The 144,179-nt window shown below is 39.2% G+C and overlaps 6 protein-coding genes across 16 annotated transcripts in view; 5 read left to right on the top strand and 1 right to left on the bottom strand.

Annotated features, from left to right (window-relative positions):
- Window positions 1-3,139, top strand: part of plekhg5b (pleckstrin homology domain containing, family G (with RhoGef domain) member 5b) — a 76,334-nt gene extending 73,195 nt beyond the window's left edge. For all 6 annotated transcript variants that reach the window (XM_080295059.1, XM_026154207.2, XM_026154209.2 and 3 more), the window contains 3 exons: window positions 1-82; window positions 266-1,315; window positions 1,543-3,139. The exon at window positions 1-82 is cut by the window's left edge and continues 73 nt beyond it. In XM_080295059.1, coding sequence (XP_080151185.1) covers window positions 1-82; window positions 266-1,315; window positions 1,543-1,552 — 1,142 coding nt within the window. In that variant the 3' untranslated portion in view covers window positions 1,553-3,139. The remainder of the gene's footprint in view (window positions 83-265; window positions 1,316-1,542) is intronic.
- A 7,491-nt stretch (window positions 3,140-10,630) lies between these two features.
- Window positions 10,631-35,029, top strand: LOC113013367 (uncharacterized). Its single transcript, XM_080295069.1, has 11 exons — window positions 10,631-10,956; window positions 14,749-14,810; window positions 17,361-17,585; window positions 18,250-18,372; window positions 23,849-23,905; window positions 24,252-24,353; window positions 27,229-27,243; window positions 29,107-29,199; window positions 30,461-30,533; window positions 30,780-30,875; window positions 33,019-35,029. The coding sequence occupies exons 1-11, from the start codon at window positions 10,824-10,826 to the stop codon at window positions 33,189-33,191; spliced, it is 1,152 nt and encodes a 383-aa protein (XP_080151195.1). The 5' UTR covers window positions 10,631-10,823; the 3' UTR covers window positions 33,192-35,029.
- Window positions 35,030-40,270: 5,241 nt separating this feature from the next.
- Window positions 40,271-41,732, top strand: irx7 (iroquois homeobox 7). Its single transcript, XM_026154217.2, has 2 exons — window positions 40,271-40,548; window positions 40,734-41,732. The coding sequence occupies exons 1-2, from the start codon at window positions 40,327-40,329 to the stop codon at window positions 41,481-41,483; spliced, it is 972 nt and encodes a 323-aa protein (XP_026010002.2). The 5' UTR covers window positions 40,271-40,326; the 3' UTR covers window positions 41,484-41,732.
- A 1,294-nt stretch (window positions 41,733-43,026) lies between these two features.
- On the bottom strand, window positions 43,027-49,649 carry cd40 (CD40 molecule, TNF receptor superfamily member 5). Of its 2 annotated transcripts, none has more exons than XM_026154218.2 (9): window positions 49,493-49,649; window positions 48,891-48,972; window positions 47,670-47,789; window positions 47,400-47,546; window positions 47,208-47,301; window positions 45,875-45,933; window positions 45,350-45,439; window positions 45,230-45,255; window positions 43,027-44,160 (listed from the first exon to the last, which is right to left on the bottom strand). In XM_026154218.2, exons 1-9 carry the CDS (start codon window positions 49,538-49,540, stop codon window positions 43,900-43,902), a joined length of 927 nt encoding a protein of 308 aa, XP_026010003.1. In that variant the 5' UTR covers window positions 49,541-49,649; the 3' UTR covers window positions 43,027-43,899. The 2 variants fall into 2 exon arrangements, with proteins under 2 accessions (XP_026010003.1, XP_026010004.1); XM_026154219.2 differs by having other exon boundaries at window positions 45,230-45,252.
- Window positions 49,650-54,435: 4,786 nt separating this feature from the next.
- On the top strand, window positions 54,436-107,266 carry LOC113013209 (uncharacterized). 4 transcript variants are annotated; one of them, XM_026153930.2, is made up of 17 exons: window positions 54,436-54,704; window positions 55,366-55,482; window positions 56,617-56,688; window positions 57,308-57,481; window positions 57,693-57,850; window positions 59,082-59,255; window positions 60,151-60,733; window positions 61,030-61,192; window positions 70,969-71,080; window positions 73,718-73,808; window positions 81,030-81,116; window positions 87,109-87,261; window positions 91,365-91,494; window positions 91,614-91,646; window positions 92,046-92,143; window positions 95,038-95,121; window positions 104,573-107,266. In XM_026153930.2, exons 1-17 carry the CDS (start codon window positions 54,633-54,635, stop codon window positions 104,672-104,674), a joined length of 2,403 nt encoding a protein of 800 aa, XP_026009715.2. In that variant the 5' UTR covers window positions 54,436-54,632; the 3' UTR covers window positions 104,675-107,266. The 4 variants fall into 4 exon arrangements, 3 of the variants coding, with proteins under 3 accessions (XP_026009715.2, XP_080151182.1, XP_080151183.1); XR_013904147.1 differs by lacking the exon at window positions 92,046-92,143 and having other exon boundaries at window positions 104,573-104,638; XM_080295056.1 differs by lacking the exon at window positions 104,573-107,266 and having other exon boundaries at window positions 95,038-95,806.
- Window positions 107,267-114,621: 7,355 nt separating this feature from the next.
- cbln4 (cerebellin 4 precursor) lies at window positions 114,622-124,932 on the top strand. Of its 2 annotated transcripts, none has more exons than XM_026154522.2 (4): window positions 114,622-115,228; window positions 115,806-116,201; window positions 117,488-117,604; window positions 120,650-124,932. In XM_026154522.2, exons 2-4 carry the CDS (start codon window positions 115,935-115,937, stop codon window positions 120,845-120,847), a joined length of 582 nt encoding a protein of 193 aa, XP_026010307.1. In that variant the 5' UTR covers window positions 114,622-115,228; window positions 115,806-115,934; the 3' UTR covers window positions 120,848-124,932. The 2 variants fall into 2 exon arrangements, with proteins under 2 accessions (XP_026010307.1, XP_080151184.1); XM_080295058.1 differs by lacking the exon at window positions 114,622-115,228 and adding an exon at window positions 115,256-115,680.
- Window positions 124,933-144,179: the final 19,247 nt, after the last annotated feature.

The following is a 144,179-nucleotide window of genomic DNA, read 5'->3' as shown; positions in this document are numbered from 1 at the left end:
GAGAAGAGGAGGAGGAAGATGAGAGCAGCAACTCCACTACAAGTTCCCCTTTGCTGAGTCACAAGGATCAGCAAAACTCAAGGTACTGAAGTGTAAAGAATAAAATCTGCTGCACTTTTGTAACATGAATAGAACTCTACACAAATTGTTTTCTTAAAATCTCAAACTATTCCTTAAAGTGATCCATTATTGTCTCTGATGTTTTCCTTACACGCTTTCTGGTGAGCTTTTTAAGTCTAACGTTCAACCAAAACTCTCCTTTCAGTCAATCAGACGGTTCCACTGAGACCCTATCAGTGATGGATGTCGATGAGCCCAGCGAGCACTCAGAAATTCCTGCTTCCAACATAAACCTCCAGGAAAGCGCTAATAAAGACTTGGATAGCGCTGTGGGTTCCCTTTCTGACAGGTCTGTGGGTCAGAAGTCGTCAAGTCCACTCAGAGTCCACTCCGCCATCTACACTGAGCACAATCAGGGCACGGGACCAGACAGTGAGGACCTGGACCCCCAGTGCCGCTCTCTTTCCATGGACAGCGCCTACGGTACCCTCTCCCCTGAATCCCTCCTAAGAGAACTGCAGCCACAGCCTGGCCAAAGTGAAGGCGAGGAGACTGAGGAGGAAGAGGGAGACAGGGAGAGTCAGGAGCCAGAGCACGAAGAGACAGAATTAGAAGAAGTGGATGAAGAAGAGGAAGAAGAGGAGGACGCTTCATTAGGGTCTCAGGTGTCAGTTGTCCAGTCCTCTAAACCTCGTCGGCGGCCTCATGTACACCCCCGACTCCATTGCCTCCTGGGGTTGTCCTCTCTGGCTCTATCCCGCTCCGAAGACAACCTCCTGCAACACTTTCATGGTAGCCACCCCATCTCCCACACACACTCCCTCAGCTCTGAGACGCAGGACCAATCGCTGTGCGGAGACATGGACACGTCAAAGCTGTCGCACAGTAAGAGCATGTCCGAGCTGGACCAGAACTCGTCAGTGGAAAACAAGGAGTTATTTTCCACTGACCTCGACCAGTCTGACGATTGCTTGAGCATTAGCTTGCCCTCTGACAAACTCAGTGCCACCCTGAGGAGGGCGGAAGCCAGGCATGGCCACGGGGCGCCCGACGGACAATGCGAGGATAACGATTCTCAGAGCAACAGCTCAGATGGGGAAGTGACTCCTTCTGCCTGCTTAGATAAGAAAGCCAAGTCAGCAGCGGAGGCATCGCCCAAAAAGAGAAAATCTCCAGGCCAACACAAGAAGCTGACGCTGGCTCAGCTGTACAGGATACGCACCACTCTTGTCCTGAACTCCACACTGACAGCATCGTAAGTCATTACTTCTATTATATAAGAAATAATCTGATAGTTTGAGAAGAAACTTAGTCTCACAGAGCCAGGCTCCTTGTGCCCTTCTGTTTTCAGCTGCATATTTATTATACATACAGGAGTGTTTTTGATCTCAAAGAAGGAAGTGAGGAAATGCTCCTAAATTTTGTTTTAGGTACTTTTCCTGAAAGGTATGTGTGTATTAATGTTATCCTTTCTCCCCCCAGGGAGGTATAACAGCTCTTCCAAATGCTGACTGGTGGCATATGGACATTACAAGGAAGAATCCCTATTTTATGAGGATGGACTGAACACACAAATGCACTCGCTCTCTTCCTGCCCTCTCCCTTCCTGTTGCTTTTTGGACAATGACTGTCCCTTTTTTTTTTAACATCACAACAATAGCAATCCATTTGTGTTTTTGATTTTGCTGTTGCGTTGGTTTCCAAATTACTCAAATGGGAGGGAGGGGCAGAGAGATATTAACTGCTTGCACTTTGCAACGGAAGTAGCATTAATGGGGGCTGGAACCTTAAGTTGGACTTTGGGCGGAGTACGTAAGGAGCCCCTACAGACAGGAGGCATCCCGGCGGAGGCCTTAAGACCTCATTACTGCACTCCACACCAGAGAAAAGGTGGAGCTGAGTCCTGCACTTCTCCCTTCTTCTGAGGTGAAAAGAGGGAAAACTAAATCTTGAAAATCTTCTCTACACGTGGCTGAACAAGAAAACGGCGCCTAAGACGAGCTCTTGATACTTGTACTAGTCCTGGTTTGCTTCAGAAAAGTAAAAAAAAAAATTGCACAGTTATCTTTGTTAAGTAGAAAGGTCACTAATGAGTGAATTTACATTTACAGTCACAATGAATTTTTATTTGTACGTGTTTGCTGTAAAGACATCTGTGTGTGACTGTGAATGAATGTCTACATTTGACTTATGAGTCCAATCCTGACTGAACCAAAATTGCTCCCGTTCTATTACAAACACAAAGATGGAAGACTTGTAGAGCTGGTAGATTCCCAGCAAAAAAATTATTAAATAAATAAAAAGTGCAAAAAGGCAAAGCAAGTCCAAAGCAGCCAATCGCATATCAGCTCATAAAGACTTGATTCTTCTTTATTTGATTGTAGGTTGAACTAGTGAGAAGATATTCCTAAAAAATAGACAGAACATGTGTGACTAAAGCTGTTTTGTGGAATTTTCTGCACTATATAAAGGCTTGGATGGCTTACAAGCACACACAGGAACTGATTTATAGGAAAAACAAAAGGAGTGCACACGTGATTGTGTTTCTTGCTAGAAAGAGGAGGCTAAATAAAAAGTTTGGGGTGGTGACTCTCATTTTAGATGAATGGTGTTCTCTGGGAGATTTAAGGGGAAGAAAAAAAACAGTAAACGTAACATTCACACTGATGTTTGGCTTTTCAGATCAGTAATTACGGACTTTACTCAAAATGTTGCCCAAACCAAATAAGTTAAGTGTTTAGTTTTTTGTGTGTTTATGTAATATTTATTATGACTCATTTGTTTTATATATAAGATATTGTTTATATTGTTTGCTTCTGTGTTTTGTGATTTCTTTTTTTTTGGGTCAATTTAGTCTTAATATTTTTTTTTTCCTTGCCAGGCATTAATGTGCTATGAACCAAAATAATGTGTTTCCTTTTTCAGTAATGACTATAAAGTGTCTTACAAAATAATAATTCAACACAGGCTCAAATACAGATACAATCCCTCTTTTTAATGGTTTAATCCAATGTAATGGAGTGATTTGAGGAGAGAGGCTGAATCTGAACGGCATGGCATTAAAACAACATGAACTGGTCAGACTGTTCCCGTCTCTTGTGTTCTTAACCGTGCACAGACAGCAGGTGGCGAAAGAACGTTGAGGGGCAAATTACACCAGACCGACCTGACCATGTGTGGCAGCAATTCATTAGATCAACTTATTTGATATAAGATCAGCAGAGCAGTGGCAGACGATGTATTGGCATATTTAGATTAAGTAAGAACTTAAATATATACAGTGCAGTGCGTGAATTACTTTTCTCTGAAGTTTGTGTAAGCGTTACCTTTTCACCTGTAACTTCAGCTTTGGTTTAGTACCATAAATATAATGGCAAAGCACAAATATTGAACTAGTTTTGAATGTAAAATGTTAACATTTATTGTAATTATAAGTATTAGCATGCAGTGTTGAAATGTGCTTTGAGCAAATAGACAAAGTAGAATTACAATGCTGCTTCAAACCACTTATATTCTACTTAGTTTGGGTTTAATTTGGATTCAAAGAGCATTTATATTTTCCAGTTAAGTTTCTGAGAACTCATTTGGATCACACAGTCAGTACAGCTGTCTGTCTGGGCCGACCGTCTGCTTCAAATTCCCAGAAAGTTCAGATGAGGTGAAATCCGACCCGTCTCAACAGTAAACGGTCCGACGAACATGTGGAGCATTAGACCAGAGCCTAATGGCCGAGAGTAACGTCCCGGCCAAGGTGTATTTACAGGTGATTATATCAGCTAATCGGTGGATTACAGCATGTTGAATCCACACAAGCCCCTAAGCTGCAGGAAAAAGACAGTGCGGCCCTGTGGGATTTTCTGTTTAATCTGGTCCCAGAATGCAGCGGCCCCTCCCATTCTCACATCTGGCCCATTGGGATTTACTGTTGTAATCCTTGATTTTAAAACAATTTTATTATGCTTTACTGCTGATGCGCTGAACTTTAATTAAATAAAATGCAGCTTTCTATTTTAGCTCTGAAGTAATTACACATCCCCGTTCTATTAGCCTCTGCTAAGTAAGTAAAGAGGTTGTGCCATGATGGCTGCAATCTGGCTAAAACCTATAGAGTATATGCAAGTACATTATGACACACTATAAAATATGAACAAGTTATAAGGTAAAAAAGGGATGCTGCAACACACCCGCGTTAGGCTTTTTTAACAACAACTGCTGAATAAAGATGCTATGAAGAAACATTTCTGTACCATCTCTTAAAGTACAGAACAGAACAGAAATGTGCATGAACACTAAACGGTGTAACTTTACTTACTTCTCCCTTTTTGCTTTTCTCTGCATGAAGTCTGGTGCAAATGTGCTGCGTACAGCTGGGGCAGCAGAGGGTTAACACCACTTGCTGTGGCAGATGTCAAAAACCATGCTGTAAAAAATGTCCGATTAACACAAAGGGGCACTTTGGCAAATCCTGATTATAGGAGCACTTTCATTTATTAAACTCTGCCAATCCTCTATACTCTTTCTGAGCAGGGATTAAAACCAGGTAGACACTATTGTCTATCTAAACAATCCCTCTTTAAGCTCTAGCCGTTTCCCAGTGGTCTGACCAGGCCTGGCTGGCTGGCTGCTTGCCTGCCTGTAATCTCAATAGGGGCTTATAGGTCACTACTACCACTACACATTTCCATTCATCAACATCATCCCCTCTAAAGGGACTAGGTGATTGGATTTAGGACATGTTTTACAGGGTCAGAAAAAAAGAGAACAGCAAACTGAAGCGTGTTTACAAGCGCTGTGCTGTGAAAAGGCCAGTGGACGAGTGGCAGCCATATGGAATGGATAACTCTGGGAACATCTGCCCTCGATCACAACCAACGCCACTAGACTGATGCTGGTGACCTTCAGATGGTGCAAAGGAACATCTGGTCCTTTTCTGCTCTCACGGAGCCCTGGAAACCGCATTAAGTAGACAAATAGCAACAAGCATGTCCATATGTTATTTGTAAAACTCCTTGCTATAAAACAGGGGCTGCATGAGGTCCACTCTGTGGAACAATGATCTAACAAACTAACTTTATAAATGCTTACAAATCACAATTAATTAAAGAATTCAACTATTGTTTAATAGTTTTTTAAAGAATTTATCCACCATAAAATACTTTCCTCCACTAGTTTGTCAACAGTGCGAGCACAACCAAGCTCATGAAGGGGAAACAATCGGTTGGGGGTGAGAGAAGGAAGACAGGACAAAAGCTGCACTGTGGAAGAGAGCCAGAGATTAATAATAACAAGATGCTATATAAACACACAAAAACAGAAAAGAGGTCAGTGAGGAAGAAACAGTGCATCATGGGAAGACCACAGCAGCCTAGGTGTATTGCGGTGTAACTACAGGAGTGTTCAAGGTCACCTGATCCAGCCCCAATTATATGTTTTATTTAAAAGGAAAGTTTTAAACTTAAAAAAAAAATTTAAACAGAAAAGGCGACTCTCCAATCTAAACTGGAATCTGGTTCCACAGAAGAGAGGCCTGAAAGCTGAAGGGTCGACCTGCTATTGTACTTTCAAATATCCAAAGAGCCACAAGTGAACCAGCAGTCTCAGCGCAAAGTGCTCTCGTGAGCACTTGTAGCATGATTATTCAAGATCTTGTATGTGAGAAGGATTTTAAATTGGATTCATTCTGGATTTAACAGGGAGCCATTGAAGAGAGGCCAATATCGAAAAAAATATGGTTTCTCTTTTTTATGTCAGGTTTCTCCTGACAGTGCTCTGGCTTACTCCCCTTTCTATGTGTCCCAGTGGCACATCATATTACACTGTAAAAAAAGAAATCTGTAGAAAAACTTCACGACTATTCTGTAAATGGTAAAATGGAAAATTCTGTAGATTTTACAGTATATTTTCACTACCTTTAATAACAAATGTCTGTTAATAGAAAAATGGAAAATTCTGTTTATATTACCATTTACAGACACTTCTTTTCACTGTAACTCATTTAAAATACTTCTTTATATCCTTAACCACACATTTCTATATAATTAAAACATGATTTACTTGAAAATTCTTGAATTTAAAATTAAATTAATCTGAGATAACAGTGCTGCTACATTACAGTTAAATATCCTTTTACTCTCATCACCTCAAAAACTATACTTAAATATAATGACACAATCCATCTCATCATAAAATGATCAAACAGCCAATATATGAACAAAGTAACTTGCAATCTTTAAAATCTTAGCATTTTTATCTTCCTTGAAATCAGTTTCAAATATGTTCATAAACATGCATTCAAGTGGCTCCAAAGTGTTTTCTTCAAACAGGATACCTGGCAAAGACTGACAGAAAATGTAACAATAATTAACAATATTTGCATATTTAACAATATCCTGAGTACATTTAAGCTATGATCACTGCCTTGTTGTTGTTTTGTCTCAGCCAAACAGTTAAGTTGTGGTTTGCATCCTTGTTTGTCCAACCATGACAGAGTATACATATATAGTCAACTCACCTTTGATTACCAAATTGCATTTACTTCATCAGTGAATCCAAGTGAACATTTGAGCTAGATTAACACTGTAGGGTCTTTATCCTACCATATAAAGTGACTTCAACAAGATTTATTTACTGTTAAGTAATGTTATATGAATAAGATCTAAAGAAGGTATCCCTGAAATTTGGGTTTATTGGAGCAAAACAGATGGATGACCACAGCCCTCAGCACAAGGCTGGCAAGACTTTCTCCCATATAATAAATAAATAAAACACAGAATAAAACATTCAAATAAAAATAGATCAAGACAGATTACTATACCAAACTTAAAGATTTACTGGATCTGTTCTGTCTTCTCTTGCTTTTAAAGAAAATGAGGAGCAAAGTATAATTAGAAGTGTTTGTCCTGATGACAACTTTAAACTGTAAACAGCAGCTAAGTGAAGAGGAGAAGAAAAGTTTGACATATTTCACGACCATTAAATATTAGAGAAGCCTTTGAAAAAGAGGCCACAGTTACTTTTCAAGCAAAAACTTCTGCTTGTGCTCACAGACTCTACATTTCAAAATTTTCAACAAATAAGACGATAATAAGGCAAAACTAAGTGACACAAGAGGCTAGGGCAGAGCTTCCCAAAGTGTGGGGCCCGCCTGGGGGGGGGCGCAGAGCCATTTGTGTGTGCGTGCGTGTGTGTGTGTGCGCGAACATTTTTCTTGTAAAACAAAGGGGGGCCTAGCAAAAAAGGTTTGGGAACCACTGGGCTAGGGGAAGAGCAAGCATGAAGAGACATGCTGTGTGTGCACACACGTGTTCTCAGTGCCTCTCTCCATGTACCAGCATGACAAAGTCCACAATGCAGTCAGAATGTTCAGGCCATCAAGTTCCATCTGAGCTTTAAAGAAAACAAATTCAGCTTTTCCTTGAATTTAGAGTTGTTCAGTTCCTACAGGAACTTCAACAGTAGGGGTTAACGTGTTGCTGTTTTGTAAAGAACTTATTAGAGTCCCAGAATGATTTCTTCCTGTCTATACCTTGAAGCATGAACCATGAAGTTTTCACTTTTCCCAGTTATCTATATCGCTGACTTTAGCTCATTAGCTAGCTAACAGTCACAGCTGTGTAAAACCCAGAGAGAAGGAGACAATGTTACTATAATATTTATGAATACTGGTCTTTATCCAGCGCTGGATAAAAGTTGCATGTTTGTATACATTATTATTCAGACATTATAAATACACTGTTTAATTCAGACTAGTTCAGCACATGCAACCACAAAGGGAAGGGTGACAGTTATTCAGGTGATGATCGTGATCATCATCCTCCACAAGGCCTGTAACCCACACAAGGTCACTGATAAAAAGGCTGGCTGTTGGCAGAATGCTGAATCAAAGCATTTCAATAGAAAGTAAAAATCTGATAGGAAAAGGTGCAGAAAGAATAGGGCTGACGGCAGCATTCTTTTGAAAAATTGTTTGAAGAACTTGGGAGAGCATTATTAAAAACATTACCTTTTTTTAAGTCATATTCTACTGTTCTCATAATTAAAACAAAAAACAAAAAAGTCTCGCTCCTTTTTTTCAATGCCTGGAGGTAATCTTTTTATACTAATGTCACCATGAACTTCTTTATGATAACCCACCTGACTCTGGACGTCCTGGAATTGTTGCAGGAGGTTAAATAATAAATGATCTATGAGGAATGAGTCAGTTAATAATTTTCTGCCACTATAAACGCTCAGTGTTAGATTACAGGAGAACACATGAGTTTATTTGAAAGACAAGCATAATAAAAAAAAAAAGCCATATAGTAAGTTTTGTTGTAACTGCTTGTTACAACAAAGCTATGCAGAGGATGCCCAGCAGAAGACCATACGAGCCACTGCAGTCAGCTAAGAATGCAAACTGAGGCTACATTTCACACAAGCTCATCAAAATGTACGTTTGGGGAAAAGAACATAGGAAAATGTTGCCTTATGTGATGATTTTACATTTATGCTGCGACAATGATCGGGTGGTGGTTGATCAGAAGTGGTTCAGACTGGTGCTGGTGGTGTGATGATGTGGAGGATATTTTCCTTGCACTTTGGGCTCCTTTCTATAAACTAGTTATTGGTTAATGCTACAGCTTACTGGAGTTTTGTTGCTAACCGTGTCCATCCCTTCATGACCAAACCGCACCCATCTTCCGCTGTCTGCTTCCAGTAGGATGAAGCATCATGTCATAAACCTCAGATCATCTCACACTGGTTTCTTGAACTTGACTGTAGCTTAAAAAGACTCCACAGTCAAGAGAACTCAGTCCATGTATATTCTACTGAAGTACTTCAGAACAACTTCAAGGTAATTTCATTTTACTTGAGTATATTTGCATATTGTTTAAAGTATTTAATCTCTCATTTCTGCTTTAAAATCTAAGGAATATGATCAACTTCAGCACTTTTACTCCAATGTTTGATTCACCCCACTGTTCATTAAAAGAGTCTAGGTTGAAAACATTTGCAGGTGGGTAAATAAATTGCCAACATCTAGGGCTTGACCTTTTTTTACGAGCTTTTATATGTCAGAAGCCCTAACTTATATTCAGGTGTCAACACCACATTTACCACAGAGGAGCTAAATAAAAACCAATCTGCTTTTAAAACTAACAGTTATCATTGGTTAAAGTACCAAATCTGCATGATGGGTTGCATTTGGGTCAGAAGTAAATAGTGACTCCCATCCTCCCCCCCTCACACCACTGACAAAGATGGGACACCAGTCGGTTCAGGTATTAAACACAGAGCACATTGTCAGATTAATTGTGTGATTGTGCTGTAAATATTAAATGTACCGGACTTACATTTTAATCCCTCTGTCCTCTAGTATTGCTTTGCTTTGAACGGGTTTCCATTCAATTTAGAAATGAGTGATTTGTATTTCATGTTTTAGGCTGCTGCCCTAAGAAGACAATATTGTAATTACAATAAGCTTCTTATACGCTGATACAATTATTGAGGGGAGGAGTTTATTCTGTTGCGTGAAAGTGGGACCTTATGCTCTTTCAATTTAGAAAACAACACAAGTTTGATGAGGATAAAGAAATTTGATCCCAGAGCATATGCCACGTCTTTGGGGAATTATTTTATGCCAACAGAGAACAGCTGGCGATACATTTATCACCTTGCTACTGTCTGGGATTATGTGGTCAACATAGCAGTAGTGTAAGAAGTACACAAATCCTTCACGTGCGTAAAGTACTACAAATGCAAAATGCACAGTTTCAAGTAAAAGTCCTGCACTGGAGATAGTATGAGTATGGCCCTTTTGACTTATATCTTCATGCTTTTCATTATTAAATAGCAAATGAAGTATATTACTTCTTTTATTGTGAGATTATTAATGACGAAACAAAGAAAAAATAAATTCTGCAGCACAAACAATCTCTTTAAAACGTCTCTTATCCCAGCATTCTTGAACATATCATGGATTTCCAACTTTTTGGACCTTGTGAGCTAGTTAAATGAAACATCCCGGATAGTTTCTACTACTAAACACTCACAAACAACTGAAAAGCATTAAGGGTCCTGAAGCAGACACTTATTGTGAAAGGTCACAATCTATTTTTGAGGATGTGTTATAAGATTGTTACCTTACACTACACATATGAGACTTTAAATCAACATATTGTTGATTCAGTGTACAGATTTGACTGTTTTTTTTAAAGCATCGCGATAATTCTTTCTTTCTCTCCAATCTGCACGTCATGGAAATAATCGTTGCAGTCCTCACAGGCAGTCCTGCATGTCGTGCAGATGCAGCAGGGAGTCACTGCTTAAACATATCTGCATCAGTAACGGCACTCTAAAGTTACCATAACAGTGGAAAGGGACTATTTTTGCATTAAATACTTTAACTTTTAAAACGTCTATCCGCCTAATTACAGTCCCATACACTGGCTTTTCAGCACAGTAATTGTACTAGTCATGAAGCATCTTAGAGCCCAGTATTAGTTATTTCACTCCAACAGTGGGAGCTGAATGTTTCCTTTTCACCGCTGGCACAGAAAACGCGGAGGACGAAAATGAAGACGTGTGTCTTTAAAGGGTTAACGGGGGAGGAGGCGCAGCAGCGGTCAGCTCGCCTGGGTGGAGTGAACTTTAGATATGTAGTACAACAAATTAGCCAGGAGGAGAGCGGTGTGGCAGAGTGAAAACCCCCTAAAAGACTAGATTACTCGCTTAAGAAAAAACCCATCCTGGCCGGTAAGAGACGCTCCAAACACTGAGCTGAGATGAGTGATGTGAGCGAAGAGTCGCTGCTGGATTATTTCTACTCGGCCGGGGGCGACTCAGGCAGAGTCAAAAATGCAGATATACTGAGGACATTTAAGCCTTTTATTGGGCACAGTGACTTGCAGTTACGTGGTAAGTAACCAGAGGTTGTATCGTGGATTTAACTCCGTGGAAATATTAGGCGGAAAAAAAACCGGGCAGATGAAATGAGATGAGGTCGTGCTGCATCATTAGAGCGGGATGGCAAAATACCAACTGACCTCGTGTTAGTATGACAGTCCTCATAGTAAGACTAACATTTATCTTTTGGTTTGTTTGTGTTTTAAACACGCAACATCCCCCTTTGTCTGCTTTAACAAACGGCTTTGGGGTCGTTTTCATTGTTTTCAGTTGGAAAGGAGACATCTGGTTTACATTAAAAAGCCCCTCCAATGAGTTTCAGCAGGAATTGTGTCATTTCCTCCCTCGGGCACGTTTCTAACTCAAACAGAGGACCCGAGCCACCCCATCAACAAAACATGTCACTATGCAGTGTCACAAGAAGGCCCCGTGGCGGCTCCTCAGAAATGAAAACGACCAGTGGTTATAACTAATTATTACTTGGCTTTTATGCACCATTTGAGCCCAGGATCAGTGTATTTGCCATAGAGACTTTTTCTCCTGTTCTTCTCCACCCACCCACCTACTACAGATGCTTATGCAATCATGTCCTGAGTCACTGCTGACACCACGATTCTTCTGTTATTGGGTTTCTGCAGAAAAAAAAGTGTTTGGGAGTAAAGTTGTGTAACTCTATGTACTCATAGATATGCTTAGCTAAAACAACATTCTAACATTCTGACAAATAACCTCACTTTCATAGAAGATATCGGAACTATAGAGAGAAAGGGTAACATTTTAGCTACAAATTATTTGAAAAAGTTACACCTTTAAGCATTAAAATATACCGTATGCCTTTGGCAGACAGAAGGTTTGCTTTGACTGCCTTATTTGGTCTGGTGATAGCCTATATATAAAGATGGACATAACCAGCATGAAGTCATCCACTGTGTAGTGCAATCGTGTTATGAAGCCTCAAACCCTTTATTATACTTATTTTTTCCATGTCCTTAAGTGCACTTGCTGCCAGATGAGCCACCTCCTACTGACCATTAAAAATCTGTTTCTGCATTGGCTTCCCTTTGTAGACCCTGTATCCATATCCATGTTTTGTAGACTGTGGGTTATGACTATAATCGGTCCATAATTTAATTGGTATATTTATTGACTGGATGAACTAACTATTTTTATCAGCCATGGGTTACCTTCAACCAATGACATCAATGACCCATAGAGAATGAAGACGTAGTTGGAGCAGTTTTGAAAGGGTTGACTACACTCAGCATAACTACAATTGTTTTTACGTAGGTAATTATCAATTGATAATTACCTACGTAAAAACAATTTTACATAGAAGCACATTCATAAGCAGTCACTTTCAAAACCTTACAGGTTTTAAGCTTCGTGTTCGTTGACACGCCCAAAATACCCATAGCTTTGAACTTATTGGCCAGCAGTTCCTTACAATGGCTTGATTAACATGCTGCCATAGACTGTGTGGTAGCACTGGGCAGAGACAGATAATTAACAGTCAACTCTAGCAGAAGGAAAAGAAAATGGAAAGATGGATTTTCATTCTTTTCTTCAGGTTTCTTATTGTTAGAATCATATGGCTGCATTATAGAAGATTTCACTCCCTGTACAGTGGAGTCCTTGGGTCCTGCACAACTCTGTTGCTTGTGAAGCTCGCACACAAGAATTTCACTCACATGTGCTGTACCAATGTACCTGCACATGTGATGTGACAATAAAAGTGATTTGATTTGATTTGGTCATGAAGAGGAAAATTAGCTATAAATAACAATACCACTTTTGTTCAAGACTGTAAACATGTTTATTTCAGCAGTAAATTGTGGCATTTTAACATATGGGTCTCTGGAGAATGGCTTGCTAAAGCGGCCTCTGGAAGATCTCTTGGCAAATATGATTGGCTTAATTATTTTTAGACTGCACACAAAAGTCACAGACAAAAGAAACAGAACTCTATGTAGGTGTGACTAACTGAAATACATACCAGCAGGTATTTAAAGCAGAAGCAACATCTCATACCGTTTTTGTGTATTGTGCAAACAGATAAAGCAAAGATTTAACAGCTCAGGGAGTTATGAACTAAACAATAACAGGCGTCTGTGTCATAGAGTGGCAGCACCCGAACTAAACGTGCACATCAAACTGGTTTGGTGACATAAACACAGTTAAAGGTGTCACTTGAAACCACTTGAAGTTAGTGGTTATATCAGACCACATGAAGCTGCAGCACGGTGTATCAACTTAATAGCACGTTAAGGTTTATGAATACATTTTCTCTTTTCTCTAACAGGAGGATTATTTGTTTTTATTTTATCTTTTCAAAAGCTGTGCAGCACATCTCTTTTGTGTAGGTGTGCCTGCTAAACTAACAGCTGCGAGTAAGAGCACGTCTCACGAAGGCAAACAATGAGCTTGTAATGCTGTATCTAGTCCCTGTTCAGCAGTGATTTTACTTTTGTGACTGCCTGGAAATGCAAACATATTTTAACCTTCTCAAATGATTATCCAGAGTGACCTTGTATTGCAGTTGCCAGCATGCACTGTCCAGATGCTGCATCAGCACTGCAGTTGTTGACAGAGGTTTAGAGAGCTGCTTTGATGCTCTGCCATCTGACATCGCTGTCCAATTAGAAAAGTGCTTCCCACACATTTAAAGTCTGTCGTGGCATGCGGTTGCAGCTTTTCCTCGTGTAATTGTGGCGATAGTGTTTTAATCATAATTAAGTCCACATGCATGACTGGATGTAGACCTCTAATGGGGGCGTTTTTGTGCGTTTTTTTTTTAAATCAGACAACAAATCTGGGGCAGCTGGTAAAAGTGTAGCAGTGTTTGAGGGGAGGGGGGTACATGAAAGTGAGTTTGTGCGTGGGTTGCTTGTTTTTTTGCAGACCTCTGGCTAACAAGTAACTAGCACATACACGATATTACCCACTGTGCCATGCAAGGAATTCTTTTGTTTAGGCAGATGTAAGTGGCCACTTCCTTTGGATTTCCTGTTGTTGCGAATGCGAACTTTGCAACTGTCTCCCTACAAATGTTCTTTCCGTCCACATGAGGAAAAGGAAACGCTCCAATTGTCCCGAGCCGCATACTCACATAAACACCTTGGCGTGAATGGAATACCTACGTCTGGAAAGGTTTATGTTTGCGAAGCCGTCCTGGCTGCCTGATGATTAGTGTTAGCTTTTAATCACACTTTCTGCACAAGCCTGATATCTGCTCACTGGTGTAAACAAAGGGCAGGAAGCTTTATCTGATCAGCTCGTCACTTTGTTTGGTTCTCACAGGAAAGATTCACTGTAGGTTTTCAAGTGACTCGAGTTTTTAGCCTAAGGGATAAGTTAAATTCTGTTTACATATTTGGCTGGAGGGGAACGTATTTTCTCTTTCTTTAAACTGAAGATTGTAAAACATCTGCTCTGCCAGTAGTGTTCTCATCCAAACCTCATTTGTCTTGTTACTTCAGATAAAGTAACAGAACCCAACAGCTTTACCGGCAGACTCACAAACAACACATCTAGTATAAACACTAGAAATATATTCAGCTCCGTTATTGTGCTGTTTAATAAATATTATCTATTGTGCATCTTTGGGTATCTTAAGGTCTATGTACGCAAAACACATTCTTCTTATTGTCTTACGTCCAGCATCCACATCACTATAACAGTGTTTTGTGTCCTTTTTTCCATCCTTATTTGACTTTTTGACTATTGGAAGCACTCATGTTTTAAAAAAAACATTAGAAACTATATTTAGTTTCCTGTTTTTGAACTCAAATATTTTTTCTTTTGCAGCCAAATACCGAGAGGAATTCAAGCTAATCATTGACCGAATCGCTGTGGTGAAGTCTGAGAATGTAAGTAAACTACTCAAATATTTTTACCTTTTCTGGGAAAAGTTATTCTCTCATTGATTTTCCAGTCATACGTCTTACACAGAGGCCATGCTGTGAAAGGCTCAGCGGAACCATCGTGACTGAGCAAGGGGTTGTCCAATCTGTTCAATCTTTGTGTTTTGTAGAACCGTTTGTACCCACTGGTTTCCCCCAGGGGACACAGCTGCAGTTTGTGTTTCTAGACACTATTTCCATGAAGCGTTCTCATATGTAGACTAAAAATTCCTGCAAGAATAAACAGAGTAAACTCATCTGAGTTATAGATTTGATGTTTCTTTCTTGAAGAAACACTTTGAAATGAACTGCACGCTTATCTGTGTGATAAATGTGAGGATACAGAGGGAGGTCTGGAGACTTAGCTCGCTGATCACTCTTTAAAAAGAAACACCTATCAGCAGCTTTAAAGTTCAGTAAATGACAAAATATCAAACCTGTGTAAATGTGCAAAAGAAGACGTTTAAAAACAAATTTTGGTGCTCTAACAGTTTCTTTTGGCAAATGCAGATACAAAATGCTAATCCCTGTAAACCAGCAATGTGTCGTTTTTACATTTATGTTTATCAGATTTAAACAGACTAGATGTAAAAGGTTATTTAATGGCTTACTGTGGAGTTTCATGCTTTTGATGGAGCACGGTTGTAATTTTTTGTAAAGAAACTAATTTAGTCCTGGGTTTAACTTTGTACTTAAAGCTGCACTAGATCTAATCTAGATGAGCCCTCCTCCTGCAGCTCCCCCAGTCTGTTCTAAACTACACAAATATTTATAGTACAGTACTGACCGGATCTGTTCTGAAAAAACAAAAAACAACAATCCAAAAAACGGTTTGACCAAAATCTTCACAACAGTTAAACTTTATAAATCCTGAAAATTGGAAGAAGTGCTGGCGTGTTACATCCTCTCAGATCACTTGAATCACAGCATGCTAAGAGACAGGCATGTGTCTCATAACTCCTGGTCCTATACATAACAGCCTCTGTGGGCCCCCTTCTTTTCTTGATCCATATTTCTCACACGTCTTCTGATATATTTTTTTAAACAAAGAATAAGCCAACAACTGTGCACAACAATGTGTAGTGGTCCTAAAGATAGCCAGTAATCAAATGTTTGTTTATTTATTTAAAAATTTTTATAATATGTCTATAAATCTATATCATTCAGTCCTCATTTCTCACTGTAGTATAAAATCACTAATTGTTAAATGAGTTTTGCTTTGAGAGGTCAAAAAGTGACCACCTAGGCCACCGTGATTGTAAATAATGTGCATATATATTTTTTTTTTCATATTTTGGATGGACAGAAACATTATGTGCATATTTTGATAATATCTTTAGAATTTAAAGTAATGAAGGAATGAATGAACTGTAAAGCACAAATTGCAGTACCTTGATAAAGTATTAATAATAATAGTAGGTTGAAATGCAAAGTTAGGTTTATGATTTCCTGTTTGTGCTCCTTTTATGTTAATTAAGTACCCAGCAAATATTTTTTAATTAATTCAGAAGCATTGTCATCGTGACATTTTAAAATCCTGTTTCATCTGCCTGGCTGGTTTCCTCAGGCCTTCTTTACCTCACAGCACAGCTGTTAAAAACAATGGGTCCAACACACGATAAAGGCTAATGCTGCCTTATGTTAGCACTGCTAAGCTTTCTGTTGCTATTGCTAATTGCTATCGATATATGAGTAACTTTTAGTTGCCACTGAACAAGCATATTTTGTGTCAACATCATTTGTTGATGGACTTGATGCTCTTTCTGAAATTAAGTGCCATGCATTTCATGATGGTAATTTGTGCTGGTGATTTTACCACTACAATGGCCTGCTAAGAAATTATTATGGACTTTTCGTCTAATGATGCCAGCTGTAGATAGATGTGAGAGTACTATTGATTTTCCCATCAGAATCTTGGCATCATATACTTTACTAACCTACATAATATATGATCCAATCTGCAGACTTTACAGTGCTTAGATTCATGTAACCTGGACAAAGTTTTTTTAGTTGATGCTACAAAAAATTCTTTAATATTCCAACAAGATTTATTTAAATAGTAAGGCTGTAGCTAAGGATTGTTGTAAATTAATCTGCTTCAGCAGTAAACGGTGTCTGGGGTTAGTATCTTTAAGTGTTTATCTTCTAGCTGCCTAACTGTCCAAAATCCAATGATTTTCAATACTGACAGAGAACAGCAGCAAATCCTCACACTGAGGAATTAGATTAGATCAGTTAATCAAGCAGCTGAATGATCACCTCAGCTGTAATTCAAAGAAGCTAACTCAGCTTTTGAGGTTTAATAATTGGGTTCAAAGGGCATTAAAGATGTGAGGTCCAGCAAAATGATTAAAGACGTACTGATGAGTGTGATTAACGCACAAATTACTTTAATGTATCTAATGGTTCTTAGTTAGAAGCTACAGCAAGTGCTTCTAAAATTCACCTGACTGTGTGGTAGTACTGTTTCCTGCTTTATTTAACATGGATGTTGTACCGTTTCAATGTCTTTTACAGGGTGAGAAATATCTTATCCTCAAGAAGAAATACAGGAACTTGGTGCAAGAGCGAGAGGCCAAGCATCTTAGGCCAGATGGAGACCGAAAGAGACATCTGAGTCCAGCGAGAACAACAACAACCTCAGTGCAGTGGGAAGTGACAGATGCCCCGACATCTACTCATCATGAGAAGGAGGAACAAGATGTGCCAATGTCATGTGGAGAGGCTGACGCCACAGCAGAGGTGAATATGAAATCAGCTCACTATTCTTTACTCATTGTGAAAGCCAGAAAAACTGTGGGACAGACAGGGTGTGGTTGAGCTACAACACTGGGTGCTAAAGTGTAAATCGCCAAATTTATTTCTCGCCTCAGTACTCTGTGGCTACTCTTTATGTTAGTGACACACTTTTCTAAACAAGGGCGTTGCTGTTCGAATGCTTCGGGTTTTTTCGCCCCTCTAATCTTAGCAAGTGTCAGCATTTACTGACAGAGCCGCTGTGTGAGAGAATAAAAAGCTGTTTTGTTTTGGCAAATCTAAGAATAAGCAATGTCCAAGGCCTTCTGTCTTTGCATAAAGGGCATCGTTGTTTAATACATACAACCAACTGTCAACAAACATTATACTCCGTAACCTCATAGTCATCATCCAACCATATTGTTCATGCAATAAAATTACATTTATGCTATGCTGCTTTTAGTATTTTCACACATGATTAGTCTGAGCAGGTACTGAAGTAAACATTATTTGCCCACACCAGATGGTGAAGGACGCTAAAAAGCAAGCAAAATGCTAATTCTGGCTGTTAACTAACACTCAACACAGCTGAATGTTTGGCCTGTAAACACTCAGCTCACAAATTAGGATCACACAAAGTTTATCAGACACTATATCTGTGCTCCTGTAGGACCAGCGAAAAGGTGCAGACCCTGTGCACCACTCTCCACGGCCACCTCCTGCCATCCAGATCCATGAAGCCCCAGAGCAAAGCAACGCAGAGGATGAGCTGGACAGAGATTCTGGGTCAAAGGTGACAGTTTGTTTAACTTAGAGGCAGTGTTTATTCTGGTATTTCCTGGCACAGAATAGTACCATCGGTGCCTTTCACACACCTGCAAAATGCAAACCCACTCACTAGCAGAGAAGTGTGTGCTGGATGGTCACGTTTCCAGGAAAACTGAGATGCAGTGTAAAAAGAAAGTAAAAATAAATGCCAGAAACTCATTTTAAAAAGCTGGACATGTTTACAAGTCTGCATTTCTTTTAAAAAAAACACCTTGTATGATCGCTTCAGTTGTAATATCAAAAAGTTGCCCGTTTATGGTTAATATTGAACCTGTGCTATGTAAACAACACATGCAGGAATCCAGCCTGTAAGAGAATTGCTGGCAGTGAAGAATTCAAAATAGAAAATGAAAAGATTCTTTGAATTTTATAACAAGAATTTTAATCCAGGTAGAAACCAGAGTCTTTAATTCTGTGAAAAAGAGTTTAGACTGGCACTAATACTGCTGGAGAGGCTTATGTCTGTGCATTAGTTGTTTTAGACAGTTTTAGGTATCTGGTTAATTGGAAACCCTTTGTATCTGAAGATCTTAAAATAAATGTAACGTCCTTTTGATAAAAGCTGCAGGCCTTTCAGAAGGACATTCACTGCAGGTTCATTCTCAACATTTAGCGTCTTTCACTGTACTTTGTCAGAGGAAGGGAAAGACTTCAGGGGAAATGGGAAACACTGACTCCTTTCACCCACCAGGTGGTGCCAAATAAATTAACTAGATTTGTAACCACATGTTAAATGTGAGAGGGAGGAGGACCAGTCGGGGGAGAATCTGCATTTAAACTAAGCCCTCTTATCATGGTAAGCAGCAACATGTTGAAGATCATTAGACATGGGGATTCATCCCAGGGACTTTCCTCGATGACCTGCACAACACGTAGATGAAATGTGTTGATGTGCGAGTGTGTTAATGTAGGACTTGAAGCAGATTAGGTGTGTTTATTTAAGGTGTCTTGATGCATGCTCAATCATCCAGGTAATCCAGGTAAGGAAATCCTAGAAAGTTGATGCTGGACGCTCCGTCTAGACAAACAGAATGAGCCTTATGGTGTTTATTTATGGTGGTAGCCACTACAACCTTTTATATCAGTACACCTTTTAAAGTGTTGACAGTTGTTTCATGTTACAGAGACCATCTGCCAACTGTGATATTTGGTTCTTGGATTAGAAAAGAAAAAGATATTTAGATTATCACAGTTCCCAGAAGTATTTGGGAGGAAACCATCATCACTTTGTTGTCTTACCCACTAAAAGAATTAACAACATGGTGTTGCGCCACAAAGTTGCTGGGTGTAAAGTTGATGTCCAATCTGATTTTCTTCCCACAGACATTGCCCAAATGTCTGTGCTACCTTATAATCTTCTCAGACCTGTCGAAATTTGGCCCGCTTCTCGAGAAGCGCTAAGGCAGGAGTGGCTCCACATCAAGAGGTTTTAGTGTGTCATGTGGTTCTCCATAGGGCAGATCTGCTAAACTCATGTTGGTCACAACGGATTACAACTAGAGCACAACTGAAAAAGGTGATTTATCAGTGCTGGCATGTGCGTTGGAGAGTTAAATAAAAATAAATTGATAAAGTTATTTAGAAATGGTACTTTCCATTAGCTTATTCTTCAGAGAGTGGCGAAAATGTTAGTCACACTATGAATGGTATGGTCATTGTACGACAATGATCCAGACTGACATACCTGTAAACTCATATTCACAAATTGCACTGCAGCCCTGAGCTTTTCTAGATGCCACCTGACTGAGGTATGCAAATGTTGAAGCAGTCACATTTGATATTAGCTTCTCTTTAACCCATCAGATCTCCGGTACAAAATCTGTGAGATGCCAAGTTGCTGGTAATAATGTGTCAATGCACCTCCCTCATCTAAACTTAAAGGAGTATTTTTTAGTAGTGCAAATGTGTGTGAAGACATTCCCTGCTGTGTGGTTCATGTGAGAAAGAACAGCTGTGGAAAATGTTGATTCTCCAGAAATAGTCAAAATTGAATGTGAAACAGCTTACATCTATCAGAACAATTGGCACAAACGTTTGGATAGAAATTAATAAAATATAATTTCTAAAAAGAAATATACATTTTTAGATTTAGACATGAATGTAGTCTTGAAATCATTCTCGATTCTTATGTTCAGCACTGTAAACCTGAACAAATTAGAACTTGTATAGTTGTAAGTCTTTTTAAGTTTATGAACTTAAAAGTTGAAGCTTATCAGAACATTATGAGAACAACAATATTTTGACTACATTTGATATGCATATTCTGACAAAAGTTTTAAAAAAGTCATAATAATTAAATTCAGAAATATTTAGTAAGTAGAACTTAATCAGTGATCAATTTGCTTTGATCAATGGGCCTTGATCAGTAGTTGTTGATCAATGGTCATGAGAATTTGCATATTAATGATGAAGGAACTGACTCACAGCCCATTGTTTCTTTCAATGGTGCTAGGTGCTAGTTTCAGTCAAGTTTTAGTTTTTATGTAATGTGCTGTTTATAAGATTGGGGAAACCTGCAGTCAGCTGAGACTGAAGAAGTCATTTTGATGAGTGACGAAATGTTTCTCACACCAAAAACGCTACGTCCAGATAAACAGAATCAACCTTTTGGGAACTAGAACTTAAAGTTTTCATTTATGTCTCCCATGTGAATAAGTTGACAAAACTTAAAAGGAAGCACAACAGAGTCACTTTTTAGGTTTACCAAAACTCTGTTTGAACTCCTTTGAAGGTTGGACCTCTGAGTACACATGCATTGGGGGGAGGGGGGAAAGTGCAATACAGGAGAACTACTTAGTCAGTTTAAAATTAATTGAACTATGAAGAAGTGATAGTTGTGGCTCTTCTCCATACAGTGCTATTTGTTCAAGTTCCTCCATACTAGTGTAAGAGATACCTGTATGGAGGTATCTTGGAGTATCCAAGAGATGCCCCAAATTTTGCCTGCCAGCATGTATGCTACAGTGAGAACACATTTAGTGGTGTGGCTAGCATATTTAGTTTGTAGAAATATTAGACATTGTTGAAAAAGAAAAAAAAAAACAATAATTCTCACTTTCAAAAGGCTGAGGTTCAGCAACATCTTCCTCTCAAAAAGCTCAGCCATTTCCACATGGTCATATCGCTAAAGGTTAATTTGTCTTTTTTTTTTTTTTTTAAACAGCTCACATCACTTACCTAACAAATACTCCTGCCCTTTTTTATCAGTTCTGAAATCTTTATGAGCTTCATCCCCTTAAATTTGAAAGACTTTGTCGTAATGTCTGTATACAATAGCAGTTTGTCTCAGCTGCCGTAGCAAACTCAGTCAGCTAAATTAGTGAAGTGGCTAGGTTAGCTTATTAGCTGTTAGCTAGCTGCCACTACAAAGAATAGATTTGCTGACATTTCACTAAAATGCTTTAGAAAAGAGAGAAATCTAAAGAAAATTCAAGTACGTACTGTGATACAAACAATGCTGTTAAAGGTCAACAGTGACTAATACAGAGCCACTTACAGCCAGTGTTCCTTGCTTTTCAATGAGTCTTCCAATCAAACAACTGCAGACAAGTGGCTGGACCCCTATACTTGACAGGAAATGACCTCACTAGTGAAGTCTATTTTAGAAAATAAAAATCTAAGTAAAAAAGGTCTGTTGACTGTTTTTAAAGCTTGCAGATAAATGCCTCAATAAATTCATTATTTTTAAGTCAAATTGTTTTTTGTTTTTTTTACATATTATAAAATTTCTATGAAATATTTAAAGAAAGAAATAAAAGCAAAAAAAAGATAAATATTGTTAAACTTTGTGTATAATGTTAGTGCAACAACCTGTGAGCAACCGATAAAAGGACATTCTAAATCAATCTCAATCAACCCAGCTGATATACCGACTAAACATGTATGTTTGGGATCACATTAACCCCAGGAGTAAGATGTCTGCCATATAATTTAAATAATTTAGTAAAATTAAATTATATTTTTTTAAGTAGCAGGTATCTAATATCCAAAATAGTTGAAGTTGATTCAAAATAATAAGTTGAATTAACTCAAATAAAAGAAAGTGTTAGATGAATTAAGCTTTTTTGAGGTACTCGAACTAATGTAAAAATATGTTTACATTACTTAGTTTATTTAAGTACTTTCAACGTTTGGGTTTACAGTGAGATTATAAAAGTTGATGAGCTTTAAAAGCCTTGCAAGCCTGTTCATCCATCCATCCATTCATCTGGCTGGTGTAGTAGCTTTGCCATGATTGGTTCCTCACCCTGTTTTTAAGCGAAAGCCCGGACACTCTTTGAAGGAAGCTCATTTTTTCTGCTTGCATATTATTTGGGTCACTACCCTCAGCTTGTGGCAATAGGTGAGGGTAAGAATGCAGACTGGCTGGTAAATTAGCAGCTTTGCTTTCACACTCCAGCTAATTTTGCTAATCAGTTGGCTTTTTCCTCTTACTCCCATGATGAGGTTAACATTTGTGGAGGCACATTTGTTTTAAGTGAAATATCTTTACTCAACTATGTGAAGATATTTATGTAACAATAACTTCAGGAATTCTTTGAAGAATACTGATATGCTAAGATGGAGAACTAACAATTACCTGCTAAACATCCCACTGTAACCATGTAATAATGGGAAGTTTTAGCTCAAAGCATTTCTGTCTTTAAGTACATCCTCAGTGTCTGTTGACTCAGTGGCCTGTTTAACTGTGGCACTTCAATAAATATTTAGATTTTGGACAAATGGTCACTTTTAGGACCGCTTGAGAATAATTTTAAAGGTGAGATGAAAATTCAAGATTCTTTCATCCTCTTCTGTCTTTCCCTTGAATACATACCCAACAATGGTATTTTGTTTTCTCTGTCTGTTATTACTGGTCGCCAGCAAAAATAGCTAAAAACGCATGTGTGCCAGAGTGGAGTAGGCTGGATAAATATCATCCCTCCACTTTTCGTGTTCGGCAGAGTGACATGTGCAGTTTGTGCCACAGACATGAAAGGGCCGAGTGTTCTAACATGATGTCTCTGTGTGAGCTGAGAACAATTTGCAATTCTCTCACACATAAATCAACCACTATGACACTTTTATACACCGCTTTCATTATTTAAGAAGTTCTCTTCTTGACCTCTTTACACTAATATGGTGACAAAAACATATGGCCTGACTGCAGGCGAGTTGTTTTTTGGGTTAATTGTTAATTGGATTGTTATTCATTACCCCTTATGTGTGAATGCGTCACCTCTGTCTCGCTGTCTCATTACCTATCTATCTGTCTCACACCCTTTGGTCACATCTCGCCGGCTGGAAAACATCACAGCAGTGTGACCAGTGTGTGAAAAAGTGTGTGTCCTGTGATCTCAAATCATGTTGTGGGAGTGTTATGACTGAAACAGTAGTTAACTTTTATCAGAGCTCAGCTTTTTGTCACCTCTGAGTAACACTCTTCTGACTTTGTGTTTCAGTCTGAGTCGGAGCAAGACGAGGAGGGTACAGGCAGTATGGGCTCTGCTTCTGTCGCTGTAAGTGCTTCTAGCTCTTTTTTCTATTGCTTTATTATTGATGAAGAGATATAAGTGAACCATTTCAGGAGTAGAGCCGCTGAAGTTTCCTTTTTGTCTCATTAACATGTGTCAATCATGGATTTGGCCTTGTAAATACACATTCACTCTCCCTGTGGTTTCACTAAACAAACAGCAGACGTTAAAATCCAAACCGTTGAAACCAGCTTCATCATGGGCGTCTCCCACAATGTGTCAGCTGGCTGTGACTAGTAGCATGTAGGAAATGGATTAGAGGTTTGTGGCCTCAGCACTATCAAAAGAGCCCATAACAGGATGTGTGTGTTTGTGTGTGTGTGTGTCCTAGCTGGATCCTTTAGAGAAGGAGTGGATCTATTCTGCTGCCGGTGCTCGAGTCCCTGACCTCTCTCAGCTGCTCAGACAGGACCGCGCACTGGCAAACAAGAAGGTAGTGCTGCCCTCTGCCTCAGTGCTTAAAGGATAAATCCAGTTTAGTACAAATTGGACATTTTACTATTATCACTGGATTTGATGGGGCAAAAAACACAAACAGCCAAACAATCAGAAAGTTTCACTTTAAACACATAACTCCTTTTCCAGACTTATTTAGAAAAGGAAAAAATGGTAAAACTATTATTGAAAACTGTTTTGGAATTGGGTAACACTGGCGAAGGACAGATATAATATAACAAAGTGGGCACAAGGTAAATTTTAATGAGGCCTCGCTAGACTGTCAACTTGTTAAGAAGGTATTCCATGAAGAAACCCATGAAAAAAAGGTCTCTGATAAGTTAAGAATACTTCTTACAATCAAAAGTATAAACAAAGATACGAATGTTAATTAACCTGCTAAATTACGACAGGTGAAGTAATAAAATGTATCTTCTCACAATGCAACATGGAAAGAAGATCAGTTTTACATGGAAATCTTGGAATATGGTGGTAATTGCCAAACAACTAACCATTGATACAAACCAAGTGCACCACGAAGGTATGATGCATCCCATCACACCCTAAAAACGTGACAGATTATGGTAGAAATTCTGTATTATTTAATCTTTTACATATATATTTAGTGTCGACATTTGTCAAAAAGGGTACAAGAGATGTAATAAACTTAAATGATTTGTTCTTACTGAAGCAGATAACACCGATTACTCATTATTAAACTATAATTAAAATAAATATTAGGCTTAGCGGTGGGTCAGTGAACACCCGTTGATCTGAAAAAATTTATATTTCATTACAGTTTTGCTGAGGTTGCTGGCTGTTGCTAGGTAAAATCAGTTGCAAAGAGGTATGCGGTGCTGCAAAGTTGTGCTTTTGAAAAAGTGCAGCAGGGCAGAATTTCTACTCTGAAGGGACAATTCAGTTGGTAGTTGTTGGGCTTATGCAAAGAAGACAGACTTTAGTGGTACTTAAAGAGTCTCCTGACATAGCAACACAATCCACACCCTGACGACCTGATTCATGTTCCAACTAACGGTTGGTCATCACAGTGCAAGAGCTTTAGAGGAAATTTGTCTCCCCTTTGGTACTTACACAGTAACTTGTAACTTACTTTACACAGTCTATTTATTTATTTATTATGTTTACTGAAACAATTAGTCACACAGCATTAATACAGACAACAGCATCAGGGGTTTTTAAAAAGCTATTCTTGGTCTCGTCTTTTTAATCTTCACAGTCCACACCTGCTGGAAAATTACAGCAGTGAGCAAAAGGGGCTTTAAAACGCTGCTGGTTCTGTAGTTCCAGGAAGTACTTGAGTAAGGATAAAATCTGATTGCTTCCTTGCTTGTGTTTCTGTCCATGTCAGAATTCAATGGTTATTCTAGTATTAAAGACATAAATAAATGATGACTGAAAAAAAGATGAGTAAACAAAAAGAAAACATATCTAACCGTTTCAAATGGCTGGAATAATAATTAATATTTGTTTTCACTAATACTTGTGTTCTTGTTCTATTTTTGGTGGGGTGGTGATACCAGGATTTCACTTCAGTGAGTATTTGATACCCTATACGTAGCATGTTGCAGTATTATATCTACTTTGTGTTCATTGTTGTTTATCGTTCAATGACTATTTCTGACCTGTTGCTTCTCGCGTTCTCTTTTTGACACACGATGGCCCCTGGCTGTGACCGTGCCCACCTTTTCCAGGGTGTAAGTTTCACACATCATACTTCCATCTGCATCCTGTAGAAATTCGAAGTTCATTTCCAATGCCCTTTGGGAAAATTCTCAATGCATCTGCAATGACTTGTACTCAGATTTGTCTTTCGCTTTCGTAACGTTTACAAGCTCATCCTGCTGCAATTTTTTCCCCTTAATAGTATTCTGAGAACTCTGTGTTAAAACATCCAGATCACGCATTTCAAAGGTCCACTATCAAAAGGATTATGAAAGATAGCTTTTTAGCTCCTGTGCCCCCCTGACAACCCAAATCCTTTTATTTGTCTCCCTGTGCGCTTAAGAGATTTTGAGCTCCTGTTTGTTGTCCCTCCCCTGTGTCACAGTTCTCACACCGTCCTGTGGCCATGGCAGACCACCTTCTAAGAGTAGCCTTAAGCCTTTGCCATCTCTACCCGGACAAGATAGCACGGCCGCCATTGAAGTTTAGGGAGATGGGGAGGGAGGGGGGGATTAAGGAGAGTCTTAATGCCCCACAAAGAGTTCACCCACTTAAAGATAATCTGAAAGTAATAGAGGAGGCTGGGATTAATTGTAGAACAATGCTGGTTGTGTCCCTGGGAAGGTGCTAATTCCCCCTCAGGCCTCTTTGATGTTCCTCTTTAGCCTTCAGCCTTTCCCTGCTCTGCAGTGGTAGAAGCATTTCCAGAGATAATGCACAGTGATACCGACAATCAAAAAGTCACACGACTGCTGGCGTCTTTAACACTGGGAATTATTATATTTGATCTTTTGCTGGCTTGATTTTACTTAACAGAGGTTTAGCCGAGTGTACCACATAGCAAGCTGCAAATCACACGTTTGAGCAGCACTGAAGGGATTACCCTTCAGTGTTGGGAGGACTTAAGTGTTTCCTGTTCTGACAAAATGTTTGTGAGGATAAGGTGGATTTATAGATATGCTCTTCAAACAGTGACCTAAAAGTGAAGGCTTAACACAGGTCATCTCACCTGAATGCAGCACTTCTCACCCCAGAGTCTAATGGCCTTTCCCTCTTCCTGTTCTCCTCATTACGTGGGCCTCCGTTTCTGCCGTGATGGACTTCCCCTGCCACACAGTTTGTAAGTACATCATTAGCCCATCACTCCTCTCTATCTTCCTCCACATCCAGGGAAGTGTCAGGCACACAAGGCCTTTGTGTCCCCTGTCGATGTCCTCTTTAGCCACCACTTCCCTCACTGGAGAGCACGTGGTGGGGACAGAGCCATCCCTGAGTGAGCAGACAGGTGGGGGGTTACCTCAGTGTGCAGGAACAGAAACGAGAGGTGCAGGAGGGAAAGACGCAGCATCCTGTTCAGCCTCGTCCATCACTCCTGCCCACTGAGAAACCCGCTGAGCCGCCTGTCAAAGAGCCCCTTGGCCAATCTGTCTTAAGCTGTGACAGGGGACAGACAAAAGAGATGGAGATACTCCAGCCAGACAGCATCTATCACAATCTGTCTCGCAGACGAGCGACGCAGAGAGATGGAGCTACATATGGCTTCCTCTTTGCCTTCAGTGGATAAGATAGATTTTTCTGTTGCCAGCTGTTGAACCAACTTGTTTTGCTATGAGCATTAGGAGTTCTGGACAAAATTTTAAGCACTGGTAGTGTCACTTTCTCTTGATATTTAAGTCACAGGTTGACCATCCAATCCTCTGAGAAACTTTATCTGGTCCCAACATTTCTAAACATCTACTACATTAAAAAAAGGTGTTGACAGCATTAATAAGACCGTTTTTTACTAGTCTCGTGGGTACAGAAGATTCTGTTTCCCATACAGATTGGTGGAAATGACACAAGTTACACAATACGCATATTAATGCTGACAAATTTGACTGATATAAAATTTTTTAAATATTTAGTGTGAAAATGAACATAATATGAGGATTTATTACTAATGGGGTATGACAGAAAAAAGGACAAAATGCTAATATATCCACTTAATTTGTCCAAAAGATTGAATTTTTATACATATTACACATAAAGGTATATATATTATACACATTTTTAAACAGCTGCAAGTTTTTTAAAGATCTGAGGCATTCAAAGACTGTCAAGTATTTATTTTAAAGAAAACAGAGATATTTAGCTTTGTAACGGAAGTGTACTGGTAGTTGTAATGGTAATTTATATAATGCAGTGTGCTTCTAATTTGAGAGAAAGAAAAAAATCATTGCTGATTTTTCACAGCCACACGTTTTTATCAAATAACGTCAGTATTTTTTATGTTATGTTGTAGCAGTGAATAGTAGTAGTGAGATCGTTCGACCAGTTAAACTCATAAAATCATCACGATAAAAGAGTTTTTTTCATTTTATTTGATCCCCTGTGAAGCTGTTCAGTTAACCGAAGTAAAGAGGTTACAGGGTTTTCATCTGTCCGCAGTTAACATGTAATTCTGAAATGGTTACTGTTTGATTTGCTCTGTTAAGGGTCAAACTGCTGAAGGGATGGATGTGGTTACTTAGCTGACATCTGCACCTACGCTGCTTTCACCTGTTGATAGCCCATAATTATGCAGCTTAAAGTGTAGGAAAAACAGAGGAGATCACAGTTCTAGTCAGACAGGTGGATATGATTTGCATGTGCTGCGTGTACACATGCGTATTATTTTCACACCTATGAACATATTTTTGCTTGAGGACCTCTCCGTGTATCTCTCAGACTTCTATCATGGGAGCTCTTGTTTTCCTCCTTGACGTGTGCTGACAGTAGTGCGGTGATGTCTGGGTGGGTCTCCCCTCTGCGGGTCACACTAACATCATCAATCTTCCCCCTGGTGACAGGCGGCTGGGCCCCCCAACTGTGGGCACAGGGCTGTGTTGTTTTGTAATTAGGCTTCGTTAGATGGCAGGAAACCATCCCTCCATCTTACCATCTCTCCACAGCCCTCCCCCGTGCACAGCTGGCCCTCTGAACTCAGATAGCCAATAAGAAGCCCAGCTCACTGTGGACCACTTGTAATAATGCCAAATATTATCTGATCATATTTTTAGGACTAACAAATGTTTCCCTATTCCAAACAGACAGCTCTGCACTGGGCTGCCAAACATGGCAATGAGGAAATGGCCACACTCGTGGTTAATGCTGGTGGCGATGTCAACATTAAATCAGTGAGTGCATTTTTTCCCCCCTTAACTTTAGACAATAAGTTTAAAAGGGCACTCTTAACGATTTCATGCTTCACATTATGTATTTAAGTTCTAAAAAATGTATCCAAATAAAAAGAATCCCTACATATTCTAACATTCACTTCCCAGTATCCATGTCTTATACTATCCACTAATGTAGAAGTCCTATTTATATTTAACATTATCCAAGTCACAGTTGGAGCACTCGTATGCACAGAAAAGCATGAAACCCTGTCATTTGATTCATTGGTCCAAAACATTTAAGTACTATATTAGTATATACATACTTCTTTGATGATAATGTAAAAGGTAGAAGACGTATTATGGGAGACTAATGCAGATCTACAAGTATAAATGCAAGCAACAATATTGCCCAGAGAACTATAAATTGCACTTTAATGAATGGCTGTTTGGCTAGTTTAGCCTGAATGCTTAAAAGTTCAGGCTCTAGGCTTACCACCAGAGACAAAGAATAAATTACAGCTGTTTTTATAAGCAGTGTCTCCATCGTGGGTGAACTGAAACCACAGCAGTGCCCTTGTAAATTTTATTTCAGTTATGCTTTAGTGTAAAATCGCAGTCATTGTTTTCTTCATGGCGTTCTTCTTTCTTGCAGCACGTGAGTAACCAGGCTTTTCCCGGGCACGGATGGGTAATGTACAGTAAATGATTTGTCTTGAAAGAACAACCGCCTCGCTGCTGGCCTCTTCTGCTGTGATGTAATGCTCCTAAAAGATCTCTGTGAAGATCCAGCTGTACAAATGTATTACAGGAGCACAAATGTACAAATGTATTACAGGAGCACTGCTGCGGGTCTACTCCGCTAATAAATCATGTCATGTCATTTTAATTGTTTCCCAAAACAGTGCGTCAATGTGCCAGCATGCACAACTCTACAACTATGCAATTTTCAGAGAATTACATGCAATTATGTTTTTATCATTATCTGGTGTTTCCATAACCTTTGCTAATTTGTATATTCTTTTCCATGCTGTTTTCATTGGCTGTCCTTGGGCCTGGGAAACTCTAGGGGGTAGGTACTTTCAGCAACCTTCCAGCACTTTGCCAAAGTTATTCCCCTCAACTCCACACAAAGTCAAAATGTAAACTCGAAACTCTTTTTATGTGTCGGTTGAGTGACTGTTTTTGGCGTGTTTGCATACCAAGCGGCCTCACCAAGAAATTACCTTCAGAATACACATGTACTTGCATGTTTTCATTTTGTTTTACACTTATTTTTGCTCTGCAGGGATACACACCTTTACACATCGCAGCGTTACATGGACATCGGCACATTCTTGACCTGCTCGTAGGGACATACGGTAAAAAGTGGTTTTGTTTAACCTACTGGTGCCACAAAAAATGCTTTGCAAGTTTTCGCCACTGAAAAAGAATCTTGCAAGTAATTTAAAGAGTAACAGCTGGTTACCTCATGTAGGTAGATTTGTTTACCTTTAGATTATGTGTCATTCCTTAAAGCTTTTGGTGTAAGATGTCAGTGAAGTATCTGCTTAGGCTTATCTGCTGCTTAGTCTCTGCTTTCAGTCATTTATTTTTTGTCTTACCAGGGGCTAAAGAAAACTTGCGGGACTACAGTGGTCATCTTGCCTGCCATTATCTTAACATCAAAGAAGCAGAAGGTCCAGATGAAGACTGTGAGCTACGTGAGTGAATGATTCTTCTAGTTTTGCTGCTAAAACTATTTGATGACCTTCCCTGCTGTGGTTTTGTATTTTGTTTAAATTCTTTATTTGGAATTAGCTCCTTTGAAAATAGGATTAATACACTTCAGGCTCATCCACACAAATGTGCATGGGGTGAAAAAGATATAGGGGAATATGTGCGTTATTCTCAGTCTTATGTTTTTCTTTTCAGACACTGGTGATCAAGTAAAACGGAACAATACAAACAGTGTAACGCATGAGAATTAAATCCCCCGTCCACTCGGTGCTATTTTGCCAACTGTGTCATCTAACTTCAACATTTTAATATAAAATCAACAATATCAGCTGCACAAAATAGAATCAATAATAATAAATAGATATTCAGCTTCATTACATTCCTACATATCAGACTTGCCTGAGATATGTAGTCTGCTTAGATGTTTTCTGCTTTGTGCAGAGCAACAACTGCAGTGCGTCGGCCCTCTAATACCCACATCTGTAAACAGGGAATGCCAGTCAGGTTGGGGTTGATCGTTTCACACAGCAGTGTGTGTCTGTATCAGCCCATCACAGCAGCTTTACCATTACAAACAGTGATCATAATTTCTTCAGAGACACCCTGCATAGCAAGAGTTTGCCGCTGCAGGAGGCTGCAGGATGCATGTTAAAAATCAAGGTGGGGGATGAATTCTTTAAAATATCCTTTTAAAGAAACTTTCCTGTTCACAATAGGAGTGTTTCAAAAAAATATCTACATCCAGAAGAAAACACAAAAAGCAACAGGTGGTGATATAACTCTAGAAGTATAGAAGTGTCGGCCAATCAGCAGCCTAGGAGGGATAGTTATTAGACAAACAAACACGGCACATGGCAGTACAAAGGAAAATCTGAAAATACAGCCGTATATGCTGACGTCCATGTTCTTTTCTTACAGCAATACACACTGAACGCATGAAGTAAAACAAATTAGTTCACACATTTGACACTTAACTCCTCGTCCACACATAAGCAGTTTTTTAAACATTTGGTTTTGAAAAGGAATCCTTGGTTTATCACAAGTCACTGGGACTGTGTTTGATTTAAGCAGCTCTAACCACACTTTAAGTTGAAATAAATAAATAAATAATAAATAAGTAAAAATATTTTTTTAGGAATAGCTCAACATTTTGGAAAACATAGAAATTATGTAAGCCTGCCTATCTAAATACTTGCATATCACTTTTCTTTAATAATATTTATATATTTTTACTATATTCGAATTTATTCTACTAACTGTAGTAACACAACCGGTTTCATTTCTTTTAAATAACAATTGATGTAACTGCATATTTATGGACACTGACACTAATAGAAACTATGAATCCCCTGTCACTCCTCTGTGACATTCAGTAACCCCATCCTGAGTCATTTTCCTTTTGCCAAAAGGAAAAACAACACTTGCTCCTCATCCAGGCTTGTAGTGCAGCTACACTGAAGACAGTATTCAATACAGAGGAAGTGATCAGGTTTTATTGATTAGTAAATCTGTGATGTTTTGGACTCAAAAACGTACCTAACCGTCTAACCCCCTGCAAGCAATGTGCACTGAAGGATGAAGGATTAAATAAGGAATTTCTGGACAGCGGAACTTAAACTTGGACCCAAATTCAAATTTGAAAAGGCTGTTGGAAGACATCCATAGAAATATGCAGATTTACTTTATCCGCTTCCGTTTTTGAACAGAGGAATGTCACTCTGTCTGCACACCAACTGTGAAGTAGACAGTTACTGTAGTTTTGCATAACTATCTGGTGTAGGAGGGAACAGCAGTGTTCTGTGTTTATGATAAGCTAAGCTACACCACATTGGTGTTTATTTCCTGATCTAAACTCGACAAGACAGAGGAGAGGACTGTTTTCCCAAATGTTGAAGTTTTTTTTTATGCCATGTCCCGTCCTGAAACACCTCTCTACAGTTTGTGCCCATTAATGGCAATAAAAAAAAAAGGATTTGATTGACTCAGAAATCATCAAACCTTGGTTTCACTACAAAGTTTCACCTGCATTGTTACTATGTATCAGCTACTATTAGTGTAACATCGGACACTGTATAGAACACTGTGGTTCTTTCACTCATTAATGAATTTTGTTTCTTATGCTTTCAGAGTTTCAAGTAACTCAGGCCAGGGAGCGGAACAAGAACAGGAAGTTGGCATCGTTGTTTCACTCCAAGAAGAAGTGGGGGTCAGCAGAGGAGCTGGCTCCGATAGAGGAGGAGAGGACAGCGTCACATCAGCTCGCACTTCCTGCTTTTAGACCCAGAAAATTCTCCCGCTGAGGGAAAACAAACTCCAGGGTCAACCCTGTTCTGACGCTGTTCCCACACTCACTCTGTCACTCACTTTGCCCTTTCAGGCATTCATATTTACACACATGTACCAAGTATTAATGTGTATATTTATTATATGTACACAGACACACACGTACACAGACACACACACACACACACACACACACACACACACACACACAGGATTCACACCTGTGCTTACAGATCCAATCAAATGTTTGCCACCTAAACAAAATTAGAGAAACCAGGTATACTTGTTCATGCATATAATCCATATTTTTCCTCACAGCTTGTTTAAATATTTTTTTGAATTTTTAATTTTGTTGATGGTCAAGCTAGTGATTTTCTCTATTTTTCTTGTTTTATTGTTTACAAATTCAATGAAAAGACCAAAAATGATAACGTCTTAGTCTCCCTCTCTATACTTGTTCAGCCTTTCAGTGGTTTTCAGATCTCTAACTTTTAAAAAATTGCTCAAGAATGCACATTTTTAAGAGTGACCACCGAATCAAAACTTTGTATTATTGGAGAGTATTTTTAGTCGTACATCGGCTGGCTTAGTAAGAATTTAGGGATTAAAATAAACTACAGTTTTAACGATAAATAATACACCACACTGATCTGTAGTTGGTAGGTTTTTAAGCAACGGCTGAGCATTCTGGCACAGAAAAAAAAAGTCTGACTTTAAGTTGAGCGATAGTACTTCTCATTTCCATATATACAAATAAAAGTTACCAGACTTGGCCCTTAAAAGGATCATTTAATGTCTTTTGTATGTTTCGGTCCTTTAAATGCACCATAACTTAAGCTGAACATTGCAGTTAAACTGATTTCCTTCAGTCCTTGACAGCAGCTAACGTTAATTATGTGGTAAAAGTATTATTTAAAACTTAACACTCTTAAGGGAATGTACAGAACAGTGCCTCACTGCAAATATAATTCACAAAAACACTAAATTTAGCATTTAACCATTTCATTTCACTCTGCTTCTTTAAAAAAAACTTTGCTCATTGCCCTCCTTTCAACAAAAATAAAATACTAAACCTTCCCTCTTTTTCTCGCGCTCCTCCTCCTCCACCAGCTCACACTCAAATACAGAGTCTATAACACGACTTTATAAATGAGCAGCTGGAAAATTCACCCGGTAATGAGATAATGCAATCAAAACAAGGATAAATATTTGTTGTGTCTAAGCTGTCTAAAGCAGGTTTCTTACAAATGACTTTTCAGACAGCACTGAAGATTAGTTTCTTGAGTAAATGAATAAGCATTTGCCTGTTTGCATAATATTTGGCAGCTGTGCTTCTAATTTGTAGTAACTGGGCTAAACATACAAAACTATTATTTTTTTCTTTTTAGATCTTGAGATTTAGTGCAAAGCAGTATTAGCATTTTTGCAAGCCTATATCTCTGCTGTGCCCCTGCTGGTTACTCTCAGGTTAGAATAACTGTGTATCTGACGTGAGGCAGTTTTTCTTAGTTTGGTGGTAAAATAACTCTGAGCACAGATGAAGTGACTCTGTTACTCGATGAAGGATTGTTAGGGAAACAAAAAGTGGTGTTTGCTGATTGTACTTGATTTGCTCACCAGCTGTTTATCAAAATGCCTGGTAACTTTTTTTTTAAATGCGTTGTTACATTGTGTTCTAAAGATTTTGCCAGCTGCTTTTAATGCTTTAAAAGTGACATATTCATTACTTTTATGTTGTTGGCAAAGATTCTCATTTTGTGTCATTTATTTTTAATCTAATTCTAGCCTCAGTTACATTTTTGCACATTATTTATATAATGAAGATATTTTGTAATTAAACTGCCTTTTATATGAAGGTGCGTGTCTTTGAATTTTCTTCCATCAACATTGTTGAGCGTCTACTTATTTGCGACATTGAAATCGACTTGGCCGTTCACACCGCGGCTTCCCTGGCTTGTAATATTGCTTTGTTTTCTCTTTCTATACAATAACCCCGGTTTTTCTTTAAGCTGCCTTTGATCTTACTTCAACTTACATGACTTGGTGGGCTACAGATGGAGTAAATATGGGCCCTGCTAACTCGCCATACGGCTTTAGACCTTAATACCTGATTAGCTGAAAAGGGCAGCACTTGCTTTTGGTTCTTGGATATCAGACAACACAGAGGGGAACAGAGGCAAGTGTTTTTGTGCTTCATTTTTGAAGCGGGGATGTTGCGGGGGGGATAAGAGGGAGTTTCTGTAATAGATACTTATCTTACTGCCCTCAAGCCCCTCAAACAAAGTCCCCCTCTGAAGAGATTATAACCCAGGGAGGGCACATTAACTTTAATCCGATGCTTTGAGGCCTCGCACCCCCATACCTCCCTCTGCCCCACTTATTTCAACCCTCCTGTTGTCGGGGGGCTACCTTGTATCTGGTGCATGTATGAGTAAGGCCTGTGGCTACACACGAGGGTTGTGTTTTTGCGCATGTATGTGTGTGAGTCAGGGGGTGGAGCGACTGTTTCAATAGCACGCTGACTCTAATGAAAAGCATTGAGGGGTGCATACTGCTGTGTAACTGATTCCTCTCTCTGAAGAGATTAGGCGCTACATTGTTGGTTCGGTTGCTCATTTCCATGAGAGCGCAGCCTCCCACCAGCGGCTGCTTGGCTTTGTTATTTTGAGTTGAAAAACACAGAGCCCAATGTCTTTGGCTTCCTTGTTACCATTGTTTCACAAATAGGCCAAAATGTAGATGTCACGTCACAGATGCCCAATAACCTCATTAGCTGCTCTCTGTTTGACCATAGAAAGAAAATAATAGATGTGTGAACTTCAGTTTGCTCAACTGGAGAGAATTTCTGCATAGCTCTGAGGTAACAATACTGTTGAAACTTTTGTTACGCAGTAAATAAAGGAGAACACATTGTGTGCATGCAGTCCATCTTGGCCACTGTTGCACTGATGCTGCCTATAATATAACTTTGAGATGTCATCCTTATTGTTTAACTCTACATATCTACAGGGAAACTGGAGGATGATGTGAGATAACAAATATTAGTAATTACAAAGGTAAAAAGACAAGATTGTACTTTAAATCCCAGTATTTAGCATTCATAATCAGTATATAAACTACTTTAAGATACACACCCAGAGAAAAGTGCTTACTCAAGTATTTTAACATGATACAGTAAAGCCGCTAAATAAATGCTCTTTTTGTTAACCGTTACATTGTGTCAGAATCCATTTATCAGTTGTTTATTCTGCTTATAAAAATGCAAAATAGGGACTGTTTTTAACAATATGCATGTTTGTAAATTTCTCATCTTCTCACCCTTCATCTAACTTTGATGTCACCGTCCTGTTTTTTTTCTGTTGCACATGTGTGGAAGAAATTTTCAGCTGTGGTGAAGAAAAAGTCTGCAGCCAGCTAACAAGCTGATCTGCAACAACAAGCACACCGGGGAACTGATCTGACTGAGCTCACGGCAAACTGGCCAGGCCTCTAGCTGAGGGATCCTGGGGGTCCAGCACCCACCTACCGGGGCCCGATGCATGGAGATACCAGCAGCAGCGCCAGCTGTCACACTGGCCGTCACTGTCTAACCAACGCCGCCTGTCACTCACCCAGTGGAGAGCCGTCAATCAGACAACACCCAGGAGGGAGCTGGGAGGCGGGCCACTGCCCGGCCCTAAACAAAGACATACTTACATTTGCAAGCGGTTTCAGCGCCACTACTATTTTGAAAGAATGATAGAGTGGTCCTGATAAGAGCAATGACAAAGGACAAAGAATGGAAGGGGGTCTGGGAAGAGGGGGTCAGATAGCAAAGAGGTGGGAGAGCTTGATAACATTCACATTTTACTTACATCTCTCCATTTGTGTTGGTGCCCCAGGAAAATCCCATTAAGGAGTTCTGCCTGGGAAGCATTAAATAATTATTGCCAATTGACCGTCGGAGATTTTTTTTTAATCCACCCTTGGATTTGCTGGGATTTTTTTCGTGTGTGAAATTATACAAAAGAAATCGCAAACTTTGTCGTTTCATTTTGCCTCTTTTATACAAATACCTTTCAATATCTTACACGGTAAACTTGAAACAAAACTGCCATCTTCTGGTTCTACAAATCTCTGTAAACTTTCTCCTTTTTCCGTATCGAGTGCAGCAAAAATAAACTAACAAGCAAAAGGTGTTAAAGCTGCTAAAGCTTTTATTTAGGCTTTTGTTGTCTTCTTCGCACCCACATATGAGCTATTCTACTTGCATGTTTAGTCCCTTTGTCAGCTTGAGGGTATGGGATGGCCTGTAATTGAGGTCACACCTACACCTATTGTCTTGACCTGATCATTAGACCACTTGCACTGTCATTCAGCATTTTACGCTCCCAAAATAAGAAAATAAAGGGGTCTTATTAAACTTCACATCGTGTTTAGTGAGCTATAATATGAAATATGCAGAGGATTTGTTAATAGCAGGAGGATATAGAGCATTGTTTCAGCACAGAGCACGGGCTCAGATGTTATCACAGATGAAGATGGGTTCATCCTCTCTGCTATCTTGCATTATCTCTCAGGGTACTGAGGACAATCGTCTTCCATTTGGTCACTTTTCTCTCCTGTAAATCACTGACATCCTAACAGCAAACAGTGCAAGCCAAACCTGTCAGAGCAGGACCAACACCTGTATTGTGGCAGAGTTGCCAAAAGAGGAAGAGAATGAAAAGACGTTCTTCAGGAGGGACAAAGGCTGCTGCCCTGAGCTGTTTGTGTTGTGAGATGTAGACTACTGAAGACATAAGCCTTCTTCTCCTTGCTCCCTAGTCAACCCATTGTTACTCTTGTACAAATTTGCTTTAGGCTATGTGGACCGCACCCAAATAAATTCCCCTCCCTCCCCCACCTTTCCTACGTTTTTTTTTTTCCCCTCTAATGCTACCCCCAAGAGTTCCCACTCTCTTTACATCTGGACCTCTGTTTACATACTTACCCTGTTTAGCAAAATCTTACAAATACCTCTAAGATAATACAGAGTTTACCAAAAATAATAAAAGTAAGAGAGAAAGAACAGAAACATTTTAATTAAGGTTTTGTTTTTTAAATTAATAATAACTAACTTCTTTCCTGCATCACTTTTCTCTTACTTATTGCTTGAGAACTACCAAAAGTTGCAATGCACTTATTTTTTTCTGGCTCGTAGTATCAGCATACTCAGCAGCAGAAACCCTCATAAGATCTCTTACACTGTATTTAGCATACACAATAGTATTTACACTCAGAGAAATGCCGTTGCTATTCGCTTTTGTCCATCTTCTGTTTTTATTGTAAACTTCCAACTGTGATGAAACAAGTAGGTCTTTTACACTGCAAGAATAAATACAGAAAGCTTTCAAATAAGTGCAGTGGAGTAAAAAGTTTTAAATTTCTCTTTAATCTGTAAAAATATGCAGCATGTTTGCATATGTAGCCTAGATTAATGTGAAAGATAAAGGAAATAAATACTAGACAGTGCAAAAAGTGAGATAATTGCTAGAGGTTATTCAGATTTAGAAGAACATTGTGCTGCTACAGAAATGCATCATAAAAAACAAATTAAAACAAAAATAGCAAAATCAAAGCTGACTGAAAGTACTGTAAAAAAAAAACTAACAAAAAAACAACCCAAGAAGCCAAATGAAAACCAAAGAACAACAACAAAAATAGCAACTTGCAGGTGAAAATTAAAGGTCGTCAATTTAAAATGAGAAGACTGAATTTAATCTTTTCTAAAGTGTCAGCTCTGCTTGTTTCAACACTTCTTTTACCACTTAATACAAGCACTCCTGCTATCACAACCAACACTACACCTCTAATGCTGTTAATAAGATAGTCAAATTTATGCCAGATAACAGAGCTGCGCTCCTTTGAACACAAACACTCAGCTTTACTTCGACTCTTTTGAAGGGCATGAAGGAGGACAGCAGAATAAGAGGTGTAATCTTCACCTCTTATCTCTAACAACCCCCTTACTTACACACACACACACACACACACACACACACACACACACACACACACACACACACACACACACACTAGCATCTGTTATCTTATAATTATCATATACATTAGTCAACACCTGTTTCACTTAGCCTCGTTTAATTAGAGCCATTGAAACGTTGCCCTGCGCTCAAAACAATGCCATCCGACATGAAGGGCAGTGTCTTATGGTTCAGTCAGTAAATTAACAAATAAAAAGACGTTGCTCCGGGGCTTGAGAGGTTAACGGACAACTATATTTTATGTTTTCTTCATTCATTTTTAATTATTTTGTGAAAGACCTTCAAGAAATCTCTCGTAGTGACACTTTTACTCGTGCGTAAACGTCTCCTTTTGGCTTATTAGCGTAATTTATTGCTGGTGAGATGGTTAATTCAATTCACAAAACGACAGATCCGAAGGCGGTGAAGTGTCCGAAGCGGCAATAAGAGACTGGCAGGATGCTGTTAACTGTTAACTGAATTCAGGTAAAAACAAAACAAAAAAACCCTTCTCGGTTGATTAGTGCCAGACATGACAAGTGTTAAACTTGTCATAAAAATATATCACATGGAAGAAAAACTAAAATAATGCAAACTACGGATTGAGAGGGTAAGCATTACAACTTAAACAGACAATATTTTTATTTTATTTAGTTTTTAGTTTTATTATTATTTTTAGTTTTGCCTTTTTGGAGGCTGTAAAATATAAATAAAAATGACGAGTCACATCGACGAATGAACAAAAATAAACTTTGCTGGACACTTTGATGTAAAATAAAGTATAAATAACAGATCTTTGCTTGTCATGTAGAGACGAGCGTCTTTAGTCACCTCTCCAAAGGGTCGCATTTGAATTGAAACGTAGGTTCTCTCCAGAAATCACAGCGTTGCGATAAGCAGCACACATTTAGCCTCTCCTCGAAAACGCTAAAAGGAACAGCGGAGGGCTTCTTTGATGGGATTTGTTGCCAGTGAAAGCTGTAGGTCTTTTGAACGTAGCTGTCAGTCAATGGGCTGTCAGTGGGATACCCCCCGTCTCCCCCCTCCCCTCCCCTCTCGCCCTCCTCCGCTGGCAGCTGGGTGTAGCCTATATAAACAGACCTAGGAGGTTGCATCAAACTCAGACCTCAACAGCTTGGACGCAGAAAAGATGCCCGCATCGCAAACTGGATTTGGCAACTTCTTCTTGGAGAGGAACATCACTATGCCGACTGGATATCAGATCCCGGTGCTGGGCTGTCCACCGGGTGTACAGCAGCAGCAGCAGGCTCAGCATCTGGCTGCGATGGCAGCTGGGATTCCCATACCATACTCAGGACTACAGGGATATAACTTTATACCCTATCCACACCACAGGCACATTGCACACATGGTGAGTTGATAATTTAGAGATTAACACTCTCACTCTGATCTCGAGTAACTAAAACGGATTTGTTTTAAATTGCATCTTTGTGATGCGTAAAGTCAAACAAATTCTGGGTGTGATGCTTGCGACACTGAGTTAAAAGTGTCGAATCTCTTCTTTAGTTCTTACCGTTCTTTTATTCTACTTTTCAGAGCAGCGGGTTTGACTTGAAAGCAGCCTCTCCCTACCATCACGCTCTCTTGGCTCGCAGCGGGGCTTTCTACCCTCCATACCGTCCGGGAGCAGCCGATGATCCCAGTAGGGTGGCCAAGGTGGCCACCCGAGAGAGTACCGGTGCGCTCAAGGCCTGGCTGAACGAACACCTGAAGAATCCGTATCCCACAAAGGGGGAAAAAATCATGCTCGCCATCATCACTAAAATGAGCCTCACGCAGGTCTCTACCTGGTTCGCCAACGCAAGGAGGCGCCTCAAGAAGGAAAACAGGGTCAGCTGGGCGTCAAAGGGCAAATCTGATGAGGAGGATGAGGAGCAAGAAGGGGAGAGCGATGAAGACGAGCAGAAGTGTCATTTGGATGAGCATGACGAGGCAGAGCCTCAAGCAGAGCGCACAGATACAGACGAGCAGGTCGAGAGCGCGTTGGATAGCGCGGGACCTTTGGATGCGCGTTTGGAGATACCGCGTCAGGAAGACAAAGAGCTCGGACTTGTCAAGAAGACAGAAAAGCGTGACTCTGACCGCACGCCATCAGTTTTGGAAAGTAAAGAAAACATCGCCAGTCCAAAACCCAAAATCTGGTCTTTGGCAGAGACCGCCACCTCAGAGACTGTGAAGAAACCTGTCGACAGTTTTTACCACCCTGCCGGAAAACTGTGGGAAGACTGGGCTTCAAGAAACGGACTGCTCGTTCCCTCGTGCTATACCACTCGCGAACTCGTCTAAGCCGGTGTTTGTGCACGAATAAAAAGGACACTTTCCCACAGCTTTTGCACTTTAAACTTTCAGACCTCAGGGATTTCCTGAAGTTTGCATTGAAACGAAAATGTGTCGTGAAACCAAAGAATGAACATGTTTGTGTTACTGTAAATAATGTAGATGTATTTTTCCACCAACAAACTGTAAATTATGTTTCCTTTGTCTAATCATGAAGAAATATTTTTTTGCTTAAATAAACTTCGACTTATGGCGAAATTCTGCAGTTTTACTGGTCTGTATCCCTACTTCTTGATATACTTTGCATACAGCTTTGAGCTTTTCCGATCACACTGATGACAGCCCACATTAACAGTCTGATAACAGGACCACATTAATCTATCACTTAGAGACTATGACATTAGACTAAGAATTCAAAGAGATTCAGGGAAAATTTACACATCAAAAACACGTCTATTGTGTCTTTCTCTATAAGTTTTTTGATAGAATATTGCAAGTTAATTCAATTAAACTTGATTTTTTTAAAAGAAAACAAACTATCCCCTTCCTAAATATGGCACTTCCATTTCCTAAAACTTAACAGCAGCGGGGCTTAGGGTCTTCTAGAGGTTCTTAGTATCAATCACACCAGTTTCCATGTACATTCAAAAGGGACCTACCTCCATTAATCCACACATAATGAAAAAAGCTCCTGGGAGGAACTGGTCCGAAATGCCTTGTCTTCTGGCCTCAACTCTCTATGCAAATCCCTATAAACAGTAACGCACAGAGGCCAGATTAGCTCCAACCTGACTCCCAGATTTCTCACACAAGCGACACGAAATAAAATTGATATCATGTCATGAACCTTAAAATATTCGATACCGATAAATGTATGTCTGCTTTGGATATTTACAAAAGATTTTTGCCTCATATTTCTAGTGTCGCACTAAAAAGTTACCGTTTGAACTTAAAAACTGAATTTTCAAAGTAGAGTAATCATCTGGCGCCTCTCTGTGGAAATCAAGAGCAATTACAGCACAGTTTAGTCTACTAACCTGCAGGGTTTTAACATAAAGTCATCACTGAGAAGAGAGCAGAGGTGAAAAGGACAAATGTACTCAGACACAGGTAAGAGGCAATTAAGGCTCTTTAAACTGTCAGCGATAAAACGCAATTCATGTTAGGACTAATTGCAAAGGCACAGCACAAACATTTTTAAATTAATTGTGACTTACACTTTCAAAGGAGAACGTAGGCTACCACGTCCATAAACCAATGCAGGAAACGGAAACAAGACGCTCCTTTCATCTCCGGAACTCGGTTGAAGACATCACGTTTTAATATTTTTATCAGCATCGTCACCATGAGTACATAGACCATGAAAGCCCACGGTTCAGCAACAAACAGTAACAACTAAGAACTAATTTGGCTACACGTAATACTACCCAGTTGTCAAAATGGCATGGTATAGCCCGCTGAACATTATACTTCCGGATCCCACAAAAGCATTATGGGAATTGTGGGAGGCTATGGTAACCAAGAGCAGGAAACAATGAACAAACTCATCTTATTAAATGTCACAAATTTTAATGCAGAAACGGTGAACAATATGCCATTTTCATGCTAAACGGCACAATTCTAGTACATGCAAATACTAACAAAGCATCTGTACAGAACAAATGAGATCACAACATCATATACAAGCTAACTGTAGGATGTAAGCATGCTCAGCATGGTGGTGTCCACTGTGGGGTGGTCTTCGCTGTTGTTTTGATCTTGATGGGAGTGGGATTGTGCTTACATAAACAACCCCACGGATTGTTATTTCCACATGTTGCATGTTTTCAAATTAAAAAACAAACAAACAAAATGTACACGGTAACAGTAGCTAGTGGTCCATGTGACATGTCCATAGGAGCAGGACACCTGTCAATACTGTCTTGGACCCCCCCCACCCCACACACACACACACACACACGCACACAAACAAAAACAAAACAAAAAATAAACAATTCATAACTTAAAAATTGCAACCAACCTCAAAACTAATGCAGGTAAATCACACACTCTCTTTACACTTTATAATACATCTTACTTTACATTTTATTGTTAACATTTAGACTTATAGCTAGCTACTTTCGGCTGTTCACTTGCCACTAGGGGTCGCACTGGGCGCTTCATTTGGTGGAGTTTTAAATCGCATGTCCTTCCTAGCTGGAAACAAACCAGGGACGTTTTGTTTGCCGGATGATAACGTCTACACCACGTATATATAGTGTGTGTGTGTGTTTAGGTTTTTACAATTTAGTGCAAATGAAATGATTGTAACTTCATGTAAACATTCAAAATGAATTAGTAAGGAGACTAATTCATTGATTCTTATTCAGATCAGGTAATTATTTTTTAACTTTGTGCAGCACTTTGGACAATCTGTGTCGTTTTTTTAAACTTGCTTGTAAAATTGATCCATTGACTGACTATCTTCTTGAGACTCAAACTGAGACTCCAGCTGAGACTCCTGACGAGACACGATTTCTTCTTTGCCTCTCTCTTGCATCACCTGGTTCCCTTTATCTGTGAATCCTTCTGAGGAGAGCTCATGGCTTAGTTCATCCTCATTTTCCTCTGGTGTCATTTGATTATTATACGTTGTTTCTTTATGGGCTGTTATGTCTTCTTCACACATCTGTGGTTCATAATAGTTCTGTCAGAGTTAAAGAAATAACAAACATTATAATAACGATAAAATCATTTTGATCAAGTCAACAGTTCTGGTGCTTTGCACATTTTTTCCTCTCACAGCAAAGCATGTACAACTTTATGCTATAGTTCCTGTGTTGAATTATGCAGTGCATTTCTCTGAAACAGTGTCTAAAGGTGTGAAACAGGATTTAAGGTACATCAGAAATACAGACATGTCACACAATCAGCAGGATGTGTATATAAATCCACTGCAAACCTATTAAAAGGGACCGCACAAAATGACCCAAGCTGATTAAACTTGAGGACAAACCTCAGCACTCATTTAAAAGAACAGGCTTTCATTTTGTGCAACTGTTTCATTTCTTTCTTGCTCAAAGTTAAAATCCACATATCGCTTTCACGTGTGTACATAAAAAAAACAAAAAAAAAAACGTGTTGATTGCTGTTATATTTTTCTGGTCAGCATTAAAGATTAGCAACAAGCAGTCTTACATTGTGAAAAGCCTAAAAAAACCCCAAACAAATATTTATAGTTTAATTCTTTAAAGTATGAAATTATTAAATTTTTAACAGATCCTTGTAGGTGCACCTCTTATGACTGGATTCATTAGCTGTTGCTTAGCTTAGCATAAAGCCTAGCTGTTTCTAGGCTTTATGCTAAACTAAGCTAATCTTTCAGAATCTAAGATATCATCTTTAGTTTACAGATGTACACTGGAGTGCTAAAGTAACATATCTGAAATAGTTTTAGAAATTGATTACCTGGTCAAAAGACACTAATTGATTCTAAATTCCATCATTTCAAATATATACAAACACACACACACACACACACACACACACACACACACACACACACACACACACAATATTGAACTGTTCGATACAGTGCTTTCGGTTCGGTACGCATATGTATCGAACAATACAAAATTTACATGTGTGTATATATATATATATATATATATATATATATATATATATATATATATATATATATGGGTATCTTTTTACTGTCATTAAAAAGCATCTATGTAACAACAAATAAATACATTTAAAAAAGTCATATTTACCTTTGTCCTTTGTTTTATGCATCCTGCTTTACCGATTCATAAAAAAGAAGAAACACAGAATATAAGTACATAGGAAGATTATTATTATTTATTTGTTTAGAGCTTTAGAGCACAGCTTACCTCGATATACTAAAACCAGGATTACAACAGTGACCATAAAAACTGCAGATAAAATAGAGATGACGATTATGTGACCCCGCTGTGTCCCTGCTGGAAGAGAAAAAGAAATAAAAACACAGTTAAACATACATCGAGTTCTCTGATACTGTCTAGAACATGGGTATTTGTGCAGACAAAATGTAAAACAAAAGAGACTTTCATGTCAAACACGTAGTCACATTAAACAGAGGAAGCATAAATTCAGAAGCGTTGTGGAAAACTGAAAATAAATCATTAATTCAGTTGTAATTCTAACATTAGCAGTAAATTAGGAGACTGTGGAGTCTACACGTCGATACATAGTAAGTGAAAGCTGACAAAGCCACACTGAAAACCACAGACCAACTAAGATTTATGAGACAAACCTTCTCACAGTTGACATAGTTTCGTTTTGAACAATGCACCGCATCCAACCACACAGCTGCACACGGCAGCAGCGAGAAAGGTGAGAAACCTTTGCAATTCATCTTCCTACATACAACTTACCACATGTGTTGTCGGTGGTGTGCGTTCCCTTTTCTTCAACTTGATATCCCTTTTCACATCTGCAATGAATTTCACAGTATTAGAGCAGAATTCCTGCCTCAGTGTTGCATTTGTTTTTCAATAATTCGTTATTGGTTTGTATTTCCACTTTGAATACCACTATTTTCATTTGATTTTGTTGCCCCTACACAAAGATTAAAGCTTATGTAAGTTACTGTATTTGGGCCCAATGAAAGGTAAGTACGCCAGAGGTCATATTTTGGTTTAACCAACCGGTTGTGTCATGAAACACAGTAAAAAAATCCCATCAGCTAGAAACACCCTTTTCTTCATTTACAGAATCTCCTTTTCAGTCAGACTCACACCTTTAATATATCACTGCTAAAGTTACACAAACTTAAGAAGCAAGTCAATACAATGCCTCAGATTCGCTTTATTTTTTCATGTTGACAGATTTAGACAAACACAGCTCTACAAGGTCTTCCTACATCAATAGTGAATAAACAATGGTCTCTGGGTGTCAATTACAAGCAGCATTTTCTATCATTGTCAGGAAAAATATAATCTATGGCACGGCTCTTCAGAAGAACTGAAACAACCACTTGATCCCTGTTTTTGAGAAGAAATTCCTGTACAAAATTGTTGTTAGTACAGTAACTTTGCGGAAGGAGCATATAACCCCAGATTTAGCCTGGTTCCCTGTTCCATACAGGATCCAATTTAAACTCTTACTTTTTTTTTTTAAGTCACTTAACGGCCGAGCCCCTTCTTTTCTGTCTGAGCTCCTATTTATGCTCCAGAAAGAACCGTGAGGTCCAGGTCGAAACTAACCGTAACTATTCCACGGACTAAACTCAGTCTCGTGGCGACAGCCTTCTCTGTGGAATAGTCTGACTCTTAATATTAGATCAGCACAAACACAATCGTTACTAAAGACACATTTTTCATGGTCTGGCTTTTAACACACTTTGACCTAAACATTTTGGTTTTAACGGCCTTAGTTGTTTTTATTGACTTATCTCATCTACTTGTTTGTTTTTTCTATATTTTACTGCATCGTTATTGATTTGCATTTTATTTGTTTTAGTGGTATTCTACATTGTTAAGCACTTTGTGCAGCATTGACTGTTTGGAAATGTGCTATATAAATAAACTTGACCTTGACCTATGGTGGATATTCTGCGGGACTATTTCTTGGCATAGTCACAGGAAGAAGGAAAAATATTCTTGAAACACATAACTAAATTCAAAAGGTGAACAAAGGCCCTTTTCCAAGTTTTTTTTAAATAAAGATCATCTCTAAGTTCACATGTTAATGTAAATGTGTACTTACTCTGTCCATTTGCGGCACTGAGCATACCACGACGCATTATTGTTAAATGTCCCGTCTGGACATTGTTCACACTCTGTGTCCTGTGAGTTGTTGCCTGAATATCAAAAATCATTTTCAAAAAATGAGACTCATTCGCATAATAAAAAACTTAAAACGAATTAAACAAATGTTCAGTCACGAGGATGTTGGTACCTATGACTTTAGCTCTATATCCTGGTTGACAGACTGTGTGTTCCACACAGGTAATACATTCTTCACTGGAGCAGTGGAATCCCACTTTACACTTGCAGATGGATCGCTCTGTCTTGCTTTTTGGGACTTGAGCCTCAAAGTTTTTATCTAAATGACAAAAAAGGTTTACGCTGTAAGGTGAGCAACATTAAAGAGAAGCCTCTCTCTGTCCCAGTATACACAGACACACTATATCGGAACAGTTTGAGGTAATTTGTCACAATTTCTTACTTCTATCACAGTAAGGCTGCTGCAGACACTTGTTTTTCGTTGTGTATTTATCCTGGTAGTGATTATCCAGACAAGGTTGACATTGAGGATTCTTACAATCTTCTGTAGACATGCTAGTCCCTGCAAAACAAGATATGCAGAGTTAGAATCAAGTATATTATTTGCAAGTATTTTATTTATCCTGAGTAATTAGTAAATTGGGATTTCTGAGTTTAGGTAATCAATGGACCTTTTAGGGAAATATGACAAAGTCAAGTCAACTAGGTGATGGTTGGCTTATCTGGTTCTAACAAACCCTAACACCTTTTAATCAACACGTTATATTTGGTTTGTTTACATGCTTCACATTGTTTTTGGGATTACGAGGGCCCCTTTTCCCAGTAGCAATTACTAGGTTGTTTTTTCTATAAGCTACTCTATTCTGAGATGTTAAAATAGCAGGATCGCAACTTCTCAGTGTCTCTGCTGTCATCTTAAAATGTCTTTTGTGTTCCACCAAAAGTCCATAAAGCTGGAAGACACTCACACTGATAATAAATTAAAGAAGAGTAATTACTGTCATTTGGAAATCTCAACCTAAAGTAATTCTCCTCAAAAAATGAATGAAAGGGTCTTTTGTCAAAATGTCTGCCTCCAGTGTAAGAAATCAACTGTTTCAGTTTCGCCTTCTTTTTATACGGACACATAGCACAAGACAGGAAAGATGAATTCTCACTTGGTGCAAATATTCAGTTTGTTTTAGGTGAGGGTGCTGCTAGTACAGACCATGAGTGAGGCATGACTAAAGGCAACAACTAGCTTGTTGGAAATGCACATTTGGCTATAATATGTATATCTTTTGAAATGTTTGATGTGCATGTTAGCCTTTTGACACACAGGTCCTGAGGAACATTTTCAGAGCTGAAATGCTTGTGTAAAAGCAGCCAAAATGAAAGCAAAAGCAAAGCTTTAGTAACAGTGATCATGCTGTCTGAAAAAGACAGTTGTCGACCACATGCTTCCTGCTGCTAGGTTTTTTCTTATACATGCTACTTTAAATGTTTATTACTTGAAAAAAGAAAGATTGGATGCTATTAGTGCAGTTATGCCTTCGATATGGCTCTTAATCTTGTATTTGTTGTTTATGTATCTGTCAAGTTCAATTTGGTGACAATATGTTATAAATAACAAGAAAGCAGATGTTTTATTTTAATTTCCTTCATAGGAAAAGTGTTTTCGTACCTGGCTTACACATGAGACAGCACTGACCGTCCTTTTCATACTGTGTTTCTGGGTCACAGCTGGCCTGAGCAACAGTCATTCCCTGCAAAAGAAAAGCATTACATTTAAATAAGAGGTAGTTAGCCCTTGTGTGATCTCGAGTATCGGTTGAGTTTCTCTATGTTGATAATGTTAGATTCACTTCCTCAGGGTAGACTGCGAGGGGCGTGGTGGAAAGCCCCAAAGATTCAGCCAACTGTTAACTGCTTTAAATGCACGCAGCCAGGTGCACCGCTGTTCGTAACGTTACTAACAAATATTTGCAAATCGGGATTCACACAAGGTCACGTCTTTGTCCAAACCCTCCACTGCCGGGAAATCGAAAGTGAAAGCACCTCATGAAACGTAACTGTAGCATTAGGTTTTGACTTTACAGGGGAAAAGCAGGATTTTGACAATAATATAACACAGTAAAGTAACAGATGGATACGATAATTAGCACACATTATAGCGTATAATAACACGTTAAGAAGAAATAATCTGAAATCGTGCTACTTTAAGTTGTCGCAGGTCAAAACCGATCCCTGTAAAAACAAAAACATAGCATTAATCGGTTTACTCACCATGAAAGACCCGATCAGTATAAGCAGCGCTATAAACTTAAAATCCATTTTGAATAGCGTCGAGTACAACAGCGCACACCTCTGTAAGTGTTCACAGTCTGTCTGTGAACTTATTTAGGCGACGTGTTCTGTTTATACGGTGTGGGAGGAGCTACGCGCGGTGCTTTTCCTTGACCGTTTCCTGTAAAAGCACGTGAAGCTTGTACTCCTCTTCAGCTATTTTCTAAAATACCCAGAAGTAGTACTAAATCCTCTTTAAATAGAATTCCTCTGCGACAAAGCGTTGTTTCACACAACAGGAAGCACGCTTGACTGGCACATTGTTTGCACAAATAAAGAGTGGGTCTTTTTCTGATGGAGTAAGAAGAGCTACTCTGCTGCTTTACTCCAGTAGTAGTATTAAGTATGTCTGAGGACGAACTAAGGCAGTTCTGAAAGTAAAAGTAGGTCCGACCCAGTGAAATCATAGCACCCATTTGAAGATCACGCCTCACCAAACCCCTTAGAAATAACGGAAAGAAATTAAAAAGCACAGTGTATTGGAAAGTCACCCATCTTTGCATGTAGAGGTTTGTAGCAATCTTTATTGTGTTAAAAGCTTGCTACTTCTGGCATTTAAACATTGTTCACAGCTGTGTGCTAATCCCCACCAAGAACAGCAGTGCATTTTATGATATTTGGATTTTTGGTGATGCTGCTTTAGACTCAGATTGCCATGTGACTTCTGAGCATTTCTTCTCCAGTTATGTATTTATATACCAATACTGCTTTGAATTTTGTCTTCTCTCTCCCACACTTTGCATCTGTTCTCTCTGTCTTTCCCTTCACCCGTTGCAGCACATGGCAGTCCCTGCTTGAGCCAGATTTGGTTTTGTTTTGGGGGGATTTTTTTTCCCTGTTAAAATGATGTTTTTCCTGTTAAAAGGGATCATCTAATTGTTGGGGGTTTCTCTGTAGGGTCTTTACCTTTGCCTGTCTATATATCATATATAGACTGTAACAAATTTCCCTTTTAAATTACAACAAAGTGGCTGCAACTTTATTTCCAGTTTTTGATTTCTTTTTTACAGCCTAACTGTTAGAAGTACTGTTTCTTATTCTTGAGGCTCATTAGGCAGAAAGTACTGTTCTATTATGCAGCAGCTGGCTGTTTTTGGCATCAGCTTTTCTGTGTATGTACAGCCATTTGTAACAGGATCTGTACAACCCCCAAAAACTCATGTCTAGGATTCATGTGGCTGGGATCTATTCACAGACGTACAGGTGTTACCATTACCTTTTCATTTGTGTATTACCTGTGTATAACTCTCCTTAAAATCAGTGCTAATAGACAAATGATGCACCAGTCAAGCTCAGTCATATTGCAATCACTGAGTCATTTGCAGGGGGTGATACATTTTGGGTTAAAGCAGTTGCTTTTAGTTTGTTTTGGTCTGCATTTTATAGCTTTGAATCTTCCAGCATTTAGGGTGGGTTGCATTCCTGCCCTGGCTCTCAGTGCGGTGCCAAGGTTTGGTCAATCAGAAGTGGTAGATGACACACTCGTCTGCTTTTACTACCCTCTGCAGATCATTCCAGGTTTCTGCTCTACAACCACTGTGATGATGGCTACTAATTATCAGTTGTTGCAGGGAGGTGGTCCTGTTTGAGAATTCCCAGGAAGAAGAGTTTCTGCTCGGCCTTTTTTTTTACCTAATGGGAGATGTTTTTTTGATGAGGTGATATCAGAGGTGTGATGCGAGAAACATGTTGCACTTAAATCTCTCAATTTGCCCACCATGTTTACAGATAGCAGACACACCTTGATATTTTGAAGTGAATTACCATCTTTTTTTTCTTTCTTTTTTTGAGATGTTAAGGTCCAGGTTGTTATAGGAACACCACTCCACCAGTCTTTATTAAAGCTTTATTTTAGGTAGCACAAAGTGGAAAAAAAACATGTACATTTTTATTGAAAGATCTGTATTCTATAAATCTTTCAAAAATGCAATAATTAAAAAAAAAAGTATTGATGTCTCATATATGACTTCCTGTCCTGATGTTGGCATGTGCAATGTCCTTACAACTGTTTCACACAACGTAATAACAGTACTTTCAGATGAGCACCTCAGATTTTCGGTGATTTCCAGGACACTTTCCACTCCAGGTGAATACAAAAACAGACTTCTATCACATTCTGAATATTAATAATCGGCACGTTGAAGCTCAAACACTCTTTATATGTTATACATATGATGCATGTGTTATGTTATATATACATATAAGCCACATGTATGGTACTGTTTTACTCATAGTAGTCATGCAGTATTTTGAAATGATGAGATTATTATTGTAAGGAAATAATAATGATTATTAATGGACTTTAAGCACTTTATATTTATCTAACAAAAGTGGAAAGTACAATGACTTTTGTTGTTTTGTTCGTTTTTGACCACACCTACTCTGTGATAGTTTCTTAAACCCACCACACCACCACCAGGGATTTCCCTATAAGAGTTTCGTGAGCGGGCTTTCCCCAATGCAGCTGCTGTTGAACATTGTTTGTCTTAAAAGGCTGCTTTTCTCTTATATATAGATGTAAAATATTTATATGTAACGTTTTTAAAATATCTATGACCAACGCGAGCTGCTTCTTCGCCAAATCGAATGAAACAGCAGCAGGTGTTACATTCTGTTGCGCTATACTCTTGCAATTACGGTACAGGTACCGTAAGCAGCCAAAAATCATTGTGACGTCACCACGTCTCACAGCACTGCGGTTTTAGGAAATTCCAGTACAGATTCCCTTTCAGTGTCCTGCTTTGTTCCCATTTTAAAAATGTCACCACTGTCCTGTAAATTTCTGAGGAATATGAACAGATTAACATTAACAAAACTAAATCTGGAATTTTTTGAAAGGTACTTTTTTTTTCTTCTTCTTTTTTTTTTTTTTACCCCATTTAGCTAACTCGTTTTACAGATTTCAGATTTACTAATCACAGAATATCTATCCATAGCAAAAAAGTACTTCTCATGAATTATACTTTAAGATACTATAACTTGAAGGCGTTGCCCCCTTTTTTCCTATTTAAATGCACGGGGATTTGTGTGCCTAGAAAAAATCCCTGTACTTGCGCAAACTGATCATGTTCTGTATTCTAAATAGCCTATTTCACTGGTGAAGTGATGAAGGTCTAGATACTGTCTTATCTATTTTGCCATTTATCCATTTATCTGTTTTGAAGCTTTTTTCCTCTCCTAAACTGACTATAATGGATTTTCTTCATAAAACTTTGTTGTAGATAAAGTCGATGAGATGAACTTCATTACTTAGTTTGTTTTAGTGTGAGTATACTTTCAGCTATCAATTAAAAAAAGTAAATATGCAGTAAAATAACTCTATTGTACACTAGCTCTCAGATAAGTAATTTGTACACAATACATACAATACAATAACTTTATTACATTGTTTCTGATCATTTCATGGTCAGAAAAAAAGGTGCATGCATGAAGTTAGGCTTATGGTCTCTGGGTATGAATGTGAGATAGCTGTCTACCTCTGTATGTTTATCCTGTGACAGATTGGTGACCTCTCCAGGGTGCTGTTACGCCCCAGTCTAGGGGTACAGGAACGTAACATAAGAGTTGAAAAGATTGACCCCGCCCTGGTCCCCAAAACACACAGAGGAGAAACGATTTCTTAGTGAACAGTGGTTTATTGTTTAAACTGAAGCGTGACTCTGGGGTGAACAAAGGCCAACATAACAAACAAAACCAGCTTAATCAGTAAAGGAGGTGCTACCTAAACCCTACGTGATGAAAAGAACAAACAAAAGACAAATGCCACACCTAACTCCCTAACTGAATAAACAGGAGGAAACAATACAGAAAACAACAAGGCAGCTCACCCCTTCGGCTTCAGTGACTATTTACAAGAGAAGGCTGATTTACACACTATATACAAGCTCGATAGGTCACGAGAATCACAAATATCACAGAGTTTTGAGGCCAGGGTCAAGTCTGCTGCTGCTGTTAGTTGCTGCCCTGGGACAACTGCTGTTGAGGGATTTTGAAAGCAACCACATGAATAGGGGACCAATTAGCAGCCATCAGCTAATCCAATCAGGGACCTGCAGAGACTTAAAGACACAGAACAAGAAACAGCCACCAAGACACATTATGGCCAGGGCCATGACAAGTGCACCTGCCTTTCACCCTGTGATAGCTGAGACCGACTCCAGTCCCCTCCCTGTGACCCTGAACTGGATAAAAGGAGGAAACTGGATGAACAATGGATGAAAAAAACGACACCAAAAAAGCATAGCAATAGATTTATGAAGATTAAAACAATAAAAAAAGGAACTTCTCAGATGCAATCTTCTATGAAAAGGAACTACAAAAAGAAAATGGTACAAAATGACATAAAATTGATGTACACAGCAAATAAACAGTACTCAAAGTTAGCTTTTAAAACTACAGTATAATGTATGCAATAATCATGTACTCAATGAACATGTGTACATAAAGACATGTGTACAAACCTATGCAGGAAAAACACCTCACACTATGAATCCCAACCAGATGTTTACAGTCTTTGCACTGTGTGATTTGGAACTGTAAAGTTTTAAATCCTGTACATCTCATAATATTTTAACTTTTAAATTAATGAATACATATTTTCAAACCTATGCTATAATAATTCAAACAAAGTAATTCTTTCTTTGAAAAAAGGAGATACATTTTTAGTACTTTTATTGCATTTCATATGAACACTCAAAATTATGGGTTCCCTCGCACTCTCCAATGGATAGAAAAAACAACAGAAGAGGTAAAACCACGTCCTGCCAGTTAAGACATGTAACCTGCCTGGAAATGTATGCTATTTGGAGATAAAGTCTTTGCGCTGGCTGCTGTAGGTGTGGCTAAACAACCTAAGCAGGAACAAATTTAGCCTGCGTTGAAAGTGGGCGGTGGTAGAAGGAATCCTACAAATCATAGCACATTTCTTTTTTTCCCGCAGTCGTCAAGTATACCTCTGTTTAGGCTGCATGACAAACAAAACAAGACACAATACTGTGAATCTATATTTGCAGTAAAGGAGAAACGTCTTGCTGAAGTGAGAAACTGTGTAGCATTTTGTAGATAATCTAAACCAGCTAGGATGCCAACTTTAGGATCAAAGAGAAAAGACAACCCACCCAGGATGGAGAAGTACACTGGGGGCATGCCACAGGTAAGAATCAGCTTATGAATTAAGGAAGTGCCAAGCTCTTTCTGCAGATGAGTCATTAAATAACAACAGCTTTACTGTAATAGTGATTCTACAGAATAGCTGCCTTGCTTTCACTAACGTCACATGTGCAGGTCCACAGCAAGAGCAGACAATTCTCTGTTTTAGCACACCAGTGTCTCTTTAGCATTTTACTTCCTCAATTTTACTTGACTTCCTTTTTGATAGAAATTTCCCAAAGATAGGAGCAGACATTACTCAGAAGTGTGAAAGTATGTTCCTGGAATAGACCTTTTAAATGGTTTCTGATAATGTTACAACACAATGGCTTATCAGTGTGGTTAGACAGACAGATGTTGGCATTGCTCATACTGCGATGCTGAGAAATCAGTGCCATCTTTATGAAAATCTAAAGGAAAACTTAAGCAGTGCACCTGTGGATAGTGCTTATGGTGAGAGCGTGACAGCTCTTTGCTGTGATATTAAATAATTTATTTTTCTGTGGTTTTTCAATATTGTCACTTTTTTAAAATATGAAGAAATAAATCACACACAGAATGCTTGTTTTGAGATTGGGATGACCTTTGAAATGTGGGTGAAAAAGGAAAGAAAATCAACCAGACAAAGATAAAGTCTTCATCTATTTACATTTTTATGTTTTCAGTTGAGCAATGAGATGCAACTAGACATCCTGAACAAGGTGAAGAGTGGACAGTTATCAATCGATGACGCTCTGCAGCAGGCAAGGATGGACAGAGAACAGAAGATGACAGATGACAAGGTAACCCTCATTTTTCCTAAGCAGGTACACGATTTTCATGGTGACTTCAGTTTGAGTGTGACATGGGTGTGGTTTCAATGTTGAAAACTCAAAAAATTAAAAAGAAAGAAGAAAAAAAAGGGATCTTGTGGATAGAATTTGCATTGTTTTGTATTATGAGTCATGTGAAACAAGCTTTGACCATAATGCAGTAGCATAACACAACACAAGATACCGTAAACAGGATCTGGGGTTCCCCATGTGTCCAGACCACCAGTATGTGACGAGATGGAGAGTGAAACCTGCAGGTTTTCAGTTTTCCCTGAAAGTGTTTAAATACACATTCTACGTAGATGTGTAGTTTTATTTCATGTGCTCAAAACTAAACAGTTCCAGATGAGTGGGGGATTAAGTGGAGTGTGTCGTAGTTAAAGCTAAAGAAAAATGACAGTCAGTTGGGAATTTAAAGTAAACTTTCCAGGTTGTTGCTCCGTTTATATTAAGTGTATAATTTCATAAGTGGTTTTTTTAATAGCACAGATAAAGCTTAAATTCTCACAAATATTACAAGAAGTAAACGATCCATTCAAGACAGCCAGATATGGTTTAAAAGCAAACCCAAAATGGACTGTCTAATGTCTAATTCACCCTCTAATGTCTCTTCTTCCTGGATAATACCGTATGAGTGGACAACAGAACGAACAATATTCCATGTAAGAATCAAATTATAAACACCAGCCCTTAAGCTACTGATCTAACTAACTAACTAAACTGTTATAGTCGACATGTCCCTGCAAATAACCAACATGCGACAGACACAGGTAAAGGAATGTAATTTATATGTAGATATACCACCAGAAACTTTGCAGATGGCTTTAAAAGTCTGATGCTGGAGTTAACCTGACTTTAAAAAATATAGTACTGCATCTTCTTCTGCTATTTATAAACGTTGTTTTGCTAATAAGCTGCAAAGCCTGCTGGATCAGTTCAAACACAATTTTGTGGAAGGTAGTCCAAGGGTTTAGGAAGAAACAATAATGCAGTGTCCTTGTGTAATCCAGTATAGTGTAATCTAGTGGTTCTACATTGTCCTTAAGTGGTGATTTCCCTCTAAGTATTCATATATGTAATGTTGTTTATTGGTTGTTTTTGCAGGAACTAGAATCTCAGTACAACTTTAGCGTTTACAAGCATGGCCGCTACAGGTGGCAGAAACGGGTTTTACAGGTGAGTTCAAAACAAAAGCAAAAAACTCGCTGTAGGCATCCAATTGCATAACAAATGAAACAGGAATGTAGACCATGACCTCAGGCTTCAGGCTGCTCTTAGCTCTCTGAGGTGACAGAGCAACCCTTAACATGGTCAGCTGCGTGCTCTGGCTGTACTCCACCCACCTGTTGTTGCGAGGCACCAGAGAAGGAATCTTTAAGGGGGGGCTTAAGGAGAACAGGGGCTGAAGAAGGTACAGGTACAAGATGAAGAAGGATTATTTTACTCTTTGAAACATGCAAAGCTCCTCTGGCAGAGTGCAGTAGTAAAAAATTTAACAGGCAATCCATATAAATGTAGAGGCCGAGGATTCTGCAAGTTCCAGATTCTCTCTTTCACACACAAAAATGTTAGCATTGCTAACTAGCACTAAAGATAAAGTCAGGCTGGGCTGATGGGAATTGTACTTGTTGATTTGTGTAATCTAATGTAATGACCAAATTAGATTTTTTACATCACGATGGTACATTACTGAAAGCAGATTAATCACCAAAGCGAGGCAGTAATAAATGTTTTAATGCCACACAGTGCACACTTCAGACATGCTCATTTAATCACTCACATTGTGAACATCCAGATTGATTTCAGGACCAAAATGGTGTGCAGCATAGAGAAAGGAATCGTTAAGCGGCAACTTCCCTTCTCTATTGTCAAGAGTTGTGATGATGGAGAGGGTTCCAGGTACTCTATTTCCTTTAAAGGACATCATGATTATGAATTGGAGGCCACGTCGCTGGAGGATAAACATAAGGTGACAATAAGATTGTTTCACCGAGGCAATTTCTGCTGAGATTTACTGAGATGTGATTATTGCTCTTTGAATTTAGACTCTTGATTGCAAACACTTAAGCTATAAAAATAAATGCAAAACAGCCTTGCTTTTACTTTTATACCATTTCATATCATTCATTGATGGTTTCACAGTGACTCTTTTCATTCTCGTGATTCTCTCTTTCGAGCAGATGATGGAGCTTGTCAATAAGATAATTTATAATAACATATACAATGATCATGGAGAAGAAAATGCAGAATCCCAAGAGCAATCTCAGGCACCACAGAGCATTCGAGAAGGGATGTTGTTGCTGCACAGAGGAGGCTTGGCATCATTTAAATGGATGAAGTATGTATGTCCGCTTATTATTGAAGCATTGCTCTCACAAAACAGCCACAGGACAGTTTTGACAGTTTTGTTAGTCATGAGAAGTTATTTGTCAGTAATATTTGACGGCTACTAGTGTAGAAGCCTCAGTTGATGGTGCCTGAAGCATCTCAAGTGGAAACCCAGCGTTTAACGATGTTCATGGGCTCCAATTGACTCCAAAGAATTTTCATTCAAGTATTTAAAAAATCCTCATCAAACTCACATAATCCTAATTATGTGAGTTTGGACAAGTACCTTTGAGCCTTCAAAAGAGGGGGACTTTGTATAAGTACACTATGTGTCATTGTCAAAGTTATGGACATAACTGTATATGTGTGGCGAGGCGTGATTGCAGATGCCGCTCAGGTGCGTCCGCCTCCCCTACAGCGGCACCACAGGCCACGCCCCACCACTTTATTTTATGGAATAAAATCAATGTACTGCATAATTGATCCCTTTTAATAAACTTTGAATCCTTGTAGCTCATGCTACAAGCTAATTCTAGGATAGTTTTGAGTTTCTTAAGTTTACTTGAGTTTTATTTCAGTTTTACAGTCATACAAAATGATTACAGTATTTCTGAACCCCGAAATGTTTATCCAACCAATTCTAGTCCACAATCCTCCATTCCCCATTGCCCAAGAACGTTGGATCACTGCATATGTAAATAAAGTTTAATCAAAATCATATTTGCAATTGCCTTCCTCTGCCCTACAGCAGAGGAATGAAAAACGAATCCTTTTGTGCCAGAGTCAGCGCATTCAATTAATCTAGGAATAAGGAGAACATATTCATTACCAGAGAGCAGTTTTAAGTACATTCCTGAAAAATGCTTTCATTTTGATTGCTGATGGAAAATTGATACAATCTTTGAGCCAGGTGTTACATTAACTCGCTTCTTTTCTCGAAAGCCTCTTATCTGTTATCTTCAGTTAGAAAAGTTCCTCTAACTGAACCTTTCCTGGATTTGAGCCTACAACTGGCTCCTCCTCTATGTTTCTTCATACTTGACCCATTACTAGAAGGTATTAGCAGTGAAGTAGTAGGCAGATGAGCTTATCTTAGAATACATCCAGTATTTTATATTTCTAGCTGCTGTTTTATATTTTTTACATTTCTATTTCTTCCAAAACAGTAGACACCGGTAAATTGCATACATTATGATATATCTAAAGCTTACACTAAACATGACTCCTCCATTTTATTCCAGATACGAGGCCCGGCTCCATCCAGGACAACTAACGCTGGTCCCGTTGAGGGATGGGGAGATGACACTCTCGGTGCCTGTTTCCACTGTGATTCACCTGTCAGACGGTGACACCAGAGTGCAGAAATGTAACGACTCTGACACTTTCAGTCTAATCACCCACAAAAATGAGTACCAGTGAGTGAGTTTTATTAAGATGTGGAAATATAACAAAAGCAAGCAGCTAATGAACTCTGTCACACCAGCTGTATTTGTTTGTGGGGCGACTGTGGCGCTGGGGGTTGGGAAGCGCATCTGTAACCGGAAGGTTGCCGGTTCGATCCCGATGGCACGATATGGCAGCCTCACTTCTGTCAGTCTGCCCCAGAGCAGCTGTGGTTACAACTGTAGCTGCCTCCACCAGTATGTGAGAGTGAATGAATAATGGAATTGTAAAGCGCTTAGATAATTAATTATCTGCCTTGCACAATCAGAATCAGAATACTTTATTCATCCCGAGGGAAATTAGTGGGTATTCTCGATCAAAAGTCTATTTGTGTAATGTGTTCATTTTTACTGTAACAGTTTGAGTGATAATATCATAAAAGGAGTCTGGGACTGGCAGAAGGCAGCACGGTGGCATGGTGGTTAGCACTGTTGCCGCACAGCAAGAAGGTCCTGAGTTCAATTCCCACATCAGGCCGGGGTTTTTCTGGAGTTTGCATGTTCTCCCCGTGTTTGCGTGGGTTCTCTCCGGGTACTCCGGCTTCCTCCCACCGTCCAAAGACATGCAGCTTGTGGGGATAGGTTAATTGGATAATCCAAATTGTCACTAGGTGTGAATGTGCGAATGAATGTGAGTGCGAATGGTTGTCTGTCCCTGTGTGTTGGCCCTGCGACAGACTGGCGACCTGTCTAGGGTGTACCCCGCCTCTCGCCCTATGACAGCTGGGATAGGCTCCAGCGCCCCCCGCGACCCTGAAAAGGATAAGCGGAAGCGAATGGATGGATGGATGGAGTCTGGGACTGTTAATTACCACACTTTTGTCATCTAAATAAGAAATGCTAGTTAGGTTTTGCTTATTTATTGCAGGTTCAAGGTGCCAGATGAAACAGTTGCCCTGGGGACTGTGCAACAGGAACGGGATGCATGGGTCAAAGCTATTGACAAACTGTGTTCAGAGTGGAAAAGGAAGTCCAAGATGTTCATGGAACAAAAGTCCTTTCGACAAGTGAGCATAACCGAAGACACAGAGGACAACGATACAGATCTCGAGTCCAGTGGTGAATTCGGTGCTGGCAGCATCACTTATCCTCCAGCTGATAATAAAAATGTAGATCCACCCCTGAGTGATGGAGATAATTTATCAGCTCAGCAAACCCATCCACCAGCTGATCACACAAAGCCTATTCCTAAACCTCGCAGGAGGAATTCTCCCCAAATAATCCCACCTCAGGTCTCATCACTGCCCTCTCCCAGTCCGACATCTCCCACCTCCCCTCCATACAGTCTCCGTGCTGTCCTTCAGCCCCCTCCTGCAGTCCCAGAGTCTCCTGCCCAAGAGGCAGGGCCTCCCCCCCGAAGCATCCCAGCTCCTCCACCTTTACCCCTCAACCTAAATTCAAAAAAAGCATGCACCAAGGTTTTCCACTGGGATCTTATTGGCCCAGACAAGGTAAAACTGTCTCCATTCATTACAAGTCATTGAATTATCATATTTTCAGAGCCAAGTATAGCACTTACAAAGGCTCCCATTAGTGTGAGTCTTTCATATTTAAATGACATGTTTTATTGTTTCGGCAAAAACAGAAAGGTCAGTTTCAGCTTGTTTTTTTCTTCATTATTGCTGCGAATTGTTCTTTGTTTTGTCTGTCAGTTATTTCTTTCAAGTGCTGTTCTTTTGTAATATTAACATTGATTTCCTCATAAAATTAAATTGTTGCAGTACTGAATTCATTTGTTTGTTGGCAGATTGCAAAATCGTTCTGGATACAGGAACGCATGGGGAGGATTGAAATCGACACATCACTCTTACACAAGCAATTTGCTGTTAAAGATCTTCGGACAGTTGGTGTCGTTGAGCCAAATAATACCCAGCATATTATGCTGAACCAGAAGATTGCACACAACTTCAGTGAGTACAATAAATATGTCTATGACTTTTGACGTGAAGCTGCTCATAAATATTGCCAACAGAAACATATAATTTTCAGCATTTTAAGAAGAAGATTAGATTTCCTCTGCAAAATAATAAGTATAATTTCCAAGCTGTAATGAAAAGCCATTCTTCCGGATTAAGTCAAATAAAGGAGCTTATTTCTCCAGTGAATTAGAAATTAGAACATGTGTTTACACAACCACCAGAGGGAAGCACTACACAGAGAGAGCAGCTTCTCTGCAGAAACAGCATTATTGTCAGGAGGTCCTTTGAATTTTTAATAAATTCGATTTTTATGCCCAGTTAAGAGAAAGCTGACCTGACAACTTTCTTTCAGGGTTAAAAATGCTGCCAGTATTCTCTCTTCAAACAATAGTTGAGACACATTTTGTGCAAAGCACATATATGATTTGTATTTGTGTCTGCAGGGGGCAGTATGTCACCAATCCAGCAGTGACATGACTGTCCATGGACTCTGCAGAGTGATTGTGGACTGGAACATATTCTATTTCTCATCTAATGGCCTTTCACTTTTGATTAACTGAGTGTATGTGGCTTGTATATTTCAAGAGCCATGCCAGGGGAGAACATTTCAGAAGCTTCCTCTCACAGGTCCTCCGAGTAGCACAGTTACCGTGAACCGATACAGATGTGGTGGTGGGCTGCTAAATGGAATCAGCATGAATGTGCAGACTGGCAACATAATTAGAGTTCACATATTCATAAAATATGGATAGGGGATCTGAGCGACAACGGCAGTGATTTCCTGCCTTGATACAGAATACTGTATCAAGGGCTCCTCCCTGACCTGGAAACTTTGATTCTGTCAGGCGCAGGAGCTGAGAGATGAGAGCCCGAAGGCAACTCAAGGCCATGCATCTTTTTGCTGCTAGCTTTAAAAACATTTGAAGAACAAGGAAAAGCATCTTCCTTTCAGTTCCTATTTATTTGGTCCTATTAATACCACTATTGAAAGTGTCATTTTTAATACAAAAAATTAAAAAGTTCAAAATGTCACTTAAGTGAAAGGCGATAAGTATATTCCCAGGAAAGAAAAGTGGTTGTGCATGTGTGTTTTAGTTTTCTGTTACTGGATTATAGTTATTAATACAACTATGTATAAGTGTAGAATCTATATGAAAGACTGCTGTAGCCTTCATGATGTTGCATATTGGTTTGTGAAGCCTTGATTTGAAACTGTCACCAGAAGTGAGCACATATGGAGAGGAGAGTGAAATGCTAACTATAGCAAGCTTGTCTGTAAGATAGACACAGATACCTGCTAATTAGTGCTAATCAGTTTTGGTCAAGCTACTTTGAAAAAGTAATTAGTTATAGTTGCCTGTTACTTCTTCCAAAAAGTAACTTGTTACAAATGAGTTACAATATTATAAAAGTAACTAATTACCAGGAAAAGTAACTTTAAAAAAAGTTTAAATATGGAAAATAATTTTGATCCCATCTTAAGTAAAATACTAAAATATAAATTAGTAAATATACTTGAAAATACTAAAGTGCATATTCAATTGTTTATTATAAAACTGAATATATAATTAAATAAATGGGCCCTTTAGTCGAAGGAACTAACAGCAAACACTAAACACTAAAGTACTGGGTATCTACGTATTTGGAAAAAGTCTTTCTGCTTGGTGGGCCTACCCCTCCTTGGCCGGTATCTTGGCAATAAGAGACTTAAAGAAATTTGACTAGACTGTTGACAAAGGCAGCATCAGTCTTTTTAACTCAGTCTGTGCTACAGATGTTTGCGGAGAAGAGAAACCAAGCTTAGACTGTTAGATGGCGTCGCTCCATTTCTGTTATTTGCTGAGCTCACGATAGCCTCACCTGGGTTTGGTCTGCGCCTGCTAGCATCAACACCGTCGTTATTGGTGACCAGCTTTGTTGCAGCTTTGACATTGAGAGGTGCAACAAAAGTAGTCGAATTGCTTACAGCTGATGTGGAAAAGCATTTTGTTCCAGGACATAAATCCCATTTCACATAGAGATTCTTGACGTTTCTCTCTTTGAGAGAAAAATAATGCTAAATTTGAATTAACTGGGATCTCCATGACTGTGCCTCTGTCTGTATATGTTTGTATGTGAACACTCGCCCAAGTCTACCTCTGGTTGGTTTACCATGACTACTTCACTTCATCAGCAGCACTCATGCAATTGTTCTCCCCCCCCCCAGCTCCCAGTAGGAGGAAGACAGCTTCAACCCATTGTGTGCTAAAAAATAGTCATGTGTAAAGATAACGGCATTGTAATAATAGAAAAAGTAATTAGTTAGATTACCCATTACTGAAAAATGTAATGTCGTTTATTTTAATGCCATTATTCCCATCACTGGTAGCCAGTATGATAACCACTGATCTATCAATCCCTCTATTTTCTGTGCAGTTTAAGCAGAGATGCCCCACATAATTACCTGAAAAACAGTTGAGAGGTACAGTTCAGTAAATACACTATGAAACTTTATTAGATGCACATTATTAGGGTTGGACTTCCCGTTACCTGAAGATCTGCATAGATTCGACAAGGTTGCTGGAAACATTCCTCAGACATTTTGGCCCATATTTACATGATAGCATCACACAGTGGCTGCAGGTTTGTCAGCTGCACATCGATAATGTGATCCATCACATCATGAAGTGCTCTATCAGACTGAGATCTGGCAACTGTAGACAGCATTTGAATGCAGTGAACTCACTGCCATGCTCAAGAAACCAGTTTGATGTTATCTAAGCTTGGTAACGTGTATCATCTTGCTGGAAGCAGACATTGGAAGATAGGTACATGTTACCATAAAGGAATGGGCATGATCAGCAACATTCCTAGTGTGGTGGTTAAACATTTCTTGGTTGGTACTAAAGAGTCCAGAGTGTGCTAAGAAAATGTCTCCCACACTATTACACTGCCACTAACAGCCTAACTTTCGATTCTATAATCTAGTAATTGGAAGGTTGGTGGTTCGATCCCTGACTGCTTCAGTCTGCATGCTTAAGTCAATGGATCCAAGATTTCCTGCCGTTTACACAAAATTCAAACCTTCCCAGGCATCTTATTTTGTCCGGTTTAGGTGAGTCTATGTTAGCTGTAACCTCTGTTCCCTGTTCTTAGCTGACTGGTGTGGTCATGTGCTGTTGTAGCCCATCTGCTTCAAGGTTCGACGTGTTGTTTGTTCAAGGATGCTCTTCTGCATATTTATGTTGTACCGAGTGGTTATTTTAGTTACTGTTGCCTTTTTAACAGCTCAAAGCACTCTGGCCATTTTCCTCTGACCTCTAGCAGGAACAAGGTATTTTCTCCTTGATAACTGCTGCTCACTGGATATTTCCTGCTTTTCAGACCATTCTCCAACAGCTATTCCATATTTAAAGTCACTTAAATCACCTTTTATCCCCACTCTGAAGCTCAGTTTGAACTTCAGCAGGTCATCTGGGCTAAATGCATTTAGTTGCTGATTGTGCAAAATTTTAACCTTTATAAAATTCTAAAGGGTGACTTAAAAAAAATCACCAATTTTTATTTGGTAAATGAAATGTAAGAATAAACGTGTTTATGTAACTGCAAAACATCATTTTTTGTGCTGTAACTTTGGTTTCAGTTTTATGACTTGGCTTTGGCTTCATCTCACAACACTGGATGTTGTGGCTCATCTGTAAATAGTATTTTATGGTCGCAGTGGGCCACGGTGGAGCCAAATTTGACACTTTGGATCTATATCAATGCATTTAAATTATTGTATTGTGTAAGCCTAACATCTGAACTGCAGTGATATATGAGTAACATAAAATGCTAATACCGAAGAAAGAGCATCTTGAGAAGTAATGGTTAATTACCTTTGCTGCACTGCTGCATTTTGTATCTGACTTTGAGGCAAATTTTAAACACTGAGTTTTGTTTTTGTAATTTAGAACAGACTTAGTCCAGAGGTGATTTCTGCCTGTTTAAAAACACATGATCTCCACCCAGATACATAAAACGGAATAATTTGGGAATCAGACTCCTCTTTCCTTCTGTCCCTCTCTATCCCATAGCACCCGTCCCTGCCGCCCCCGACACACATGCACACATAAGCGACATGCCCCTCCCGCTCTTGTTTGCATGCTTATCACCTGCCTAAATTCATGCTGTTTATTCGTCTCATATCTCATTTTTCGCCACACTATTTATTCATCTGATCCCATTAAACTGGGAGCCAGTGTGCATGCAAAGTCTCACTTTCTTTTTACAAAGCCAGGAACACCTCACCTCAGTAGACAGTGAGACTCCACCTCAATATAATAACATCACAGATATGTGATCAATAATTAATTAACAAACCCAGAAGTGATAATTAGCATCAGACATACATTGGCTCCCTTACTGTATCCACAGTGTCTTTAAAAACAGTGCAGTTACGCACTGAGGCAGATGGAACTAGACAGCTTGAGCAGTTGTGTTACTATTGTTTTGTGTTTTTGAGGGGTTTAATATGGTAATCAGCATGATCCTTATGGGCAAGCTGGAACATCAGCTGCATCAAGCGTGCATAGAACAATGCTGCATTGATCTGTGTACTTGTGCACTGCATTTAAGTACTCTACAGAAATCCAGTAGACCCTTCACAGCAAGATTGCAGCTCATATTGATTTTTTTTGCATTCTTTTGAAAACTATCTTTAGAGCACATGAAGGACGCTGATACAAGGTTTGTCTGTGAATATGTGTTAGGAATTTCTAAACGCTAATAGCCGTGACTCCTCTCTGGATGCCAGCACAATGTTTAAATAAATTATAAAAGATTCTGAATGTTATCATACAGAATGGTTTATTCCCAGGTCAAGTGTTGTTTTTGATGTGAAAGATGGACCCACAGCTTTCCTTAGGTAAATGTATCAGTACTCTTTGTAGTGTGTTGCCCAGTTGCTCCTAGTCTAAGCACTGATTTGGGCTGAATCAGGAGCCTTCAGCTTTCAGGCCTCTGCTCTGTGGAACCAGCTCCCAGTTTGGTTTTGGGAGACAGACACCCTCTCTAGCCTTAAAGCTTTCAGGTCTAGATCAGGTGACTCAGAGTCCTCCCTTATTCTTGCTGCAATGTGTTTGTGTACCACTCTGCATTCAATTGTTAGTTGTTAGTAAATGGCTCTCTTCCACAGTGTGTCTGTGTGTCTTGCGGCAAGTGACCACCTCCTTCCTGTTAAGAAGGAGTTCTTCCTTCCCACTATCTCTTGCTCACAAGGAGTTGCCACTGTATTATAGCAGGTTATTTTCCTTACACTATAAACCCCCTTGAGGTGACTATTGTTGTGATTTGGTACTATATAAATAAAGCTGAACTGAACTGAATCCATTGACTTGAGGGATTGTTGGCTGAATGGTGAAAATAATGTGAAACTGCTTTGTTATGCGCACATTTTGCTTCAAGTGAATATTTGTTAAAAAATAATATTAACTATAAACAATAAAGCTACCAGATACCTGGTCAGATAACAGAAGAGGAGTAAAAAGTGCCATATGAAATGGCGTAGAAGCAGAAAGTAGCATTAAATGGAGATACTCAAAGTACCTCAAAATTGTACTGAATTAATGTGATAGAGCTATACAGTTCCATAATTAGATGAGATCCATTGCGGATTTGTATGATCAAAGTGCAGTTCTGTTTAGATTGTGTGTCCGACTCATATGGTTATTTACCTTGAGAGCCCCACTGCATGCTGCCTATTTAATGACTGAAAATGTCGCACTCCTAATTAAAAGTACACCTGTGGCTTCATGCACCCGATGGGAAACACTCTCCATCTCCATACTCTAATTTGCCAGGGCATTGCCCAGTTTGTCTGAGTGCCAGCCAACAAAGGGCTTAATTTGCACTTGTGTGTGTGTGTGTGTGTGTGTGTGTGTTTCAGGCTAGATGAGACAGCCTAACCCTTACTCACGAGGAGACTAGTAGTTCTTCAAAATTGTTTTGGATGTTTGATGTTATGATTCGTCCTCTGTTGGTCCTGGTAAGGGAATTACTGTCTCAAGTCTTTAATGTCAAGGATTTAGAGACGTGATGATTACAGCTTTGTACCTCAGTGCTCCTCATTTAACATGATGAGCCCATTTTTAATCAGTTTGATGGTTTGGATTCAGCAGTTCAACTACTACTTCGGACTGCAAATGTTGAAAGTCACCCTTTTTATGGACAGTTGTTTAGAGTTACATAAGATTGACACTAGTTGCATCGTATGCCTGCAAGCAGCGGTCTAGCTTATCCTACGACTGGCTACATGCTGGAGGCAGTTGAAGAGCTAGCCTAGCTCTCTACAAGCATAACAAGGGAGGCTTTTCAACTTTTCAATTATTGCTTTAATTTGTTATTTTTTAAACATTGTTTTGTGGACTTGGAGAGGGCATTCGACCATGTCCCTCGGGGGGTCCTGTGGGGGGTGCTCCGGGAGTATGGGGTGTCTGGCCCATTGCTATGGGCCATTAAATCCTTATACAACCGTTGCAAGAGCTTGGTCCGCATAGCCGGCAATAAGTCGGACTCGTTCCTGGTGGGTCATGGGCTCCGCCAGGGCTGCCCTTTGTCACCGATTCTGTTCCTAATTTTATGGACAGAATTTCTAGGTGTAGCCAAGTGGTGGAAGACTTTCACTTGGATGGTCTCAGAATCTCATTTCTGCTTTTCATGAATGATGTGGTTTTGTTAGCTTCATTGGGTGATGGCCTCCAGCTCGCCTTGAAACGGTTCACAGCTGAGTGAAGCTGTGGGAATGAGAATCAGCGCCTCCAAATCTGAGGCAATGGTCCTCAGCCAGAAAAGAGTGGAGTGCCCACTCCGGGTCAGGGACGAGTTCTTGCCCTGATTGGAAGAGTTTAAGTATCTCGGGGTCGTGTTCATTAGTGACAGAAGAAGGGAGAGGGAGATCGACAGACGGATTGGTGCAGCGGCCACAGTGATGCGGACGCTGCACCGGTGTGTTGTGGTGAAGAGAGAGCTGAGTGTAAAAGCAAAGCTCTCAATTTACTGGTCAATCTACGTCCCTAGGTGAGGGACCTATGGTCACGAGCTGTGGGTAGCGACCGAAACAACAAGATCGCAGATACAAGTGGCGGAAATGAGCTTCCTCCAAAGGGTGGTTGGCGTCTCCCTTAGAGATATGCTGCTCCTTCACATCAAAAGGAGCCAGTTGAGGGGGTTCGCGCATCTGACAAGGATGCCTCTTGGGTGCCTCCTGGATGAGGTGTTCCGGGCATGTCCCATCAGAAGGAGGCCCTGGGGCAGACCCAGGACATGCTGGAGAGATTATATCTCTCGGCTGGCCTGGGAACGCCTTGGTGTTCCCCTGGACAAGCTGGATGAGGTGGCTGGGGAGAGGAAGGTCTGGGCTTCTCTGTTTAGGCTGCTGCCCCCACGAACCGGCCCCAGATAAGCGGAAGAAGATAGATGGATAGACATATTAAAAGAACAAAATACAATCCACTATTAAGTGAATGTTAGAGGTAGACGTGTGTGCACATTTTAGAACAAGTCATTATTCTAAAGATAAACTGCTGTTGCAGTTTCATATACCAGCAGCCAAACATGAGAGTGGTATCGATCTTTTTTTTTTTGTTTTTTTTGCCTGTCCCGTTTGGCTCTTTTGCCATCAGAATTATTGTCTAAAGGCAAAGAAAGATGCCCAACGGATTTACTTTACCAAATTGACCATCCCAGCCTTGCCGTTATGGTCCATTTGATTCACCTTTTATTGTTTATTTTATTTTCACTTGCTGAATACGGGACAGACTTGACTGGGGGAAAGAAGGGGAGAAAGAAAGAGGGAAAGAGAAACAGCTGAGAAGAGGGACGGGGGAGAAGGGCAAAAAACAAAAACCAACAGAACGGGCAGAGAAAAAAAAATGCATATATCAATCACCTGGATCACCTGCTGAGAAAGAAAAAAGAAAACAAGCAGAAGAGAACAAGAGTAATAGAATAAACAACATCACAATGATATATGGGAATATGACAGTAAATACTAAATATTAAACATTATTGTGCAGCACATAAGATCAACAGAACACAGTGTGCTTTGAGGTAGGAGCCAAAAAGGGTGTAGTTTGTGTGTGTGATCACCCGTGTGTACACCTGTGAGCATGGATGCGCTTGTTTTTAAAAGGTCCCTTCATGTAATGATCTGCTAGAGGGTGTGGGGGGGCCACAAACCCGTCCTCCAGGGCATGAAGCAGGTATGGAGGAGATCAAAACTCCAGACATCCAGAGGCCCCCAGAACACAAGAGACCAAGGAAGACCAACAGAGGGGCAGCCGCGCCACTGTCCCAGAAAGAGCTGAGGAGAGTCCCAGATGAGGGGTCACTCAGCAGCCGCGGCGCAGAAACCAGGGGGGGTTGCAATGACGCGTCCGTGAGCTCCGCCGGCAGCCACCTGTGCCTGAGTGACTGAGCCCCAGGCCGAGAGGCCGGGGGCACCCCACCTCCGAAGTGGCCCGAGCGAGCCCCAGGCTCCAGGCCCCGATAAGCGGCCGCCAAGGAGTGAGCCGGTGTGTACCTGGACGCCCATCCTCAGACACAAAGAACCACCAACGTACCGCCCCGACTCCGCAGCAGCAGGGAGGCCCCACACTCCAGACCGCAGTCGGACGGCCAACTCCTCCTAGCCCCCCCGCTCCAGCAGGCCGCAGAGAACGGGGGTGAGAGAAGACTCCAAACCTCCCTCCACCCGCTCATTGTAGTGTTGATGCATGTGTGCATTTAAAACCCAGGAGGGCATGGAGCTACCTGCCAGAGAGCAGCAGGTAAGCGCATAGTCCCTCCTGCTAGCCCTCAATGTCTACGTGTATTTAAAATTGAGAGGTGGGCAACGACGCTGGGGGTGAGGTGTACACCCTGATGGTAATTTGGATTCCGTGTATCGTGCCCACCCCCAAGATCCTATATGTATGTGTAATGAGAGTGTGATTAATGTGAATGTCTAAGTTGTGGGATAAAATTGAGGCAGAGGCAGCCGGAAGGGGACAGGGGGGGGGTAGCCTCCTCTGCACCCTGGTGACACACCCCTACTCCAAGGCCCTGCATGTGTGGGTGGTTGTGGTGGAGCGGGAAGAGGGAGGCAGCTGGAGATGGGGAGGGAAGGAAGGGAGGGGCAAGTGACCCAGCTCCCCCGCTGACCCCAGTAGGCACCCCCATTCTCTGCGACCCGCCAGGGAAAGGGGGCCCAGGCCCATCCAGACCGGGGCCCAGTGCAGCAGCACCGCCCGGCCCCACAGAGCCCGGGACAGTCCACCCGATCTTTTCTACCGTTGAGAGCAAATGTGTGAACAGACGATCAAACTATTCAGTCAACATGTCTTAAACAACATGATCAGCATTCAGAGTCGAGGATTTCTGTTACTTAGCCTCATAACATATTAAATTAAAATTGCCAAATCAGAGCCCGTGTGTCAGACTGGCTTAAGTGAGTGTATTTTATAGAATTCACTGTTCATATTACATACATGTCTAAATGCTGATGCTCATAATGAAGTCTTCTCACAGCTACTGAATTATGCAGAGGCATTTCCTATAAAAAAAAAAAATCACATCAGCTTTGACTTGATAGAATGCAAATTTGTTCATTTCCCTTAGGCATTTGGAAGAAAGTAATTAAGCAAAGGACCCTTTGTCTTCAGAATGCTTTTTGAGTCATTTCATCGCAGGATAAGAGGACTATCTGTCAAGAGAAAAGCTTTCATGTACCATTGAGTGTGTTGACTTTTTCTAATCTATTGTTCTCCTAGACATTTTTCTCAAAAGTTTTCCGGTGCAACCGGGAGAGCTGAAGGACAAACTGTTCATCATTAATGAGAAAGATGGAGGCCTGTCTGATGAGCACATCACCTCTCTGAGGAGGTATGACTTGGTGCCAAAAAAACGCTGATTTGTATTCACTCCTTATAGTGTCACAACTGAAGCTGAGAGGTGAACATCTTTTTGTGCCCAAGTCCGTGGGCGGTTGATGTGTGTTTTCATTGGCAGAGGTAAAGCCTTTGGAAACTAGATGCTAAACAAATCATCAACGGGGATGTGGGTCCATGTTACTGCCAGGACAATGTGAAACAGGGGAAACCGCTGCCAATTCATGTGAGGAAGAAACACAGCAGTATTCACTGTGTTTTAATACTAAAGAGCAGATGCCAGAACCTTTTACTAGAGCAGCTCACTAATAAAAGTTTTATCTCGGGTTATTTGCAGAGATGGAAACTATTGACATGCCCTCAGGAATAAAACACAGCAAGTGGGTAAAATGCTTCCTGATTCTTACCTGCAGTTTACTTAGTGACTCTGTGTGCTGACCTCCTGGAAGGCAAAACTGATCTAATGTACTGTGGGGACGGTTTTATATATTCTGTGAAAACATAATATATATTTTAATGCGTGGTGGCGTCGTCCTGAGGAATACAATCTTGAAAGAACCACTCCCAACAGGTGCTGCAATATTGATGACCGGTGCTACTCCGGTGGCACATAGGCTGACTCGTGAAAAGGCGAATGTCTATGGTTTGAGGTCACAACTCACAGGAATGACAGAAGTAGGAAGCCCAGTTTAAGACGAGAGAGAGGTTCAAATTCAGTGCAAGTGAATAAATGGCTCTTCCCATCAACGTCTCGCTGCTTTATAGAAGCTCACGAGGACCATCAGCGTTACTTGGCTTTTAATCACTCGCCTTTCCCTTGGCTACTAGAAGTCAGTCTAATGGCATCGCTTCATGGGGCCAAGCAAGAAAACATGTGATGACATACCTGAACAAAGATCAAAAGGGAGAAGTACATATGACAAAAAAAGGAAATGTAACATAAAATTTTAAAGTCAGTCTAAAGGTCTAAATGTATGCGTCTTTTTCTGATGCTTAAACAACGACTGATATTAGAGATAGCTGCACTTGATGTGTTTTTACCTTTTTGACATGGCGACACGTCATATTCAACTCTTTACTCTTTTTTAAAGATTAATAAGTTGAAATAATTCTCAGGTTCATACAGTACTACTATTCTTAGTCAAATGTCGCTCTAAATTTCACACACGGGCCATACTAACAAATATCTCTATCAAAATAAAAACAAAAGACTGTAAATATGTACAGCTGACACAGTGTTGTTAACCAGTAGAAAATAAATTCATAGCTCCACATACAGCATACTGTTTGAGGATGGGCGCTTTTCCCCCTTGGCAATAAAATATTCACCGTGGCACAGAAAAAGATATCAGTTCTGGAATGAAAATTTCTGCTTTTGATTGTTACCAAGGTTTTCTTCATTCTTGATTTTAAGTTGTTTTTTTTTCCATGTTCTATGATTTTTTTTTTTCATTTTTAATTAGAAAACTATAAACTCTGTTATTTGTGTGATGTACTGTCACCACTCTTACCTAATGCTTGCACTGGGAACTATATATGCATCAGGTGGACATATTGTAGCTCCATGTGTGGAAGATATTAGGGTGTATTTGTTGACAGCACCATATCAACTTAGAAAAAAAATCTGCCTTTGTTCAGTTTATATATAATTGCTGATTGCTGTCGGTGGCCAGAAAAGTCCATTTCTGAACATTTATTGACCTTGGACAATGACAAATTACTAAATAAATTGACTTAATCTTCATTAATTACACTTGCCTGTCAGATTTAACCACATAGCTTATCTTTTATCTTCAGCCCCTGAACACATTATGACTAAAAGACAAAAGGCACATAAAAAGCAAACAAATCAAACATCAAATTTTGTAAAGGAATGTACGTGATATGAATGTAGGTGAGAAAAATGTGTAAAATTGATTAAAACTGAGAGGCATAAAAGCCTAACAAGACTAACCGTCCCAGATGACATACAGGCAAATATGAAAAAAAAGGGAAATGAACATAGACATCTCATATGACATATGGCATATAAGCCCAGAGGCAAAAAAGAAATCAGACATCACGTTGGCACTGTTGTTTTTCCAGCAGCAGCAGATTTCTACAGGATGTTGAAGCAAGTCTCCCAAATCAGCTGGAACTTATTTTCCAACCACGTAGGAAAGAAAAGACTGATTGGCAAATTCACATAAAATTGAAGGACCCAGACTATTACAGCCCTCTAAACGGGCTCCGTATTTATCCACCAGATGAATATTAATGACTAAATAAGCATCGAGTTTTACGAATATATTTAGGTATTACTGATTACAAATTAAACTCAAAAGACTCGGATAATCTGAAGTGTCAGGACTATGTGAGTGTGGTTTGATTAGACCGGACAGACAGAGAGCAGACAAGTGATTGATTAAAGCTCAAAAGAGTATGAAATCACCTTTTCAGAACTAAGCCTCAGAGGAGAAAGGGGGGAAATAGCAGGACAATGATATACTCAAAAAATGTTTAAAACTGTTGTTTGGCAAGAAATGTTCATTGTGAAACCATCTGATTGGTTATTTTAACAGGTAAATAGCATCTGTATGTAAAAAGAACAGCAAACATTTTCTTCTTATTTATTTATTGTTTTATGTTTAAGGTATGTCCCCACCATGGAAGATGTGGAAAGGTACAAATCCTACAAAGGACCTGTAGCTGAACTGCATATTGTGGACCAGTACATGATGGAGGTACAATTTTTAGTTACATGTATCATCTTCATATGCAATTAAAAATTAGGTATACACGCTCATAACATACAAGCTCGCTAACATAAAACAATAGGAATGGTTACAATAAGATGCAGGCCTAAAACATCAGTGTTCAATAAAATAAACTTCTAACTTGTAGCTGATCAATACACACACTGCATTTTAAATTGTACAAATGTTACCACTAAATTCATTACAAACCAGTTTTTTTGACATCCTGCATTGACACTAAGCGTGACATTGTGGCTGCACCAAATGCACTCTTATTTTATAAGTTGCACTTAAAATTTAATGAGAAACACGGGCTTGTGCTTCATTGACGGCCTTCTTCATTCTCGGTGGCAGGGGAGACTGCAGTCATCAAACTGCTTTTGAGGCGCAGCCTGTTTCATTGCTTTGTAGAAATCCTCACACACACACACTCGCACATGTGGATCATTTCTTTCTCTGTTTTCTGCTCTAATGCTGCAACGTTTCAACCACACATTTCGGATTTCTTGATTTTCTTTTGCCTTTGGTTAAATGGCTAAAACTGAATTTCCACTCACAGGGAATGGAAATAGATAACAAACAACTGCATCAAAAACAGGAATACAGTTGAAAATAGAATATAGTTTATAACAGTTTATTTTTTTCAAGTTTCCACTTCATTGAGCTAATTATAATTTATTACTTTAGGAATTGGGAACCAATAATTGGTCATTTAGAAACATGATATTCCAATATAGTGGCATGATGGTTAGCACTATTGCCTCACAGCAAGAAGGTCCTGAGTTCAGGTCTGCTCGTGTTTGTTTCCTCTAACAATCCAAAACACATGTAGTTAGTGGGGTTAGGTTAACTGGTAACTCTGGTTACCAGAATGGTTTTCTGTCTATGTCTGTTAGCCCTGCGAAAGACTGGCAACCTGTCCAGGGCGTACCCTGCCTCTCGCCCTAAGATAGCTGGAATATGCTCCAGCCTACTTACGACCCTGACAAGGAGAAGAGGATGAATGGATATTCCAATATATTAACAAATGAGACATAAAAAGATTTTTCTCACATTTGCTATCTGAAGGATGTTTCTCTCATCTTTACTTTACTTTTAAAAATTTATTAGTCTTTGTGGCTAATACTAATAGATCACAAAATAGCCAATATGCCAATTAACCAATACCTTATGCTTTACTCGCTAGGTGTACCAGCACCACTTTTTGTTACCATCCTGTCCACTTCTCAAGTAGTACAAGGTTGGGAAATAGTAAAGCAAGTACCTGATCAGTGACCACATCAGTACCAACGTTCAGAAGTATCACTGAAAAAACTGTAGTGTTTTTCTGTGCATGCAATCCCTCCAAGTAGGGAATGCTATTGCACACACACACAGAAACATGCTGTGGAGCACACTGAAATTGAGCATTAAAGTTGAAGGTGGGAGTGTCATTTCTCACTGAGCCTTCTCCCCTTTACTGTGAACTTTACCTTAATGTGACCCCGCCATGCTGGGAGACATGCTCTTGGTACCCTGTACCTTAGCAGTGCTCTTGTCAACCGTGACAGGCAGCACCTGATGACTCTGTTCTTTATATTCTGTGTAGGAATACCAGCCATACTACAGTTACAAAAAGAAGGATTGGTTATGCTGTTTTTTTTTTTTAAACTTACTGCAGTTTGTCTTTTCACTTCCCAAAGAAATGCAAAGAAAAACACGACTTTTGTTTAACCCAGTTTGAACTAGGATAGTCTAAAGCACTGATTTAGAGAATGATACAGGAGGCTGTTGGCTATCCCAGCTGGTTACTGGGTAACCAGTTCATCACAGACCAAATCAGACAGAAAGAAAACCATTCACACTCAGATTTACACCTACAGCGATTTTAAAATCACCGCAAAACCAGTGAATGTCTTTATACTGCGCCCACGCGGGCGGAAGAACGTGCAAACTGTAAACAAAAAAGGGCAGCAGGATGAAAACCAGAACATTCCTGCATAACATAACAGTTAACTAACCACTGCACGAATTCTACCCTACCAGAATTACAATTACAAGAATTTAAATAGCAAATTTCAGATCTCACGATTAAAGCAGCATCCAATGCATGCTCATTTAGCACTTTGCTCACGAGAACTTGTTGAGTCACCTGCCTTCTCAGTCACACACCACGGCTGTCATGGCAGGCATCATCTGGTTATCACTTTCCAGCAAGGTTGGCAGTGATATGGTGGCTCGAGGTTGCAGCAGGGTTAGCAGATGAACAGCCAGAGCAGCCCACACTGCCACACAGGAATATTTGACAGTGTGTTTTTTTTAAAATGGGATTTCGTATGCAAGCCTGGGTTGAGTGGCAACACCTTCGTAAGCCTCATGTACTTCTGAAGGCTCTGAAGGCTCAAACCTCCATGCAGACAGGCTGGATTCTACTAAATAAACAACAAAATCAGTTTTATTTATTATTGTCAACTAACAGGTATTCAAACTAAAATACCATTAACTAATGTTCTGCGGGGTTTATTCATTCCAGACATCCACCCCATAAATCCATCCATCCATCCATCCATCCAATCTCTTACGCTTATCCAATACAGAGTCATGGGGAAGGTGGAGCTTATCCCACAGGGGCACAGGGTACACTCTGGATAGGCCAAAAGACTGTGGCAGGGTTCACACAGAGAGAAAAGCTACCATTCGCTCTTGCATTCACACCTTTAGCCAATTCAGAATCACAGGTGAACCTAACCTAAGGCCAGAGTACCCATAGAGAACCCACCCAGACACAGGGAGAACATGCAAACGCCACACAGAAAGGCCCCAGCACCTTCTTTCTGTGAGCCAAACCAATCTAAAGTACCGTGCCATCCTAACACAATTTGAATATGTTTTCTATGCAAGACATGTGATAGTCAGTATTTATGCTTTTGCACCACACCTTGTACACACTTTACAACATGTGTGGTCTTCTGGTGCTTTATTGTATTTTGAAACTGAACATTATGTTGGAACCTTCAAGCAACTGTTTAATTATTCTCTGTTTACGGAGTATCAATAAAACTACTTATTGGATACAGCTGGAAGCAACAGTTTGGGAACCCCTGAGCTAATTTGCTCAATTTGTTGATTTCTGAAGTGAAAAGAAAACTCAAGCCCTGCAGCAAGCAGACATTAAAATGGAATACTCTTTGCACTGCTGTTATTTTATCTGAGAAACTTCAGATCAGTAATTTTGGTGCATAAAACAGGCACCTTTTGAAGCCAGTCCTTCTGTACTGAATTAGGAATTCCTCTTACCTTTCTTGAATAGCTCAACAGTATGTTGGATTTTGAAGTATGCAGTGTCTTGAGTGACTGCAGGACAACTGCATTCAGAATGCACTGGTATTTAGTGAAATCCATTCTTTTCTTTATCCCTGCATTACTTCGTGTGCTACAGGCTGCTTGAAGCAGAATTTTCTACCCAGTTTAACAGCTGACATTTCTCCCCATCAGAAACTGTTTAGTTTCATTTTTCTACAAACATAACGATTGTGGCCAATCCCCCCAAAAAACAAAAAAGCAACCCAATACAAACCCCCCAGTAACTAACTCAATTCTAACATCACTTTTTCTTCAGGCATTGACTTTTGTGATTAGTGTGTGTGTAAGATTTCCCACTGAAAACTCTTTCATACACAAGCAGTTTGTTCATCAGTGCTGCGCTGTGAAAAGAGGGCATTAGCACTATTGTGCCAGCATGACTCTTCCACAGCTCCTTTGCAGTCATTGTTCCCAAACATGTATTGACCTCTGTCGTTTCCCTTAACTGACATTTCCTAATGGTGCTTTAAACAGCAGAAATAGGCTGCCGCAGAGATGACGTATTTTTGTACAGTAACCTGGAAGTTGGAATCACCTTGATAAAATGATAAATTAGATTATTTTTTTTAATAAATAACAAATGAGCTCTTGTGTTAACGGCAAAATAAAAAGTTCCGTGGGAGAAAAACTGTTTTTGATGAAACTTTATCAAATGTAAATAAGGTACTTTTGGTTGCTTCCTTATTTATTAAGTTGTTGCCACAGTGGATGGATCTGCAGTTTGAGTTTATACCCTTCTTGATACTATCTTCACATTTATTCCGCTTTGGGACTGACACAAGAAGTAAGCCAGCTTATGAAGCTGAGCTTGTTTCTCTTTCCAATCTCAAACCCTTGATGCGTTAACCACTACACCATTAAAACATTAATATTAGGGGTATGTCACGGTTTGCGGGGCAGACTGTGTGGGGTGTGTGTGGAGGACCCGGGTGCGGACACAGATGAGAAGACACACTAAACTTAAACAAAAGGCGAGCCATTTATTTTGGCTGATAAAACATGAATACAAAATAAAGCAAAGGCAACAGGGCGTAAACTAACCTAAAAACTATCCTGGGAAAATTAAACTATGATAATCGTGACTGAACTGTGATAACTATGGTGATACACATGAACATGATTCAACCCAGGAATGTGCGAAAAAACTATGAACAACAAGTACATGAAACATGAACACAACCTGAGCAGAATCATGACATACATGGAACTTGAGGTAACGTGGTGGGAGGAAACAGACAATTCAACACAGACTGAATGAAACAGAGAGACTAAAGACCCACGTGGATGATTAGGGAAGTGGAAACACATGAGGGGAAACAGCTGACACACATGAACCTAATGAGGGGACGGGAAGTGAAACTAAATACATTACCAGACTCTTTCAAAATAAAACAGGAAACATGAAGGACGGAGACATAATACTAACTTGACAACATGAACCAACAAGGGGGACTGGAACATAAGGGGTGACGACGCGAAAGGATCTAGGTAAACAAAACAAACACTGAGCAACTATGAGCTTTAGGAATAACTAGATGAACTTAACATAAAGTAATATCAAAATACAAGAAGACTAAAATCCAAACTAATAACAGCAACAACAAGAACTAAATACATGTTTAATAATAATAATAATATAACTCAACAAATACCAAAATGAAGATAAAATGCTGGGTCACAGATCCAGCCCGTGACAGAATATAAACAAACTACACTGTGGTCACATGACTTCAGCATCTCTTAACCTGGTAAGACCCAACCCATCAAAAAATAGCCAGAAAATTCAGATGTTTTGGAACTGACATGTTTATTAACCCTTACAACAAAATCCTTTTTTTTGCTATATCATGTTCTGTATCATATATTTAAAAAAAGAGTTTTGTCCGTAGCATTTTGAAATTATGGCAAGCATTGATCATGTTGATGAGATAGAGGTCTCACAAACTCATGTATCAAATATGATACAAAGAGCATTAGACGGTTAAGCTTCTGTGTTGGATATGATGACAAACGTGCCTAGAAACTTGTGCAGTTTCATTTAACAAAACTGCTTTTTTCCAACACCCAACATCTGGTAGAACAACAGAGCCAAGAAGCACAACATCTTTTACAATCCTTACACCTTTTCTAGGATTCAGTTAGTTTACACCTTCTATCCACTGTTTAGATGTACCCACAGCTGCAACGTTTTAAGCAAACATTATGAAAGTCTCAATTGTCATCCTACTAAGTAAAATGAGGCCAGAAACAACATCAGAGAGACAGGGAACCTAAAATCTATGGAGAATTTGGAAACAGCAAAGATGGAGGTAGAAAAACATTAATGGGAAAAAAATGCCTTTTAAAATCTTATTTTGGGGCAAAGACATCAAAGCTTTGAAGTCTTTTTTTATCAGATTTGGATTTTGTGACATTTTTATATTTAATTGACCATTTAAATTAAAGGTCATTTAAATATATCTTCAAATAATTGTACAGATGGCTCCCAATGGCTTCTTCTAGTACATCTAGTGAATTAATAAAGTTGTACAATCAGTCTTCTTTTAGTCCCTATATATACAGTAGTTAGATGGCAAACAGTGCCTTGTCCACTCTCTTTTTGTTGTAAATGTTTTATGTCACTCTCATTTTATGTTAATGAGAGTGTGGGGAGTGAGTTGGAGGGTGGGGTGGGCTGTTTTTAACTATGTAAAGCACTTTGTGCTACATTGTTTTTTGTATGAAAAGTGCTTTATAAATAAAGATTGATTGATTGATTGATTAAATATAGAGTAGGTGCACTGTATAATAAAGTGAATTAAAAGTCTGTTTACAGTGTATAGTATACAGTTTAAGTGCCCAGCAAACATTTCCGTGCTGTAAATACAGCTTTACAGAGCAGCTTGCAAATCAGCAGAGTCTTGTCTTTGCTGTTGACAGTTGGAAATGGTCTGGTTATCTGCCTTACAGCTCTGAGTAATCACTTCCCTCTCAGGATGCTTGTGGACATAAGAGTGGCATCCTCGAAGCATATTTTCCATTGAGGTAAAATATATTAGGGATGAAGCGTAGGTATTTTTCTTAAAATAAATCAAATCCTACTCATGCTGTCTGTGTTGTCATACTCTTGTATATAGCAGTCTGTCTCGCGCTACAATGTATAGGAGGTTTTATCCGGTGTATGTATGAAAGCTGGCTATTTTTCACAAAGCGAAAGTGTGCTGTCTCGCAGTAGAAAAGTTGCAATGTTTTCGTTTTTATAATCAGATTTGGTGAAGATGAAAATTTCATCTTGTGCATTATAGAAAATGTTGTCAAAATACCTGAAAATCTGACAGTGACAAATAAGCAAACACTTTTAGTTTTTAGCCCAGGGTGATGTCCTTTTAGCGGTATTAGACTGACACAGAAGGATGTGTCATCCTCCACAACAGGGGAAATTATTACATGGTATAGATTTCTAACACTAATCCTGATACCTATCCGTAACTGTCCGTCAGACTAGGTGCCCTTTGCCTTTTGGGAGATGGTACCTGAGCATCAGCGAGCCAGTCTGACAATGAAGAATGATTTATTAGAGGTTAGCACAGACACAAAGGTCGACTAGGCAGCTCAGCCAATCGTTTCAAAGTGTCAAGCCTTCAGTTTCTCAGTTAAATCAGCCTGTCGACAGGCCTGCAGCTCTCTGCTTTTGCCTGCGGTAATCTTGAATCTGAGAACAAGCCTCAGCCATCCGATGACTGTATCTCCCCCCAGCATCTCCCAGCAGCTCTGCTTTTTAGATAATTCTGAATAATCACATGGAAATAGGCTGTGTGATGATGTGATAATTGCGCTCTCTTCTGTATATCCACAGCTCATTACCGTTACATCTTTTCTCTGCTACAGATGTGCAACATCGCCTACCTGAGCACACAACTCGACCTGTTGTTGACTCTGAGAGAGCTTCCGATCAGCATGAACGACCTGCAGCCCGTGAGTTCACTCGATCACCAGCAGAGTCAAATCAAAGGTCGAATTAGATGTTGAGCTGTGTTTAAAGTCTGCCCCATTTCTACAGGCTGAAAAAGGGTAAAACCACGAGACTGCACAGCACATAATCAAACACCTCTATGCAAATTTATTCTCTAATGCAAATGCTAATGCCCAGATACATCGTAGCTTTAGACATAAATGAAAAGAACATCTGTGCACAAAATACTATTAATACATGAAAGCTTTTCCCCCCTCTTCAGTTTGACTTTTAGGTTTTATGTGGCGGGTGAAGTAGTTTCTATTCTATTTGCTGGAATGTTAAGAGTCTTGAAAACACAAAAGCATGAGAAGCACTTTAAGACACTTTTCTTCATTTGACGGAGAAGAAAAGATGGCTCTTAATCAAATCAAGTTTAATTTTTCTGCAGGTGGTTTAAAACCACCAAAGTTTAAAAGAAAATCCTTATCAAAAAACCCCAATGAAAACTCACTTTGGAGTTATCACAAAGGAAGAGATGTGGAAAGATTTATGACTTTTTCTTCTTTCTGCAAACTTCTAGACCCACTTCAAAGACAGACACTTTTAAATTAATACAGGTAAAATCAAATGAAAAAAACACACACTCACACAAAGTTCCAACTCAAATATATATATATATATATATATATATATATATCTATATCTATATTAATTTTAGTATCTTCTTAACCCTTACACGAACACCTGAAATGCTTTTGGTTTGTGTAGTTCGAGTATCCAGAGATTCCTGTTCATCATTAGTCAGACTGATCGTTAACACTCTTATCGCGCATTGTTGTTTATTGGCACTGGGGACTGCAGGGTGTAAAGATATTGCAGGCAGACAAGAATGCCCCCCAGCACCTCAGCCATTTTTTTATGTGATTCTCTCAAGCTTCTGTTTCTTTCAGCATCAGTGCTTCAACCCTAATCTCTTGTCTGCTGACTGTCTGAGAATGAAGAGAAACAATGGATAAGAATGATGGCACTGTAATCCATTGACTGTGACAGTAATTTTTCTTTGTCTAACACACAGGGACAAACATATTGTGTGCCGGCAAGATGACTCGACAAGAAAGATTAGCAATTTCATTAAGTTTCAATTTACTCTTGGCTTTTTGCTTCTGATATTGTTTTCTTTCTACTGTGTTATTAAAAAGGTCATTCAATCAAAAGCTTTGGTATTTGCGTACAGGTACACTGTGACAAAAAGGTAAGGTGCACTTCAGATTTAGGTCCTTCCTAGTACAGTGTGTTCAAACATTAGGGTCCTCGTAGTCGCAACATAGTTGCAAATCCTTGGATTCTCCAACACGACAGGCTTCTTAAGGCACTAACATTAAGAAGGATTTACCTGCCACCTGACAGACAGGACTTGAGGAGGGAAAATGGCAAAGTCACCACTGTGGGAATGCTTCTCACCTGTGATGTGCTTGTTGGTGTTTCACTGCAAGGATGACAGCTTTTACTCTGCATTGTGGCCCTAGCTTTTTCTTTAAACATTTGCTGTGCTCTGTGTGCAGCTATTTCAAATATACATATAAGAAATGCAAAGTCACAGAGCCAGAGCCATTGATGCAGTAGACAGGGAGGCATCACCTGAAGCTGTGATGTACAGAATGATAAAACCAAATGTAGTATTTTCAGTAGATATATAAATGGTGAACTATTCTAAAACAAGACACAATACAATCTTGTGTAATTTGACAGAAAGCCTTGCTGTAGTAAAAAAACACAAAAATAAAGAAAGCCTTGCAGACTTCATCTGAATGCACAAAACATCAAATATGAATATGAAACTTTAGCAACTTTAGCATTAAAGAAATATACAAATGTTTACCAGATTCACTTTATCCGTTAAAGGGAACTTATTATTCTAATTTTAACTCCATGTTTTTATTGTTGGATTCTACTAGACTTTAAATGATTGACAACTAAAAATAATCCTTATTATCTTATACCAAAGCTCTTCAGACCACTCTAGTTCCCACTTTAAGGCTACTGTCCCTTTAAGCCAGGTTTCTTTAGTAGGTGGGCGGGGCTTCTGTGCCTGCCATAGCCTTATTTGGCATACCCCTTTTTAACAGCATACATCTCCTGGAGCATTGGTTCAAAGGGATTAGTTGTAAATACATTGATCCAATTATATGAAACTCAGGTTTAACGTGGACATTCACCATTGTAACAATGGTAAATAAAAAAGCACAGAAAAGTATAATAAGTCATCTTTTCTCCTCAGAAAACAGAGACAATCTGGGAGGCTCGGCTCTGTTTTTCTTCTTTGAGTTCAGGTTGGGCTAATTGTCTTCTCTTTGTAACTGCGGTTTTCAATTACCAGTGGGTGTTCTTGGCCTCCTTGCTTTTGGAGCCAGCAGTGAGCCTATTATAGCTTGCAGCATCCAAATGAAATAAAGAACATATATTAGAAAACGTATCTGGACAAGCTGCACACAGTTAGGTCTATAAAGTTTTGGACATTTACATAGTTTCTGTAGTTTTTCTTCTGTGCACCAATACAGTGCATTTTAAATCAAACAATCAAGATGTGACTGAAGTGCAGGCTTGCAGCTTTAATTCAAGGGGTTTAACAAAAGCACTGCATTAACTGTTTAGGAATTAAAGCCATTTTTATACAAAGTCTAACATTTTCATAACCTCAGGTTTATATTGTTAAATGGTGATTATGAAGCAGTGTGTTTCAGATATTACAGAGTAACATGAAAGCAATGTAACAAGAAATATAACAAATTACCTTTTGCAGGAGAAATTAAGTTATGTACTGCTTTACTTTTAAGGGAAGTGTTCAGGTAATATGTGTAATAATAACTTTTTTGAGTAGCATCTCCAACAGTGATAACAGCAAAAAGGGGAAATACCTGAACAAACACGCACAAACATTTGACCCACAGCGTGCAATTAATCTGCATGAATGTAATTTCTTTATTGCTGCTTAGCGATGGTGGTGACTCTCAATGAGAACCCAATGACAATCGATAAGAGATTTTAAATTGGTAATCGAATCGATAAGTGATATCGATAATGGAATCGGAATGGCTAAATTCTTATCAGTTTCCATCCCTACTCAAGAACAGAAAGGCCAGATTAGACAGAAAACATGTTAAAGAGCCTGCTTGGTTGGGGAAAAAAGTCTTTGGAAAAGTGAAACAAGATTAATAAATTGTATCAGTATGATAAGAAGAAAGAAACAGATGATGATATGAAGTACATCACATTATCTGTCAAACATGGAAGAGGCAATGTTAACAGCATGGGTATGTAAGACTATGAGGGAAACCAGGCTACTAGTGTTTAATGATGGTGAGACTGCTGCTAGAAGTAACAGGATGTACTGGGCTGTAATAAGAGTGGATAGCACTTCACAATGCAAATGGATAATGACCCAAACCGTGCTACAAAAGCAACTCAAGAGTTGCTCAAGGAAAAGAAAGGGAATATTCTTGGATGACTAAGTTATTCACCTGATCTTAACCCAATAGAGCATGCTTTACAATTATTAAATACAAAACTGAAAGTAGAGAGACCCACAAGCAAGCAGCAACTTAAGGTAGCTGGAGTGAGTATCTCAAGAGACACTGCTTTTGGTAATGTCACTTCAGGCAGTGATTAACTGCAAAGGATTTTAATCAATTTATTTAAAAAAAAATAAAAATATATATATATATATTTAAAATTACTTTCATTTGTCTAATTATCTTTGAGCCACTGAAAATAGGAGACTATGAATAAAAAGGGTTGTGATTCAATGTGAAGTGATGCAATGTTTTTGTTAAACTTCTCGACTTAAAGTTGAAAGTCTGCACTTTGCACATCACATCTCGATTGCTTGATTTAAAATCCCTTGTGGTGATGTACAGGGTTAAAAAAGTGTAAATGTCTAGCAACTTATGAGGATACTGTAAATGTGAGACTTATGCTGTAGTAATTTTATTTTCAAACTGTATTTTCTGGTTTTACATTACTTTTCAAGGATGAGAAGTTGTTGATTTGGAAAATGCACTTGAAGTTAACTTCCCCACCTCCAATAGATAACAGCACACAGCTGCTTCCCTTAGCTTTTCAATGGGAAGCATCCACCTCCCACACAATGAAGGAGACAGTATGCAGCGGGGCTAGCCTCCACTCACTGCTGTTTGCTACATTATTTGATCAAAAATTGTAGAGAAAGAAGAAAACAATACATGAGAAAACAATAGTTTTTTTCCTTTGGAAAAGTAAACAACTCTTATGTCAACTTTCATGAACACTTCTGTCAGTGATATCATGGCTATGTTTTTTAAAAAAAATATTTTTTTCTGGCTTTAAAGTGATTAGAACATCAAACTGCTCAAAAAAATTAAAGTAACACATTGAAAACACATCAAATCTCAATGGAAAAAATACCATACTGGATATCTAGTATGGTATGAACTGGGTAATGTGTTAGAAAAGGATGGGCAGGCTTGTCCGTTTTGCTGAAATTTCTTTGCAGCAGCTCACAATAATATTCAGTATTTTGTACGGCCCTCACGCTTGTCTGACAACATTCAGACATACTTCTAATGAGACGATGGATGATGTCCTGGGGCATCTCCTCTTAGACCTTGACCGGGGCATCACTCTGATCAGAAACCTGGCGGCTTAAGTTGAACTGTCCGTGTGTCCCTCTGTAGAAATGCTATCCCTGACCATCACCAACCCACCACCAAACCAGACTTGCTGAATGATATTACAAGCAGCATAGCATTCTCCACAGCTTCTCCGCACCCTTTCATGTCTGCCACATTGTGCCAGATGTGGACCTGTCAATTCTACAATTCTGAAATTCTATGGCAAAAGGCATCTGGCCTCTACAGATCCGGGCATTGAGCACAGGGCTCACAAGAAGACGCTGGGCTCTCAGGCCACCCCCATGAAGCCTGTTTCTGATTGTTTGGTCAGAGACAACACCGGCCTTCTGGAGGTCATTTTGTAAGGCTCTGGCAGTGCTCAACCTGTTCCTCCTTGCACAAAGGGGCATATACAGGTCCTTCTGATGGGTTAAGGGCCTTCTACAACCTTTTTCCAGCTCCTTAATGTTCTTGACACTGTGCTAGGAGATACAGCAAAGCTTGTCCCATTTGAATGGATTGATGTACCCTCTGCTACGTAACCAACCAGATCAATATCTCAGATCTTTAACTGACGTTAATAATATAGTAAATATAAATAGTGTATATCAAATCAGAGAATCTTCTTAAAACAGGTTACAGTGCACTATGAGTTGGTCTTTATGCCATGGAGCTACAATAGTTTTCCATGTTACAGATGGTCCTGTGCAAAGAAGGTTTATATAATGTGTTCTGTATCTGGATATCTGGATATCTGGATATCTGCTTTCTGCGTTCTTTTCTCTTGTAACTGAGGTTGTCCCACTGGTAGATTTTGGGAAGTTATTCTTAAAACAGGAGCATATGGTGGGGGATGTTGTTGGCTGGCACGGGCTTATTTAGAGAAGCTAACTCTTTGTCAAGGACTATAATTCCCAAAGCATCAGCTCCTTTTTTCCCTCTAATACATCACTGGCAAAACCTTAAATTCCACTTTAATTTTTTCTCAATATGAATGCATATGCATATTCAACGGGATCTGTTTAGAGATAGTTAGACACAGAAATTGTGTGATATTCTAGGGGGATATTTGTACTTGACACAATTGCATACCAAATAATAATCTTGCCAAACAACCAGGTCCTGATTATTCATTTTATGAGGTCAAATGAGGTGTAGTGAGATGGCTGTTTATGTTTAGAGTATAAAATTGTAAAGCCTGGAGTTGTTTTTTTCGACTCTTTGTCAGTACAGAGAGCCTCTAAACAAGCTTCGGCCTTATTCCACTTTGCATTATTGTTGTGTGGCAAAATGAATGTGAGAGCCTGTATATGGGTGGATTTCAGAACAAATGACTTTGCTCTGTGCCCTTGTGTTTGTCTTCCAGCTGATTAACCAGAAGATCAGAATGTGCATGCAGCTGTACTACTGCAGGTCATTTGTTTCCGTGCTGGAGTACCTCCTCGCCATTGGCAATTACCTCAATGAGAATGCCGGGAAGGAAAAGGCCAAGGGATTCCGTCTCTCCTCCTTAACTAAAGTACGAGTCCACCACTGTTGCCTGACCTTTGATTGAGTTGCAGCACAGAGCTAATAAGACTACTCATTGACATACACAGCAGGGCTTCTGTGCATCTTTCAGTTTTTCTCTCAGTCGCTCTGGATTACTCAGGTCTTTGAACATATTCACTCTAACAGTTGTGTGACTGTGTCGATGAATGGCTTCGCAGGAGGAATGAAACTTTGCACAAAATATCGCCTTTAGTGGCTCAGTGTCTTAGAAATGAAAAGAAGTGGAGCAGGATGAAAAGGCTTGAAAAAAATGTAGAGACTCAAATGAGAATATCAAAACTACAATTTACTGGATATCACATGTATCTGGTAAATAGATGGCAGGAGCTGGTTAGCTCAGGCCTCAGTCACACAGGCCTAAACTGTCACTGGCCGGTGACAATCCGGTAACCGCTGATCATTGGGGGAAACTGTGTACAGTATTCCTTGACTATTTGGTAGGTGGTTGCTGAAGATTGTTGGGAGTTCCTAGTGTGAAATTGATTGCAAAGAAGTGTATGGCACTGCATCAAAATTCAATTCACTTCAATTTTATTTATATAGCGCCAAATCACAACAACAGTCACAACGACAACAAGGCGCTTTATATTGTAAGGTAGACCCTACAATAATACATACAGAGAAAAAAAACCCCCCAACAATCACATGACCCCCTATGAGCAAGCACTTTGGTGGGAAGGGTGGGAAGGAAAAACTCCCTTTTAACAGGAAGAAACCTTCAGCAGAACCAGGCTCAAGGAGGGGCGGCCATCTGCTGGGACCAGTGAGGGTGAGAGAAAGAAGACAGGATGAAGGACATGCTGTAGAAGAGAGCCAGAGATTAATATCAAGTGTGATTCAGCAGAGAGGTCTATTTACACATGAAAAATATATCAAAAATATCCTAATGAACCGTTTAGTCACTAGGAGATTCCTATGGACCCCAGCAGTGGGCACTGAAGGTGATGGCTTGTATGCAAACACTCTCCAACTATTTGCCAACCAGCTGGGGAATACTTTTCCCCAGCAACTAAAAATTGCCAGGGGGGTTGCTGACCAGTGTCTAGACCTGCATGACCGAGGCCTTATCAAATGGTAGAAACAGCCTTACTAGCTTTGCCCAAACCTGCCTCCAAAATGTAATTATTTACTTGATGGTTAGAAATATGATTCATCATGTCAGACTAGTGTACCAGCTGTCGGCTGGTAGTGGACAGTATATAAAAGGCAAATGGTAAGTATGTTTTAAGCCTGTTTATCACTTTTCATTTTTAGCATCCCACTTCAATGGGATCACAGTGAATACATTTGCAAACCATGCTTTTGAGCACTAGCATAGGCTAATCACCTGACACTATCTTCAAAAAGAGTTACATTTGGTTCATAAAAACTAAAGTGACAACAACCAAAATGCAGCACTCAAGGCTTTAAAGCAATACTTTCCAAGCCAGCATGTGCCATGTTGGTTCCTGTATCCTATATGCACTGTCTGTGGCTTTAAACTATAAACAGACGGATTAGCGAAAGGCATCAATCTTTTCATCTAACACGGGAAAGACAGCAAATAAGTTTGTTTTCCAAAATGATTCCTCTAAGGTTGATTAAACTGATGAATGCACAGCTTTTGTCTAGGGTTTGCGACACTGTCTTTGTGTTTTTTTAAATTTAGTTTGAATCACTCTTTTGTGTTTATGTCTCTCTGCTGGGAATGTTTAAGGGGCAATGCTCTTGGCACAGAAGTAAAACGTCCTCTGCTCCATTTAATGAAGCCGAGGCCTTGTGTTGCCTCAGAGGTGTTTCCAGGTCTAATTGAGAAAAGTAAACTGTTGCTGTTTCAGACAGACTCTCTTCAAATTAATGGCTGACTGCCTCCAAGAAAAATGCATCGAGGTTATCTCAGATCTTTTTTTGGTTCTTTTTTCTTTTACTTGTGAGCATCAATACTTTGTGCATGTCTTGTATACGCAGTCCTCAAAGGCTGGCCTTGGCCTTAAATTGGTAAACAACATAACCTAAATAGAAAAAAAATCATTGGGAGCTGCTTTCACAGGATAAGAGAGGTCGTTCTTGAATTTCAATTATGCGGCACCATCAAATGTAGCGTAGCTTAAATCCGAGAGTCATCATTACCATTTCATACCAACAGCACAATTTCAAAGTAGTCACAGATAGCTAGTAACCCTCATTCATACTACTACTATTAAACTCCATTCAAAATAATTCCCATAAACAGAAGTGACAACCTGTTAAAACAAGTATTTCATAACAGAGTTTGAAATGGCATCGTTACACCAGGGTAAAAGATTTTATATAATTAATTCAGGCATCTGAGTACATATGTTCTATTACAAATCCCTATATCCTAGAGAATGCACAACTTTGACTTACAATGGAGATGTGCCTGGAAAAAAAAGTGAAGCTACAGTTTGGCAAAGACCTGCAATCGGATGAATAAACACAAACAGGAATAAAGGAATAATATTTTGTGAAAATATGGACACCACACGGATATTTTAGCCACACAATTTTTGGGGGGAGCAAGACTGATATCGTGAAGTGAAAATAAGAAATAAGGTTGACAGGCAGAATTAAACTTTGTAGTTGTAGTTTTCTCTTTACAGATACACACCCTGCCACTGTAACCACAAAGTAGCCAACTTTAACCAGCTGTGTTCCAAATTTTATTAGGGCTTGCAATATTAATTTGAATGTTGGTGCTATAAATAGCTCTGCTTGATTGTCACATGCAAGAAATGCTGCTCTGGTGTTGCTGGTGTGTTACTGTTGCTCCAAGCTTATAAAGATGTTAGTCGTATTTCCAAGACCTGCAAACATATTTCCTTCCTTCCTTTTCACATTTGCTCTAAATCCTTTGTTTACTTTACAACATTCTAAAAATGGGTGTTTTTATATCCAATGGATGACGTAGTGTCTACATATATCCATGGTTAAAGTGTAAAATAGGCTTGTCTGCATGCTTGCTATTATTGAATTTGCACGGCTTTATAAATCAGACAGAGATATTGTAATATACATGTGTCTGCCTTTGTGCTACTTTTTAACCCTGAATCAACACAGTGTTTTATACATCTGGCCCTGGGCCTTTTGGAATAATGTGATCTGGACAGACAAATAAAAGATAGGATTGCAGACATGCTTTGGGCAGAATAAACACAGGTTCTCACAGAAATATCACACCAAGTGTGAGTGATGGTGGTGGAAACACTACGTACTGGGGTTATTTCACTGTGTCCGTGACTGGGCAGCTTGCAGTTATTGATACAACTCTGCATCATATCAAAGGATAATCTGAGGCCATCTGTCCAAGAGTCAAAGTGGAGCTTTTAACAAGAATTTAAGAGATCAAAAACACACTAATAAATCCACCTAGGAATGGTTCAAAAAGAAGAAACTGAGGGTTGTGTAATTGCTTAGAAAAAAAAGCCCAGATCTGAAATCCACTGAAAAGTTGTGGGGGAATTTGAAACACCCAGTACATGCAAGATAAAACATCTCAAACATCATGCAACAGAATAAAGTCAGCATGGAGGAGTCGTCAGAAATTTCAGAATTAGATAACAAAGGCTGGTGAACAAACCTGCAAATTGCTCACAAGAAGTTATTTCTGTTAATGCTCTCCTTCTGAGGCCAAAGGGGCACCTACTTTTCCACAGAAGAATATTACATGTATTGACATTTTTGTTGAACAAATGGCTGAAAAAGCTTTTTATTTATTTATTTTTGTTCCTTGCAGTCGTGTATTATTATAACCTTGAAACAGTTTCAGATAAAAGTGGATCAAATGTATGTATAGAGACATGTTAAAACAGCCAGAAGTGTCCTTGGGAAATGACTGTAAATTCACACACACACACACAAACCTCCCATGGGTGTAAACACACTTTATGCATTATCCTCCAATTCTTCATTGGACCTAGAGTAACAAAGCTGCGTGTTTGCATCAGCACACACAGGCATGGATATAAAGAACATACGTACATGTTGTCCTTTATGTTGGAATCAGTATGTTGCATGGCAAGGGGACACAGCTCTGTTCTTCCCTTTCTCAATTTGTGTTTTCTCCTTCCCTAGCTCGTCCAGCTCCGTGGGACAGACAAGAAGTTCACCTTGCTTCATGCCCTTGTGGAGCAGATTATGTTGCATGAACCGTGCTTGGCCACTTTTCCCCAGGAGTTGGCAGAATTTGAAACTGTCCCTGGAGGTATTTGCTAGACAAGATTTGATCAAACCTGAAAGAAATCTGCGTGGCACTTTTTAGTTGAGGTCTGTTAAATGAAACGTGTATTTTCTCTGTGTTTCGCTGCCCCCTTTCTTGGATAGCTTCCATCAAAGGCTTGACCGCAGAAGTAGATGGTGAGTAGATCACATTTTACTACTGTGTCACATTTTACTACTGTGTCCAAAGACTGTTAAATTTGCTGAGATTGCTGTAATACTGACCCTCCTTTTTTGTGCCAACAAAGTTATTTGTGAGGAAGTGTGATCGTAACATTTACTCCATCTTCTGTGATTGTAGCTTCAGTATACTTTGTTGAAACGCCATGATCTCATTGTCTAGGGAGTGTAAGGTCTCAATCCAATATATTGTCTATATGATGACTTACAAAAACTTGCCACAAGCCACAAATACTGCACTCCACGAGATCACACAGGAGACAGCACCTGATTTAAAGCAGCTATTTACTTCGGTGCTCAAATATCATGGACGGTAACCAAGACGTGTGTGTGTGTGTGTGTGTTTCTTTTCTTCAGTCCTGAAGAATGAACTAAAGAAAATCACTCAGTATAGAAAAATGTCCAAGAAGAAAAATATAGCAGCTCAGAATCCAAACTTCTTCAAAGACCTGAAGGTAAAGTAGAAAACATTTTGCATACATAAAGATTAAATAATCATTTAAAATATGGCTGTCAGTCATTTAAAGTTTTAGGCCACATATCGTCCAAACAAAACTAAAAACAATAAACTTTCTGTTACTGTAAAGAAGCAGAGTTCAATTCTGCAAAGAAAGCAAAGTACTCAAGTTTGCTGGCTTATTATCTTACGTTTTGTGGTTTTGCAGGGCATGGATATTGCTTTTAGCAGTAAGAAATCTGTGAATCAGATGTAAGGCTTGGGTGAAATTGATCATTTTGGACGATATGATCGATTGTTGACTTGCAATCCAAGGCTATCTGCTGCACAATATAGTCAAAAGTAAAAATGATTATGCTCCTCCTGTTTTGTTTCTTAATCTTGCAAAGCCATCCTGTAGCCCAGCTCAGATTCTTTCACGGGCTGGTTCCAGCCTACAGGTCATGTGTGTAAATGCCTCGCATGTCCCATTATCATGGCAAACTGCTTATACGTGAAATTTCAGACATAAATTGTTCTTGTCCTTCAAAATTTAGTAAACATTTAGAAAATATTTAGTAAGCCGACTGCAAACTGTTTGCAGTAACACAAACTTTGGCAACATCATAATTATTCAGCTTACCGGGGTATTTACCAAGGCTAAGGACGTAACTAAAACCACCCAATGAGGATTTTTCATATCAGGCAAACAATGCAGCTCAAAAGAAAGTCTTTTTACTTATTTAGCTTTGCTGCTGAGGTTGGAGCAGTGATGGAAGAGAAGACGCCTGCACAAATGTGTGTGTTCATCCTACAAGAAGAATGCTTTATGTGAGAAAATAATTCATTTGCATAATGTCATCAGAATGGGTTGAGAAAAGTGTGGGAGATGTTTAGGAAATCTTTTCAACAGTTCTGACTGAATCATTTCTGCAAATGGATAAAAAAAATATCTAAGTATTGCTGGGTGCTTCAATCATGTCGCAGTGGACTTGACCTTCTGTCAAACATTATAAGTTAGAAAAATACACAGAAAGACCCTGACGAAAACCGAGTTGTAAACTTTTGCAAACAATAACATGTTGTTAAATTTCTGTTCACTGCTCTGCTAAAGCAATGTTATTATGAATCTTTTCATTTCAATTTTCTCCCTCAGTCAATGTTTCTGGTAAAAATTACTGTTTTTTTCCTCAGGTTAAATTTATCATTAAATTAAATCAGGTAGTAACATTGTATATACATTTTAACTCCACCGTTTCCTTACAAATGTGGTTCTTCAGAAAATAAACAAAATTAAAAGATTGACCATATTTAAAAGCATTTTTAAAATCAATATAATTATTGCAATCGAAGTTATAAAGACTACGAAGACAGCAGTTTCAACTCCAGGTTGGAAACTCAAACGTGCATGGAGTGACTAGATCCTCACAAAGGAAAGCTGTTTTTCACATGAACAAATGAAACCAGTCCTTTCTCACATGTAGACCACAGCAGGAGACAGTTTGCACCAGCCATGTTCTCCCTGCTATAAATGCTCTGTTTGTTTAGAAGAGGGTGCTGCCTGAGTAAAGCGCACAAGAGGCAGTACACGGGACACTCATTCACCAGCTCTGAATCCACTTAACTAATATCTGTGCTGTTCTCACATCAGCACATGCAGAAATCACACAGGCTTTGAAGCAGAGAACTGGCAGCTTAAAGCCCCATCTGTCCATGTGGGATATTTGCACTGACATGTGCACCACATTTGGCCAGTGTCTAAAGGTTCAGGGCTGTAGTGCATTTGTGGAAATGGATTAAATATGTTTGTGTGGGACAATACAGGACACATCACTAATGCAGAGATGCAGTAAAATAAAGACCATTATGCAGTTTACAATTTTGGCCTTTAGGACTTGAAGAACATGTTTTTATTTGAATGTCACTTTCTCAGCAAACCTGGATAGTCCTCTTAAATTCGTCTGTCTCATTCTTTTTCTGTTCCACTAACTGTCAAAACTGTTGACAGTTACTAGACAGAACCGGAGCTATTTCAGCTCCGGTTCTGTCTAATCTAATCTTTGAGTTTAAGAGGGGATGGATCCATATACGTGCACATCTCATTTTGAGCCACCTGGATTTTGACCTGTAAGTCACATTCTTCCGCCATGCAAAAGTTATAAACAACTCTGGCAAAAAAAGGAAAACATATCTCTGTAAATTGCCTTCTGCACTTACCAAAGTATTTTCCCAGATTTTATTTTGCTGCATTCCTTATTTGCGGTAGTTCCCATCACATTCCACTGAAATCTGTATAACATGTTACCTTATTGAGACTTAATGTTGACAGCGAAAGGATGTGGCAGGTTAAGCTGCACTTGACCCATAATAACAGCATACTTTCTTCACAGCCAGTGAATAGAAAACAGACTTTTGTATCTTGCCATGTGCTGGAGTGCAGTCGCACATAAAGTGGGACACCTGGACACCCTAAATGTGTCTCTTTAAAGCCAGCCTCTTATGCTTTTTCTAATGCTCTGTCATTCATGCACACATATACGCGCTGTTACAATGGTAGAGCCAGTTTTTCTGTTCTCGACTTGGCTGTGACTACAGAAGTCTCACTCGTCTGCTCTTCAAATTAAGGGGCTACACTGAGGATTATCATGACATAAAGATAAATTTTTTAACTCTGACTGTAGTGAGTTCCATGAATAAAGACAAGAAAATCCACCTTTAATGAATCAACTCATCTATTTTTATATATTATGTACCTATATGCCATTGATTAACAGTACAATTATCCTTTAAAAAAAATCCAGGTAGCAGATCTTTAGTTTCCTCCTTTTATAAGCAGAATATTTCTAATTAAATGGTTAGCGTGAAGACTGACAAACTTACCAGGAGGTTCTTGTGCTTTTCCTTATATCCTAGATGGCGATTGAGAAATATAACGCAGATCTTTCGGCCCTGACGAAGACATGCGAGGAGATGAAGAAACTCTACTCTGACATACTGGTAATCCTTGAATTATTATTTCAATATCTCAGCGTCAAAGACAGATGGTTGATTATAATAAAGGTCAATCAAATGGACCAATATGGCAAGGCCATGATGATCCACTTGGTAAAATAAATCCGCTTGGCATCTTTCTTGGCCTTAAGACAACAATTCTGATGGCTAAAGATCCAAACGGGACACAAAAAGAAAAAAAGAAAAAAGACAGATGGTCCCCTGTCCCAGTAATGTCTAGATGGCCCTCTTCAGTTATTTGTCATCTCATCTTCCCCATGCTACACTGGGAGAGTACATTATTTCAAGAATCCACAAGGTTACTTTGTTTGCACCGCGTGTCCTTGAGGGCTTCCACAAGCGCATATAATGTATGTGATTTATACCTTATAACAATGATCTCAACGTCGTTTAAAACCCACCACAGCTGATTTGCTGTTTTGGAGTGTTATACCTCCTTCATTGGATAATTTTAGGAGGATTAGTGAACATTGGTTTCCTGCAGGCAGAAAGTGTGAAAGACAAGTTCATCCCGACCCTTAATGTGCAATGTCACGTTGATTTAGGATGCTCTACAAATGATGAAAAATGACGAGATGTTGGAGCACCCCTGGTGGGATTCTCATGTAGTTTTTTTTTTGAGTCATTTGTTAGACCTTAAGGGGCGTACCATAAATTTAACATAGTTTTTGAGCTTCATACTGCTTTGTGACTCTTTGTATTTTGATGACATCTCATTTATACGTATATCTGAATGTACAATACATCCATTCGTACGTGAACCTTTTATGATTTAAGGGCTCTTTTGTGTGGACTGGACTCTGGAAACGGTGATGTTCTTTAATGAGAAATGCACCTGCCTTAAAAGCTCTGGTCGCATGGTGAGATCGACCATAAAGCGAACACCTCTGTCACACATATCATCAGATTTAGTGGAAGCACTGGTCCCTGTGTATTCTTTCATCACATTGTCCATAAAAGAGAACCTTTTCTTTGCTTACTAGCCTGGTTAAATTAGGTTTTCAGAGCTCAATCCCACTTTTGACATCTTAACAGGGGCTATGTCTTTTTTTAAGGAGTCACCCACCAAAAACAATCAATACAAAAGCAGTGCCTATTTTCTCACCTTTCTCATATCTCTATGGACAATCCATCATCATAGAGTCCACTTACCCTTCCTGCTGTATTTGAGAGCTGAGATATGACAGCATGAGCTGTGAGCTTTAGGCCCGGTAGGAAATTTTGTTATACTAGAGAAACAATTAGATTCCTGTGCACTCAAAATATTTGTTCACAAGTAAACAAAGGTGCCATTCAGCATTTCTCTAAATCCTTTAAAAGAATCATCTGCATCGATTCCTTTGTGTTTGGTGTAGATTTTATAAGAAATGGAAACAAGGGATCATTTAGTGTGTTTTACATGTAATTTCTTTTAAAAGCAAAGGAGTGGTTTAACATGTTGCTGCGTCAGAGCAAGATGAGAAGACTAATACCACGTTCATGTTGTTGTATGGTAAATATGAAGCAACAGACAGCAATTTGTTGATGTAGCTTAGCACAAAGTTTGGAAACAAACAACTCGTCTGGCTGAAGCCGTTGAGTCTGGCTGATTTTGTCTGGCACAGACTCTTTGAAGCTCCAGCCAGGCAGATATTGTTTCTCCTTCATTTTCCTTCTGAGTCCTCACATTTGTCAAACAGCCGTTTTGCTGTGATCACTAACACAGTGTCTGAACAGGCTGGACAGTGAAAGCAGCACCTTTGTTGTGCAGGTTTTGAAGATACTTACAACATAAAACACCGCAATAATCCAGTATTTATAACAATGGATTGCATTTATATAGCACTTTTCTAGGCAACCAAAGCGCTTTACAATTCCACTACTCGTTCACTCTCACATTCACACACTGGTGCAGGCAAACCACAGTTGTAGCCACAGCTGCCCTGGGACAGAATGACAGCCAGTAGGGTAAAGTGTCTTGCCCAAGGACACAACAACCAGGACAGAGAGAGCTGGGGATCAAACCGGCAACCTTCCGGTTACAGATGAGCTTCTCAACCCCCTGAACCACGGTCACCCCAGTATCACCAGATCAGAGAAAATAAGTAGATGGATCTATACTTTTTCAGTTCTATGTTGTATTGTGTGAACAGTTAGCAGCTGAAGGAGAGGTAGCAAATCATTTGCAGTAGTCTGACTGCAAACAGTGGTCAGTGAGTAGGCAAATATTGAAAGGCACTTGGCTTTGCCAATTGGCTGCTCCCTGTCTTTCATTATATTACATCAGGGTTAACACCTGGCAGGAATTTCTTTTTGTAATTACTGTAATAAGTTGCTGTCAACTTGATTAATATCATGTCATGTCTTTTGTATGCTCTGCTCCGTGTGTGTGAGGATGCAAATACTATCACACTTTTATATAAGAGCAAAGCGCAGTGAAGACCCTGCAGGGCAGCAGTTAGCTTAACATTACAGAGAAATCTTTTACAACCTGATACAAATACCACAATTGACACAAATGCTCTTTTTTGAGTGCCCTTTTAAAAAATCTCAATTAAAAATTCAAGATCGTAGCAATTTCCAGGGCAGCCTTCAACTCTGGTAAGAAAATATAATTTTTTCAATATTTTTTCAATATAATATTCAATATAATATAATATTCAAGTAGACTTGACTTCAAGTCTACTTGTTTCGAATTATGTATGCTCAAAGAGAGGTCACCTTTTGGAGCCTAAAGCTGTGTCCAAATTCAAAGGCTGCATCCTTCGGAGGCCCGTTTGTAGGCCGATTACGTCACAGCGACGCAACGAAGGCTGTCCAAATTCAAAGAATCCTCCACACACGGCTGACAAATGCTTCCTCCTTTACCCCAGATTTAAAGGATGGGTCGGGTGTATCCTTCGTGGCCCACCATATCCCAGAATTCATAGCGCGGCCCAGCCAATTCCAGTTTCTAACAATGGCGGCAGCTACTTAGTTTTAATATTACTCTTATTACTCTTTCTGGGTCACAAAATAAACTTACGCCAAAGTCCTGTTATATTTTAGATAGCAAGGAGCAAACAACTGAGTTTATTAAAGTCCACCAAGACAGCTGGTGACACAAACCTGAAGGCTAGACCCCCCAATTTCACAGCCTCACACTTCCAGCCTTCTCGGTCTTCGGAGGACCCGGCCGTTGTGGTCTACGTGGGCCGGGTCCTCCGAAGACCGAAAAGGCTGGAAGTACGAGGTGGCCAAAGAATTTGGACACAGCTTAAGATTACTAAGAAGCTGCTATGTGTTCTGCTCAGTTCAGGGCTGTAGTAGTAGTAAGTCAGTTCTTCTTGTCCAAATCTCACCCATGGCTACAAGAAGCTGGCTATTCAAGATGGCCCAACATGTAAAGTAGGTAATTTACCTTTTTGAAGGTCAGTGGCCTAAAATAGTAGTTACCTGAACTGGAATTGATGAAAACACAATTTAAAAATTTAAATTCTATCTACTTTGTACCAAATTAACAACTCCAGGTGGACAAACATACTGAATTGGGGGGAAGGAATAGCGGAGTAGCACGAATACATTATTTATTGATGATTTTTTTAAATGTTTATTTGTTCCATTTTGTTTCATCACGTTTGGAAACCAATGGTTTCAAGTTAAGCATGCTGCTGCTTTGCTTCAATGTCATCACAGTGAGGAATTCAGCTTTTGAATTTAACAATGGGAAAGAATGAGCCAATATCCACAGATCAGGTTACATAAAACCTGTAAAATGTTTTGATTTGACTGTGCTTATGTGGAGGAAAAAAACTGTTTCAATCAATCCAGCTGTCTAAACAAGCCATGTATCTTTTTTGTAAGCTGCACGAACATGGATGACTGAAAAATCAATCTCCGGTGTGTCTCTGCCTTAAGAGAGCTAACTGTTGATGCTCACACCAGCTGCAGTTGATTTGCTCTCACAGCCTCTAGTTTGTAAAGGCTCTGGTCATGACCACTTAATCAATGTGATAAAGGTCCAATGGATTTTTCCAGTTAATGTAATTCCACAACGAAGTTTAAAAACCAATAAGCCAGTTTTTCCACAGAGGCGTGCCGCTTCCTGTCAGGGAGGTTAGCGTGTAATTTGGGCAGGTAAGCAGGTCAATGGAAGGCAAGACTTCATGTGGTAGATATGCTTTCAGTGGAGCAGACAGTGTAGCTCGATCAAAAGTGCAAAAAGTTGACTAAACTTGTGAAGAATGCAAAATGCATATCATGCATTTCTAATTTATACATAAGCTCATGTAGAAATTGAGAAACACCTCTTACATACTGATGTAACCCCAGCTGCAGCTTTTCATTTAATGTGCAGATATTAGAATCATATCAGTATCATCTAAACCTCAGCAAGAAAGCAAATAAGCATATTTTTCTAAATGAGGAACATTTTAAATGAACATCCTTGAACAATAAATCCTAATTTACCTCAATATTATCCTAATCCAATATTATACCTTATTCTTAACATAAATCACTCTTCCACTATTATTAAAAATGTTCTGGTGGTGAATCGGCTGTGGCCTTTTTAAAGTTTAACTAGCTGACCTTTAACTGCATTGTCCCCTTCAGGCAGGGAGTTATATTTTAATCATCAGGCAGTGCTGCTTAAATGTAGCATCATCTCTAAATGTTTGATCAAAGTTTTGGAAGCTTGTTGTTAAGAATAAGCTACATCTGTCAATCCATTTATCCACCTGTCCGTCCAACTCTCCAATTTAGGGTGAGAGGTGAAGTACACCCTCAAAAGCTTGCTACTTTATTGCAGATAAATAAACTCTTCCTCATATGCTGTCGTTTTCCCTGGACTTTCAAAATTCAATTCAATTTAGTTATATTTATACAGTGCCAAATCACAACATCAGTCGCCTCAAGACAGCAATCATATAACCCCCTATGAGCAAGCAATATGGCAACAGTGGGAAGGAAAAGCTCCCTTTTAACAGGAAAAAACCTTCAGCAGAACCAGGCTCAGGGAGGGGCGGCCATCTCCTGCCATTGGTCGGGGTGAGAGAAAGAAGACAGGATAAAAGACAAATGACTTGTCAAACTATGGCTTCTACAAGATCTTGCAATGCAACTTGTGGTATCAGGAACAAAGATGTTATGAAAGACTGTGATCTGCAAAAAATATGGCATTTGGGAAACTATCTTCCACATGAATGCAACGATTCCCAGCAGAACACTCCCAGAGTGTCACACTGCCTCTGCTGATGTGCCCTCTTACCATAGGTGCTTTCTCTAGTGGACAGGGATCAGCATGGGAACTTTCAATCAGCCTGTGGCATTGGAAGCCCATACAAAGCAGGCTGTGATAGACTGTATGCTGTAACATCTTTCAATCATTGGCAGAATTAGAATTTTCAGAAATTTGTGCCACAACAGCTGCTTTGTGGCGGACCAGTGGTGGACTGGACCAGCCTTTTAGCTCTCTGGTCCTTTATTAGTACCTAATTTTCTTATAAGGGAAGGGGAGGAGATAGCTCAGTAGGTAGGATTAATAAAGTATACAAAAAAATTATATTTCACATGTGTTGGCAGTTGAATAGGTGAACAAAACTGGCAGGAGGCAGGAAAAAGATAAATTCATGAAAAAAAAGAAACAACAAAATACAGAGAACAGGGGAAAACTTGTACTAGTGCTAAGCACTAAAGCACTAAGATTTTCTGACAATAGGAAATAGTGGATGAACTGGGGTGATAGATGATGAAGGTGTGCCAAAAAAAACTGAGCAAAAGAAAGATGTGAAACTGACAGAAGGATAAAGAGACCAAGAAACACAAAAAACAAGAAATCTAAGAAATAATTTCACTTACTAAAGTCACTTAGATCATTATGCAAACCCATTTCTCTTTCTTCCACCTTTAATAACTGACTGGTCACTTTCTACATAATACATAATATGTATATCCCAACCTGTGACAGGTGCTATTGTTACAAGATCGTTAATATTATTCACTTTACCTCTCAGTGGTTTTTAAATGGTGGTGCTTTTCATATACCTTATATTTGAAATGTTTTTTGTTGAACCATTCTCAGGCTATTCTCGTAGTCTTCTTTAAATACAAGACCACAGAGCAATCAAGCATCCTTTTTCTTAAAAAAACAAAAAGAAAAGACCAATGTCATTTGAGGATTAACACAGGACAGTCTGTAGACACTTGCCCCACTTGTGTCCCATCCATTTTACTGAGTACTAAGACTGTGCCTCTGAAACTTCCTAAAGGAGCGCTGGAAAAATGATTAAGACTGACTGGGCTGTGGTGTAGTGCAAGGGAGCAGCAGGTTGGGGAAAAGGTGTCATATTTAGTCACATCTTGTCAAGGGGGCGGAAGGAGGGAATTCACAATGATGCCCTGAAATAGCCAACATGCAAATGTATTAAACATAGAAGCAGCTCATAAAATTTTGGGGCAGTTGATTTGCGGATGTCCCCAGACACTGGAAGCATGTTTTTAAAACCACTTCAAGTACTAAATAAAAGGAGACATTTTATATAATACGCTATAAAACATGCGCTCCAATTTTTCTAATACATAAAAGCAAAAATAAAAACATGAAGACTAGACTCTATCAGCTGTGTCACATTACCAGCCTTTTTTCATACAATGCACATGTTTAATGCACCATGTCAGTGAGACATGATATAAGAAAATCAATTCCACCTCAGGTTCTGCAGATAAAAAGTTTTAATATTGCTTCTTCGAGCACAGCTCAGACCTACAGGTTAAACATTATCCAAGACCCGCCTGTCAGGTGTGTAATGAACATTCCTGGGTCTGGTTTTGTAACTTCATTTGTATTAATAAAATCAACAGCAGGCATACTTTAGGTATGTTGATATTTTTATATAAGGATAGTTCAGTAGTATACAATTTACAATGGGGCGATCGTGGCTCAAGAGTTGGGAGGTCGCCTTGTAATCGGAAGGTTGCCCGTTCGAGCCCCAGCTCGGACAGTCTTGGTAGTTGTGTCCTTGGGCAAGACACTTCACCCGTTGCCTACTGGTGGTGGTCAGAGGGCCCAGTGGCGCCAGTGTCCGGCAGCCTCTGTCAGTGCGCCCCAGGGTGGCTGTGGCTACAATGTAGCTTGCCATTACCTGTGTGTGAATGGGTGGATGACATATTTATCCATATGGGTTAGTAAATTGATTTTATTGGGCCCAGCATGTGTTTGTGAAAATACTCATAAATGTTCAGCGTGCATAAAAGACAAGGAAGCGAATCAGCTAAAACACTGTTGAGAGGATTAAACTTCTACACTTTACCAAGTAAAAGAAAGTCTTTTGCTCCAGTTATACATAATTTTGAGCATCCCTGGCAGACAGTGAAAAATGTGAGGATAAAAGTATGCAAATAGACTAATCTGCACATCTGAGTATAATATTTCATGGTGAGAACAGTGTTAACCATTAGCTAACATCTTCCTTTTGCTGCTGGGGACTTTGCTGAATCTTACACCTGTGTAACTGTTTCTACGAACTGAAAGCACACAGTAATACAAATGCACTGACTGTCAGCTGTTACGCTTTAAGTATTTGGAAGAGCAAGGCTTGTGTTACAGCGCCAATGTCCTCCTTCATTTTTATTCTGAAACAGCAGCCACTACAAATACTCTTTGTCTTTAAATGTAGATCTTTGGATATATTTGCCATGGGAATTTTCTTATTTTAGTCCGAGGTCCTCCTTCATGAAGCTCTCAACTAATCTTAGCAGCAACAAGGTTTCTGCTGGGAAACCTAATTCCCCATCTACATAAATACAAACATGAACATTACATTTTTACATTGTCATTAAATCTACAGTACCAACAAAATAGCAGATACTATAAGCAACTAAAGATGGGATGCTACAGAGAGCTACAAAAACAAGGGCTGGCGTTAGTGCATTAGCAGAGCTAAAGTCATTAGTGTCAGCTCTAATATACATGTTGTACATCTGGGTGAATATTAATGACTGAGTCGGCTGATAGCCACACAGCTGTGAATAAGTGTGAAGCATAAAATGATGCCAATCACACTGTGAAAGCGTGAGCTAGCTAACTGTGGCAAATTGTATGATATTCCAACTGCAGTAAATAAGTGATAACAACGGCAAGCTCGCTTTTTATTAGGCTGACTGCGATTTTTTTTTCATGCAGAGATATGCAGCTTTGCTTCAGCAGCTTGAAATGTGATATCTTTGGAAGTATATTTATTTAGTTTTTTGCTGACATGAGGTATAGCAATAGAATCAACAGCCAGGTTAGGTCTCATATACACAGTCTTAGTGAATGGTCAGCGACCCAGTGGCAACCTCTAAGTATGGCAGTACACAGTCACAAGGAAAGCGCTGAAACAAACACTAGTAGTATTTGCCGTTAAAGTAAAAGAAAAGGTTTCAAAAGGTGCGACTTTTACTTTGAAGACAAACTTGGATACACAGTTTCAATACTGCTCGGCGAATAGTATTTGTCTTCCATGCAAATGCAAGGAAACTGTGGCAATCGGGTATTAATTGAAGGGGGTTCTGTGTAGCATGATATACCTCATTGCCACCAGTTTTACCTACTGATTGCAAGTGGCCAGTTCTGCCAAGTGTTCAGGGAACACGCAATTTTCCCTTGGGACCAGTGGTTGCTAGGGGATCGCTGGCCAGTCTCTAAGACGCTTTAGTCATTTCTGACAGCTTAGCACAAAAACTGAAAAGACTTGATCATTAGAAAAGGTAAGAAACTCGCCTTCCAGCGCAGCATGTCTAACACGTAATAATTTGTAATGTCTTTACAAGAGCAAGATGTAAAGGAACAAATTCAATTAAGATGAAGCCCAACTGTGCTGAAGGCTGTTTCATATTATTAGTGAGCACATCCAGTGTGTGTTCAAGTCAGCTGTTTGGTGTGCGTTATAAGATTTATAGTACATAATATTTGCTTGTAAGTAAGCTTATGGTTAATTTCATTAGAGAAATTACACATTTGTAAAACATAACAAAAATAATACCAGGAAAGAGTAACAGCATATGGCTTCAGTCTGAACTTTAACCTGCACAGTCAACAGCATGCAGTCAGCAAATTAGTACGTTTAACCACTGTGACCCTTTGTAATAAACTTTGGCTTCAGAATGACTAACATTAGTATGCCAGTGACCCTTTTAACCACCTAGGTCTACCTATTAATTTGGCAGTACATGTCTGCATCATTGTATAAGGGCACTCAAGGATTGGGATGCATGCTGAGGCAGCATATGAGCTAATTAAATCAAAAGACTATTGTTAAGAAGAACATGCGCGGGCCAGGCACCACTTCACAAATGAAAGTGATTGCAGTTGTTAATTGTAAAACAATTTTTTTTACAAGCCCTGTGGTCATGGAAGATGTAACTGCTGCCACATTATTTTCATTTTATTTATTTATTTATTTATAAATCAGTAAACCTTTTTTTCTCTTCTGCATAGGTGAAATTTGGAGAACCGGCGGATCAAGACTCTCAGGAGCTCTTTGGCTTGCTTTGTCAGTTTGTGCATGACTTCAAAAGGGCACATGCTGAAGCTGTATGAGTTATAGAGTTATTGCACAGAGTACTTACATTAGTGAGGGCAGAGACTGCAGTGTTGCTTACTAAATGAAACTGATCCATCTTTGTTGTGACAATTATAGAAGTTTGAGGTACAGAACTATATGACACAGTGTAACTTAATTAGTTTTTTCAAACTGATGGTTTGATTTAGTTTTTTTTTTTTTTAATATATATTTTTCCTGAGTTGTACAGATATTTTATTAGATAATGGACAATGCATTCATTGTAGCAAATCCTATCCCTGGACAGCCTGACAGACTGACTATGTCACGGAAATCAATTTTGTGAATACAAACTGATTTATGTCACATCGTATCATATCATAGATTGGTTTGATTTGTGTTTACTGACATTTATTTTGAGACAAATCAGTAATGAAGGATGTAAAAGCCCTTGGTTGGAGCCAACACCCAGATGCTGAAGTGTGCTGTGAAAACTCACAGCTCTCTTTGCTGGCAGAAGCACAAACCCCCACCCCCTAAAAACAACTCATCAGAGGCCAGCGGAGGTGGGCATTCTTTGGGTGTGTGATTATTTTGAACATTCGGTTGTTCTTTGGTCGGGGACATTGCCTGTTCTGGTTCTCTGTTAGAAACTCCAAGGCTGGCTGTGATTCACATCTGCTATGTGGAAAAAAAACCCCTAAAAACATGATCAGCAACATACATTTCGCTTTCAAACAGAAGAAAGGTCTTCTTATTGCCAGTTGGAACTGATTGATGTGCCTTTGTGTGTTTGACATTTTAATCAGTTAACAGAAAAAAACACTGTTTATACCCATAACTGTGAACGGTGGTGGCATAATGAAGAAGACCCCTCGCTGAGATGGAAAAGTTGCATATTTTTCCGTTCTAAAAGGAGAAACCAATTATTTTAATTAAAACTGTATCTGTAGAAACGGGTGATTCATTAGCAGGAAACATACAAAACGGCTTTATAAAATATTTAGTTCATGCAGCTTTTGTTTCATACAGAATTGTAACTGGCTTTTGTGTTTTTGTGCTCTTCACTTCATGCTCTTGTATTGCATTTGAAATCGAAAACTGATAAATCTCATAACATTTAGCATATAGAAAAAAAAATCAATACTAAAAGTTATTTCAGATTATGTGGCCTTCTATTTTATTGCTCTGAATTAGTTTTAGTTCTAAAAACTAAAAGATAAATATATTAACTATATTTTTTTCTACCCTTGTTATAACCTTGTGTTTCTGCAGCTTTCATTCATTTAACAGACATTTAACCTGAGTTCGGGTTGTGGGATTTAAAAGGCTGTGCAAAAAAAATCCTAACTGCAATGTAAATGATTGGACATTTTTTCCCAACTATTATTCCCTTCAGCCATGTGACATCTAAGATACAGTAATGTGCAAAAATCTTGAGCCACCTATGTTTTCTTCATATTTTGCTTCCAAGGAAACAGATTTTCTTGGATCTTTTTAAAAGTAGTATTGAGCAATAGCTCTCCAGGCTTTCTAAAGGTCATTCAAAGTTTTACTTTGGACAGTGGCTGCTTTTTTGGTGCATTCCTTGTATCTGACAATTTTCAGAGGAATCCTTTTTTTGTTTGTTTGTTAAGCCACTTAACACCGATCTACGAATCATTCAAGCATAAAAAAGACACCCAAGTCAAAGGATGAATGAGTGTTATGTCTACAAAATAAACAACTTAGCAAAGAACTCATTTAACACACTGTTTCTTCCCATTTCTTTAGTTGAATTATATTTCATGTGGTGTACCTCGTGTTTAAAGAAATGAAGGAATCTGGACAAGGGAAGGACAAAAGTAGTAGTAGTAGTCAGACCTAAAATAACTGTCTATGGAAAATAATGTTTTTAAGAAACATGAAAAATCTGACAATCCATCTACTGTCTAATGAAGCCTCATCAGAAACTGTGTCAGTGGAAGGGTGGCTTTCAAGAAGCCATTTTTAAAGAAGGGAAACAGGGAGAAAAGGCCGAGGGAAGTGACACAATAGCTTAATTTTTCAGCATAACAATGATCTTAAACGTCTGTTTGTTAGGATGCCTGGGTCGTTGACCCAGGGTTTTTGAGTTTATTATATTATTTATACTTTCTAGTCTTTGGTTTCTTTGAGTTCTGTCTTATGGTTTATGTCTCTGTCTTCTTTAGTTGCTCTGTCTCCCCTATCACCTGTATCCCCTTGTCTAGTTCGCGTCTCTGTGTATCCTTAGTTCCTATATCCCCGTGTTCAGTCAGTGTTTGTGTCTGCCCTGGTCCCACGTCTCTGTTCCCTCTGTAGTGCCTGCATGTGAGTCTGTGTTATGTGTTTCCTGTTTTACTTTGAAGGTCTCTGTCTTATCTCAGTGTGTTCAGTTTACGCTTCCTTTTGTCTCGTCAGTTCTGATTTGCCCCAGCTGTGTTTCCCTCCTGTTATTCATTCCCTGATTGCTCCTTCTGTGTATTTAAGCCCTGTGTTTCTCTGTGTCCGTGTCGCGATCTACCGTTTATTTTGCTGTGTGTTTTGTCAATCCGCTGGTGTTAGTTTATTTTTGACCTTTTTCCAGTTATGTTATGTTTGAGTTCAGCATTAAAGCTGTTTTGGTTTAAGTTCTGTCTCTGGAGTCTGCACCTTGGGTCCTATTCCTGTTTGCACACAGCCGGTACCTAACACTGTTAAGGTTCTCAGTCATCCAAATTTAAGTGTCCCCCCCACAGGGCTGTGATTGGGTAGAGGATCATTAGGGGGTCCATTGTCCCTCTTGGGGGGACACTCCCACAGGGCTTAAATCCAATACAATACAGTGAAAACATACATGGACAGAAAAGCTTACACACTATCAGTCATGTATTGACCTCCCCAGAGACCTGTGGGATCATCTTGACAGAAAACAAAACAAAAGCAGCCAACACCCAAATAAGAGCTTTGAATAACTATTCCTTAAGACTAAAAGAATGCTTGTTTAAAGGAGTTCAGGCTATGTTGAAGAATAAATGTCGTCATACCAAATATTGACTTTCAATCAATCTGTTTTTACCTTACACACTATATTTACACAGATGATTGCGCATGTTTTCCTAAATCACGGGCCTATTTCCCATTTTCTTAGCAAAGTATAAAGAAATGGGGTGGCTCAAGACTTTTGCACAGCGCTGTAGAACTAAATTCTGTTTACAATATATAAATCTTAAATCCTGGTTTAAGCGAGGCACTCTTTACCTATGAACTCCTGTGGAGAAAGTTCATTAACAGGCGCCCGTGTGAAGGTGTTCATTATTCATTTTGTTGTTGCTGCTGCAACATCAAACAATTTGGCAACAGTTTTCTTTCAGAAAACAAAGCTTCACATTTGTTTGAGAGTCTGTAGTTTGTACTGCTTGAATCCCTCAGACCTACTTTCTCTCCTCTGACTGTTTCCACAGGAGGAGGCATTGTTACAGAGGTTTGTCCACTGGATCACGGTGACTTCCTCCGTGTTTGTGCACTGCGGTGACATGGTGTAAATCCATTTAAAATGTTAGCAGAGGCACATGCTGTGAAAATTTGTTTTGTGGTGCCATGTTGGACCGCAGTTCTATTTTGGGAAAGTTGAGTCTGAGTACGCCGCCTGTTTAATTGGCAGCAGAGGGAATAAAACAAATTCGCATTGGACCAACAGTAAACTTGTTCAGGGTCACATCTCGGCGGCTTCTGTGTACCTGCCTAAAACTTTAAAGCTGCATTAATCAATACTTTATGTTAATACTGGATCAAATGACTTTCTAATGTGAAACGTGTCACTTATATCAGAAACCTTCTGAGAATTATCTCCAGAGGTTTTAAGGGCTTACATTGCGAGGAAAATGAGATGTGTGAGATCAGAGTAACAAGGGAGAGTACAGGTGTGTTTTAGATCAGGGTGGAAGCTATGATTATGTGCAAGCCTTTCTTATCAAGAGATTAAAAACTGTCTGCTGGCATACTAATCTGATAACCCATCCCCTTTTGCCCGACAACTTAGCCCCTGGGGACTGTGGCCAATGTTTGGGCTTCCAGTGCTGCCAGTGGATAGATTAAGACTTCCTGTTCTGAGTCATGGTTTATGAAAGCACAAACATTTATTTATTTATTTATTTTTTTAAAAACTCATAGAAAAGGTGGTTCTAAGAAACTGAGAGGCTCTGTGTTGGCATATGGTAGACACTCCAACACGTTCTCACTATCAAAGCATAAAATTTTATGCTAGGTGACAAATCGTCGATATATTACGCTTCCGGGGACCCAACACGTCCCTATATTACGAGATCAGAAAAATGAGGAAACATGCAAACACTATCTAACGTCATTAAAGTGCTGGTTAAGGTTAGGGATCAGGTTAGGGTTAGGGCTGGAATACACGTGAATTACCATGGGAGCGTCATTCTACTGGATTTCATCCATAACCCGACGCGTAGAATAAGAAAGCGGCCGCGTCCACCTTTTGTGTTCCTCAGAAACGCCGCGGGACTTGACAAATCGTCATTATTTTACGCCTCTGGACACTCTGAGCTGAACACTCACAAAGTATACCTAAAGTTTAGCCTGAATTATTGTCGGTCTTTCAGCAATGAAATCTTGTTGACTTCAATAAGACTTCAAAACAGTGATTGACAACGTGAACCTATTAGAGAAGCCTTACTGTTGTCACAAAGTGAGAAGCAGGGTCATTTTGTCATAGATTTCTATCATGCAATGTCATTTAGTTTGTTTCTTGGGTTATTTACTTGTTTTCTTATTACACTCAAACCCTTTAAGCATTTACTCTGTAAGTCATAACACACACACATCCAACATGATGGGGCTTTAACAGCTAAGTGCAATATAGTTTTTTAAAGAATTTCCGCTACCTAAATACACTTGAAAGAAAGGTGAACATTAAAAAAAACACAGAAACTAGCTCTGTGCAAATGGTAATAACAATAATTTCACTGTGGTGTTAAAAGGTTCTTGTTCTGCACCAAGAGGGACAAAAACTATGATTATAGGGTTGGGTTTTTATAATGATTAATCAAAGTTATTTTTACACAAAAATTGTTGTGTCCAATGAAAGCACATGAGGCAGGCACTCTTGAGTCACACGGCCTAAACAAATGCCTGCTAATGATCGAGAGATACATGCTTTGCATTTAATCACACTTTGATAAAAAATAAGCGGTTTGAAAGTTGTTTTTTTCTGCATGTTAAAAAAAAAAACCCACACACCTGAAAATCCAGGTTGATAATAGCATCCCACTTCTCCACGAAGGAGCAACCTGAAGACATTTCGCTTTAAGTTTACAAGGTTCAAGACTCAAAAGAGCACTGAATAGTGTGTCTGGCTGATATTGATTTGGAGACATATACTCCTAAATTGTTGATACAACCCCAGAAAAATATCCTTAGACAAATGTTAAAAGATTGCTGACAGATCCAGGCGGCCTCTGTTAGTGACTGACAGCTCAGATCCCTGATCGCCTCTGGCCTGCTCTCTGTTTTATTACTTTGAAAAGTGGCATATTTATGCTTAATTAGTTTTATATTATATGCAATGACAAATGAACATGAACTTTTCTGAAGAGTAACAAAGTGGTTCCTTGTGTGCGACAGGGCTGTTCAGAAGTGTCAATACAGTAGCTTAAATTCAGAGTACATTCACTCCTTTTAACGACTAATTAAGTTCCTTAGAGACATTTTTAAAGACCCACTGGTGGGACTTATTTTTTAAAATTTATTTTTCCATGTCTGATAATGTAACAATTTAAGTCCCCTATAGACAGCATTTGTTAAAAAGGAAACAATTGCTGTAGGGGACAGGTAAAATATTAATGTAATTTAACCCTATAATACCCTTTGTATCATATTTGCTACATTAGTTTCTGAGACCTCTATCTCATCAACAATATATATACTTGCCATAATTTCAAAATGTTATGGACAAAACTCTTCTTTGGCCTAAAATTAACAACGTTGTTAACAAAAAATTGCCAAAAACACCCAATGTATCAAATGCGATACAAAAAATGACGAAACGTTTCTCCCACTGAAAACGCTACATCCAGATGAACAGAATCAACCTTTTGGGATTTACTTACCTGGATGATTGAACATGCATAAAGACAAGGGTTAATAAACATCTCAGTTACAAAAATTTTCTGGCTATTTTTTGATGGCTGGGTCTTACAGGGTTAAGCATTTGTAGAGACATCTCATCTTTAGGGTGAGTTTAGTTGCACCGTGGTCTGCTGAAACTGATGAAAAGTGTTTTAGATTCGTCAGGTTTTTCTAACACTGAATTACTAAAGTTCATCTCTGCCTGACACTGATTTACAACATGACACGTTTGAGATAATGTTATATGTGTTCCATTGTGAAGGGCTTTTCACAGCAGGAGCACGGCCGTCACTACTGATGGGAACAGCAAGGTCAGACCCAGGTACTCTAATAGCTGCTGGTGATTCCCCCCCTCCAAACACGACTGAGTGAAAGACAAAGGCTGTATACAGTTATTTCCGAAAAATTGATTCTTTTTCCACAACATTTCCACATTCAAATGCTTCTTCAATCAAATTTACAATTATGTCCCAGCGAACAAAGAAGGGGCCTTGAGTCTCTTGACCTTGGAGGTCTTGGTTTTGTTCCGCTGGCAGAGACACTTGAAAAGATTTTTCGTGGATATCCAACAAAATATACAATAATTCATTTTCTCGAAAATAATTTAGAAATCATCGTGGCGAGAAAGTGAAAGAAGGATTATGAGAGCAATCATGAGTTCCACTTCTCATAAAAAGAAAAATTCTAATTCAAATAATTCACACTGGAGAGGTGACACAGACGTTTCGAACACAAATCTCTGAGAGAACATCCAAACAGTCACTTGTGTGCACAGCCTGCGCAAAGATAGCTTCAGCTTTAAGCTCGGTGACTGGATGTTTACGTGAAGACTTTACCTTTGGCTTTGTATTTAAAGAAGTAGATATATTCTGTGATCATTTAACCAGGAGACTTTTCATGCCGATCCAAACTATCGAAGTGATCCAACTGTGAGTCATGTGGCATTGCAAGAAAGAAATATATTGAACATTTACTTCTAGATACAGGCCCACTCAAATTCACCCTCTGCTTTGCATCTCAGTGGCAAAGTTACCTGACATGTGGGAATGGAGAGTGCAAACTAGAGGAAGCTACTGTAACTCGTTAACTGTGTGTCACCGACATTTTTGTTTTATTCACAATGTGTAAACAGCTTCATAAACAGGGGGCGCTTTGAGGACACTTATGAGACAATAACACATCGGCTTATTTTTAATAAACTGTGTGAACTCGAAATTCCATTAACAAACAAGCCAACAGGTCTGCTTTAGTAAGCAGCCCACAAAATCATTAGCCCAGGGAGGTTTTCTTTTTTGTTTGTTTGCTTTTTTATGTCCTTTGCATAAATTCTTAATGGAATAAAAAGGAGGCGGATATGGATAGGATTTTATTGATGCCAATGCCATTATTCGTTTCAATTCTTTATTAAGAATTGAAAAGGGAGAGCATACAAGGCTTCCTGCAGAAACATCACTGCTGTTTCAGAACTATAGTCATTTATAAACACAGTTCCCAATTCTAGGTTCTAGTAAATGCAGTTTTTTTCTTCGCCGCAGCAGATGAGCTGACTCCATCTTACCTCATCCTCCTTTTGTCATACCAACCATCTGTGTGTCCTCCTGCACTACATCTTCTGTGTAATCTGCCTTTATCTAATCATCCTTTATCTAATATATGAACTGCCCATCTCAGCTATTCCTTTAACTTTGTTTCCAAACTGCTTAACCTGAGCTGACCCTCTGACATACTCATTTCCAATCCTGTTCGTCCATTGGTCATTCCCAATGAAAATCTTATGTTAACCCTTTAAAACTTGAACCATGGAATAACTGCCAGAAATCTTTAATTTTTTCATAATGAAGTGTTTGTTGAACCTTTAGACAAAATGTATAAAAAAAAATATATCAAATTTTAATTTGCATGTATAAGTTTTAATTTGTATCACATTTGCTACATTAACCATATTTTTGCAATTTAGCTATTAAAAATCTGTCAAATTTATATCATTTTTTGATGATGCAGAAGTCTCAAAAACTCACAAAAACACGTATCAAATACGATATGCTTGGCTTTAAAGGGTTAATCCGCTTGAATTAAAGATGAGAGTATGCACTTTCATCAAGTCTTTATTTTTTGACAACAAAATAGAGACCTATGACTTTAAATTAAAATTACATAAAGATTAAATTTAATTTAAAAAAATATGGCACCTAGGCAGCTGATCCGTCTCTGACAGTGTTATACATTCAGCATTTGTATTATTATTAATAATAGTTTGGGGAGAAAGTAGCATGAAATGGGATTTTTACAACATTCACATGCACAGATGTACTTTGAATATTTAGCTCACTGAAGCTTGACTATACACAGCACATTCTCTGACTTTATGCTGATCATTTGCATCTGCAGTTGCTTTTTTCATAATCTCTATAAAAAGATATACGAATATTTAGAACTGAGCAACAGAGTACAGAAAGTTTTCTGGTTTCTGTTTATACTCTGAGTTGACCAAACATGTTTAAGAAGGCTAATGAAGCTTTATTTTAATAAGTGCTTTTTTCATAATGTATCTACATTTGTTAACAGTGACTGTTGGTTAAAACACAAATCATTTGCCCAAATATCCTGCTGATAGACCGGAAGCCCTGAAATATTGGACAATGCCTCCAGAGACCAAACGATGTTTTCTTCATAATATGATGCACTGGAGTTGTATTTTACAGCTCTTTATTAAAATTTTCATCATGCTAAAGTAACCCGAAGCTCCTTTTAGTTCATAAATTCACTTCAGGTATTAATGGCTAAAGTTGGAGTCTCGGTCTGTCAACAGAAAATCCGCACAACTTTGCTGCCTAGTGAAAAATTTCAAAGGAAAGTGGTTCTTAGCACATTACACGCCATCCTCTCCCAGCTCTGCAAACTCCATTGCCATGGAAACATATTGACATGCACGACATTTGGCACGCAACCATTTGTCAGAGCTTGGTGATGACACAAATCTCACACAATGGCAGCTACTACTCAGGTTAGGGTAGTGATGTCCTCAGGTTGTCAAATGGACTGATGCCCCAAATGCCTGACAGGTAAAGACAGATTCATCTGCATTCACAGATCTACAGCTTTGAGTCCAGACAGCAAATATTTCAGTCCGTTTTCAGATTTAAAAAAAAAAAACACGGTGTCACCATGCTCTTTTGTGTTGTAAAACTGTCCAAAACAAAACCAGATCATATTTTTTTTCCATTTGTTCCATTGGCAGAACAAATATTATGAATATCTGCTTTTTTCCATGTGCTTTGCACCTGAAATCTGTTAATCACAAGCTCTCAGCATGTTCTGTTTTTAAGCAGCATTAATATGTTAAACACTTGTCACCATATTGTCTATTAGAGCGGGCTGATTTGTGTCAGGGTTCAGCTCCATTTGGTTGTTGGATGCTTGCTTGATTTTACCATTTAATCATTTTTAACAGTGCAACCTTGTGATCTCTCGTTGTTCAGCCACAAAGATCAAAAAGCGGCTTTCATAAGCGAGGATTTAATGATAAAGCAAATGAAAGCCTAACACCAAATGTGCTTTTTAGAATTCAGGCTTATTTTAGTTTAATGACACTGTCTACATCTTTCACTATCTAGCAATTGCACTGTGGTATATTGCAAGGCTACTGTCTGTAATGGTCTCAACTGATTCATTATCTGTATAGTACTTTATCCATGTAGCTAAATTAATCAGTTTGCAAAGCCTGACTTGACTTATGAACCCTCTCCTCAGAAAAATTTGAAACTAACTGAAACTCTAAGCGATTTATTGTTGACTTTTAAGGTGCAGCAAGCTCAATTAAAACTGAAAGAGACAGGCCATGTAACACTTTGTAAGTCAGAGGAAGGACGTTAAAATTGATCTGTTTTTTTATGGAGAGCATATAGTGACACAAGGACAGAGGTGACGTGCTCACATCTCTAATCTCTTGTCAATATTCTCTCAGGACACTTTGGGTGTCTTGTTGATTTAATGCAGCATACAAAGACAGACAAGTACAATTTTACATCAGATGATGCTGAGTGATAAATGTATGAAGCCTAAATCCTGTTATACCAAATCAAAACAGCCATTCAGCTCACAAGAGATGCAGGTAAAATTAGTGAAATTAAAGTAGAGGTCTGTAAGTAGGTGTGGAATGTTTTTGCCTTCCAGATCCAGAAATAAGTTGAATTTTTTTTATATATTTGTTTATTTTTTAATTTTAAAGCTGCAAGTAGTGAAGACAGTGCTGGATTCAAGAATGATAGCAACAACATAAAAGTCCCATCAATGACTTATGTGAAAGATCATAGTACCATGAGTCAAATTCAGCCCACCTGTGCAATGAGATTATGATGAGTCACCACATTACAGTGAAACCTGCAGCCGGAGTGGACAGGGAGATACCAGGGAAGTGAAACTCCTGCTTGGTGACAGATGCAGCGATGTACTTCCATCATAGAGTAATTTAAAACTGTGAAATCATCAGAAATATGTTTGGGGATAATTATTTAAGGAGTTTGTTTCTGGATCAGAGGAAAGGACCGGAGGAACTATCAATATATGTTCAGTGTCTGTTCAGTTTTCATCATTAATACGGTCATTTGTTGAATGTATACTTTGCTTTGTGGTTATTTAATGAGGAAATAGAGGAATGAAAGCTTTAGGGAATTTACGCAGCGACCGTTAATTATAACTTCTAGCACACGTGCGTGCGTAAAGTGGATGGCTGGGCGCGCACACAAGCAGCATATCACTGCGGAACAGATATTGTCAGACGCGTTATTTGGAGTGGGAGTGAAGGCTATGGACGATTTATCGACTGATCCCCTCACGCACTGGATGGTCTACTTTTTTCTGATCCACGAGCTTTTAATAAAGTCTACCTGAAAATGAGACGCATAGAAAACAATCGGTGATTTTCGTGTTTTTCAGGGTTTTTTTGTGGGGGTGGGTTTCTTCAAAAGAAGATTTAGACTTTAAAGGGATTCTGCTTTTTTGTTTGTGTTTCACTTGGATATGGCACATCTTTGGATCCAGTAAGCGAATTTTACAGCGTCAGACGCGTCTGCAGCGGGGGAGAGCAGTGGAGGGACACGGAAACTTGTGTGGTGCAGGAGACGGTCTCTGAATCTGCGCTGCCACAGTTGTCACAGACAGAGAAGAGCCATGGTTACTTCACTCCTACTGATGCTCAGCTGGACTGTGATCTCTGAGGTTGTGAGAGCTCAGAATGACACGGAACCGATCGTCCTGGAGGGCAAATGTCTCGTGGTCTGCGACTCTAATCCGGCAACGGACTGGAAGGCTTCATCCTCTCCGCTCGGCATCTCGGTGCGCGCCGCCAACTCCAAGGTGGCTTTCTCTGCAGTCCGGAGCAACAACCACGAACCGTCGGAAATGAGCAACAAAACAAGAATAATCTACTTCGATCAGGTTAGGACCGTTTTTTGTTTTTTATTTTTTTTTCATGAACAACACTAATGACAAAAGTGGTTAAATATATATTAATAGCACTTTCAAAATCTTTCCTGTCTTTTCCATAAAATTTCCCTATGAACGAAGGTACTTGGGTCTATTGTTTTAGTACAAATATTTATCTTTAAGCCCAGTTTTGACTTTGACAGAACATGTTTGCAGCTTTAAGTATAGCTGCAGCTCAGTTTAGTTTGAAGCTGGTTTCTGGTGGCATCGGTTGGCATGTGGACACCGTTCAAGTGCACATAATCACACGCAAGCAGGCTTGAAAGTGACTGGATTATGTTTGAGGGCGGGCATCCTGCAGAGCCTGAACACGCACCCATCATTTTGCCTCAAGCTACCCCCGCCACGCACGCGCGCACTCGACTACGCGCGCCATCCACACATTCACCTACATAAATACACCCAAACAAATCAAGCAGCAGCGAAAACAACAAGAACTCGATTAGTCATGCATCGGTGGGCAGTGTAAGGTGTTTGTAACCATATCACACAACTGATCCTCTGCCCTCTCATTTACATGACATTACATAACGTGATCTTTTGGTGTCATACTGCACTACCAGAGATATGATTGGTGTGAATCATGCATGCTGTTGCCATGAAAGCAACCCATGTCAAAGGTCCTGGCTGAGTCTTAACAGGTGGTATTCAAGTGTATGAGATTCTGCAGGAGCCTTTCATGCCTACAGCGATAACCCAGTCAAGTTCACATTCCATATTATTTTAAATATTCTATGTTTATATGACCGTAGGATGAAAATATCTCCTTCATATACCAGTGTGTTCATTTTGAATTGTTTTTAACATACAGAAGTAGCCAATGTTATTTCTACTGTTTGTATCTTAATAGAAATAGTTTCTCAGTCACTTTAAACCTGAACAAAAGAAATTCTCTTGTTTTTGTTGCTGCAAAGTGGAATTAATCTATAAAATCTGTTGTTGGGTTCCGGCTATCATCTAGTTTACGCATCACTTGTTTTTTTGTGGAGTTGGAAATTCACTTGCTAGGTTTAGGTCTCTCGAGAAGGAAGCCTGAATTAAATGTTTTTTGAAGTGTGTCACACTCACTTTGTGTCTGATCAGGAAAGCGACCTGGTAGCCACAACAGTGAAGTGTGCTTGGCTGATGTCCTATTTAAATATTTAATCCCAAAGCCCATTTGAAATTAAAACCTTTATTGAAGTGCTGAGTATATAAACACCTTTGTCGCATTCTTTGTTTCCTCCCTCCTTTCACAGGTTCTTGTGAATATAGGAAACTACTTCACATTTGAATCAGTATTTCTGTCCCCGAGGAAAGGAGTCTACAGTTTTAACTTCCACGTGATTAAAGTGTACCAGAGCCAAACCATACAGGTATCACTTTATGTTCATTTTACACATCTGTGCAGTTGACTCAATTGTAAAACCCCATTTCAGTGTCTGGCTGGGACAAAATATCTTTCTCTGGGACAATAAAGAAATTATTTGCGCAGGGAAGAACACCTTACTTCTGGAAAAGGGAAAACAATAAATTGCATTATTATTCCAATTTATTATTCGGACACTACCACTGACTCCAAATCCCATCACACAAAATCTCAATAGAAAAGCACTGGCACCAACTAATACTACGAACAACTACTAATGAAGGCAAGGTGGACCTAAAATTCATTTTAAGATAATTATTTCTATTTACTTATTTATTTAATAGATTTTTGCATGTAATCTGCAATAGAAAACATTCAGCGACATGTGAAAAAAAAATGCTGTCTCACTATCAAAACCTCATTGATTGGATTAATTGTTTTATTCCATGAATCACCACCACCGCATTTCCACACCCACACACATTAAACAAAAAGCACAAACACCTCATACTGATATGACTTGAAAAAATGTGTTAGGTTAAAGGTTTGAATAAACCTGCTCGATGCCAAGGTTATATTTTCGGTGACTAACTAACGAGAATTTCATTTGAATTTAAAATGACCATGTTGAAATATAATGGCTTAAAATACAATTACCTCTGCAAATATTTAATTGTACAAATGCCAAAGTTCATCCGCCTTGATAAGAATATTAAGTAGCTAAAGTGGAAAAAAAAATGAACTAGGAAGGTAACACACAGTAGTTGGTGATATGCATCATTGCTGCTCTTGGTTTTCTCAGATACACGTGCTACATTCCCATGTCAGTGCATTTGTTTCACTAGTATCATGAGCCTTTGTATTGCCTCAGTTTGAAGCTTCTTAATAAGTAATTTGCTATCAAATTCTGATTTGAGGTTAATCTGGATCACACTATCTCACCTAGTGATTCCTCCATTAAAGTATTATGATGAAGATGATTTTAAGGGAGAGATTTTATCCCCATCAGCACACATGATTTTCTTTGGTGCGATAACAATTTTTTGGAGGATTCTGATAGGCAAAATTCATGTGTCTATGAGCACATCTGTAACCAATTTGCTTGATGTTCCTTTGCCCCCAGCGATGCTGCTTAGAACAGAAAACAGGAAACTAGTGCAGCATTTCTTCCCCCTTACAATTTTGGTTGTTTGAGAGTTAGTAACACCCGAGTTTGCATTACTGGCAAGCCAGCGTTCTTGTAAAAGCAAAAGAAAAATTAATGTTGCTAAAAGTTTTGTTTTTCTAATTTGAACATTTTTAATGTTTTACTCCTTTATTTCATTACTTTGAAGAGTAATTGTCTCTTTTTGAGTTTTGGTGGGGTATTTGATACCTTTTACTTTTTCAATAGAGCACTACAGAGAATTTTCCTTATATAAAGTGCTTTGCCAGTTGTCAGTGTATGGATGAGTAGTAACGTAACTTCTCTCAGAACCTGTAGACTGCTTTTATGTCAGAACAATATGATGTTAATTCTGGCTCTCTGATGCCTCATTTAATAAGTCTTCCACTCCAATAGAGTGACAACAGTGAGCAACAATAGCAAATGTTACCTTGGAAATAAAGTCTACTAATCATCAACTAGCGCAAAACAGACTCAACTAAATTGTAGCTAGCAGACTGTAGCGTCCTTGCTTATTGAAACTGTTGCTTGAAAACTTCCTCACGAAATAACGAACTAGCGTTTACATTTAAGTAGAAACGCTAGTTGGCTAGCTTCTAAAATGATCTCGTCACTTAACAAATTAGTATTTTAATCAGGTTCACTTATACATTATATCAAAGCTGTGCAATATTACGTTGACACAAAGTACAGATAAGCTATACAGATAAAAGTATTGGACCAGACCTCTTAATAGTGTTTTCACTGCCATTGTCACAAGTGTATACAATCAAACACATAGCCGTGCAGACTGCCTTTACAAACATTTGCCAAAGAATGAGTCGTTCTACAGAATTCACTGAATTTGAATACTGCGATAGGATGCCGCTGTGGAAAAAGGTAAGTTTGTGAAAAAATTTCCCTCCAAGATATTCCACAATCATCTTTAAGTGGCATTATTAAAAAGTGGAAGCATTTAGGAATCACAAACCATTTAAATGACTGAGTTATAATGGTGCCTAAAAGCCACCAACACACTGACTCAGTAACTGCAGAGTTTCAAACCTCGTCTGGCATTAAAATCTGCCGGGCATCCGTTGGGCATCTTTCTTCGCCTTTAGACAATAATTCTGATGGCAAAAGAGCCAAACGGGACAGCCAAAAGGGGAAGAAAAAAAAATCTGCGGGGAGCTTTGTGGTATGGGTTTCCAGGGCTGAGCCGCTCCTGTAGGTGTAATGTGTAGGTAGCCCTCTAATCTCACTAATCAGCATATATCTGCCATAATTAGCATCTTCATATTTAAAGACGACTGACCACAGACAATCAATGACATTCAGTGGCATTGAGTGATAATTGGTGAAAGAACTGCTGTCAGTGCAAAGCAGACCAGTCCCAAGCTAAACTCTAGAAGAAAGTCAGCTTTTAAATAAAGTTAACTTTATTTAACTTTGCAACAGTTCCTTGATGGTTGCAGCAACTACCATTAACACAAAAATGATAGTGCTGATTGACACATGACGAGGTGCTAAAAACATTAGAGGATAAAGCGATCCAAAAGGAAAAGTGCTCCTAAAGTCAATTTTGCACTGTTTGTTAGCCACTGTAGCTACCTTATAAAACACATGCAGATATAATCTCATGTACATCTCAATGTTGCCTTTAAAAAATATTCACTGCTGCAAAAGGGGTTAAAAAAAAAGGAGAAAAGACTTTATATTCCTCCCTCTTCCACTCTGTACACAGTAAGTGCACTTAAGTGTTTGTATAGTGGGTTTAACATTACCGTCTCCATGTAAGAGGTCAAGTGACATAATTACAAATAAGAAATAAACTATGCTGACCCACATCTTAGATTCCGTTTTTCCTGCTGTACTCTTGCTAATTGTTACTTCTGTTGGATCATCCAGGTGAACTTGATGTTGAATGGGAAACCAGTCATCTCTGCCTTTGCGGGTGACAAAGATGTAACTCGCGAGGCAGCCACTAATGGAGTTCTGCTCTATCTTGAAAAAGAGGACAAAGTCTACCTAAAGCTGGAGAAAGGAAACCTAGTTGGTGGATGGCAATACTCAACATTTTCTGGCTTTCTTGTGTTTCCTCTGTAAAAAAGAAAAAAACAAAAGAAAAAAGAAAAAAAAAGAAAAGAAGATTGTAAGCTTACTGACTTCTTCATAATGTGTTGTCACAGTATAATCAAAACATTGCTGCTGCATCAGTTGGATCTTGCCAAAATGTTGAAAAATGATAGATGGAAATGGATCCCAACATAGAGAGGAAAATAAGACTTTGGAAATGGTTCACGTTCGCTGGAAGTGCTGTGTCCCCGTCCAGATGAAAGAGAGACTTGAAATGTTCCCTATCGCTACTGTATGTTCCTGTCACTCAAGCAGCCTCAGAGAGGAACACTAAAACATCTCAAAAGTACTTTTCAGACTTTCACTTGTCGGAATATGTTTAGCATACTGATGTTTTTTCCCATGACAGCGGTTGCATTCAAAGACATCTGCCTTTTGAGAGTAAACCGTATGCCTGTTACCTGTGTAGCTTGTCATCAACCAAGTATTTGTATTGCTAAGTAATGGGGAATGTCTTTTCTGGACCAAATTGTTCCAGGATACGTGAGGGATAGCAGTAATGTAGGTCACCGATTGCCTAAAACAATGCTATTGGAAATTCCTTAATCAAACAAAGTAATTTAAAATTGATTTAAAAATTGCTGAAGTGGCCACAAGCCACATCACCTCGCAGGCTTAACCTTCAGAATTTTACTAAACGAGGCCCACGAACACAGAAAATTACCACAAAGGGCTTTAAATTACCATGAAGAGAAAAAGATCAAATGATCCACAAAGACATGCAGCTAAACCACAGTAGCACAAAAAGATACAAAATGAGCACAAAACATACAAATAAACAAAAACAAACTGATTGAAAGGACACAAAGAAAATGTGAGGAGTCTGCTTTCAGTTGGATCTCATTCCTGGCACATTGACGCTCAAGTTGTGAGATAAGTACAGGGTGTCCTTTGGTGTAGTGACGCATCAGGTCACAGGGGCTTGTTTAAAAGTGAAACCATGATGTTTTTCTATACCTAACTGAGTTTTGGTAGCTAAACTTAATCGATCAACAAGCGAAAACAGAATAAAACACATTTGTCAGGGAAATATGATTCATGCCAACTGTTTTAATAGGACACTTTCTTCTCCGTGTTCAGTTACGCCGGGCAGTCAGACTTATTTCAGGTAGGAATTTGGCTTTCAACCACAATGAAAGCAAGACAAATCTAATAAAACAATTCTTTTGCATTAATCTTTTTGCTGTGAAGCTCTCCTTTTGTTTGGTGGTATTTTGCTTTTGACCCTCTGTAGAAGCCAAAAGTTTCGTGCTGTTTATTTCAGCACAAGCTTAAATTAAGAAACGAGAGCTTTTAGTCAACAATAGGAAGAAGTAAAAGTCCTTAAAGGTTTCTTTAGGTGAGTCAGCAGAAGGACCATTAATGATTGCTTTCAGCTGCTTTTGTCTCCAAGGCTCTCTCAACCAATCTGCTTTCAGCAGTGTGCAGCCGAGGTGGCGGTTGATTGCTTCAGCTTTCCATCACTCTTCCTGTGATTACCGCGCAGATCTCAGAAGGCGCAGAAATCCTCTGCTGCCTGGGCCTTTTGTTGTGCCCTGTGTGTAACTTCTTATATCTTGTGATGGAAGCTTCTGGCCGGTTGCCTTTACAAGAAAGGCTTTATGGTCAAAAACACTCCCTATTCTGTCCTGTACGAGATCCTGGTATCCCGAACCAACTCTATGCCTTTATTTTTTGTCTTTTATTTGAATTTTAAATAAAGGACTATTTTTTTTTAAGTAAATGCATGATGTTTGTTAAGTTGACCATGCTAAATAGTCAAGATAACATAATAGCATAATCAAGCAGTACAGTTTTGCCTCATCCAATGCGTCAAGGCACCACTGCTAACCCAGAGTTAATGGAGAACCAAAGCAGAGCAAAAATCAAGAAAGATGGTAGACTTAAATATGTCAGGTGGCCAGAAGCATGACTTTAAATGAGGACTAGTGCTGCGCTCGATTTGCTTAATTGTTTAATTAACTGGCAACTGTGTGCCAAAAAGCTCACGAAATCAACTACGATGACGGCATAGGTCAGTGTTATGTTTACAGTGTGTTCGTTTTTCTGCCCAGAGGGCAAAAAAGAAAATAAGAAAAAAATAGAAAAAAAAAAGAAATTAGATACTGCAGTAAGGGAAAGATTATGGCTTTGGTCAAATGTGAATAAAGTAAATCGTGCTTCATGTGTCATGATACGTTGTGTGGCAGGCAGGGGAAGGACCCAAGATGCAGGTTCACAGACACGGAGATAAACTCAAAAAACGCAGCTTTATTGCTGGCCACGGGAAGCAATACAGAATAAACTAAAACTGGGAAAACTAACGCATGAACTGTACAAGGAACCGAACCACGGGGAGAATTACACACAACATGAGGGAGAACGCGACGCCGAACAGAGGAAGACGCAGACAGAAATACACAGAGGGTTAACGAGGAAAGTGGGAACACACGGGGAACACAGGTGACACAGATAACCATAACGAGACAGGGCGGGGTGAACATAACGCTGACGGGTACAGGCACAGAGGTTCAGACAGGAGGAGAGAGAGCACGGGAAGAACGCAGACATAACGGGCTAGGGAAAACATAGAATAAAGCACAAAGAGAGACGAGGGCTCATAAATACACAGAGGGGCACACAGGGGGTAAGAGTCACGAAGGGAAAACACATGAGGAACAACGTAACAGATCAACCCAGGAAGCATGGCCTAAATAAAGAACAAAATACAAAAATACATGAAAACTAAGAATACTGGGCCCACATGGCCCAGGACCATGACATCATGTCTCTGTTGCCTTTTTTCTATAGTGAACAAAGACCATAATCTCTCCCTGACCTTAACCAAATGCTGAGTGCCTCCACACAACCATGGAAAGTGTTAAGAATGAATCAGTGGCGACTGCAGATATTGTACTGTAAGAGCGCAAATATGTTTCTGATTACCTGCAGATAATTGGATTTGTGTTAAAATGCACTCGTTCAAAATTCAAAGCATAAAAAACAAAATTCCTACATGTGCTCTCCTAATAGATCTTACACAAGTCAACTGGTTTATGGACCTTAATAAAGTTTAATGGGCATCTGAGAACCTTAATTAGTTAACATGCTGATAATAAACAGATTCCTGTCACAGTCTGTGAGCATAAGTCGTTTCCACTGGGTGGCCTGGGATAACTGATGAATTAATAAACTCCTTAATTGTTACTCCAGCTCAATGTGCACTTACAGTATATAATGGTTCCCCTCTTCATCTCTACAGTAGTTACAGCCCTTGCTGCAGTGTGTGCTGCTGGTGCAGTGTGCATCTGCGCTGTTAAAAATCAACCCTAGGAGAGCCTATTTCCATCATTATTTCGTCCTGAAATGAAAAGCTACACCCTCATCAGCTTAAGCCTCTCTGAAGTGTTCTAGATGTTCACTTTCACTCTTCGAGCGTACGTTTCTGCCTGTTGGTTGTTCACGTATTATTTGTCAGTGATTGATAACTTTCCCTTGGCATCACTGTCACATTTTGTAACCAGAAAGGGAACATTGAAGAGGACAATTTTTGATCTTTCAGTTAAAGCTAAGAATGAAATAAAAAAAATGTTCAACTCAACAAGGCTCCTGAAAATTGACAGTTACAGTTGTGTAACTGTCATGCCGACAGTTGCACAAGAAAATAATGCCGAAATTAATACTGCAAATATATTCACCGAGAGAGTTCTGTTTAAAAGTTTTTTAAAAGTGCAAGACTGGCAGCATTTATTAAATTCCACTATGTATATTTATTTTGCTGAATTGAAATAATATTTCTGGTGTCTAAATTACATTTGTGTTTGCTCACATTGGTGGAATCATAATGACTGTGGAAGCTGGACTGTGCCCCTGAAATGCTTAAAGCATCAGTTGGTGATAACTTTACTCCTTAATTTTGTATTTGAACATATAAATGTAAATCTATGTGTTCAAAAGTTTTATCCTGATCATCTTTTTTTTAATCAATGTATTAATTGTATACATTAATGTATAATTAATGTATTGACGAATCTGCCGTTAAATAACAAATAAAAATTGTGGGTTTTTTTAAAAGACGTAGCATTATTACGTTTTATTTTTCTCAAAAAAACTGGAAAAATCTGAGTTTATGCTGCTGTTGCTTGTGATGGAGTTCTGCTTTAAGAAGTCCAAATCTATGGATGCGATGGAAACACACAGAAGATAAAAACAGTAATAGCACTCACTGTGTATAAAAGATGTGATATTGCCAATTTGTTTGTGAAGTGGGAAGATGAGCGGGTCACATTTACAATTTTTACTTCTGGAAACCTGACGTAATTGCGCTGACAGAGAAACTAAGGCACTTTGTGTGCTCATAGGCATATGATTTATCATAATGTAAAAAATATAAAACTTCCTGTTGTATTCATATGACTTGAAACTAATGAGCCCATAAACCCATCAGGAAGGTGGACAGTGGCAGTGAGCGCTCTTTGCCATAGACTTCTATACAACCTGGTTGTATAGTTTTGCAGTGACAATAATCACCGCTATCTCACCGTTACAAAGGATGCAGGCTTAAGATACAACTACACTGGTTTCACTTTTCAACCATGAGTTATGTCCATCATTTATAAACAGTATATGTGAAATAAGTATAAAAGAAACCTCATGTCAATTTTGGATAAGCTTTTAACATCTGTCCACAGAGTCACGAAGGAAATTGAGCTTATCCCAGCTGTTGAGCTGTTGCTAGTGAGAGGCAGGGTACAACACGAACAGGTCACCACTCTACAGCCAATTGAAAATAACCGAAGTTATTCTAAATTTCCTCACAGTCTTTGGCCTGTGAGAGGAAGCCAGAGGTCCAGCAAAGAACCCTAACAGGCGCAGGTAGAACTTGCAAACTCCAGAAAAGCCCCAGACCATGTTCAATCCCAGGACTTTCCTGCTATAAGGTAACACTGCTAACCACCACACCACCATGCTGCTCACACAATAATGAATAAAAAACTGCACACATTACATTTCTGAAATTTCATGAATTTTCATCTAACATGTGCCAGAGTGTACTCATTCTCATATGACCCATTAGATTCTGAATTCCCATTCCCATGAAAATTTTCACCATCTCCATCTTGATATTTTTTTAAGGAGTGGGTTTAACTGTGAAAACTGCATACTTATTGGTTAATGACTTGTCAGTCACACTGGTGGCCATTAAACATGAATGCAGGGTTAAAGAACTTTTTCCCTGGCTACACGTAAAACCACAAAGCTAAATCCATCCTTACTTTTACAAAACTAAATTATATTTAAGTACATTCCATAGATGGTATAATATATAAGTAACAAAAAAGCAGTTGGATGTGGTGTGGTGGTTGGCATCTCACACACTGTGGTTGAAACTAATTTTGTGCCATCTGAAAACTTGAAGGTCATGCTTTTTTTTCCAGGTAAGGCGGGCATGCTAATTTGTGCAGCTTTCATCAGGTCAGATTAGTAAATAGAAATCGCTCTTCATTCTTGTTGCTCTTCAGCAAAAATCTTTTTTCTTCTTATTAAAGGCGGACATTTATTTAGTATCTGCACAGAATTTTCTTGCATGATAAATGAAATTCACGTGTTTTTTTCACGTGTTTTGAAAGTATTTTACTTTGCCGTTTACCACAAACAGAGCAGTACTGCATTTTTTTGTTCATTCATTCTCAGCAGAAATAGGCTGTCATGTGAATGAATTGCTAGGTGATGATGGCATTTTCTTTATCCTCTGAAACAAGAAAAGCAAAAATATTGATTCATGTGTGGTTGCCTTTTCTATAGGTTGTAATGGCTTTTCCCTCTCAGAGCCAAATCACACAAAATATCATTAAAATATGATTTTATACATTTCAAATAACTTAAAACGATGTGAGGTAGGCCAGGGTTATTCACTTCAATCAACGATGTGTAAAAGTTGAACTCAGGAAAATGTCCAAAATCAAAGAGGAATAAAGGAATATTCTAACTCAGGCTCTGTGGAAACTATTAGACTATCTCTGTATAGTCTAATAGTTTCCACATAGCTGTTTTTATAAAATGAAATTTTAGTTTTTTCCCTGTTTTATTGGATGGCAAATGCAGTGTGGTATTTAAAACACAAGGAATGGTGTAAACATGCTATGAAACAACCACAGGGGGGTTTAAAATTGTCATTTTTAAGCGATTCTCAAATGACGTGAACAACAGCCTATGAGAGGATGATATTTTGGAAATTAATGACACAGTAGAGACAAAATTTCTTTCAAGTGCAACTTCAGAGGGAACAGGCTGACCTGATGAATTAGACCAAAACAAAGAAGATTATATATCACCACTCCGAGATAACGCGCATATTCATTAAATAGCTCTAAGTCAGTAATCTGACATGAGTTACATTGTCAGCCAGTGTTGTTTGGTGCAGGAAAAACTGTGCAGCTATATCTCTATGAACAGCAAACTGTTTGAGTTAAAAGAAGATGTGCAAGTCGTGTCATTTGTAATTGTTATGTCGTACGAGTAATGGCCAAACACAGGTTTCAGTGGCCTTTTATCTAACGGGCATTTATTTGAAATTGAAGCGGTGGTAAACATGTTGAATCCTGCTCTCTAACGTTTGTGCTATGTGTTGAAACAATAATAATACCTTCTGTTAATGAATCTGATCCCAAAATCATTTGCAGAGAGATTATCTGCCACTGCAGCTTGATTTGTTTCCGACTGTGTTCAGGCTCTAGATTGACTGTTTACTAGATAATAAATATCCTGCCACAGAGTCAATTTTAGGTAAACTGCATATGTCTCGAATTACATGAATTTCATTAAACAGCAGACAGAAGGCCATCCTGAGAACTTTACACTCCAAATCCACTCCAAATGGTAATTTTATGTTTGTGTAGCTGTGGGACAAAACTGCTGCAGAAAAGAGGATTTAAGGAACACAAGTTGTTGCTTTGCTCAAAGCTATGGTGGCAGGTGTGCTGTGTTGAATTTCAAACCTAATTCTGACCTTTACCGGCATTTCAGAGGACAATATTGAGATGTGATTGAATATACTGTCTCTAAATAGTGTAGCACTTTAAGAAGATTGTTTTCAGCACTTGGGTTTAGATATGCAGAGCACTATTCACTTTGATTGTATCCATTGGGACACATAACCCCTGAACTGAATTATAACTCAGCATTAACCCGAGTAAAACAAAACACGAGCTTCTTCTAAACGTAAAAAAATCATCAGAGGTGTGAGAAAAACCTTTACAAAACAGTATTTTTCATAGTTTTTTTTTTCCAGTACGGGTCTCTTTTTATAGCTTCACACAATAACAAAGAACGGTGCACATTTTAAACATTTCTGTATGCTACTCTAAGATTTCCTTCCTTATTGAGCATCAAAGTAAAGCAAAGTGCAGACATTGCAAAAGACCTTTAGTTCCTTCTTCTATACTGCCCAGCAGATTTTTCTTCTTTTACGTTCTACAAGCATTCAATTGACAGTTTGTTTAATGCTCCTCCTGGACACAGCTTTCACCAGGCATAGAAAACAATGTGTATGGCCTATAACAAGCAGCAGCTTATACTTGTTATGTGAGGAGTTTGGAGAGCATATGGGAAAACTGGCTCTTAATTTCTATTTTTACGCCCATCTTAGCAGAAGAAAGAATAATTTTCAAATGGCCCAATTGCATTATTTTATTGATATACAAATAGCAGTAAGAAAAGTCTACAAATATAGATTTTAGAATTGTGATAGCTACTCTGTCATGTGCTTTATTCAATTGGGACAGCAGTACATTTCTGAGACTAAGTGATATGTTCCCTGCATAAATGAAACATAGCATCTTGACCACTGAAAGTACTTTACATTGTAAGCTGCATCATCTGATTCACACCCTGATTCCTTCTGAACATTTTAAACACGATCCAACTTAGAGTCCCAGTCATGGAGCCGAAGAGGCGAGGACTCATGAAAAACCTTGAAGGCATAGGGATCTTCACTGGCTCCCCGTCAAATACCGTATCGTTTTTAAAATCCTTTTGTATACTCTCAAAATTCCAAATAACATGGCACCTAGTTACCTAACTGACCTCCTTGACTTGTATAGCCCTAAGAGAGCGCTTAGATCCTCTAACCAACTGCTATTAGTGCAACCTAGGCCTCGACTAAAGACCAGAGGAGACCGTGCTTTTGCTATCGCCACACCCAAACTTTGGAATAATCTTCCACCTGATCTCAGCATGTCAGAATCCATTAAATCGTTTAAATCATGCTTTAAAACCCACCTGTTCAATCTAGCCTTTGAAGCGAATTAGTTCGGACTTCCACCCGGTCTGTATTCCATAACTGTAATTGTTACTGTAACTATTACTGTATTTTCTTTTCTTTGTCTATTGTTTTAATCCGCACTACGGCACTTGTGCGAAGCACTTTGATGTACTGTGGTCTTTTTAAATGTGCTATAGAAATAAATTTTGATTGATTGATTGATTGATTGATAGGAAGAACGTGCAATGTGTACACAGAAAGGCCTGGAAAAGACTGGACCCAGAACCTTCTTGTTGTAAGGCGACAGAGCCTAGGGCTGTACCACCGTGCCTCCCAAGTATGTTTTTAAAAACAAAGCACATTCAAATTTTATTTTACTTGACATACTCACACTGTGCTAATGGAAACAATTAGTCTGACCTGTAAAACCAAAAACAATATTCTTACTGGTTACATAACAAACTCATTTTTAGCCTATGCTCTTTGATGTCATGACTGAGACACCTCATCAATATTATATAAAGCCATCTAATCAGCAGTTGAAATTTGAAATGTCCACGTCTAGTTTTTTAAGAGATTTACGTGCTGTTAAATAATTGAATTACATGGTAAGGGTCTTAGCAGACAGTCAGTTAGCATATTCTTGATGCCAGAGACTCAAATGAAATATAGGTAAGTTCCTTTATTGAAGGTGACTTTTCTGTCCTTGAACCTTCAAGACACCGTATGACAGTACAGCGGTATGACGTTAGGCTTAAAACGTGTTACATACATTTACATCCTTGACTGAATCCAAAAAGGACAATCCCGTGGTGTTTTTAAAAAAGTGTTAATTCCTTATAATCTTCTCCTCTCTATGACTGGAGGCATCACTCAGTTCTTGAATAAGTAAACAGCTTTGGAGATAAGACAGCTACGTGCTTCAGGTAGCAAGAGATGAAGATGAGGGTTACATGAGTCATGAGTAGTATCTAAATCTTTGTGTTGTCTGACTCAATTTGAAGGGGGGGTGAATACAATAGCAGGAATAAAGGAACTTGTTAATGCAATACAATTCAACTGCTCTACAATAAACACTACCATAGAGAAGCTCATTCATTTGAGAATATAAGAGTAGACATGACCTTCCCCTGGATTGTCAACTACTTGACAGACTGTGGGGTCGTCTGACTAGGCAGAGCTCTGTCTGATTGAGAAAGTGAGCAATACAGGAGCTTCACAGAGCACACAGTGTGCTGTGCCCATCCCCGTTCACCTTTTATACCTCAGACTTTTAGTGTTACTCAGGGCCATGCTATTTGCAGAAGGTTCTCTGATGGCTCTTTAGTTGTAGGATGCATAAGTGTGGGAGGGTTCGGAGGTGGAGTACAGGGCACTAGTATTGGATGATTTTGAGGAGTGGTCTGGGGAAAATCGTCTGCTCTGAACATGGATAAGACCAGGGAGAGGGTGATTGTCTTCAGAAGGAAAAGGATGTCTACATAGTTGTTGTGTATTCTGGGAGGCGATGTTAATGTGGCAAAGGACTACAAGTACCTAGGCATCCACTTTAACAACAGATGAAAGTGTAAGAACACCGAAGCTGTGAGGCAGTGGTGTCAAACATATGACCCAGACATCAGAAACAACCCACAAAAAAAGGTTGTATCTGGCCTTGGATGATTTCTTTTTACATTTTTTAATGAAATGCACTGCTGTTTATTTTGTGCCGCTGCTACCCCATTGTTTGGTCTGTGATAATATATCAAGCATAACTCAAGCTTGGTGGATCTAAATTAGATGTTAGTGTCATGACTTGAAATTATATACTGCCTTTATAAGATGTTATATGTGCATAAATGCTACAAATGGGTCACTTTAGGCAGTTGCCTGGCAACATGATGACATGAAAATCTGATATTGATACCTTCAAAATTCTTTTTTTTTAAATCTAAAGAACAGAGGAGTTTGGTTTTACTGGTCTGGCCCAGTAAAGAAAATGCAGTATAGAAAAGATATCAACTTAAATTAACTTAGTGTGCTATTAACACACCAAATTGTTAAGAAACTGAGATCTACATGTGTAGAAAAATTGTAAAGTGTTTGATTTTGCGTGACCAGCGGAGTTTAACTTCCTACAGTCATCTGGAGAAGCAGCATCAGAGCCGGCAACACCAATAGACTTAAGAAACTGACCAAGAAGGCTGTCTTTTTGATGACTCAAAGCCAGATGCATTTGCAGTTGTGGCGGAGAAGAACACTAACAAGCTGTTATCCGTCACGGATAATCCTAAAAAACCTTATCCACTGCTTACGGCGAAGCACAGCTCAGTACAGCTAAAGACATGTGTCAGACAGAGAATATATAGTACTCGTCAAGCTTATGATGCTATTGTATTCCGTGCACTATTATTTAAGAAAACAAATAGATGGACTACTCATTAAGCCATTTTACTGTCTATGCTACAGGTATGTTATTTTATTGGGCCATTTTGCTTTTTCGAGATGCTCTGTTTTGTTAATGGTCTGGTGTTTTCTCTTCAGCTACTGTGACAGAATAATCTCCCAATATGGAGATGCAGAAAGTATGTCTGTGTCACTAAACTGTTTTTTAATAGTGTGCATTATATTGTAGAATTGTTCCTGGAGTCAAAATTACAATCCTCATTGCTTTAAAAAAAATCTAAGAAAATTCAAAGATGAAATGACCTATTCTAAAAGAAAAGAAAAGCCTGCAGTTTATCTCTCTGCTCAAAAATCAGCTGCAGCCAGCCAGCCTTCCAATGTTCATTGTTAGAAATGGTGCCAGGTCACTTGTGAGATTTGAAGGCTTTGATTTCCTCCTTGGTGGAGTAAAGACTCACCACCGCACAGCTGTTGTCATGGCATCAGTCTGTAAAATACTTGACTGTTGTGAAGGAAAAATACCACATTACCACCTAACTTTGAAAATGAGTACATGGCAAAATATTCTGAAGATTGTTTTTACAATTCTGCAGTAGTGAGGCAGCTTTAGCGTCATTTGAGTAATAGTAATGTTGATGGCAAACCAGATTTAAAGCAGGTATAACACACATTCATGACTAACTATGTGTTCATAAACCCACAGAGAATTACACCTGACTCTGCAGTTCCCTTAGGCTTCGCTGAGCTTTATGATGCACTTCAGTTCGTTGCTTATTTGGTTCACAACTCTGCAGATTTGGTTCACTCTTGCAGCTGTCATCTGTGCCATTCTCCCCCAATAGCAGATGGTAGCTTTTAGTGAAGAAACTCTAATATCCCACTTTGCACTACCTAACCAGCACCAGATGGCAAACAGAGATTTTGTGACCAGTCTGGTAGTCCATCGGCTATCATCTGACGATTCGGCCTCTGGGGGCAACAGCCAAAAATCTCTGGAAGGTGAACATCTTGCATGTGAGTTTTTCATTTATTTTTATTAATGCGGATAAAATTTGCTTTCTTACTCACAAATTGTGTTGCAGCGAAAGCCAGCTAAAACGTGATTGGTGTAGACTACAAGTGGGATACAAGTGCAAAGTGTATCATTTATCAGAAACACCCAATAGAAGTTCATCAAATATTACGTTTGCTAACAAGTTCCGAGATCTATTAAAATGTGTTGTGCTTATTGAGAGATTCTTTATTATAAAAAAAGAGCAAAATTAACTTATTATTATAAATTCCACCTGTTGATGTTCACCAGAATAATTCTGTGATGCCTCCCTCATCTAAACAAACTACCTCAGCACTTCTTATCCTTATTTAACCTTTCATTTTTGTTTCTGTAACTCGATTATTAATGGAATCATTTCCAATTGTATCAGCTTTAGAAAATTTTTCGATATTTACTACCTTAAAATGTGGCACTGTTCAATCAAAGCATGAATGTTCGGCGGATTCCTTTGCCAGCATACTCTAATCAGATCTGCTAATCTTGGTCTTTAATACCATTGCATTATACATTAGCCGAATCAAAGTAATGGTCATTAAATAATAACATGTTTTGCCTTCCTCAAATCCAGACAAGATATGCATGAATGTGTGTATAGAACCTCAGTCTAAACTGAGTTCCAAACAATTTCATAGGCATCAAACAAGGCTGCTGTGAAATTTGTACTTTCATGCTGTGCACATAGGCAGAATATGTGAATACTGTATGCAAATAAGCTTGGAAGAGAATTGCTAGTTTGTTGGGCTTAAAGATTGCAAAGCCACGTTTGCATGCAGTGCAATTTTTCAGAGCACCTCTGTGCCTGCAACATGTCTCATTCTGATTTCTGAATAGCAAATGAAAAGCTCATTTGGTGAGGCTCAGAGGCTGGGGTTAGGGTCACGGGGGCTTCACGGGGGAACTCAAAGTCGCTCTATATGATGAGATTTCAGTTGGTTCATTACTCACATTGCTACCTTTGTATTTCAGGCAGCTGTCAGTATCCAGTGGGACTGAGTGCTGAGGAGAGGATACTAGATATTTTTGGCAAGGCATTTCTCAGGAATCGGAAAGCAAGAATGGAAGAGCTAAATAACAATATGTCCATCAGTTCCAGGAGGGGTTTATAGAACTGTGAATATTTGTGAAGTCTCCATGATTTACCATGTCAGAGAGCAGAACATACAGAGAGTTTTGTCTATATTGCATTATATACCACTGTTCTTTGCTTCTATTTCAGGCTTTACAAAGATATACAAATACATTCTTAACACATGAGACATGCTGCCTTTGTCATGGTTATACATCTATTAAATTTTCTATAAATCAGAAAGAAACAAAGCAAATACCCCTGCTAAACCAATGAAAAAAAATAATGTTTAGCATCTGTTTATCTAAAAAAAAAAATGTTTAAAAGACTGTGAAATCCAGGTTGTGTACTGTGTGGGCTCACACAGACACCTGAATTGGAGTGGGAGTAGAGCAGCCGCAGAGGATTGTCCCCACAGAATAAATCAATATTCTGTGTTTTTTTTTTTATTACATTTCGACAGTATATACACTTCATGTTTCTATATAGGCTATTTTTGAAATTATATTATAAATCTTATTGCAATATGATTTAGCTGATATAGTTGGAAATCTTGTGTTAAATACACATATAAAACGGACGATTTTGGGTAAAACAGCTCCGTCGTCTTCCGCTTGACTCCCTCTGGATGACTTGATGATAATAACCACAGATGACATGCCCAGCTCTCAGGATATTGTACTTTTCCTCTGAATGCATTTGTGAGCAAGACAGGCCGCATTTCATAAGGAAAGAAGCTGCGCATTAATGGTAATGTGGATGCCACGACAAAGATGAATTGCCATTGTCTCTTCATCTGTCTCCTGTGAAACCCGGAACCCTTGAGGTAGGTGGGTGGTAGAAGTTGAGGTGGGGGTGAGGTGGGTACTTACTGACATGGGACTCAGTAATGACTCAAGTCAAAAGTGCATTAATGGCTTTGATGGACAATAAGACTAAAAGTTGTGAAAGGTGGTGAATACATCAGCCAGCCTGAAAAGACCAACATTCAGACAATCTGGAGATGGATATATGAGGAAATAGCAATAGCATTCAAACGATGACCTTTAAGACTACGCCAAAGCTGAACAGGATGCAGCCGAGTAAAAGTGGAGCTCGATGTTTGTCCTTAAGCAGCCTAACAACTTTCTAAACTACAGGCCAGAGTTTAACAACTAATTTCCAATTCCTTGCGCTGCAAATCATCGATGAAAACCATCTCCTACTTGCTCAAATGACACACATTTAATCTTAAAAATGTAAAACTAAATCTGAATTTTAAAGAGCTTTTATCCAAAGATGCAAACAGGCCCTCTAATTTCTTGCCCTGTGACTGTGTTTCCACATGGTGTCACAGACCTAATTGCAGCGTGCTGTGAATGTCTGCAGCAGGTCCTCGACATGATGAGCTTAGAGTGTACTGACACACTGAGCATCTCGACGACACTCTTTCAACTTGAGCTGATTGCAGTGATCATGTCTCAGCTGTAATCTCATACATATTACCAATTTATTTTTTACTTTAACAGATCTTCGCAACGCGCCGAGATAAAAACTTATGCAACACTGTAGCAAGTGTCATTGTTCCAGTGTCGTCTTTAAAAAATTAACTCTTGATAGTTTTGCAGCATTTATTTTGTTCCAGCACAAGTGATTCTAATGAACTGATCAATTCTGAATCTCACAGGCTTTGCCCCTAAACATTTTTTGTAAATAAAACCACGTGTGCCTGTTTGAGGTGGTGGGAAAAGTGATACAGTATATATACTTTACTTGGTGTTATGTATCAATACAAAGACACTAAATGTTGATTTAAAAAAAAAAATATATTAAAATAAGGGAATACCAGGAACAAGAGGGCTCATCTCTTGCATCACCATCCTGACATAACCAGCAAACTTACATTAGCTCAAAAGCAAAACCCTTCAAAACTGGACACACTTAGCTTGACAAAGCTAACTCCTAATTCAGAGCAAGGAAATGGCTCAGTCACACAAGTTGAAGAAGACGACAACCTCTCTGCATCTACAACAAATAAAAAAACAAAACAATAAAATTGGTTGCTGCCTCGAGAGTTGAATCGAATTGTTTTGCAAATACATTTGTGCCATTTCTCTAAAATTAGAAATATCCTGTCTCAGAGTGACGCTGAAAAACTAGTTCATGCATTTATTACTTCTCGGCTGGACTACTGTAAGTCATTATTATCAGGATGTCCTAAAAACTCCCTGAAAGCCTTCAGTTAATCCAAAATGCTTCATGGTAAGAGAACTGACAGGGACTAGAAAGAGAGAGAATATTTCTCCTGTTTTGGCTTCCCTTCGTCGGCTTCCTGTTACATCCAGAATTGAATTCAAAATCCTGCTCCTCACATACAAGGTCTTAAATAATCCGGCCCCATCTTATCTTAATGACCTTATAGTGCCATATCACCCCATTAGAGCACTTCACTCTCGTACTGCAGGATTACTTGTTGCTCCTAGAGTATTTAAAAGTAGAATGGGAGGGAGAGCCTTCAGTTTTCGGGCCCCTCTTCTATGGAACCAGCTTCCAGTTTGGATTCGGGAGACAGACACTATCTCTACTTTTAAGATTAGGCTTAAAACTTTCCTTTTTTCTAAAGCATATAATTAGGGCTGGATCAGGTGACCCTGAATCCTCCCTTAGTTATGCTGTAATATGTGTATGCTGCTGAGGGATTCCCATGATGCATTGAGTATTTCTTCTACAGTCACCCTTTTCACTCACTATATGTTTATACACCTCTCTGCATTGAATCATTAGCTATTATTAGTTTCTTGCTATCTTCCACATCCTGTCTTTTGTCCTGTCTTCCCTCTCGCACCCCAACCCAGTCGCGGTAGATGGCCACCCCTCCCTGAGCCTGGTTCTGCTGGAGGTTTCTTCTTGTTAAAAGGGATTTTTTCCTTCCTACTGTTGCCATAGGCCTTGCTCATGGGGTGGGGGGGATCATATGATTGTTATGGTTTTCTCTGTTTTCTTTGAATCATAGTAGGGTTTTTATCCTACCCTACAATATTATTTCCCTATAAAATAGGAAGGTTGCAGGCAAATACAACAGTTAAAGCCAAATTTCTCTTAAATGTCTGTTGCTGATAATTGATTTTCAATGATTAATCACTTGTAATTGCTGAATAATCAGAAAAATGCATGAAATTGTCAATTTCAGCCCAATCAATTGCAGACTGATAACAGCATGACTCTGTCTTATGGCTACATTTAAGTTTTAGTGAGAGTGTTTGTATGCTTGATATTTTCATTTTGCAGCAAAAAACAATCATTATGAGTAAACAGGTTGCTGGTTCTTTTCTTTTTTACATCCACAGGGTTGTGCATCATGAATTCATCCATAGTCTCAGTCTCCCATTGCAGAGTGATACTATGTTCTGAACATCCATTGCATCCATTTGAGTTCCCATTATGAACTGGCACACTGAGCATTGCCAGTTCAAAAAAACGAATTTCATGATCACAAGAGTATAAGATAGAACAAGTGGTATAGTTTAATATTGTAATGCCAAGTGTATCATACTTGAGTTTTTGTGAGTTCTCTAGTCATCATGAAATGGCACAGGAATAAATTGCACAAAAATGCCTGTTATAACTAATATAACACAAAAAAGTCATATATGCTTTTTTGTCAAAAGATTCAGTAAATACTGTAATACAATTTTAAAAAATCTAAATTTGTGGCAATTGTTTCATGGGTTAGGCTTAGAAACAAAATATGCAGCCATGCCCACTCAACTGATCAACATTTTTCTGATAAATGTTGGGTGATCATTAGTTTGCAAGTTTATGTAAGGTCATATTTTTACAATTTTCAAATATTTAAAAAGGCTTATCCAACTAGTTCTCATAACATTTTTATTTTCTCTCAGTTGATGAGTGTGGTAGTACATGACGTACAACTACTACCGCTGCTCAATGCTCGTGGATTGTTAAGTTGAGGTTGGTGGTGCTCTGACTTTCTGAGTTGGAAATCCATCTTGAGGGGGCATTTTGAATTAATATTCCAACTGGGAACTCAAAAATTCGGACTTCTGATGTTAAATGGAATGGACTAAAAGCTAAAATATGTGTTGTATGTAAGATTAAATAATGCTACGAGCAAACCGGTCAATTGAAAACTCTGCCAAGTAAAGCTACCATTACGTTAAAATACGTTTTTTGTTTAGCTTAGGGGAGCTCATATCACGGTTACAATACTAATTCAAATTCCTTTACAGCTTGAATAAATATCACTCAAAACTGAGAGCTGCTGAAGTCTGCCGACGATTTTCTGACACATAACTGCAGCATCACACAGGGCACAGCACCTACAGTATGTGAGAGTCTGATGGAACAGCATGATTTGGGATCTTTTAATGATGTGCCTTGAGAATACTTGAGCCATGCAAGTAAACATCTGAAACCTTTACTGCAATCTGTAAAAGATGGTCTACTTTAAAGGAAAGTATTCTTTGAATTTCAATAACAGATTACTCATTCTCCTAGGCTTGGCAATTACCCACACTTGTGTTTGAGAGCTCAAAGTGTCTCGTAACCATTCTGAAAATCAATACAGAAAAAAAAAGTTCAAAAGCAGTCATACATGGATTCCTGTAATGTTTTCAAATCCAACAATTAATCATTTTTCCTCCAAAAATAATTCAACCAAGAAAAAGAACTGAAGTTCTAAAGCTTGAGTCGATAGATTTGGCCGAAAGTTTAGCACAAAACCACTTTTCCCTTTTAAACCTACTCACTGGACTCCATTTGAAATAGAAAAAGGACACCTTTCTTTATAACAACCTTTTTAAAAAAATAATATTGCAATCCATCTAACCTTACACTATGGTTTGACATCCATCTTCCCAGAAAAGTAAATGTTATGCAAACTACTGTGCAGCAAGAGTATCGTATTTTTCAGACCATAAGGTGCACCGGATTATAAGACGCATTAAGCGAAACAAAACAGTCAGATAAGTCAAACTTTACTCAACTCATTCTTCTTGCTTCCTCCACATCCGTACCATTGATTCATTTGATTCATTAATGTTGAATTCTCTCGCAGCTGCGCTATTCCCACGTTGTTGCAGTATATTACGGTTTTTCTCAAATGCTGAAACACATTTCACAAACGTTTCCACCATGTTCCCCAATGTCTAAACACAGCACCCTTTTCTAAAGCTACATAAACACAACCACACCTTCCCACTGCAAAACTCAGACTTTCACACCAAAAGAGCAGCTCGAAGCTTTCAAAACTGTAAACACTATACACATCATTACACACTACAGCAAAACAATTGAAAACACAATACTCAATTTGTGAGAAGGTTCTTTGTTTCATAACTGCCAATGCATATTTTTAGAAACTATACAGTAACGGATCGTCGTAGATCTCTGCAGAGGATTAGGCATTTAGATTTGTGAGTTTCATATGAAGAGTATAAATCTATAGAAAATCCTGCATGTACGTACACTACTGTAACACAACTCAATGCAAAAGCAGAATCTATTGCACACAACAGTACTCCTGAAAACATGATCAGGGTGGGAAGTTTTTTTATTTACGTTATTCACACCACACACACACACATCACAATCACTGTGTGGCATCATGTCGCTGAGCTGCATCGGGCCACATCACCTCATTCACATCGCAGGCTATATTGTCTCTTGCCAGGCACCGCGGGAAAAATGCCCTGGAATGGCGAATCCATCCTTGGAAGGCCTCCGCTGAGATGTCAACACAGGCCAGCTCCATTGCCCTTAGGAGGTTCTCTCTTGTGTATGTTTGTCTGTCATAAACCTTCCATCTCCACGATAGGAAGAACTCCTCTATAGGGTTCAGGAAAGGGGAGTAGGGTGGCAGACAGACGTTTAAAAAGTGGTCACTGTTGGTGGTGAACCGCTCGCTGATTTGGTTTGTTCTGTGGAAGCGGACATTGTCCCAAATGATTACATAAATGTGATGTGCGGGCCCAGGATAGTGTTGTTGGCGGTCCAGGAGGATGTCTTTTAGCTCCTCTGTGAAGGTGAAGAGACATTGGGTGTTGTAAGACCCAAGGACAGCATGCCGGTGGACAAGCCCCTCCAAACCCATGGCCGCACAAAGGGTAATATTACCCCCCGTTGGCCAGGGACCTCAGTGATGGCTCTTTGGCCAATGATGTTATGGCCTCTTTGCCTTCATTTCTGCAGGTTGAAGCCAGCCTCATCCAGGAAGAGGTACTCATGAGGTCTGGCCATCGCGTCCAACTGTAACATCCTCTGTGGAAATGTGAAAGTGCACAGGTGTTCAGAACAACAATCAATCAGGTACCATAGTATTGTCCAGAAGTAATGTAGGCCACTGAGCAACACAGTATGTCCACTAACTGTACTGTGAACATGGATGTATATTTACTTGCACATACTCGTAACGTAGGTCTTCGTGTCGCGCAGAGTTGCGCTCAAAGGGAACCCTGTAGACCTGTTTCATCCGCGTCTTTTTGCGTCGGAGAACTCGGTATATTGTGGCCAAGCTGACATCGTCAATGCTCTCAAAGTTGACATTATCGGCAATGACTTTGTCTCTGATCTCCCGGAGTCTGATGAGGTTGTTCCCACAAACCATATCCACAATGAGGGTTTCTTGTGCCGCTGTAAGTATGGCAACCCTCCCACCTCTATGTGGCATTCTTTCAACTCTAAAGAAAGAAACATGTGTTGTCAATTGACATGTGTTACAATACAGGCACAACTGATTTGAACTCCTCTTCCTCGTTGGCCTGCTCCTCTTCTTCCAGGACCAGCTCTTCTCCCTCCTCTGCATCGAATTCCTCTTCCCCTGACTCTGCCTTCATCCATTGTGTTTGTTTGGAATCTGCACTCTGAACTTGCTTTTATAAATGCAGGGCTCGCAAAATCGCTAGCCCGATGTCCCAGAGCTAGCGATATCTCCGGTCGGGCGACCAAACTCTATCTCAGCCCCGTCCGTCGGGTTATCATATAGCCCGACGGACGGGGCTGAGATAGATTTAGTGACTTTGTCGCTATATTTAGCGAGTTTTCAGACCCCCTTAGCGACTGTTTTTCTAAAAAGCGACTAGCAACAAATCTGGCAAATTTTTCTGGTATTATTGGAGACTCCGGGACGTCGGGCTAGCGATTTTGCAGGAAGCTAAAATATATAATGGAAACAATTTTTTTTTTCACTTGTGAAAGAAATCATAGAAATGTAAAATAAGATCAGAGAAGAGAGATTTTATTAGTCCCCCAGTAGTGGAAATTCGCATTATTACAGCAGCGGAGTGGACAGAGCAGGGATAAATAGATGTTGCATAACCTAACAACAATATTTAATAGAAAAAACAATAATAATAAAAAAAAATTACAACATTTTTAAGCTGTTGTGGAAACAACATCTTGCTCCAAACCTCAGGATGGATATTTCCCATGATAGCAGTTAATATCTTACCATCTGCACTGTGTGCTATACTGACTTGAGCACACAATAACTCTGGTTAATTTCTAAATATTAATAGAAAAAGAATTTCAAAATTCTGAATTAAAAATGACTCATTTTTCTTTCAGGTCTACACTTATGACAGTAAATTAGGTACCAGTTTATTTAAACTGGAACCTCAGGAATCAGGAATTCAGTGTGAAAAAATAGCCGACTGCTTTAACCTGGCTCTTGTTTCAGGCTTCGTACAGTCATCAGCTGCTTAATTAGGCACACTTGTTCTGCTGCTTGTTTACATAAATATCTCATCAACAAATACATGGCAGAAACTTCGTGCATTTAGATATGCAGACATAGTCAAAAGGAAATTTAAGTGACTTTGGTTGTTGGTGCCAGATGGGCTAACCAAAGTATTTCAGAAACCTCTGCTCTGCTGGTATTTTCCCACACAACCATCTCTAGGGTTTACAGAGAATGGTTTGAAAAAGAGAAAATATTCAGTCAACAGCAGTACTGTGGGTGAAAATACCTTAATCATGCTGGAGGTCAGAGAACCATGGCCAGAATGCTTTGAGCTGATAGGAATGCAAGAATAAGTAAAATAAGCCTTGTACTCAAGGCATGTGGAAGAGTATCTCTGAATGCATCACTCAACATTTTGAACCTTGAACCAGATGGGCTACAGCTGCAGAAGACCACACTGAGTGCCAAATCTGTCAGTGAAGAACAGGAAACTACTGCTGCAATTCACACAGGCTCCCCAAAATCGAAAAATTTTGCTTGGTCTGATGACCTTCGATTTCTGCTTTGACATTCGAGGGTCAGGGTGAAAATTTCCAGCAGGAGAACACAAAGCTCTCAAACTGGTTTGTTGAACATGACAATTAGATCACTGCACTCAAATGGCCTCACCAGATCTTAGTCCAAAACAGGAACTTTGGGATGTGGCGGTTTCACAACAAACAGGATGTTAACTGACAAATTAGCAGCATCTGTGAGATGCTATCATGCCAATATGAAAAAACTACATACTTTGATCTGAGGTACAGTGTTTTCTGGAAAACAGCCCAAGCAGAGTCCTTAACCTCCTAAGACCCAATTTCTTGCAATCATTTTTAATTTCTCTTTGCTATTTGGCTTAATAATGTTAGAAAGAAACAACAATTGTGCCCCTTACAGCAGCGGTCCCCAACTTTTTTTGCACCACGGACCGGTTTATGCCTGACAATATTTTTACGGACCGGCCTTTAAGGTGTCGCGGATAAATACAACAAAATAAAACTAGTACCAGTACTGAAAAAAAAGAAGATTTATTCATAACACACGGGAAAAGACCCAGGAAAACAGAGTTAACGATAAAAACGATAACAAAATAACGCTGAAAACCGATAAAAACCCTGAAAACCATACATTTCACACCTGAGCCTCAACTCTCACGGCCCGGTACCAAACGACTCACGGACCGGTACCGGTCCGAGGCCCGGGGGTTGGGGACCGCTGCCTTAGAGCAATATGGCTCATTTGAAAGAGCAAAATTTGGTATTGTGGTCTAGACCAAAATGTGACGTCCCCATATGTGGATGCCAGGTCTTAGGAGGTTAATGTTTAAGAACACTAACGAACAAGATGCTGTCAGAGCTGAAAAGACCAAATAAATTCTTTGAACTTGATTACCAAACCTTTTGCCTACTCCATACTTAGCTCACTAACAACACTGAATAGTTCAATTAAAAAGGTTACAATTTCTCATGCCGACAGCCTTTCACTTCACTCTAGGATCCTGGAGTGACACTTTACATTCTCACAAACGAAGCAGATCTTTCTTACCTTGATTTTTTTTTCCCCCGTTAGCACTGATCAGTACGAACACCATTACAGTTAACAAACTCTCTCCGCAGGCTGGTTCAACACTGTAAAGGTGCGATTTTAAAGCATACCATTTTCAAGAAAAGTGCTTTGAATTTAAATAGAATATTATAGATTGCTCACACATGTATTTCTCTAAAGTAACTTATATAACATCCACTTAATAATCAGACGTGACTCTTGTACAATAGTTTCCAGTGACGTTCAAGAGTTGTGGTTCATGGATTTTGATTACTGGAGCAATAATCTTAATGGTAAGTAAAGAAACGCTCCACCACAGGCAGTCACTTACAGCACACATTTTCACAGGTTTTTATTGCTTCCTGTGGTGTTCTCCTCTGATGGGGGCTAAAAATGTGACTTTAATACAATAAGAGCCCAATTATACAGCACCTTCTGTTGAATTAAAACATGTCAGAATTTGCATTTGGGTTTAACCTAATTTACCTTAATGTGGATGTTCTTGTTAAGCAGAAATGTAAATGAGAAAGTGAATAACTATCAAGACCTTTCTTGTTAGCGGTTTCGGCAAAGCCTCATGGAGACAGGCTTGTCAACTACTAAATCTCTGACACTGAAGGCTTTAGTCATCAGGCTGATAGCTATCCAACGTAAGTATAGCCCTCCATTTGCGACGGCACTTCAATCTAACATGCCCCCAGGATCAATGACATCGCCTCTGTGACTCCTAATTTAGGTTAATATCAATTTGTCATATAGTAAGCAAGTCTGCTGTGTCTTCCTTCACCTGCTTAGGGTTAGAGCAACCTTGCTGTTGCCTCACCATATTACTAAATTAAAAATGTGAGTAAACAAATTCAGTGTTTGATCAAATACATTAAGCACTTCCCCGCACCAGATCTCTCTCTCATCTACTATCTTCTATCCCTGCATTGCACCACATGAAAAGAAGCAGGTTAGTTGAGTGGTGTCCAGAGCCCCGTCAGTTTCAACATCTAGATTTGGGCTTCGTTATTAGGAATCAATCCATCCTGTTGAAGTGTCCTTCAGCAACACATTGCATCCTAAACTCGCACGTCTCTAAAAAGAGAGCACAAAAGAGAACCTCCCCGTCGGGACCAATAACACATCGTCAGATCATTATTATTATAATTGCCAACCCAAGTGGGATCTGAGTCACACAATATGAAAACAATGTCAGTAACACTTGGATACCTTCATTGTGAAGCGTATTGGCTCAGCTTTCACTGACATAGCTGCAGTATTTACGTCGTGAGGTGCGTGCTGAGTGGA

The sequence above is a fragment of the Astatotilapia calliptera genome, chromosome 20 (genome assembly GCF_964374335.1).
Source record: "Astatotilapia calliptera chromosome 20, fAstCal68.1, whole genome shotgun sequence".
NCBI lineage: Eukaryota > Metazoa > Chordata > Actinopteri > Cichliformes > Cichlidae > Astatotilapia > Astatotilapia calliptera.
The sequence above is the reverse complement of the archived record's forward strand: the minus strand, read 5'-3'. Positions and strand labels throughout refer to the sequence as shown.

Excerpts from the sequence above, each read along its gene's own strand:
- LOC113013367 (XM_080295069.1), top strand. The coding sequence starts at position 10,824 with ATGAGTGATGTGAGCGAAGAGTCGCTGCTGGATTATTTCTACTCGGCC. Across the intron at positions 29,200-30,460 it reads TCAACATTAAATCAGTGAGT|GGATACACACCTTTACACAT; the intron begins GCATTTTTTCCC and ends TTTGCTCTGCAG. Across the intron at positions 30,876-33,018 it reads AGATGAAGACTGTGAGCTAC|AGTTTCAAGTAACTCAGGCC; the intron begins GTGAGTGAATGA and ends TTATGCTTTCAG.
- irx7 (XM_026154217.2), top strand. The coding sequence starts at position 40,327 with ATGCCCGCATCGCAAACTGGATTTGGCAACTTCTTCTTGGAGAGGAAC. Across the intron at positions 40,549-40,733 it reads ACAGGCACATTGCACACATG|AGCAGCGGGTTTGACTTGAA; the intron begins GTGAGTTGATAA and ends TCTACTTTTCAG.
- cd40 (XM_026154218.2), bottom strand. The coding sequence starts at position 49,540 with ATGGATTTTAAGTTTATAGCGCTGCTTATACTGATCGGGTCTTTCATG. Across the intron at positions 48,973-49,492 it reads TACTGATCGGGTCTTTCATG|GGAATGACTGTTGCTCAGGC; the intron begins GTGAGTAAACCG and ends TTTCTTTTGCAG. Across the intron at positions 45,934-47,207 it reads CAGTGCCGCAAATGGACAGA|ATGTGAAAAGGGATATCAAG; the intron begins GTAAGTACACAT and ends AATTCATTGCAG.
- LOC113013209 (XM_080295056.1), top strand. The coding sequence starts at position 54,633 with ATGCCAACTTTAGGATCAAAGAGAAAAGACAACCCACCCAGGATGGAG. Across the intron at positions 73,809-81,029 it reads TGGACCAGTACATGATGGAG|ATGTGCAACATCGCCTACCT; the intron begins GTACAATTTTTA and ends TCTCTGCTACAG. Across the intron at positions 87,262-91,364 it reads GTCTCTCCTCCTTAACTAAA|CTCGTCCAGCTCCGTGGGAC; the intron begins GTACGAGTCCAC and ends CTCCTTCCCTAG.
- cbln4 (XM_026154522.2), top strand. The coding sequence starts at position 115,935 with ATGGTTACTTCACTCCTACTGATGCTCAGCTGGACTGTGATCTCTGAG. Across the intron at positions 116,202-117,487 it reads GAATAATCTACTTCGATCAG|GTTCTTGTGAATATAGGAAA; the intron begins GTTAGGACCGTT and ends CTCCTTTCACAG. Across the intron at positions 117,605-120,649 it reads ACCAGAGCCAAACCATACAG|GTGAACTTGATGTTGAATGG; the intron begins GTATCACTTTAT and ends TGGATCATCCAG.